Genomic DNA, 144,179 nt, shown 5'->3' with positions numbered 1-144,179 from the left:
ATGTCACCACCCAGGAAATAATCAGACACATCTTAGTTCTTTACTGGCAGAGAAATACCAGCTAAGCTGCCTGCTTTCTACTGACGAAAGCTCCCTCACAGGTTCCATAAAGGCAGGCACAGACCCATGGGATGGTTGGGGTTGGAATGGACGTCTGGGCCACTTGGTGCAACCCCTGCTTACACAGGACCAGGTGCCCAGGAGCAGGCTCCACTCTGTGCAAGGTGACAAGCAAAGGGGCCTTCCCAGTTCTGAGCTCAGTGCTGTTCATAGAAAATACTTGCTGCCTTTCTCAGGGCACTAGGGAGGGGGAGCATACCTTTCATCATCAGATACCAAGGTGACATTGACCGGTTTTCCTTTCTCTCAGGTCTGATGTGGTGCTTTGCTGATTTTAAACATCTGAAAGAGAGAGGGGAATGAAGAACATTTTCCCCAGAAGAGAAATCTGCAAGCTCTCACATTTGCATGAACTGATTTTCTTACCTCTTTTCACAAAAGGAGCTGGCCAGCAATTAGAAGGCAGGCAGCACTTTGGGAATAACTTCTGCAGTTTTCTGTCTTTTTACCCATGGCGGATGAATGCTCTTTCAAGTCTGCCTCTGGACCAGACATCAACATCGTTCGCACCTGTAAGTGGTACTTTCTATTTTGCAGGTAGAAAGTCACTTATCACTAACCACTGTCATTGTGGACAGAACTGTATTGGGATCCCTGGTTTCACCACAGGAAGGATAATTCTCACTGCTATGCAGCTTGTTACAGGATAATTTTCCCTGTTATTTCTGGGTTGGTCATTTTTCAACTGTCCAGCTTCACTTCAAAGTGCTCTCAGTTCTGCCATAGGCTATTCATTTGTTACATTTAGTTACGTATAGCTGCTAAAGCAATAATTACCTTATAGTTTTTGGCTTTGTCTGATACAACTGTTTTTTTCCTAAGCAGACATTATCCAGCTGCTCCCAGCTGCTAAACCTGTCTCTGATTAAAAAATCAGGCCCTGGAATTCGGTGTTGGTATTCATACCCCAGGGCATATCCATAATCCCAATCAGTACGCCGCACAGAACACGGATTACAAGAGGTGTTGCCCAACCACCTCATATTGAGCAGTCACTCTCTCCCTGGCAGCTTTCCCAGTAGCCCTGCAGACAGCAGACACAGCACAACCCAGAGCAAAAGCAGTTTACTGGCAAAGATGTGCACTGTCACACAAATAGCAGACAGCTGCCCTAACATATCATGACAAGGGAGCTCAGATTGCACTTGACACATACATGGTATACAGCTCTCAACGCACACACACATCCTATGGGTATCCATCAGACCAGGCCCTCATGAGAAGCAGGGGTTAACTTGCCTGGAGTTTGTCAGCACCACTGCTCCCTTGTTAAAAGAAACAGCAGCAATTTGCTTTAAAGATGAAGGCACAAAGTGACCTTCGCTGCTGCCTGGCAGTCTTAAATCCAACAAGCACAGCACAATACCTTGCAGGTCTCTGAATGATTTTTAATATGTGCTGGACTGTAATAGTCCTCTCCCACAGCATCTCATTTCAGCCTATGACTTGGGCTAGTACATTTTCCTTGCTAAACCTTCTGTGGCAATGCTAACTGCTCAAGGGCTTTGTCAGCTGCACAGTACATACCCCAGAGGCCCATGCAAGGTAGGAAATAATTCTGCACAAAAGGGAACACAGCCATACTACCTGAACACACATCTGTCAGCTCCCCAGTCACCTGCGTCAGCTTCCTAATGCTACCAAGATCTGCCTTGCCAAATGGCTCAGCAAACTGTTACACTTCTAAGAAAAGAGCCAAAACTGGCATGAGGGAGTTATCCTAAAGATGAAGATGCCGGTGGCTTCAGCAAGGGACAAGGATCACAGCAGAGCAGGTGGCACATGTAGGAGTATGTCTGGCTGCTCCTGCCTACCACCACCACTACCAACTACCAACAAAGGAGTAAAGAATCACAGAAGACTAAATTTCCAGCAAACCTGCAGACAGTGACTCATTTTGAAATCAAAAGGATTTAGAGAGAAAGTGCTGGGATTTTAGTTGCTGCTTATTAAAAAATCACGAGAAAGGGAGCATGGATTTAACGGTGTTCAAGACCTTTCCATTTTGCTTGTCTCTTCTCTCTCCTCTAAACTACCATCTCGGTCTCCTAGCACTCCTGATGTAAGAAAACATTCACAAATCATGATTGTTCTTCTCCAAAGAACCAACTGCTGACCCCATCCTTGTCCCTCTGCAATCTTAGGATGAGAGTAGGTTTCTCAGAATAGTGCAGATCAGCTCTGTCAGCTGAAATCAGTCTTCCCTCCAAGCAATAGGTTAAGATATTTTGTGTTAAGCAGTGAAACATAGAACCATTAAGTTTGGAAATGACCACTAAGATCATCCAGTCCAACCATCAGCCTATCTCCACCATGCCTACTAACCACATCCCTCAGTATTACAACCACACGGTTCTTGAACACCTCCAGGAATGATCACTCCACCACCTCCCTGGGCAGACTGAGCCAATGCTTCACCACTCCTGAAAAGAAAATTTTCCAGATATTCAATCTGAACCTCTCCTCTAGTGCAACTTCAGGCCATTCCCTCCCATCATATTGATGTTATGTGGGAGGAGAGGCCGACCCCACCTCACCACAACCTCCTTTCAGGCAATTGTAGAGATCAGTGAGATTTCCCAAGCCTCTGGTTCTCCACACTGAACAATCCCACTTCCCTCAGCCACTCTGCATAAAACGTTTGCTCCAGACCCCTCACAGCTCTGTTGCCCTTCTCTAGACGTGTTCTGGGACTTTGACATCTTTCTTGGAGCAAGAGCAATCAACAACACGACATGATAGTATTAGATATTGTAATATCACTGTAATACTTCTCCCATGTGCTTTTCCAAACTGATCTTCCATCTCAGAGGCTCTGAGTTGGCTGGTGACAGGTGCATGTTAGGGTCTGTGATCACTGCAGCAGGCTGCCAAACTCTCAATGATCGCTCTGCTCTGCACATATCAGCTCAGAGGAGCTTGGCCTGCTGTCCTTCACAACAAAATGCAGCACTCACCCAATGGCCCAGCTGACAGGGCAGCTTCCTACAGTGAACTGCCTTAACAACACATTCCAGTACAGTTTGACAGCTGGTAACACATGCTGACACACTTAGCATTTATTTTCCTCTTTGCACCATGAAAAAAACCTGAGGTTTGGTACAGATTACAAACACTGCCAGCAGAAGCAATAGCTGGATAGCATTTTATTCCAACACACAGTACCCTATAAAAGTCTTAGATTTATGTCTAAATATTTAGTACAGGAAAACATTTCAGGCAAGTATCTGATTGAATTCTTGTTTAGTTTAGCTTTGTTTTTAGCAAGAATGGGGGAAGGAGAGGGCAGACAGGCACACATAAAAAGAGCATCAGGAAACTAGTGTGAGAGAAATAGCTATCCACTTCCTCTGGGTACCATTGATATGGCTCTATGTGAAGCTAAAATCTTACACTGAAAAGTAATGCAGCAAAACAAGGTTTGCTGTACAAAGTTGTCGATTTTTATTCATCTACTGCTGCTAAACTGACAGTCACTTAATAAGGAAGATCTCTGGGATCCCTGTGAACAAGTTCACTAAATATACAATTATGCGTAATTTTGTTTCCAGTCCCACCCCACTCACAGTATTGTTTTCAAGCCTTCTCATTAGAATGGGACCAAGAATCTTCAGGCGTGCTTTAACATTAACACTAACTCTCTCCTAAATAAATCATGAAAGGAAAGTAGTTTTTGAGTCACATTCCGTGTTAGCAATCAGTCAAGTTCAGAACAGGAAATTCCATTATCTAAAACATATTTCAAGGTAAAGCTCTGGTTGAAAAATACAAATGATTTTGGCCTTGTTCTACAGTACATTTTGAAATAAAAGGCAAGAGACTTCTCAGTCTTCACAATTTTATTTATTTTTTAAAATCAATCACCAGAAAGAATAAATACTTGATTCGAAAAGCACTTATTCAACCTTAGCCCTGTAGTTTGCCATAATCAAGCTTTTTTAAAGCATCCTGAAGAATTCATGCAGGAAATTTGGGATACATGCTTTGAAAATAAAATAAATTTCCTTTAACCTTATTAAATGTTTTAAAAACCCCTTTCCACTGAGTAAACTAAAATGAGATCATACTCAATTGAATAAGTCTAAATTGGCTTCCAAAGACTTGCTTAGACCAGTTTTATGACTCCTCTATACCATGTACTGTATACATTTGCAAGCTGTAGCAATGGAGGCTTCGAAAGTACAACTAAAAGAACACAGTGCTGCACTGGAGGGAATTTTTTGTCAAGGCAGGTTGGAGTATGTATGAGTTCTCTGCTATTTTATGAACTATCCAGACAAGCCACTGTGTAGAGTCAGGATTTTTATTTTATTATTATTATTATTTCCCAACCAAACCCACTAAATATCCTTTAAACATCCTTCTGCCCCCCAACAAGCAAACACTGATTTCACCTTTTTGCAAGTGGAGGAGAACCCAGTATTATTCTACACCACAATGTGTGGAATGGAGGCCATCCATCTCCATTCCACTGCTGTCTTTGCCCTGGTCTTTTGGTCCTCTCATTCAAGTTTTTCAAAGAAGAGTAGATGCTGGTAATGTCCCTTACCAGATAAGTAATTTTTGTTTAGCTCTCAAAGGAGTCTGTGTTTCAGGGTGTATGAAATAGAATTCATGCCATTGCCTGGCTGACAAGCCCTGCCAGACTGAACTCTTTGAATGTCCTGAGATCGAGCTGCAGTAATGGCTGCTGTGTGACATTAAGACAGAAGAAGCCTCATTCCATCAGGAAGTGCCTCTTCAGGGCCAACTTACAGTACTGGAGGAGCCCAGCTGCCAGCTACCACTGTCCATGAACAGTGGAAGTCCATGCTTTTTGTGAGAAGGCTGGACTTGCCTTCTACTAGGGATTACTCATGGAAGTTGCAATTCCAGTCTCGCACCAAAACATTATGGAGTTGTCACTGCTCCAAATCAAATCTTGCCCCATCTGCTTCCCTAGCGTCGGTTCCTGGAGCATTTCCTGACTTCCTTCAGTGAAGGAAATTGGTCTGCTGCATGTTGTTGTTTCTGAAAGGATGGGAAAAGAAGAGAGGAAACAAAATTGGAACTACATTAAGCACATAAATGTTGCTTAGGCTCCTTAGATCAAATCTGCTTTGCACAGGACACAAATCACTGACGATGAAATTTTTCCCTTTCTCCAAGATCTCTGTGAAAGTGCCAAGCATGATTCTCACTTGTCTGGTTCCTGTGCACAACAGCAACAATACATGATTAAGCTGTGAGAAAGTCATTTATTGTCATTTGAGAATAGAGTTATATGTGTCTCACTAAAGAGCTTGAGACATTTTGATAAGGTCTAATGGCATAACTACCTTAGCAGATGTCATAAATATGTCTGTAGGGAAAAAGAGTGAAAATTCAGAGATGTATATGAACAGTGATAAAGAAGGACAGAGTGGAAAATGTGGGAAGAAGCAAATGATGTTTTTAGGAACAAAAATGAAGGAAATAGAGATGAGCCTGAAATAATGAACTAAACATAGTAATTGTAGCCAGGAGCCAGAACATGTTTTTCAAAACTAGGTGAACTTATAAATGCAGACATGGTTTAATAGTGTCAAGATTGCATGGTGAGAATTATAAGAAAGCACAGAATGAAAACTTTTTCCCCCCTCCTCAGAGGAAACAAAATTTCTGCCCCCATTAAAACTACTGAATGCAATCCTAGTGACACACTGGTAAAACCAGGCCCAAGACAAGATTGACCAAAATAATCAGAGAAGTAGGTAGCAGCAGAGTCTGATGTAGATCTGGACCTGGAGCCATTATATAATTTAGTTTTCCCTTGCAATTCTGAACCAGGAGTCTAGGCACAACATTTAATTAGTAACTCAATTATCATTTAAATGTTTGCTCATAAAGTTCAATAAAAATCAAGCAGCTGAATTTTGACACAAGTGACTGGGTCATCAATGATTTCCTAGGGGGTGGCTTATTTGAAGATTAGCAATTCAGGCAGAGGGTTCTAAAAGAAATTAAAACAAAACAAAGCAAAACAAAAGTATGTACTTCTGGCTGCAGACGTTACCATTTGATCGTAATAGAGTAGGATGTATTTCACACCTCATAGCAACAGATTGGTCCTAAGCTGCTGCCAGAGATGTCACATCCATCTAAAGAGCGCTTTCTAACAAGCAAATCACAATTGTACTGCAGAAAATTAGCAAGAGATTTACTAAAATGACTACACCAGCTGCTGAAGAGAAGAGGGAGAAAGGTGCGCAGATCCAGCTGCTAGAAATCTGCTTATAAGAGGAAACAGTCTTAGATTTGCCTGGTTTTCTTTAAATAGTCACCAATCTATTTCATCAAATATCTGACCTTGGATATCATAAGCTAGATACATGAGAAATTTCTCAGGAAGAAAATACATTAATCATAAAACCAACAGTAGAATAATGTCAGAGCATTCCTTTCTAGTAACGAAGTTGCCTAGAATTGAAGTCTGTTATTTACCCTCTACATCTCCTAACAGGTACCAACACAATGGCAATATTCTGATGACAAAACATAGCTAAGCTTCCCAGAACATTTTTCCATGTAAGGAAATAAAGAGAGGATGAAAATCTTTAGTAAGTCCTTAAGACTGGATTGATGGAGCTCAGTTTTGCAAAGGCAGGACATAGCACAGGACAAATAACAGAAAGCTAACCAGATCTGATATGAATGTCTGATTCAAATGCAGAATCCACACCACGCTGCAGAAGATATGACCCTAAAGATCATTGCTAGGGTGTCCTAACAGAAGTCACCTTCACAGCTTTACTGTGAGGGTGACAGAGCATGGGCACAGGCTGCCCAGAGAGGTTGTGAAGACACCTTTTCTGGAGATATTCCAAACCTACCTGGACACTTTCCTGTGCCACCTACTCCATGGAAATTGTTTTATCAGGGGTTTGGATTCGATGATTGCCAGAGGTCCCTTCCAACACCTATAATTCTGTAAATATGTGAATTCAATTTATTACATGCTTCTCTAATAGTCTTTTTCCTAAGGAATTTACCAATTACAGAAGAGGCTCAGAATCAGCAATCAAATTCAAGAATAAAATGGCTAAAGATTGCATGTGGTGCTAATGAAATTGAACTAAAACAGCTTGGCACCAACTGCAGTGGTAATATGAAATAGGGATATAGAAATGGTTTTTCACCTTTGTTGTCAATTTAAACAATTTTTGTCTAATTAGACTGGTTATTATTTTGTCTTTTTGTAAAAAAAATGAAAACAAACAAGTTTAGTTCTGTTTGCAAATAAAGTGCTCTGTTTCCATGCTGATGATTGCGACTCAAAACAATGCAATAAAAAGAATGTGAGCATTGTTCACCAAAGGAAGGAAAGAAGAGACTGATGGATGATGTCCTTTTTCCTTGCTGTAGGCAGGTTTTAAAGGACTGGATGGGAAACATGTGAGTCCTTCTGCTGCATGCTTGAGAGGATACAAACTGAAGTTTCCCTTTGGCAAGAGTGCAATGGCTCGAGCTGTCTCTCGGTGGTTGCAAATGATTACAACATGTTTCTGAATTGGGAAGGGACTGTTTGTCCACCCCAAGTGCTTCATTGCATTGCCTGCTCTTAATTTTAAGAAACTCAGTTAGGAACCACTAACCTGTGAATCAGATGGAGGTCTCAAAGGTGGCAGTCTGTGGTACATCTCCAGCTCGGGCAATTACATATGGATGTGCATAGGGAAAGAGGTTTAGGTTTTCCAAGGAGAAAAGCAGCACATCAAGGCTTTCAACTTCTCACAGCACAGCCTGGATGTCTAACTTCGCTTGTTTGTTTGTCCTGTAATTTAAGAGTCATAGATCCATGATTCAATTCCCAAAATGCTTCAGACACTGCAGGTCAAGATCATTGTTGAGTCATAGTCATTGCAGAATGCCTTTAACTTTTTTTGCGCAGCATTTTCCTTTCCTACTGCTGTATGTACTACTTACTGCCTAAGTGTTGCAAGCAAGCCTTACAATAGAGAAGTGGTTTATCTTTCCCACCCTCCAGTGCACAGAAATAATTCTCTCTCCCCTCACCCACTTTTAGTACATTAACATACAGCTCAGTCAAAGTCTGACAGCTTGGCATTCTTAGCCACAAAGTAATGTGGAGCTGGTGGAAATGTACAGTGCTGTAGTTAGGAGGAAAGGAATAAAGGCAGTAGGAGCTAAACGCAGCTAGACAAATACTTTGGCATCATAACTGTTAATGCTGTCTTAGCACTTGAAAACAAAATAAAATAACTGGAGGAAGAAAACTGGGAGAAATGTACTTCCCATCTTCCCCATGCCATCCCTTACCTGCCTCAATCTACTTGAAAACACCTTTACCTAACCAGAAATACTACAGAAATAACAAGTAGCTAAAAATCAATTGAAACCTTTTGCAGGGTGGAATGCTCTGTCTGGGTGCAGCCTGCTTTTGCATTTTATCAAATTGTCTCTAGGCAATTGGAAGTGGGCTCTGAGTCACTCAGTTCTACCCATCAGCAACTCCAAGACCAGCCCAGAGATGCCCTGGTCCCGGAACTGGACAGGGACACTTCTGCCCACTCACACCATAGCTTCTGCAAGGCAGGAGCCTGTAGGCTGCAGACATTGCTTTTTTGGTCACCAGCTGAGTCCTTTCCCAGGCTCATCTAACAGAAACAGCCCACATCTGAAAAAGCCAAATATTAGTCTTTGGAAGTAATAGCTTTTTAAGGGTAGACAGAACAGATGTCTTTGTGTTACAATTCTAATACGAATATCAAGCCCATCCCTTCTGTTTCCAGGCATTTGGACTGTGACTTCAGTTTTCTCACAAAGGATAAAGCATAAGCAAAGCACAGATGGGGAAATGGTATTTAAGCCACCAAAAAAAGCTACCAGAGTGGTTTTTTTTTGTGTTTTTTTTTTTTCCTCTCCCAGAAGCAACAGCATTCTGGAAAAAGAACATGAACATAGCTCCAAACTAACTGATAAACAGATCAGTATCTTTTAAAATTCAAATAGCTGAATTTTGTAATTAAGATTTTAGAGAGCATAAAATCAAGAAAGCAATCATTCCAGCTTTTGCATTTTTTTTTCAAATATTTTATATTACTGAGGTGATTTCCAGAATGAGGGCTGAACCTACTCCACATTTAAAGAAATATTTAGCACTCTACAGAATCACGGATGAAATCTAAGCAGTGATTTTTCTTAAAACTCCATTTAATGAGAGAAATGGTTTTTCAAGATCTTTCAAAACAGAAGTAGAATTTTCTATGTACTTTTTAAAACTGTGGTCTTGTTTTTCTTTGTTGTTGTTTTGTTTGCTTGTTTTTAAATGAGATAATTTCCCTGGACTGGTCAGTCTTCAAAGTTATCTATGAACTACTAAAAAATTTCTCAAAATAAGCATCAGAAATTACTTATTAGAAATTAGAGCAGTTCAATTGGAAGGGATACACAAAGATTGAGTTCAACTGCCTGACTACTTCAGGGCTTACCAAAAATCAAAGCACATTAATGAGTGCATCGTCCAAATGCCTCTTGAGCACTGACAGGCACAAAGTACCAACCACCTCTTGAGGAAGCCTGTTACAGTGTTTGACCATCTTCAAGGTAAAAAGACACTCCCAGTGCCCATCTGGCCCTCCCCTGGCACTGCTCTGTACCATTCCTACCCTGCCATCAGTTTTCAGGAACAGAGCCCAGCACCTCATCTGGTGCTGCAGAGAGCAGTGAGGTTGCCTCTTGGCTTCCTCCATGCCAGGCTGCACACATGTCCTCAGCCTCTTTTCATATGTTGTGCCTTCCAGCCCTGTTACCAGCTTTGGGGCCCTACTCAGAAAATTCTCAAGGACTTCAACACCCTTTTATATTGTGTAGCCCTGAACTGCACACAGCATTCAAAGTGAGGCTGAACAAATGCTAAATTACAGTGGGAGATTCTCCTCTTTTACCAGTTCACCATGCTGTGTTTAGTGCATACTAAAATGCTGCTTGGCTGCCAGGGCACACTGCTAGCTCGGGTAGAGCCTGCATTCACCAGCATCCCTATATTGCTTTCTGCTGAGCTGCTTCCCAGCAACTAATCTCCCAGTCTGTGCCTGTATCTAACATTCCCCCATCCCAAGTGCAGTACCTGAGATGAGATTTACCCTTATTGAACTTCATGCCACAGATTGCTCAGTGCTCCAATATTTCTTGATTCCTCTACATGGCTTCTCCACCCTTGAGAGAGTCAACAGCACCTGCCAGTTTTGTATTGTTAAGGAACTTGCTAATGACACATGAACTCCTGCACCCAGATCATTGATAAAAATGTTGACCACAACTGAGTCCTGAGGATCACTGCTTGTGATTGCCTGCCAGCCAGATGAAGCCCCTTTAATACTACTCTTTGAGCTCTACCATCAAGCCAGCTTACCATCCAGTATATTGTGAACCTGTTCATTTCACAGTTGGTTGATTTGTCAGGTAAGATGCTGTGAGAGACCATGTGAAAGGCTTTACTAAAATCCAAAAATAATACAACCACCGCTTTCCCATTCACTAAGTGGGTGAACTTGTTGGAGAAGGATGTCAAATTAGTAAGGCAAAATTATCTCCTGATGAACTCATAGTAACTATGTCTGATAAAGCATTGTCCTTTAGATGCCTTTCATTAGCACCCAGGATAATCTCCATAACTTTTCCAGGGACTGTAGTTTGATTAAAGGACTTACAATTTCTCAAGTCCTCTTTTGTGGGCTTCCTACAATTTAGCACAACTTTAGCTAATTTCCATCAGCGGGTATCTCCCCAGACTCCTTCAATGTTTGAAAAAAATTTGAGAGGAATCTGCTAAATCCTTCAGTACTATAGAGTGAATCCCATCAGGCTCCATGGACTTGTGAACGCTTAGTTGATGAAAATGGTCCATTACATTTTTTATGACTTCAGATGGAAAAGTCACTGCTCCTCCAGTCATAGTTCTTACCAAGTAACCAAAGATCTATCATTAATATTAAGAACTGAGCCCAAAAGAGAAAGAAAGGCCTTCACCTTTGCCTCACCTCTAGTTGGTAGGTGACCATTTTCAAGTATCTGTTCAGGGTTTTCCTAGATGTCCTCTTAGATTTCCTTAAATGTAGACGTACTTCAAAAAAAGGCTTCTTTTGTCATTGTTGTTTTCTAACATCACACTGAATAGTATGGCCACATACAGAAAATGTAAATGTGTATCCCACAAAGCTGATTAGAAAAAAAGTTTCTTCTAGTCCAAATGAAAAAATGCATGAGCATACATAAAGATCAAACCATGCGGTACTCAGAGGAATAAACACTCAAAAAAAACCCACAGACAAACACACACACACAAAAACCAAAACAAAAACAAACAAAAAAAAACTTTGACAAGTTTAACAAAGATGCCATTTCCTACATACCACCAACTCATTTGTAAGCCTTCAATGCCTGCTGCTCATGCATGATAAAAAGTCTTCTACAAATTCTCTTAGTTTTCCACACAGGGCAGGTAATTCCAAATAAACAAAGGAGATTTATGCTGCAAAATTTATAGCCCCAAAGAACAAGTAGAATCAGAAATCAAGGAAGAGTTTAGGAGTGCAAGTAGCAATAATCAGTTTTGGGTTGGTTATTTTTAATAAAAAAATCAACATCTTTCAAGTCAGCCTCAACATATGCATCAGAACTAAAGAAGCTTTTCAAAATTTGTGAACAAGTTGTAATGATTGCAAACAAAATAAAGAAAGTTACATTTACATAGAAGTCAAACTTGTTTTACTCTGAGGATGATCAAACTTTGGAGTATGTTGCCCAGAGAAGTTGTGGAGTGTCCATCTTTGGAAAAGCTGAAAATCTGACTGAGAATACTGTCCTATTCTTCTGTAGCTGTAGCTGACTAAACGATAACCAGAGATGCCTTCCAATCTCAACCATTTTCTTTATGATTCTTCATAAGTGGCAAAATCATATGCACAGGGCAACATTGGTGCAGGCTGAGTCCAGAGAGTCTGGTCCAAACAACAGAAATATGTGTATTTTGAAGCTCATACAAGCTGCAGTCATTCCCACCTGGTTCCCTGAAAAGCAGCATGCACGCACAATTTACTTCAGTCACTAAAAAGTCCTTGACTACTCTGTGATATTTCTAATAAGTAGATTTATTATCATAAAACACGCTGACACAAAAAGCTTCTCACATCTCTCCCTAAAAGTGAGACTAACACACATCCCAAAGTCAAGCAGTAAATACTGCTGACTTGAATCAGTTTTGCAATGCTAACCCTCTCAACAAGTTTTCCTTTTACAAGAAAGGAAGAAAGAGTGTATATAGATCCTGTAAGCACTGTATATTAGAATAAGAAGATCAGCCATTGGCTGTACATTTAATACCATGATTCCTTTCAAAAATTGCCTTCTACCTGAACACGTCCCTGATAACCTGCAGAAACCAACTGGTAGGATTGTCTATGCCAATGGGTAAAAATTAATGAAAACAAAATGTGCCTCCTATAAAGATTAAAAGTAGCCAAGTCTAGAAACACATAGAAGGTCTCTGTTGTCAACTGTTCAGGACAGAAGATGTTACTTTCTTGAAATCTTGCATTTGAGCAATGATTAGATAAATGTGATTTCAAAACACATAAAAGTGCTTAGTGTTCCCATTGCAAGTTTATTTCTCAGGGCTTCAATCATCAGGAGAAAGGCACCCCAGGAAGTTTCAAGGATAGGAGTCAACTCACTGCGTATACTTGCAAATGGGAGCAATAGGAATCAAAGCCTTTGTTTTCTGCTTCATGACTTGATTGACTTTGCAGCAGATTAAAGCAATGAGCTGTGCAATTGTTAACTTTCTCCCTCAGCATAGTCTTACTCTTTCAGGAGTTATTCTCCAGATCAGATTTTTATTTCAGTAAATACTTCTTTTCATCAAGAAATGCTTGTCATGTAGTAAAGTGAGGTAAAAGGGGAGAAATAGAAATTATATATAAGCAAATTACACATTTCCAAGAGCAAATTGGTACTATTTGTTCAGGTGGAAGAAAATAATGCTAGGCACACTAAGTGTTTCATAGGATGTGTGCATGTTCATTAAAGAATGACTCATTACAAAATTTTATTCAAAGATTGCATTCTTTCTGTAACAAGGAATCACTTCCCTTTGTTCACAAACAACAGCTAGATGAAAGCATGAGTGGCCGTTAGTTTGGATTTAAAAGCCAGTGAACTATTTCCACTAACTTGCTCTGTATGTACTCCAGTAAAAATTCTCCTTAGCTCCTTTTACATTACTACTTTTATAGGCACATCGGAAGTCCAATATTCAAATGACTGTGCTACAAATGAAGACATACATATAGCAGCTCATCTATTGAAAAGAAACTCACAAATATATTTTAATTCCATTCATTTCAGTAAGAAAGAGATTCCTGAAATTCTCCAGCAAGATTTTGCTACTCAAATACTCTAGCACTCTGCAACTTTCTGCAAAGGAAAATGCATTTGTTGATTACTCCAACTCCTTAACATTCATTAGTACAGTGAAAGGCTGAGTTTCTTAACAACAAATGAAACAATGGCAGAACAAGGAATAGATCACTTATCTTCCCTTGTGGCCAACGTTGAAGCATTTAGACATCAAGACAATCTTTATGTCATGCTCCCACATACTTTGACAGCTTAGTAAAATCATACAATCATTGACTGGCTTGGGTAGGAAGAAACCTTAATGACCACCCTTGTTTCAACCCCACTGGCACTGGCGGGGCCATCATCCACCAGAGCATAGCCCCATCCAACTTGGCTTTGAACACCTCCAGGGGTGGGACATCCACAGCTTCTCCAGGCAATGTCTAATACGTGGAGCTGATTTTTTTCCATCCTTGTAGAGTGATTAAGGAAGATTTTTAACTGATATTAATGGGATGAAAACCCTTATATAAAAGAAAATACTTTGAATTCTGCTTTTAAAATTAGAAAAATTATGATTCCTGACATTTTTACTGATTCCACCAAATTAAAAAAAAAAAAAAAAAAAAAAAAACTTCTCAGTTCTAATTAAGACAAACATTACTTTGAGAAGATCAACTGCTAGGACAGGGATTTCTGTGCCTAGATCAATCACTGGCCTTATAAGTTTGGAGACAAATTTTAGAGGCCAGAGAAAGAGCGCTGGGAAAGGCTGCACGTGTCAATAAAGCCGAGGAATGCGGGTACTGTCCGAGGTGCTGCATCGAAGTTTAATTGTACCTACGGAAGGATTGTCTGACACGTAGTCCTAAAATTAAGTAAGCTGCCTTCCCCACCTCATTCCCATCCCTGAAGCACAATCTTGCTGAGAAAGTGCATTCCTCTTCCAACTTGCCAAGACTGCCTTCTATTCACCGACCCAGACAATACAAGTACTTACTGTGTTGGTTCTTAGAACCAAATTAGTCCTGTAATACATTCTTATAGTCTTCTTTTCCATATTCAGTCTGCTTGGTTGGTCAACACACAAGATAAACAGGAAGGCCAGATGGGGAAAAATTACCTTCTTTTGAAAATTAAACAAGGAAAAAAATGACAGAAAAAGAAAAAAAGAAGTCAGGTTAGAAACTGTTTTCTTACTCAAATGCTGTTACACTTGATTCATGCCTGAGAAGGCTGAGGAGCAGTGAAGAAACAAGTATGAGTAAGTAACTACTGACAGCACAATGGCCCAGTGACTCACTGACCTACAACACCACCATCAATTGCTCATTTATGTTCATGACAAGCTGCAGAGAAGTCAGCTCTCAAATAGCAGAGGTTACTTGGAATGATAAAATTCATCTCTGGCCCACAGCTACTCCATGTACTTTTTCACCCATAGCCACATTCTGGAGTTGCATCCTCAAAGTCATCTGCAATTGAGGCAGCATCACAGAAAAAGCAGAGGCAGAAAGATGTAGACAGTAAAGGAAGACAACATCCTAGGTATCCATGGGTCACTTTTTCAGGTATAAGTCCCTTACACTTCTTAATGCAAAGTAGGACCTAGGAGTATTGAAAAGCTTTAGTTTCTTTGGCTTGCCTCACTTCCAACTCCTTTAAGGCTCAAGGACACCATTTTGACTTGGTCAAAACTCCAGTTCTGCCTGAAGTGGTACCTTGCACATGCTTGTGCCTGGCCATAATGCCTTGACAACCCCCTTAGGCATCACCCTGGGGCCACTGAAAGACTCTACAACTGCACCCAGCTCAACGTTCCCCTCACATCCTGGCAACTTTGCTCCCCTGCTCTCTGTCTGGGCCCTCCATCGGGTAGGTAAATGAGAATCAAACCATCAACAGAGAAGGAGCCAAAAAGCCCATTTTGCTGTCTGGAGTATCATACTCTCATAGAGACAGTTTATTCATCCAGCTGTAATGGAAGCCTACCTATGGACAGATTTTATTTTTTTTCCTGTGTTGTCACATCAGCCAACATTGATGTCATTCTCAGCACAGATTTCTTCTTCTTCTGAACATTTGTCATTTCACTCTCTTCTGCCTTTATCTTGCTCATACTCCTTACAATTTCTTTTGTCTGACAGCCAAATGACTATCCCATTACACAGAACCCAACATAAAACCCCCAAGACATCTGTCATGACCTGGTTTCTGATATTAGCCTTCCTCACTCACACTCCTATGATGTTCTCTGGATGGCAACATCTTCAGAAAAGAGCTATTTGACTATCAATTTCCCCCAGAGCAATGCCCTAGGATAAATATGTTGTTGTTATAATAAAAAATTCAAGAATTATTATTTTGCAACTAAATTAAATACCTAAAGTATGAACAAATACAAACGAACAATGCCTAAAAGCTGTCAAATCCATGTAATGAATACTCTATTCAGAGCTAATGGAAAAGCCCAAGAAGCAGCACTGAGTTCCAGACTTCTTTATCATTGCTGGGAATTTGAAAGAGGAAACCTCACTCAAGAATTATTGACACCAACAATTGTGTGTGCATTCATTACCCAAAACTTCAATATTTTTTTTCAGATTTACTCACAAGCAACAGGCAGCTTTTAGTATCATTTCAGTTTATCTGCAGAAAAACTCGAAAAACAAAAAACATATGGTTTTGCTGAAACTAAATCTACTTGCTTTCTCTCCCATTTTCTGTTCCCTTCCCCACAGTTAAAGAAAGAATAAAAGGCTTTCAGCTATGGCTTCAACAAATGTACTCAATCACAAATGACAAAACCTATTTCATCAACAATGTAATGATCAATAAACACAACTATTATTATATTTTTTTTTGCCAAGCTGGACTTAGAGTAGTATTTTCATCAACCTCTAAACTGCACGGCAAGTTGGATCAAAACTAGAAGCAGACAGAACTCTCCATTTTACAACAAATAGTCAATTCCTAATAACAAGACTTTTATTCAAAACCACGTTATTATTTTTTTTTCTTTTCCATAGAGGATTTCGAAAAATGCAGTTCAGAAATTAGTGATTAGTGAAGGTGCAGCAAGACATGTAGATAAAGAAACAAGAAAGCTGCACTGGAAATTTTACCCCTGTTTGGCAGTATTTACTCCCATTTCACAGTCAAGGCGATGGAGCTGCCAGAGAGGATGGAAAGCTTTCCCCTTAATACTGGAGACATTTGTCTACCAGATGCTTTTGTCACTGTGGAAGATCTGTGTCTAATGAAGATACTTTGAGCAACTGAGTCTAGCTGCAGTTTGTCCCAAGTACAGACCCTGTTTGTCCACACTTTGTCCAATTTGTTCCCAAGTGCTGTTTCAGCAGCATACTGAGGCTTGCAAATTAGGCAAATACTACCTGTTAATGGTGAAAGCACATTTGAAAAGAAGTTAGTAGCCTATTCTTTAAGTGTCATCTTTGTTACAGACCTTTCTTTATAGAAGGTGATTTCAAATTGATCAGCTGATATATGCATTGGCATACAAAATGTTAAGCACTGTCCAGGTAGAGTTGTGAATTCCATATGCCAGAAAGCAGCTACACAAGCACACTTAACTAAAACAATTTTAAAAGCATAACTTTTAAAATCAGGGTGATGCAAAGAAAACTCAAATCTATCAGAGACAAAAATACCTAAAACTTCAGTGTTGTTTTTGTCTGCCAATGAACTCTCATTAGCCAGATTTAAAGGCTAAGGCTCCATACAAATTGATTGTTCTTCTAAAAGAAATTGTTGCAGTCAGTAATTTTTACTGCATCCTCAGCTATGACAGGTTGGACAACGATGTCCCCCGCAGAGCCAAACCATGTGTAAGCACAGAGCCCATATGGCTGAGTTGCAGAGCTCTCTCTCTCAGTACTACAAACAATACTTCCTTCTTCTTATCTCTCTCAATAGAAAAAATGAGCTCAGAAATTCTCTAAGCTTTTCAGCTATATCCTGCCACTATGCAGAAATAGACCCTGTAAAACCTGTCACCTCCAGCCTTACTAGAAGTTTCTTCTGCTCAAACAGCAAACTGATAACAGGACTTAAAAGATACCTTTGAGGTCACATCTTTTTAAGGAAAATGTGGCCTTCTACAGAAAAATCATATTCTCTCTCATGCCTTTCACTTGCTTATTTCAGGCTGTAGGCTTATTAGCACAAATATTTCCTCCAGGCTTTCATGACTTGCTAAAGCTCCCAGTAGCATTAAGACCTTCACATTTTAGAGCTGCATAGTGTTACTAACAGAATATAGAAGGGTAATCTACAGATAAATTACTGTAATTGAACACAATCTACCAACCATGTTCTAACTGGAAAATACTTTCTATATAATAGAGGAATATTGTATCAAATTTTAAGAAAGGGGTGAAGGCAGCAAGACAGAGCTAACAACATCTATTAATTACAGATAGTCTAGACAGAATTTTGCCTGGCTTTTTTTCAACTTTTATTAAGTTAGACACCAAAAGCATGTCATTTTCACCAGGACTTTTCTACCTTTATCATTAGCAAGGTTTACTCAAACCTATTCCAAATCTCCTCTGTTGCAGCATCACCTCCCCAGCTATTCACTAAGGGCATGAGGGAATATGGAGGAATATACGAGGGCTATTCCAAAAGTAATGCCTGCTATTTTATTACGTTGGCCTACATAGTGATGTAGGAGGTAGATGTCGGTGGTATGGCAGTTAAGGATGAACCTTCCCACCAACGTTCTGTTACACATTATTGCTGTTTGACAGATGGCAGCAGAAGGGCGGTCTGACAGAATGGCATCTGACATGGAAGTGTGAATGAAGTAAAAGGGTGTGATTGAATTTCTCCATTTAGAAAAAAAATGGCACTCATTGGCATTCATTGATGCTTGCCAAATATTTAATGGAGACCAAGCAGTGGATGTGAGCACAGTGAAAGCTGGACAACATGCACAACATTTTCCCAGCAACCACACTGTTGTAGCAGTTGTGGGTCTGTGGGTCACCCTCTATTCCTATTGGTTGTCATGGTATTGGGATGGAGTTATAAAACATGTGTCTGATTTATAAATATTCCGTTCCGCACTTATTTTAAAAGGAAATCCACGAGAAACATCTGGCATGTTTTGATAGGCCTCAAAGAATCACAGCTGCTGCTAACATGGTATTTTTATCTTTAGAAAATTAGGTGGCAAGATTAGTACCTTCTGCACTTCAAGCAAAGCAGATTGCATTAGAACATGGCAGTGATAGCTGGAGGAGCAGAAACTGAACCAGAAGGAATGACAAAGAACAGAACAAACACCTTACATAACATAATTTCTCAGAAAGAAACCAAGAGATTTTAAAATATCAAAGTTATTACAGTAAAGAATGAAGGTATTTCTGTTGATATATGCCCATCTCTTAGTCAGAGATTCCTTTGGCTTCTTACAGAATTTGCTACTGAGTTAAGATTGCCTCATGGTGACTGTACAGCATATCAGACTCTCAGTGCCCACACAGCAATATGTCCAGTAACTGTCATCTACTGGAATTTAAAGCTAATGGTCAGCCCTGTATTGAAAAATACTTCATCTCATCTTCCAAAACATCATCAGAACATAATCAAATGATAAGTCAATGGTATCTCCAGGCTGAAGACAATTTTAGACCCTAAAAGTCTGTCTCCCTGTAAAGTAGATTTCTTCTAAGAAATTACCTGCAGAGGGGATAGATATTTAAGTTACTGCAGCCTCCAGTTACTAGTGAATACCAAATGCATTTACTCCTGCTTTATTTTTCAGTATATTTTTCATAAGCATTCCTTCATCATGTAACCTTATTCCTTTCCACTTGTTCAAATTTACTAGACAAATTAAAATGAGCCATTAAAATGAGCCAAAGCTTTAAGGCCTCCAAAATCATTATGAGAATATGTACTGATTTTTCACTTTGGAGCAGAGATAAGGGGTGTTGTGTTTTTTTTTTTTTGTTGTTGTTGTTTTAATGTTTCAGCCATCCATCTCATCTGGATACAGAACTGTTCAATGCCTGCCTATTAATTCTAACATATCTGTGAATAATTCATGCAGTGGAGGAGATCAAATTACCACCTACCTTCACCTGTGGATGCCAAAAGATTAATAACCATTGAGAGTCCTTTTTCTCGTATTTTGCATTCCTGTAGCACCAAATAACACGATCCCTGTAGCTCTTCATACCAAAAAGTGAAACAGATGCATCACTGGAAGGCAGAATTCTTATATGGATTAAAGAAAATGCATGAGGAGGCCACTCTGTAGATCACCTCACATCAGGCTGAGGTTGGCATCTCATTTCATAGCAGAAGAGCACTCAATCACCTCAGAGCTTGGGCCCAGAAATCCATCTCTGCTTTGGGGAAGGGGGTGAGAGGAATACATGACAAACAAACCTGCTGTGTCATGGGGCTGTTTATAAAGTAAAAGCAAATCAGTGCTTTCTGTTTTGTTTTGTTTTGTTTTAATCTATAGGTGAGGTGAATCTGTCTGGCCCTCCTAAAATTGAACAGATTCCACTGTGCAGAGCAGAGAAGCACCATCTACTGCTGCCAAATCAGATAAATTCCTTTGTGCCTTAGGCAAATGCCTGCTTTGTAAGCAAAGAAGAAAATCTATATTCTAGCCCTTCTGTTCCAAGTGTAGAGCCTCAATCCATGGAATACAACCTAAAGCACAAGTATCTTCTCTGGATTTCTCTACTTTGTCCTGTTTGCTTATGCTGCTGGGGCATCACATTTAGGTCGAAGCCATTCCCTTGAGCAGGCTCAGCACTCAGAAGTTCATGCTCCTCCTGGTGGATGCTTGTTTCCCTCATGCCAGAGGATAGCAATACTCCTAGGGGTCTCCATGCCTGGCAGCAAGCTCAGAAGCTACTACCACAACCAGAAGGGACCCTCAGTACTATTCCTAACAGCTCCCCAAAGCACCAGACCCAGCTGAGCACTTGGTGCTATTGCACCAGTCCCCCCTCCCATATCTTGTTTTTCCCCTAAGCTAAGGGCTGCTGGAACAAGATAATACCATGTGACACACCCAGGGATACTGGGCAGCATGGCATGGGATTAATCTCACCTCAGCCTGCCACACATCCCTGAAACTAAGCTGCCTTCCACCGCAGGACAGCCAAGTTCTCCACTCCAGACCACCCCAAGCTGTGTACGCTACTGTTCCAGAGTTAGCAGTTGGGCATTTTGCTACCCCAAAGCCTACCACAGCCAAAGCAGAACAAGGACATCATCCAGGCATTAGCTGTGCAGGCCAAGAAGAGACAGCCACTCTCTTAGAATCATACAGTATCTGAACTATGAGCCCTCCAAGAGCAGCACTGAGGCAAGGTCTGAAGCAGTGCTTATGAAGAACACAATCTAAACCTGTTTCTTCCATACCAGTGTGTTCCAGAAGAGACATGGGAGTTTTGTTTGTACTATGTCCAACCTCATTTCTCCTTCTGCTTGGCAGTTACATGACGGCTTACTGTTCTGCCTCTAGTGCTGCTAGCTTTTACTGAAAATCAAAAGCCATGAGAACTATTGAACTACGGAGGGGTGGTTTCCATCACTGGTAAAATGAACAGTATTTTCCTGGGGGTGAACAGAAAACTGACTTGAACAAATTAAATCATTTTAGATATCTTTCTTTTCCTAAAATTTGTTTCAGAAGAAACTGAAGCTTCTTTCATAGATATCCAAAACAACAAAAAACTTTCTTTCCTAATGTTACCATGAGAAAATTAATTCAAATTAAATATTTAAGATTTTAGTGAACTAATATGAAATTTATTTAATTGTAAGCACCAAGAAAATATCCGCATGTATGCAAGTTAGTCCCAGGTTGTGCTTTTTGCTTATTAGCCAGCACAATTCCATTTGTTTTCAGGTTTACTTGTTCATTTTTTGAGTTTTCATGCTATTGTTTGTTTACTTACATATTTATGTCTTACAGATAAAGCATTCCCCAAATCCAAGATCAGATATTAAGAATAAAAAGGCTGGTTTCCAAATACTTGCAAGGTAAACAGGCAACCTTTCACTCCCCGTGGCCTTAAGTCACACTGTACAGTTTTAGATAAGTGTCTCAGTGAAAGCCAAAAAATCTGTGTAAAATTAATCTTCTGTGTAAAGCTTAGAGCATTTTATTACATCCAAATAACACAACAGGCTTTCACTGCTGCTCAGGAATTGTCAAAAATTGTTTGGTACAACTGATTGATTACACAACTAATTTCTGGTGCCAAAATCAGGTATGTATGATTTAAATTGTCCTAAAGCATTGTGGCTATTATAAGTTGTATGATCATGCTTCCATGAAAAAGATATGGCCTGGAATTCCAGCAATTATCAAGAAGGTCAGATTATGTATAGACGATGCTGGATTGAATTTCCTTCATATCTCCCCACAGTCTTATTACACTATGGCACTGAATCTGTCAGATGGTGCTTTTTAGGTTTGTGGCTGGCCTTGATGCCAGTTTCAAAGCAACTTCCCAACTCCATCACATTGCTGAAAGTACCCAGCTGGAAAAAAGTTACCAAGAATATACAGGGAACATTAAAGAAATAGGTCTTTAGTGCTTCCCCTCCTGCAAATGGTACAAAGCAAATCAACTGTGAACAAAACTAGCAGCAGAAATTGGAATGAATTATGCAAGCTATCTCAACTGAGCATTTCTTCCCCCTCATCATATTCCTGCTTTACCTAATGCAGGAAAATTCTTTTAGGCAGCTGTTATTTCTTTTGGCTTCTTTCATACATCACCAGGAATACCTCCCACTGGGTTTCTCGGGAGATTGCTAAAATAACATAAGTAACACAGTGCAAGCATTCTGTCATTAGTCACCTCAGATGAAGATCATTCTGGCTTTGTCTATTCCTCTCCGTGATTCCTTTCAGCGCATCAGCACAGCCCTTTGTTTTTCTGTGAACATGCTCATCGTTCCTCAATTCGTGAAGCACCTTTGTGACAAATTACTGCACTCAAAACCTTATTATGGCCAAAAGGAGAAACGCTTCATTTAGAAAGCAAAGCACTTATTGTTAGACTAATTAAAATCTTAACAGTCTGACAAAAATACAATAAATTGTTATTAGATTTCATTTATAACGATGCTAACGCATAGATTACAAATTATCTAAATAATTCAATGCTCATCACAGTAATACAGTAAAGGATTGCTACATAAAAGCATTGTTTGGTGCTATTTTCTCCCTTATCCTGCTCCTTCAGTTCCTAAGTGTGACAGTAACTCATCTTGAAGAATAAGCTGTGGGGGCAGCAACAAATTTGCTAGCATCCTGACTCCTTTGCTAGGAAGAGCATGATGCTCATGATGTTTTGGGTTTGTTTGTTTGCTTGTTTTTTATTTTTTGCTGAGCATTATGTTGGTGGTAGTTTCTTCTCTCTCTGTGTATAAGCCTATATTTAAGAATTTTTCTATGTTTCCTAACACAACGTTACTTCTTAACCTTTCACTCTTGATTTTGAACTCAATACTATAAGCAAACTCCAGTATATGCAGATCTAAAATATTTTGTGTACCTACCCTTTTTCTTTGTTACCACTAGAATTGCTTTTGTCAATCTATGCAGTTATTTAACCAAGTATTGTTAAGTTGCTGATAGCTCTGAAGGCTCCAGACTCATCCTCTGACACTTTTATCTCCCTATGCCTCTACACCACTTCCAGTGCCCTTCCTGGTAGCATCTCCTATCACACAATGACTACATTTCTCTATGCTACATTATGCTAAAGACAGGTACTTCATTTTAATAATTACTTGCAATAATCATCAATATAAAATTATGATAATTCCATGTGCTTATAGAAAACTGAGCAAGAGCAAATTATGCAATAGCCTCCATATCCTTAAAAAAATCTTGCAAAACTAAACTAACACTCTATGCTGGCAAAGACAAATTCAAGTAAAGCCTGATGAGGATCAGTTTTGAGGTCTTGTAGAGCAAGCAGTCTTACAAAGCAAGTGGACTATGTGGCTGTAATGATCAGGTGATGCCATTCTCTCCAAAGCATAAAAACTCAAGCCTCAGTCTTATCAAGTTTTGTGCACAACTGCAGTCATTGAAATGTAGTGTGCACTTCTGTATGGCTTCCAATTCCACAAGGCCTATTACATCACTACATAAACAAATGTTTGGGAGATAATTAAAAGATTATTTAGAAAAAATAAAGATCCAGCTGTTAAAGGATGCGAATGCAGAGTTCTATGATTAGAAACATTTGTTCCAGAGAATTGTTGGTTTTGTTTTTTCTACAAGCGTACATGAGACTGAAAGTGATGGAGATCTTAAGTTTAGCAGTTGGAAATGGGAGAATTGTGCAGCTCTTTAGAATTGTTTTAGAAACAAAATAAAGTTGATCAGATGTATGCTGTTCCTGACTGTACACCTATCACCACTATTACACAGCCAATTACACATTTCCTCTGCTGATGGGTGTGTTGAAATGCACCGCGGAAGACTGAACTGCAGCCTTAGTACAGCTCTTTTTAAGCATCCCCTCAGCGTCCATCTCCAAGCATGAGTGGGAGCGGAAGCAGCTGGGCTGTTTTACTGATTACCCTGGTTCTTCCTGGACAATATCTGAAATCTCTGAATTACTTGTGTATTTTTCTCTCTCTCCTTTTTTTTTTTTTTTTGCCTAGACTAACCAGCTTTCCCAGCAAATATAGTAGATCCTAGTCTACTGCGTTGTGAAAGTCTGTCAAGTCTGGAGAGCCTAAGCCAAATAAAATCTATATTTTTTTTCCTCCCCAAACCATAAGATAGTTTAGAGAATCAGATGTTACCACTTCTTGGCAAAGAAAAAAAATGCATATTCTGGCAAAAATGCGTATTCTGGTAAAACAGAAAAAAATGCATATTCAGGCAAAAATCATACATATCAAGAGAGATGCATAGTAGAATACTTGGTGCAATGCATAGAAGTCTAACTTGTAAAAACATATAATTGCCTACAACTTTCTCGTGAGATCTCCAAGGAGATAGCCATTGAAGAACATACTCTTCTAACACCCAGCAGGGGCTGCAGTAGAACATTCTCAGGTCAACTACCACAGAGTATTGTTTGTAAAAGAATGAAGATTGTATGAAAATCCTCTACTGCTTTATATATTCACAAAACAAGACCAATTGTTCTACTGTAAACTAAGCCTATTGCTCCAGATGCATCTTTGTCAGTGCTGAATAGAAGTTTCATTTCCCTCAAATGGTCATACTATTCCTGATAGAGTTCAGGATGCTGTTGGCCTTCTCTACCATGAGGGTGCATTGCTGTTCTGTGCTTAGTTATCCATCTAGACTCAAGACTTTCTCTACAAGTTGCTTTCCAGTTCGATCTGATTTGAGCCTATGTGTGAACACAGGGATGCTCTCATTTCTGTGAGCACTTTCAAAGTGACCATGCACACTCAGAAGATGCAGTATCGTATCTGGCCAATGACACACCACAGCTGGATCAGCAAATATGCAGTGCTACAACTGACTTGTGTTGATTGTCATTCAGACATTCAGTATAATTTCTTTTCCTTCAAAGAATGGTAGAGAGCAGCTGGAAACTGCTTTCAGCAAGCCTGAGAACACTCAGACTTCTGCATGTCTGGCTTATGTACAGTAATGCATTGAAATAGCTTAGTTAGGAGGGCTCTTCCAAGATCATCTAGTCCAACTGCCTGACCTCTTCAGTGCTAACCAAAACCACAGAATCATTAAAGTTGGAAAAGAGCTCTAAGATAATCTAGTCCAACCATCAAAGTTAAAGAATATTCAAGAGGGCAGTGTTAATGAAAGCACTGTCCAAATGCCTCAGTAGGAAGGTGACTGAGATCTGACTGACTCATAGAGCCCAAACGGTTGGGTGGAGAGGAACTTGATGAGATTCAACAAGGGCAAGTGAGAGTCCTACACCTGAGGAGGAATAATCACATGGATCAGAACAGGCTGGGGGGCTGACTTCCTCAAGAGAAGTCCTGCAGAGGATAACCTGGGTGCCCTGGTGGACAGTTGGTTGGCCAGTGGTATCATGGGGTGCAGAGCCAGCAAGTTGAGAGAGGTGATTGTGCCCATCTCCTCTGCCACTAATGGGAAAAGAGGCAGTGGGCACAAACTGGAACACAGGAAATTTCATCTGAACATGACAAAAAGCTTCTATATTTTGAGGGTGACAGAGTACTGGAACAGGCTGCCCAGAGAGGTTGTGGTGCCTCCTCTGGTGACAGTGAAAACCTCCCTGGATGTTCTCCTGTGTGACCTGTTGTAGGGAATTTGCTTTAGCAAAAGGTTGGACCACACGATCTCAAGATGTCTGTTCCGATCTCTATTGGATTCTGTAATTTCGGGAAGCTTGTTCCAGTGTTTGACCATCCACACGATAAAGAAAAGTTTCCCGATACCCACCTGAACCTCCTGGTGCAACTCTGTGCTGTTCCCACACTGCCATAAGTTCCCATGAGCAGAGCCCAGCACCTTTCTCTGCATCCCCTTCTCAGGGTGCTGCAGAGAGCAATGAGGTCATCTCCCTTACTCCTTCAGATTAGACAGCACAAGTGCCTTCAGCCCTTCTTCCAGTCCATTTTCAGCTTGGTTGCTTTCCTGTGAATGCACTCAAGTACTTTAACATTGTTTTAATAGCATGTAGCCCAGAACTGCTTACAATATTAAAGATGAAGCTGCACCAGTGTTAAATGTAGTGGAACAACTTGGTGTAGAACATCAGTTGCAACCTCTAAAACCAGAAAAAGAGAGCACACCTTGAAAATTCCAACAGCACCACCTTCAACCTCAATCTGGGAACCCAGAGGGTGTGCATTTCAGCAAGTAACTACTCCTGTTGGTATGAATTTATACCTGCACTGTCCTTAGCTCTTGTGCTTCAGGATCAAACGCAACAACAGGCTGAAAACATCCATTGCTGACAAAAGCAGGATAATTCATATGAACGTGCACTTCCATTCATCCTTCACTGTAAGAGTCTCCAAATACTTGCCAAGTAAATTCTCTCTTCATTTCTGAGGAAAGTAATGGGGGAAACACACATGTTGTAATATTATAAGAGTTCATAGTATAAATTGCTCAGCTGGAAAAAACAAACAACAGCAACCTTGTGAGACAGTCAAGCTGTGTGGACCCTCCTACACACAGACAACACTCACCCTCCAGGACTGCTTTGCAACTGGGCTGCAATCCATCACATGCTATGTGGTCCAGATCCCATGGTATGATCCAGATGCAAAAAGCTTACAGTAGTCCCACTTCTACAGTTTAAGAGGAAAAAATTATGCTTTTCCTGCCTATTGGTTGTGCTGAGCCACACATAAGCAAACTGGAACATTTCAGAGAATTTTCCTGCTAATGAGTTAACATTTCCAAAGTGGGATCAGACAGATGCAGCTATAAAAGTACTGTAATTCAATTCATTGGCCCCTGGTGGAAATGAAGCAATGAATGAGACATTTGCTTAACGGTGACCCAAGACAGTTAAGAATAGCATTTATCTTATTGCCTTAACATTTTCCTTTTTTTCTTTATACAGGGCAGTGTGTGCTGAAAGTAACATTCAGAGGAAGTGTTTTAGTACATATTTTTCTTCCCCTTATCTACAATGCTGAATATTAAGTACATAAAACAAATGTCTCTGCGCTACTAAGGCATGTGGCTGTCCAAGGAGTACATTTTGTCTCCCTTCAGCAGAGAGCTGTCAAAATTATCACACCACCCACAAGTCCTTTGATACTTCATGTGATACTCACAGAAGTTCCTCCACGATGTGAAACAGTTTGGTAGGAGAGATCATTCCTCCTCTCCCTCTTTCAACCCACTGGTGTGAACAACACTACACAAAATAGCTACAACAAACCATTGACACATTGGAATGCAATCAGTAGGCTGCTCAAGGAAATCTCCCATTGCTTTAGCATCTATGGCCCTGCTTCATTTGCTGTTTACAGACACATGTAGCACTTTATTCATAGCATCAGTTATCATCTATTTTGGGACTATCAGTTTTTCAGCAAATCTGCTCCAGCTTTCATGAGTGCAATCTCTGAGCACCAGCCCACTGTGTTACTCTGTCATGCAGAAAGCACCCATGCTGTTGTAGCTAAATCATATTCCTATTCAGGAGGTATTGCACAGATAACTTTCTGCAGACCAGTTCACTTTTAGTTTGATTCTTCCCAAATTCTTCAAATGCTGTATCTCAGGGAAGAAAGACTTGGAAATGCCACTCTCAAGCAATAGAAATGGAGGCACAAGTTCTGGAAAGTCCTATTGTCTCACTGAAGCTTTGAGGGATGTATCTCTTTCTTCTCACACTTAAAGAACCACTGAACTGTTCTGTCAAACATGTTCACGTCAATTTATCTTGGGATATTTTCTTGAAGCAAGGGAGTTGCTCTGAGCCATGCCTGGGCTAAGCTGCACAAACCTTGCATGTGTGCTGGATAATTTGAGCTAACGTGCTCACAGCAAAGTTTTTCCTACCGCTGCATATTTGTCTTATAGCCATTTAAGCAAGACTTAAGGTACTGTTTGGTAATATTTTTACTTGTCAAGACAGTTTCAGATTTACTCTTGCTGAGGAGTATTATATTTTGTACTGAAGTCTCAAAGGTTTTCTCACTTGCACTTGTCATACTTTATAAAGTTCTAAACGTACATGGAAACTAACCTTTTGAATTACTTTCTCCTTTACAAAACTGTTCATTATATTCATCCCTTTAAGAACTTAAAACAGAAGTATTGACATGGTTGCGTCTTGTGAATGCCACTCTAAGTGCAACACACTCAGGACATCTTTTCTTGCTTTTCCTCTCTGCCTCAGTACTGGGGTATAACGCTCCAGTCTGAGTGTGCAAGCATATAACATAAACCCTGAGTGTGCTCAGTGTAGAGGAGCTGAAGAGAGGCCTCATGGTGGCTGCAGCCCCTCTGCTCTCTGTGACAGCAACAGGGCCAGAGGGAACAGCACGGAGCTGTGCCAGGGGAGGGGCAGCTGGGGGTTATGGACACTGGAGAGCAGTGGACAGTGAATGGGGTGCCCAGGGCAGTGGGCACAGCCCCAAGTGCTGGAGTTCAAGGAGCATTTGAACCCTGCTCTCAGAAAGATGATTTGATTTTGGGTGGTGCTATGTGGAGCTTGGAGTTGGACTCAATGTTCCTTATAAGTCCCTTCCAACTTAAGATATTCTATGATTCTATTTTTCTATGATATACCCAATCCTTTTCTTTTTTCTTTTTTTTTTTTTTTTTCCTCCCCTGTATAACACACAGCTATCAGCAGAGTAGCTTGCACAAGGAGTAGGTATAAATCCAGGATAACGCAGTAAAGGATGCTTTATGATTAGAGCTGACTTTTTTTTTAAATAATTAAGTGGAAGTACAAAAAACAAACCAGGAAAAACACTTTGTAAGTCACCAAGCAAATTAGTAGCAGATCTCTTAAGAAATAACTCCTGAAAACAAGGCTTCTCCTTGCTATTTATATAGCACCTAGCCAGCCACCTCTATTGCAACGATGCCAAAGGTTGACAGACTGCCACAACATCCAAAGCAACTGTGCAATTAGCTTCAAAAGCCATTTATTCCCTTAGTTTCAGGAGAATGGTTTCCATATGTAGTCCTTGGCTTTTATGTGTGACACTAAAGAATCAGAAGTATCATCTGGATCCAAACAACCTCTTTACTTAGAATACTGGTGAAGAGATATTTCATTTTAAAATGTATTGATTTCTGTAATGTTTAGTCAGGTTAGCAAATATGCATTTGCTAGAGTAAACTGTGCATTTTTCATGTTCTAGCCTCTTGATCCTATTGCTTGCACAGGGACATTCTTGCACCCACTAGTACATAGGAAACATCAATTCACCATTCCAGTCTCCTCCCTCTATTTATGAACTGGCCCAGCAGCTCAGCTGCTCCTACCTTTAACCAACTTACATTTGGATTTTGTTTCTTCGAGGATTTTTGCTTTAATTTTAGTATCTAGCACATCTTTCTTGCTCTTTATCCTGAGGCCAACAGGTTTTGTGTGACTGATCATTAGCAGCCACATTATCTGTGACCTATAACAGCTGATTAAGACCTATGGCTAGACCTTGTCACTGACATTAGAGAGCTACTCTCTAGATTCAGTGCTCCTTCTATATGTCTAAGCCATACCAAAGCCAGCAAGTCCTCCCTCCCATGCATTGCCTTCACTCATGGCTGTACACCAGACACCCTGAGACATGCTCTGAGGTTGGGGAGTCTCAGAAAGGTGTCTTTATGCCTCTCTCCCATGGTAAAAATGAGATAAAGACCTTCCACAGAAAAAAAAAAAAAGAACATGTCTACAGCAAGTGGAAAACCCCGGCAGTAGTATAGATGGAACAGGTAAAATGTTTTTAGCATGAAGTCACAATTATTTGCCAGATTAATCACTGTAAGAGACAGTAGGATTTTTCATACTGTAAACAAATTTTATTATAGTCCTCCACATATTCCAACAGCTGTGTTAGCATGCCCTGGGTAGTAGACCAGATTTTTCAATTTCTTTGTATCTTTTATATTTCAATTTGTTGTTTAAACCTCTTGATCTGATCATTGGCATGACTCAGTGATCATCTGCATATTATAACTGATCAGCATCTTCCAATTAGAGACAGTAGCTTATGAGTAAGTTTAGTTGACTGGAATCCTTTTGAGCCCGTCAGCAAAAGCCACTAGGAAAAAAAAAGCTTTACAATGTCTAATTTGGTGTTATTGATCTGTAAATGCAAGAGATGAAATACTGCTGGAAAACTTCCACAAGATTATGTCAATACACAGTGGGAGCATTAAAACAATCATTTTTAAAGAAGCCAGACACAATGATTCACCCTGTCCAAGATGTGCCTGGACTTTGGAATGACTTATGATTTCCATATTATTTACTTCAACTGAAAAGCTTTCTTTTCTCCCCCAAAAGTTAGTTTTAAGGTTGAAGAGGAAAATTCATCTTGGCCGGAGCATCAGTTCCCTGAATAGTTTAAGCGTCAGGCTCTATTTGACTTCATAATCACACAGGGAACCGCACGCATGAACACTAAGATCTGCATTTCTGGCAACTTGCTCCATGCTGCAATTTGTTCCAGATATAGCTTCAGAATAGAGATCAGTCACAGCAGCCTCCAGGCTCCGCTGCCACCAGCACATGTGGCCAACAGACTGTGACAAGATTGGAGTGACATTGCAGCAGTGGAAGCTGTGGCATGTGGGAAGAGGCAGCCGCCTCCAGCTTTCAGCCTGCTCTGAGCCTGGGTCAGAGGGCACACATTGCTGGTCACCTGCTGAGCTGCATTTTGCCTCTCTGATCTAACGGCTTCCTGTGTTGCTTACAGGCATGCTTCATCTACAGCTACTTGACCAAAAAAGAAAAAAAGCCACTAACTGCAGGTAGAAGCTGTTTCAAGATGCCACTTTTATGCCACTATTTTCCCCCATATGGAGTTCTACCTGGGTATCATTTTCTTCTCATCTGAGCTAGAAAATACATCACCTTGCTATCTGTTTAGATTAAGATTGCTTAAATGGGAATTCAATTAGAATTATATAAAAGAACCTCTACACAAAAGCCCAGCATACAAACACGTACCTCAAGAGCACTGGTAAAATTTAACAGACAGCATCACCTTTCCCAATAGGCCAGGCAGTCTTCAGAAAAACAGTAGGAAATTTGAAATACCTTATTTTTGACAGTATGCTTTTGATGCTATTGATTATTAAAGTCTTCATTTCAACTCCTACTCATGCAACAGAATATATGCTAGCCAGCTTACTGGCTGTAACCCCATCTACAAGCATGCCAGGCAGCCCAATACCACAGCAGGAGGCTATTTCAGCCCCTACACCAGCATGGGCTGTCAGTCCAGGCCAGCTGGCCTCTCTCAGACTCATATTTTAAGCCCACTGGGGTTGTGAACATGTTCAACCATTAGACACACTCAATCAGTGGCTTAGGAACAAGGAGAGCATCGAGCCTGCTGCTTCCCTCCATTTTCCTGCCCATGCCCTAACACTGACATTTAAGCTAGTCTTGTCCTTGTCTTTGGTGGCAGAAGTTTGCAGCAGGGTAATGAAAAAAGGTGCAGCCCATTCTTAGGCCAAGGAAATGGAAACAGAACTGACATTGCAGACTCATGGGTATACGTATATAACATGTTATATTAGTGATAGGAAATAGATTTGGGAACTTAATAGGTACTTAAGCTATCACAGTGTTTAAATGCACATTGAGAAAAGCAAGGGAAACAGTAAGTGCACCTGTTTCCTGTCATAAACAAGCAGAAAACTAGAAAGCAGGTTCAGAATTTCAATCAAAAACCATGAGGGCAACCTTGTTGTAATTAAACACCAGACAGGATTCACAACAGTAACATCAGTTTTAACTTAAGATTCTCCTGTTACCTATTTACCATAATAATTATATGCCACACAAGGGTGAGTTTCTGAATATCTGGTTTCATTCTTCATAGCTATCCCTTCTCTGACACTTCTATGCTACCATCACGATTACTCCACGAGATTGATGCACAAGAATTCACCAGGGCCTCAGCCTTGTGCATGATCCAACAGTTCCATTCTGACTCCAAGTCCATTACTCTTCTGTGCCGTGTTTTCTGCTCAGTTTCCAAACTGAATTAAGAGACCCATGATGTGGGACAGAGGAACACGCTCTTCCAAAACATCCTCCCTCCCAGGAAGAGCACATGGTTGAACACTGAAAGTCTGAGTAGTTTCTCAGAGAGAACAAAAGACAGATTCCTTGATGAATACATGAGACAGCATAGGACTTGAAATGAGCATGTAAATGCTGGAAGCGAATAAATCATTCAGTGAGAGAGGTGGCAAATGTACAATTCAGCTAGCATTTATTTAAATTATGAAGTAATAAGGCTCATTGGAGACTACAGGAAAATTTCTTTGGAGGTGTACCAAAGCTACGTGCACACTTAACATATTGCACTGTTGCCACAGGTATCCATCCGTGGGGTCCACCATGTAACCATACAGAGCAATCACATACTTGGGTCTCTTGAGTTCTTAGCAGACCATTCTGCTAAACTTTAGGAGAGATTATTGTTACAGGTTCAGCCTACATAAATAAAACAGATTCATTTCTTTTGTAGGAAAGATTAAGTCAAATTCAAAGGTATTCAAATCCAACGCGTGTGCAGACAATGCATTATCTGTTGCCACTTTTGTCCTCTAAAGAGCTTTTCTGTGATTTCCAGTGAGTATTAACAGAGAATAAATCTGACCTGTCAACACATGCTTAGCTTTTCTGCCGCTCACTCAGAGAGTAACGGAGCCAGAGTTTCCAGAAATCCAGAAATCTTTCAGAAAAGGAGTTCAGGGCTGCCCACATAAGCTTCCTTCTTCTCCCCATTTCATGGCCTTGTTTCCACCTCACTTCTAATTGCACTTAGTACAATCCCCGGCATTTCCTGGCTAGATTTACTTGCGTGCAGGAACAAAAAAACCTGACAAATGACCAGATCAATGACGTTTGTTTACTTCAGGAAGCAGAACATCTTTTAGTTGTTTAAGATTTGAAAATATAAGGAATATTTTCAAGTTCTATCAGAGATATAGATTAATTCCTGCCTGTTTAACTAGCTGAATTTAACATTTATTGCTGAAGCCCGTGTTCCATTTCTTTCTACCAGTAATTACACGTCTCCTTAGTAGAAAGATTTTGAAGACTAGACATCCTAGTGACAGTGTCTGCTCTTTGAGAAGTAGCAGTGAATTTTTTATGTTTATCTTACTGAGATGATTTTATATCGCTTAATTCTTGAGCAATTATGAATACAAGGCTTAACTTTCAACAGCTTAATATTTCAGATTGAACATGTCTAATACACCCAAACAGGAGGATGCTGCCAGACAGGTGATGCATCTCACTAACAACACCCACTCTTACCTAAATATTCTCACTACTTCCCATTAACTGGATTCAGCAGCCAAATGACTGCAGTGCATGCCTTTAACCCAGCTGAAAGATACAGCCCCCTATGGTGTCACAGGGAGCATAATTAGTTCAGGGTTGATTCATCTTCAGATTCCTGAAAGCAAGCAGGATCAACAGTTGGATTTCTCGCACTGAAGATGAAAATAACCAGGAGGCTGGACCAGCTCTGCACAGCTGAGTTAAAGCTACAGTTTCTTCTTATGCCAAGTAACCAAATTGAGAGGAAGGAGAAGAAACTGACAGTTTGTTGAAGCAAGGAAGAGAGAAGAGTTTCAATTTGGGTCTGAACAGTTGACAAGAAATAGAAGCACAGGAGAAGAGACTTAAGTTCTGAGTAGTCCCACAGAGTTAATCACAATTGTAACTGACAAAGACACATGAGCAGTGTCAGCAGTCTTACTTCGCATCGTAATACCACATGCAGCTGCAGGACTTCTTTTGGGTGAGGTAGTGCTTAGCATTCCCATTACTATATTCTCCATGAGTAGCTCATCCAAAGGAGCTGATTCCTCACCCTGAACTCAGAGCGCTGCAGGCAGCACAAAGGCTGCATTTTAACACCTCTAGGTAACAGGCCTCCGAACACTTCCACCTTGCTTGGAAGCCTCTGATCTATTTCACAGTCAGAAATATTCAACACTTCCTATCCACAGATCAGCACAAACACAACTTCAGCTTTCTTATATCTATTCATTTTCATTCCTTGCTGATTTGACTTGTAACAGTTCTTTAACCGCAAGCAGTCGCTTCTTGCAGATTAACTCCTCTGTTCTTTAGTCATCTGCATTCAAGTGCAGTGGCCATAGCTGAACTAACACAGAAGTGTTTCAATGACTCCAACAGCTTTTCACTAAGACACAAGCATCACCCTTTGTGTCGTACCAGAAATGGTTACTCTAGTATTTGAGCTCACTGCTACAGAGAATAAGAAACAGTGACCCTGTGCAAATGAGCTCCCTTGGCAGGGTTCCCTTCGGCACCGCTTCAACAACTGGGTAAACAGACAACTAGTAGAAAGGGGCATCTGCTGCTCTTTCGTTCAGTGTCAAAGCAATTTATTAGAAATAAGATAACCTACAAATAGGAAGGTCTGCTGCTGCGCAAATGCTAGCTCTTCTCACGCGCCCCCACAGCTGTACTTCACTGCAAAGACACATTTCTCAAGCACTAATACAATGAACATCCTTGAGCTTTTTCCTCCCTAGTTCAAGCTGCTGGTCAATCCAGTCCAGTAACCTCACAGTCAGGTCTCCCCACTACAAAGGAAGACAGGATTAAAACCAGTTCGTTCAGGCCAGTCAACGCACATGATGCTGAGCTCCCAGAAGCAGCTTACCAGTGCCAAACGTAACAGTGCCCTTCCTATTAAACACGTTCCACACAGTCATAGTCTAATAAAGATGTCTGCTCAAGATGCTTACCAGAAAGATATACTCCTCCAAGCCCCAAATGCTGTCCCTACCAGCATTCTCTGCAGGTCCAAGGTAGACAACGTCTACACGCACACGGAAGCACACGGGAAGCACACGCAGCTTCCCTTCCCCACTACCTGCCCAAGGAGAACATGAACACTGCCATACCTCCTCAAAAAGGGACCTGTTTTGCTCCCGGGCACAATCAGAAAGCTGAAGCAGGTCAACTCTTCAGCAACAAACATAGCTGGAAGCCAGGCAGATCTTACTAGGCTTTTACAAATTCACTTCTGAAATTGTAAATCAAACTTAAGCATCTGCAGAAATACATCTTTGGCAAGTCTGGGTAGACTCTCAATTTGCCCAGCACTTGAAAGAATGTTACTAGTGTCCTGCTTGACACTGTGAAGGACTTCTCAGATGCCTGTTTAGTCTATTATTCAAAAGTGAGCCTGGATGCTTGTTTTACAGGTTCTTTCAGGCTACAAATTCTGGCCCAAGTGACTATAGAATAATTGATGCACTTCTTACAGAGGGGTATAGGCACAGGGCATTTAAGCAGACCAAGGCAAGCATAGCATGTGCCTACTGAGGCTAATATCCAGTAAGGACACATCTCCCTGCTCTTCTAAGAGGCATTTCTGAATGTGAGGTAAGAAGTGCTCTCTGCCCTTTTTGATGCTGCCTGATGAGCTTATGCGTTCTGAGCTGCAGAGGACAGCAAAAGGGCATCCCAAGTACCCTCTGACACACTACTGATATGCTGTTTGTGGCATCACCCATCTCCCTCTTCCCTCAGCCACTGCAGAACAAGGCAGGATGTCTCTCATGCTTAATTGCTCTCCTTAACAGCTACAGGTTGGTTTTCAAAGCCAAAACAACTTTATCTTCCCTGTCTCCAGCCTTTTGAGATTTCTGTTATGCTCTTGATAAAATAGTGATCAGTGACTTCATACTAACCAGACACAATATCTTTAGAATTCACACTTCATATGCAGCCTCTCAAATTAACTTCTTTATGAATTTTGGAAACTGTTTTCAATCATTTCTATTGAAGGTGCACTCCTATTTAAGCATGTTAAAGGCTGTAACTTAATACTGCACTTCTTCAAATGGCTTAGAGCTGGAAGACAAGACTAAGGACTCTTCTAGCCAAAGTGAATATGGTAAAAATGAAAAATAAGACAGAGATACATAGGAAGTCACAGGGCAATCAGCAAGTTAGTTTCATTCAAGTACCATGCTCAGGCCAATGAATTATCAAACAATTAACATTTCTTACAAATCTTCAGCTAAATGGCTTGTGAACCAAGCACATGCATGTTTCTGGGCGTACCTGAACCTTTCCTCCACTTACCTCTTCTAACACCTGTACAAGACACAGCAGAAATCCAGTGTGGCTGGTTATTCATACCTAGCCAGGCACGTGCATTCTGGGTTACATCCACTGTTGCCTTAACTTCCACTTGTAACAGCTGATCAGACAGAACTACATTTTATTCAAGGAAATACTGGCTCCCTAAAAATGCTTATTTGAATTTAATGGTAACTGTTTTATATCCCAGGGGTATTATCAGTGTTGCAGTTGGATTTCTACAATTAATTAGTTCATCGTCTGCCCTTCACGATTACATGGCACTTCTCCATGGCAACATTGATTTATGTACCTTAGCTCCACAAAGAGAAGAAATCCAGGAACCATCAGATTTCAAATTTTCTGGCAGCAGCAGCAATGAGAGCGCTGAAGCTGCAAATTTTAAGAGACATTAGCTATTTGCTTAACTTCTGCTGTGCTTCAGCAATTGCTGAAATTTGCGTTGACCAGTGCTTAGTTGGCCCTCGCCTAGGGGGCTTGTAGCCGATTAGTCATCTGCTGGCTTGCTTCAAATGTACTAGGAAAAAGCTGAAATGAACAGCATGGGCTTTATAACAACCAGGGGTCCATCCTCATTTAATCAGATCTGGGATACTATGAAGGCACTATCATAACCCTCCTGTGTTATAACAGGATTTGTTTGTTTTCAAGCTTCTCCGTTGCCTGGTTTAATCATGCCTCTAACACCTCCTACTCTATAGTAATGAGAAATAGCAGCATCTATGCCTTAGATTGTTTTCTAATATTGGAAGATCCCAAGGCATTCCGTACATTTTGTGAAATGCATTCAAGATATCTAATAACTTACCCAGCAATGAAGCACGGACACCTCTGAGCTGTGAAAGTTGTGCTTAGCAGTGGATACTAAAACAGCCACAAAACATTAAGTGACACAGCAAAATCAGGTAGAGCCACCATTACCACACCTGAGCTGTAAAGAGTTTTTAATGCTCCAAAATTTAAGTTGCCAGTACTTTCTTATTTTTCAAAGAACCAAGGACACATTGCACACATTGATATTTTGTAAGATGATAAAAACCCAGGACAGTCAGCAAAATCAAGTAAGAATACTTAACACTATAAACAACCCTAAGTCACCACTTTCAAACTCCTGTTTCACCTCTGTTGTACACAGACATTTCAACGTGGGATTTCACAGCACTTGCTCAGTCTGTTTTAGGAGCAGTGACAGAAACCTTACTTTCTCCCCACCAAGATAATAAAGACAGTGAACTTTCTTATCCAGTGAGCACTTTATTATTTGTCCAAAACACATCTCTACCAGAAAAAAGCCTTTGGATCTCTGATCACTTTCCATTATCAATCCTACAAGACTCTCATAGTAGAAGCAGAGAGCACAGGCGACCACAGAAGGACCTGGACAGTCTTGAGAAGTGGGCCCATGCCAACCTCACGAAGCATAGCAAGGCCAAGTCCTGCACCTGGATCAGGGCAATCCGAAGCAAACAAATGTTGGGTGGATAATGTCTTGAGAACAACTCTGAGGAAAAGGATTTGGATGTGCTGGTTGATGAAAGATTCAACCGGCAATGAGCCAGCAATGTGTGTTTGCAGCCCTGAAGGCCAATTATATCCTGGGTTGCGTTAAAAGAAGTGTGACCAGCAGGTCAAAGGAGGTGATTCTGCCCTTCTACTCTGCTCTCATGAGACTCCACCTGGGGTGCTGCGTCCAGTTCTGGAGCCCAAAACACAACAAGGACATGAAGCTGTTGGAGTATGCCCAGAGGAGGACCATGAGGATGTTCAGAGGGTTGAATCACATCCCCCACAAGGACAGGATGAGGGCGTAGGGGCCCTTCAGCCTGAAGAAGAGAAGGCACATTATAGCAGCCTTCCAGTACCTAAAGGGGGCCCACAGGAAAGCTGAGGAGGGACTTTTAATAAGGGCATGGAGCAATAGGATGAGGAGAAATGGTTTTAAACTGGAAAAGTGTAGATTTAGACTAGATATTAGGAAGAAATTCTTTACTGTGAGGGTGGTGAGACACTGGAACAGGTTGCCCAGAGGGTTTGCAGATGCCACCCCTTCACTCCCCAGAAGGCATTCAAGGCCAGGCTGGATGGGCCTTTGAGCAACCTGGTCTAGTGGGAGGAGTCCCTGACTATAGCAGAGGGTTGGGAACCAGAAAGTCTTCAGGGTCTCTTCCAACCCAAACCATTCTATGATTCAGAAGACTAAGCAGAACCTGGTGGCTCTGTGGCAGCCAAAGAAGAGTCAAAGTCCAACAAATTCAGGGCAAACTCAGATCACAGCAGTGCTCTGACAGCATCTATACATAGCTCCCTATATCCCTGAAACCTACAGGTCTGTACAATGCTGGATAATCACTGCTCTTCACTCTACCTATAACATACAGAATGCCAGCACGGGTAAAAGGGAAAACTCATTTTAGCTCCACATTTAACAGTGCACATTATAACCTAGTGAGTTACAGTTCAATAGGGTTCTGCTTTGTTGCATTCTATTTAGCTCTCATCCAAAACCTACCAGAATTACTGGTTTCACATCCCTGTTGTTGGTAAAGCGTGAAGTATTTATTTCAGGAAAAATAATTAGGCTTTTAAGAACAGCATAAACCACTAACACATCACAAAGCTATCAGTTAGGAAAATACAGGCCATTATATCTCCAGCAACATCTGACTTAAATTTGAGGTGTTCTGTTCAACTAGCAGATTTCAAGGTACTACTAATTGGTAGGATTTCAAGTGCAATAGATCACTTCCCTGCAGGACTTCCTGGTCACTCTGATGAAATCAATTTTACCCCAAAGTCTCAGTATTCATACTATGCAACCTCCTCCAAGAAATACAGCATTTCTAGTGGTTAAAACCAGGTTAATTATTCTGCCAGCCACTAGAAACATGTACAATGCCACCATGCATTGCAAAAGAACCACCTGCAGCTAAGGAATCACACTGTTTCCCACACATCTGAATGGACTGAAGAAGCAACTCTTTATATTTTAAATAAGCAACACTACTAGTTTAAGTATAGATGTTGGGTGTGAGATTTGATGGGGATATTCAGTAAGAGATTTGAAAGCCTAAAAAAACACTTATGACAAAGGAAGAGAGGAATGGTCAGGAGCTATGCATCTCTTAATTAAAACCATCTCTACGGTTACATACAACAGTTAGGCATTATTAAAGAGCTTGACTTTAAGCACAGTGAAGGGCAAGGAAGAAAATGGATGTTGCAGATGCATTGAAAGGATAACAGGGACTTCACGAAAGCTTCAAACTGACAACAAATTCATCATAAAATTAAGTGATATGGATTTACCAAATATACCTGTATACTGGAAATCGGAGATCCTTAGACAGCAGAACTTTCAAGCATTAAGTATTTTATTCAGACCAGTGAGCACTAAACCACAGCTTCACAGATGAAGCAATGTCAGCCCATTAAGGTGAATATAAGACCAATGAGATGTGACAGCAGGGTAACTTAATTTCATAGCCTGAGATATACCTCCATTCTAATATTGAAGTTCCCAAGTACTCCATATGTCCCAGCAGATTTCACTGTGACATTTTACACATACCCACCTAAGTTTTAGAATTCAAGCACTGTTAAAACATGGAAACATTCCGCTAGGCTTTTCAGCAGCCTATTACCTAAAACAGAATACAAAGGCATTTGAACTCTCTGGCATAGATGTAGGTAAGTAGTGACCACATATTTTCTGCAGTTAAAATAATGTAGGAGCAGACAAAAAGATTCAGAAGTTGCAAACAAGCACTTGGCAAGAGTTGAGGCAGGCGTAGTGCAGCAATCAACAAATCTAACACAAAAAAAGTTAGTTGCCTATCCTCCAATTTCATTTACAGCTTAGGTCATTCAGCTGCTTTACTTTGCCATTGTCATGTCAGACAGCATTTTTCACCAGGTTCAGAAATGTTTCATAAGTTCAGTTTCTAGTAGAAATAAGTCTGTTGGGCATTAGGATATTTAATTGCTGATAAATAACTGTCATCTTTCACCATCCACCACATTTACAATTTTGTTAACATTGCCAATTTTAGGCAGCCTATGTCAGATTGTATTGAGCTGCTTACTCCTAGAAGCAAATAGCACTAAAGAACTTTGACTTTCCTAGCAGGTCACAACTGCAAAGCAAAGTCTTGCATTTTCAGAAACTACAGAATGGATTAGCAGCTAGCAGAAAAACAGTTTAAAATTACACTGTACAGAAGCAGACCATGCTTTCCCCCTCCTTTAATTCCTTCTGAAGCCAACAATTCAGTATTTGTTAGCAAATCCCATCATGCTACCATCTGGGGTTGTTTTCCTTGAGAGGAAGGCGTGAAGAAAGTGAGGTGGAGGGTGTGTGGAACACTGTTTCAAATTGTTTTGCTTTTTTTCAATTAGACTTGCCATACATGACGAACTGGTCTACATCCTGACAAATAGTACGCAGTATCTTCTCAGTCATAACCCTCAATATGACTTCCTTTTCCACGAGCCCTAAATCTGAGTGCTCCATTGATTCAGAGGGCAAAAATCCATCCATGCTTTAATCCCATACAGATGACATCAAATTCTTCCAACAGAGAAGGACAATTGCAGGACATCAGATAGAATTCATTATAACAGACTACTGTATCTTATTAACACCTTTCCCTTCTAGTTCCAAACACAACAGTCAGGCAGATACCAGGATTGAAGTGTACACATCCACTTAGGAACATCTTCCTGAAAACTGAAGATGTTAGTCCTCTAAGAAGTGTTTATTAGATTCATTACCCAATAGAAGCCACAGATAAAGGCAAATGACCAGTTAGATTCTTCTGTTGTCAGTATCATTACTAGAAGTTGGTCTCTATTACAAAATATATGACAACTCACTGAAGTGATTCTGTCCTTATATGGAATTTATGGAGAAACACAATTAAGTCTTCCACTTCATACGAGAGATTGTTTTAAAATCAAGGTCAAAGTTTAGTGAGGACTACCTATCTTAATTATGTGCAGAGCACAGATGTATTAAACTCAGTACACTGAGTAGTATTCAATTCCTCAGCTATAGAAACTTTTAACTTGAGCCACATCTTCACAAAATACACAAACTAAGATGAAGTTGGCCTCTACAGAAAAGTATTTGGGACTGCTGATAAGTAACAACCTGAGCATGAGCCAACAGTGTGCCTTTGCAGCAATGAAGACTAACTGCCCACTGGGCAGTGTTAGGAAGACTGTAGCCAGCAGGTCAAAGGAAACGATTACTCTTTGAAATTTGTGAAGCCTCACTGCATGCCTTAGCAGTCCCAGTACAAGAGGGAGGTGGCCCAAAAGGAATGATTCCCAGGGAGAGCCACGGGGGTCAAGGGCTGGAGCATGCAATGTACAGGGAACTATTGAGGGCTTGAGGCTGTTCAGGTGAAAAGCTAGCTCAGGGGTGGGTTATAGCAACGACAGATTAAATCTTTATATAGGCAGTTTTGCATTGTACAAGAAGAAACAGCAGCTACAAGTGAAAGTCTCATTACATTTAAGAAGGCATTTTTTCTGCTATGACAGCAATCAAACACCAGAACAGGCTGAACAGAGCCTGTAAAACGGCCATCCTTGCAGTTGCTCCAAGTTCTACTGAAGAAGGCTCTGAACAACTTGATGCAATTCTGATGACTGCCCTGACTCAAACAGATAGTTAGACTAGATTATCACCAGTTATTCCGCCCATTTTAAGTTATTCATATAATTTATAAACCTGTGAACTTGGTCATTAGGAGGGTTTCTTCTTCCATTTCTATTTCTAAAAATGCTTTTATGACAACCAGTGCTATTACAGCATTAAAAATTAAACCTTATTCTCCTCACCTGTTCATTTAATTTATTTTTAAAGCTGGAACTTTTCACACAACCATTATCTTCCAGCAACGCTCTACAGTAAGAAAAGAATCTTTGAAGCTTCCATTGCATATAGTTACAGAGGTCCAAGAAACTAGATCTGCAGACTAATTGCAAAGCCCACTGCAATATTTTCAGCTGCTGGATGTACCCCCATTCTGATGCAAAAAACTTTTTTCAAAAGACACTTCTTCCTAAGTTCACCCTTGCATCCTGAAGTGCATGTCACACAACAGCAAATGGAGAGAAGTGGAACTATCAACAGATATATGATTAAGGAGACATCTATTCTCTGTCTAGACTATTACTATCATTTATTACTAAAAATCCACTGAAACAAAACTCAGAATAATGTCCAGCTTATTGCAAAAAATCACAGCTGAATTACATTCAAGACAACTATTAAAGGAAAAAAAAAGTGTAACAATATTGTGAGAAAGAACAAATTTGAAACAGGACAGAAATAATACAAATTTGTTCCCCTTCTGGGATATTTTTTCTTGTTATCTGCAGGATATGAACAAGAAAATGCAGGATTAGAACAGAAGCTTGACTGAGATGCAACAATGCTTCACTTAACAATTAAACAACCATGCATCTTCAGATTTCACAAAGGCTAAAAGGAAGCCTAGGTTTCTTTGGAACAATTTCAGATTGCTTCCAGGCACATTACAATTTCATTTATCTTTTTTCAAAGGGTCACAGCTCAGGAAACAGAGTGTTTCCATTTCTTCTGTCCCAGTCAAAGTCACAGTATGTGCAGTGTTCTCTCAAACAGCAAATAACCAAAAAGCAGGGAGAAGTTATTCTTAAGGACACGAAAATCATTTGAAAGGATGCAGCTGCCAAGACATCACAATGGTCATAACATTTTTTTTTTTATTACTCAATGTATCCTGTAACCAATTGTACAAATTGAACACCACTCAACAGTTACATCCCAATCGCAGACCTAATGAGTGTAATAGTAGTGACCACTTACCTGTCAGTAACCTTCAGCTTTCTTTAACTGTTCAGTCCTACTAGGAAGACAACTTAATATTTACTGTTTCAACTGAAAATGAAATAATACTATTGGTAGAGCAACTAGCTGCATGTGTTTTGCTTCGAGTTTTATTAACAAAAAAAAAGTGTTTTAATAACAGCAGAACAAACGAGGCAAAAACAAAGCAAAAATAAAGCAAGAAGGTGTTTCTGGTAACTTCATGCCTTATCAGAGATTTAAGATTAGGGACTAGCTAGAAGATAAACATCACTGTTAGGGTACTGAGCATGCAGAGTTAAACAAATTTATTGAACTGTAATAAACAACGTATTAGGCTGAATTCCATCTCTTATCCCTTGACGAGCTCTCTTCAGATACTAACCTTTTGAAATTCCAGCCTTACAGAAAAGCTGGTCTTTTTCCATGTGTCTGTATAAATACTCATAAGTTTTCACTCAACCTGCACTAAAACAAGTGTGTAGTTATTCTGATTTCAGAGGCCAGCGCATGAGAAGAAAGAACAGAAGGCATATTCTGTTAGCTTATGGGAACACTCAGTAATTAAAACAGTTATTTGAAAGGTTTCAATAATACCTCTAATGAAGAGAGTCTGTTCATATTTTAATTACTTACTGATGCGAATCAGAGCAACAAAAGAAGCTCTTTAATAGAACTAACACAACTCTGAGAGAGCAAGCACTACCCAGATGCACAGTCCTCAACAATTACTACTCTTTAGCTTCACTTCATTCCTCCAGCAGCACCTCAGGTAGCCTCAGATCGGGCTTTCAACACTTGTATGGAAGCTCCTATCAGTTTCCTACTTGGTCAGCTTAGACAAGTGCAACAATCAATTGTTAAATGCACAGATGTATAGACAATACAAAGCTTGCTAAATAGACTTGAGGATCAAAAGTTGAGTTTACATGAGTGCTCCTATTAAATAAAACAAATGTTGACAAAACATTCCATTTCAGTATCCATCATCATTGACATTCACAAGTGGGACCGCTAGAAAAAAGTCTTAAGATTTAACTACACAACCAGAGATGAAGAAATCATCATGCCAAGAAACTGGCTGCATTTTTAACACCTTAATCTTAAATCCAAACAACAATAAAAGCTTTTAGTTTGTATATTTTTTATTTAAGCCATAATCCAAAATACAAACATTTGAGTATATACAAAAATAAGACATTTTCTAGACCTTAAAAAGGCAGAAACTTCTAAAGTGTGCAACTTCTGTGCAAAATCCTACCTATTATATACTTTCATATTTAAAGAGCTCTATGCAAAATCTCCACCCCACAACACCTAGCCACACACAAGACTGTAGGCAACATCTCAGAAAACTTATTCTAAACATCCCTGAATGGATTACAAAAAAGTCCTCACAGATAATAACCATAGTAATGTATTTTATGACTATTTTAGGGAAAAGTACATGCTAACAGGCAGCTTGCAAGACTTTCTATAGGTTCCCCCCACCCAGACCCCCCCATGTAACTTGAGGAACACAGGCAGACTACATCTTCCTTAAGGATACTCTCACATTCTTAGTATTCTTTTCAAATACAATTAAAAATTTTGTTGACAACATTATTCTCCCCCTCACCCCACCGTTCCAAACTCTTCATAACAAAATGCTTGCAAACAAGAAATAAAGTGTAAGTTCAGAACCCCAGTCTGTCAACATAATAGGAAGTTATCAGCTACTGAGCATCACTTTGAGCTAACAAATTTAGTGTAAGATTGCTATAATACAAGTTTTGAACCACCTGTAATGCATATTCAAAACATTTTCGTATGAAGTTTTGCTCAGTGATTTGTCTAATTATCAGAAAACAACTGACACTGGAAAAGTTTGTGGATGCAAAAGACCTTATTTGAGTCTCAAATATAGCAGGTTTCAAGTTGAGAATTAGTTCAGAATTCAAATGAGCACACTCATTAGTCCATAAGAGAAAGTTTTCAGTGGTTCAAAACAGCTCCCAAACATCATCTTTACTAACAATTTACTCCATCACTCCTTTAGCTATCAATTTAAACTACATCATATATGAAGGTTGCACCAAAATAATGCCTCCTATTTTATTATGTTGACCCATGACAGCAGAGGCAGATGGTGGTACAGCAGCAGAGGGGCAGACTGACAAAATGGCATCTGATGTGGAAGTTTGTATGGCATAGAGGTCTATCACTGAATTCCTCCATGCAGAAAAAAATTGCTCCCACTAACATCCATTGATGCTTACTGAATATTTAATGGAGACCAAACAGCAGATGTGAGCACAGTGAGGTTGTAGGTGGTTTGTTTCTGCAGTTGCCACAACAACATGAAAGGCAAGCCACATTCCAGACAGACGTGCACAGCCGTCACACCCCATTAACTCATCCATTAGCTCATCCATGCTAATTAGCTAATGGTGATGACTGTTGACAAGTGTTTTGTATCTGAGAATTTGCTTTATCAAATAGAGTTGTTCTGCTCTTTTTATCTGTCTTAATTCCCATGGAAATTAATGGGAAACATTACTTTTGGAGCAACTTATGCAAAAGCAAGCTGCTTATTAAGAAAAGAATGAACATCCAGTTCCAGAAAATGAACATCTAAGTGATCAGCTTCTAGCTGCTTCCTGTAACAAACTAGACATACTTACCTAACACTATTGCAATTAGTGATGTCATTAGCTTCACTATAATGGAGATGAATACAAGTTTCATAAAAGCATTCTGCTTGCAGCACATTTAACTATACCTATCAGCTTTCAATTCTATTGCTTCTTCAATGGTGACTCTTTCCTGTCTTAACAATTTCAAATGCCTTCGAGAAAAAACACAAATATTAAGAAGCAGCGTTCAATCTGTTACAACAATTAGTTCAGAAAGAGACATACTTAATGTTGTCTTAAAGTAATCTGACTGAAAATCATTGTTCTGTACTAATGTGCAAGTTTCTCTGAGTAATTCCAGTCAGCAACGTGAAGTATTTTAAAACAGCAAGAATAGGAAGTCCCATGAGCTCATTTTGGCATTAATAAAAATATACACTTTGTTACTTGCAGAATATTTATTTTACTCTGAAAGTTTTTTTTTTTTTTTTTTTTTCCCTCCTTTTTAAGAAGATCCTGAGCAAGTTTTTTCAACCATTACCCACAATGATAAAAATTTATCTGAAGTAATGTTAGCACTGGAGGCATCGGGACGTTCAGCAGTTATTTCATAGTACTGGCTGAGATTAGAAAATGGTGCTGGAAACTTGAAGACTACTAAAGCTCTACTTATCTTGCTAAGACATGAGAATGCCTCATGGCAGTAGTTTTACCGCAAAGAGCATAAAATGTATTAACTGCCAAGCAAGAAGAAACTCCACAACACTTCACTGAGGAAGAAGGCTAAACAGTAATTTGTAGTTAAGATACACTCAAACGTAAGACACTTTCAGATAGTTTTATCTCCTAATCTTCGTCTAGCAAATAAATTTCATATAGACCTACTTGATTCACGGCCAAGATCCAAATAAAAAGGAGAAAACCTTCTGATGATGTAAAGAAATCGCATCTATTTTTTACAAGGTGAGAAGACACCTAACAATTTATAAAACAGTAATTTAGTACTTGAGAGGTAGTTTAGTTGCTCATTTGACTCAGAGAGGTAGAGGCAGTGGAAAAACCAGTTGCTAAGGCTAGTCAAAATGATAATTATCTCAAGTTTTCTAAGATGCAAAGGAATTGATTCACAGCCTGAGATTACTCATGTCACCATGGATCCGATTCCCTTGACAGTATTTACCTTACTTATGTAAAAGTTAGTAATTTCAAAATATCCATTTAAAGGGAAAACATTCCCTATGGAATCATACATAACAAGGGCAGCACATTTTGTTGTCTGTCAACTAACTGAACTGTAAATTATACTTCTGAAGCCTATAAAGGATAAATAATAAAGCCAGACAGCTTTCTCCTCTTTCGACAGGTTGACATTGTGCTGTAACTACTAAAATACATACAAAATGCTAGAAGAAAGTTTAAGTCACAAATTCCATAAGGTTTACTTATACAAAACTGCCATGCAATTTCTTCCCACAGGAAAAAAAAAAATTGTTTTAGAAATGGAAGCCAACAAGACTTATTGGTCCTATGGCCAGTAAGTATGCAAAACGTCACACCTTGAAGGATACATAATCATACATAGTGCTCCCTTGGATTGATGTAGACTCTCCCAGATCCGGAGTTTTGAGGGTGCCCGCTGTTCCAATTTTTGTAGTATGTCTGCTGATAAACAGGGTACATATGCTGAAGACACTGTTGTTCCTGTAGCTCTTCAGCCTCGCAGATAAGTTGCCTTTCATTCACAGCTTTCTAAGCACACACAAGAAATAATCAGTTTTATAGTTCATGTATAGAGCTCACAGTACCTAATCTTGTTAGTTTTAATGAAAATGAAAACAGTATGATCTCCAAAATAATCCCAAAAATTCAGAAGCATGAACTTAAGAACTCCAACCACTAAGACTGTTAGATGACAAAAAATGTTAGTAACTATTTAGTTGATGTCAAAATATGTTTCAAAGGACATAAATTCTAACTCTAGTTCAAAACACAGAATTATGAAAGCATCTGTCAAACATTCCTGTATTTTGCAATGTTTTTTCCCCTCAAACAAGAACTTGGAAGTTCTAGCGTTCATACATTTGAATTAGTCAGCAAAACTAGGACATACTGGATATTGAAGTGATACTGACCCATTCCACTGAGGGACAGCAGATCCACGTACCCAATAGTTACTGACTAGGATAGCCAAATATTTTGTTTTTCCTAGCAGGAAATATCTTCCTACCCTTATTTTAAGAAACATGCAGAAATCAAGGCTTTGATTAAGAATTCAAGCTATCTGAATATTTACCATGTGCTGCAAGTTTCCAGTATCTTTCTCTCCATACTGACTTTGCAAAGCAAGATGTTCTTTCTGGAAAAAAACAAGTTATAGTGGAAGCAAGTCAAAACTCAACACTGTAGAACAGATTCATTTTACACAAAGAACACTGTTCATCACAAAATGCATTCTGCGTTGCAAAGTGCCTTAACTGACCACCTTTTAAAATGCTTCTTACCAACTCGTCTCTGTTGGGAAGCAAAATGCTACTGTCAGTTTAGAAATATTATTTTTATGTATTTTATTTTTACTTTCAACACAAGCACGTTGAAGAAAAATTAAAAAGTTTTAATTTATGACAATCTTAGACAAAATAGGCTAATGTGAAATTCAAAGCATGGTAAAGTTTCCACAGCTATATGGATAAATGCTGAGTTTGATAACGCACAGAAGTAGTTAACAGAAAAGCAACTTAACTGTATACTACTGAAAGTTGAAGGGGACAACATATTTGCTCCTCAAGTTGATGAAATTAAGTAGAGCCTTCTCTTCACAAAAACCCACAGTTTTCTAATGGCAGTATCCCAAACAAATTAAATTGTTTTTTGCCTTGTTGATTAAAGCAGCATAGATGTATTTGTAGCTCATTTACTTAAGTCTGTTTTGCTGACTAGTTTTCCTATTGGCAGTGCATGCTGCCTAGATCTTTTCTTATGATCTTGTTCCACAAAGCCAAAACTTGACCCTTAAAGTCTGTCTTCAAATTATATGCTTAGGATTACCCCCACCCAGCTGCAGGACCTTGTACTTGGCCTTGCTGAACTTCATGAGGTTGGCATGGGCCCACAATTCAAGTCTGTCCAGGTCCCTCTGGATGGCATCCCTACTCTCTAACCATGTGCAGAAGTAAGAACTTCTCTAACTCAAGAGCTCTCTGCTTAATTAAACTAACCAGTCCTTTGGAACACTGGTTATGTAACAGAAGAATATTCACAACTTTATCCACCTGACTGGGTCTGATTTGATCACTTGTCCTACGTTCAAAAGTAGCCAAAATCAATTCTGCAGTTCTGCCCTTCATTGGTTTAAGAACAGCATCGTGACTAACACAGTTTTGTGTTTTTTTTTGTTTTTTTTTTTTTTTTTTTTTACAGACAGCTTAACACTGAAGTTCCCAAGCTCATCAGCATCACAAAGACATTACAGCAATAAAGCAGTCTTAAAACTTACATCAATCTACTCATCAAAGACTTGGACAATTACTATCCTATCAAACAGTTTTCTCCAAGACAAGCAGTGAAAATAGAGCTTCTCTGATAGCAAACAGTAATTGCTCTCTGCCCTACTTGTATCCCATGCATTTCATAACACAACTGCTGCTGCACAGAGGCTTTGTAATTGTTTTGTTTGGTACTTTCAGATGCAACATACACAGCAAACAAACGTTATCAACAGAGTCAGCAAGCCTCGTGATTTAAAGGTACCTGCTAGCAGACAGAACAAAAGCATCAATAATTACACAAGCACAAAAAAATGCTAAAACACAGATTTTACACCTGACCATTAAAATATTCAATAAGGGATAAATGACATCTTAAAGATTGAAGATGTACCAATGATAGAAAATACTATTTTAGCAAGTTCCTCTGTGTTGTCATATTGCTTTTGAAACAGATGGTGACTATTACTACTGCTGATACTATAAGTAGGACATAATTGTGGTTTATTTAGTGTATGAGTTACATATTAATGATAACTAAAACCATAATGAAGTACGTAAATACTTCATAACAAGCTATGCTTAAAGTCACCTACACATCTGAAGAAAAAACTAAATGTAGCTCATTATCAGTAGTTAACAGTGTATGGTTAACATGCACATATAGAGCAAGTAAAAGTTACTGGTATCATCGATTATTAGAAAACCAGCACTACAGGCTGATATAGTGATATAGCATGCTATTGAAAACAAGCTAGAAAATGATAGAACTGAACTTCCAGAGCTCCTCCACACATTTGGTTAAAGTACAATCACCTATATTTTGCCTGAATAGCTAGTGAAGGTGCTCTCTTCAAAACCTGCTTGGACTACAAGCAATTTTCCTACAGTGGGCTATGTTATTTTTCTATTTGCAAGCTTTCTTAATATTTAAGCACATTTCTGCAAATAAATATTTTGTCTTAATCAACCGGCAGAGAACATGCTATGTAATGCTTTGTCACTTCATAAGAGAAAAAACATCTGCCCTTCTGTATTCTCTCTCAGAACAGTCAACTATTTTCTTCAGTCATCATTCATTTTGCTTCAAGCACTGATCATGCTAAACAATGCTCAAGTGCCTTGCATAACTTCTGATGTGCTCAGTGTTTAAAGGGGAAATTTGCTTGCATCTCAGAAGTGAGACCACTGTTAGATTCAGCAGATATGAATGAATTTATCTGAACAACTCAGCACAGATGCAGGAAGAAACAAGAGGCATGTGCGTGGTCTTGATGTCTCGCCCACACTAAGTCTTACAACTTCTACCATTAAACTCATAATCCAGTAGCAGCACTTCTCACAGAAATTGTTCCACCCCAAAATTTAAACCTTACTCTGCAAAGCTCTAGATGAACATACATTCTACTCTTGCAGTCACTTTCTGTTTAAAGAATCAACCTTCTATCAATCTCTAGGGTTGTTTTGGAAAAGAATCATTATGTCTTCCAGCAGTCTTCTTTACACTGCATAGTAAGACAAGTAAAGGGAGATTTCTTCATAGTAACAACTAATTTGACACTGAAAGCTATGTAAACTTGTCAAATTTATTCAGAAAAGAGACAACTCTGCACCTTACGACTACTTGCTTTAGTTCAAGTCTGTCACTAGTCCATTTCATAGCTTTACCATTGTTTGGCCATCAGCAACCTCAAGGGGACCAAGCAGGCAAACAGCTGAAAAACATTATTGGAACATGGAATAGGCTATGAGGCCAAAGGCAACCAGAATGTAGCTTGAGGTTATGCAGTCAATGGCCTGAGAAAGCCCTTGAAAAGTGAAACTTTGTGGACAACCAGAGCACAATCTTAGTAATTATAGGATTAAATGACAAAAAGAAAGAAACAGCTGACAAAGATATGGTGCCTGTAATTATCTCCACAGGACGATGGCAACTGCATTGCATTGGGAGCAAAAGAACCATTAAAAAAATCAAAGCTAACAAATAACCATCAAACTATATAGAGCTAATATCTATAAAGGTGTTCACTGCAAAACAAAAAACAACGAGGCTATAACTGCGTACTGTTCATAAAAAACTACTTAGTTGGATACAGCTTCCTCTTCATAACTTCAAGTAAAATAATTCGCTGTTCTTAGCACCTGCCTACGAGAGCTGCTCTGAAGGTGATATCTACATTATTATGTTGCCCCAATACAGAGGTGGGTGTCAACCACGTGGCAGCAGATACTGAACCTTTCCGCCAAGATTCCATTATACGTCATTGCCATGTGACAGATGGCAGCAGAGGGGCAGTCTGCCCAAATGGCATCTGACACGGAAGTGCATATGAAGCAAAGATGTGTCACTGAATTCCTCCATGTGGAAAAAACAGCACTCCTTCACATTCACTGACAGTTGCTGAACACTGATGAGACCAAACAGTGGATATGAGCACAGTGAGGTCAAGGGTGGTGTTTCTGCAGTGGCAACAGCATGTCACCTCTGCTAGTACCTATTTTGACACGATAGGCACACAGGCTCTTGTTCATTGCTAGCAAAAATGCATAGCTAATGGTGCCACCTATGCTGAAAGAATACTATTTTGTAGTGAAGAATTTGCTCTATCAAGTAGTGTTACTGTGCCCTGTTGCAGTTTCCATGGCAATAAATAGGAGGCACTGTTCAGAGCAAGCTATGCATGCAAGTTGAAAAATATTCCCACGCGGTTACTAGTTACAGCACTCATCAGCTTAAACACAATGTTCATAGAAAGTTAGTTTTGGACTAAGAAAAAGAGTCTACGTCTAAAAATGCCCGATTTACCCCTAAACAAAGAAAAAAAGCACAAAAAAGGAAAGGAACACTTTATTCTAAGAGGAACATACAAGAAACTTCCAAACAAACTGATGAACTAAGACTTAGAATACCTTTTCAAGTGAAATGCCACTTCTCTTCTTGTGTATTTTTGTATACTTACCTTTAATTTGGGAGACAGAGTTCTATTATTTTAGTAACAAATGCTTACTTGCCCCTTTTCTGTGCTTCACCAAATACGTTGCACACGTTACAGAGAACACATTTGCCCAGATATTTAAGTCACATGGAACACCATTCTTCAAACATTTACAGATTTAAAATATAACAAGTCATACAGAGTATCCAGAAGTTACACAATTTTTTCCTTTTCCCTCTTAATCTTGTTTACAAAAATAAAACCTGTAATGCCCTTTAAGCAAGCAATTCCATTCTCCATTATTTCCACATTTAGCAGAAATCACTCCTTTAGTGATATATGATACTTCAGTGGTATCACCACTCCTTATTAAGTTCTTTTGAGCTACTTAACTTATAATCTAATCTGCAAATGTATGGTGAAGCAAGCTGATAAATATCTCATGCTTTTTTCCCCTATTCCTTCACTATTCTTTTCCACTGTCTTCACAGACCTATTTTTTCCCCAAACTTCTGTCAAGTTTCCTGCTTTGTATTTCCTATTAACTCTTCCCCTCCCACCACTGCAAAGTCATACTTTTTTTTAAACTTAAATTCTCAGACTGTAATCCATAGTTCAATGCAAACTATGATGTATCACTAACTAGGAAATGCAGTACTCTTTCATGTTAGTGCAAACAACATGAATTCACCACATAAAGAGTGGTTCTAGGAGGAGGAGAAGTCCATGTGCCCTAGAATTTCTACCAACAGTGGATTTAGACACGACTGAGGCTAATTCTAGGAAGCCAAAACAAAGTTCCACTGGGATCATTTATTCAGTTAAAATCGTTGACAGAGGAAATATTCTCCAAGGACATGAAAACAACACTCTTACTACAAGAGAATGGAATTCCACATGTTACTGCCAAGGAGCAAGTGACAGTTCAGAATCATATTCTGTCAAGGGAAACTAGTGCTGATCTACCCAACAGTGCTTACATACAGAAATACACTACACACCCGATGCTTTAAGCTCTTCTATGTACACTAGCTTCCATTTGCTTATCTTCATGTATTTCAGTATTTCATAAGAGCACTGAATTTTACTCTGATTGTACTCTCTCAAACAGTCCTTTAAAGAACTAAACCAGTGATCTCACTAACATCTTCATCTTGCACTACTCTACCCCTCATCCTTTCTGATTTAGATTATAAAGATGTCCTACCTAATCCCAACAACATTTAACAATTTTAATTTATGGGAATCCATCCCATACAGCATAAATTGCCTTCATACATTCGAAGTCCATTAATAGAAGACTCAGTGCTTCATCCTACTCCCTATCAGTTTAATATTTTTCTCCTATTTTAAGATCCTTCATCAGTATAGATAACTACCTATTTACATTTCCCATTTTCTTCTATTCTATCTTGATTGCCTAAACAGTTCTTTCTGCCTAAAGCAATGCTTGCTTTTCCCTCCAGGAAGATCCATCTGTATTGAGACCATCAGGAAAAAAACTAGAAGAACACAAAAGAGTCAATCTCTAAATGAATAAAGACTATGCTATTAAATTGACACTACAGAGAATTATTTATTATTTTTTAAATTTGATCCAAAAATACTGTTGCCCATTCAAGGTCATTACACAATTTTATGCTTTTAACTGTGTTATACAAGCTCACAGTCTGTTTTTAGGTGTCCTAATTCTGTTCCTTTCCAGCTCCTTGGGCCCCTCATTGAGAATAGCCTTGGCTCTGAACCACATTGCTTAGCAGTTATAAACACCAATGTGTTATCAACATTGTTTTTTCTCCTAGAACCAAAACACAGCATCATGCCAGGCTGTATGAAGAAAACAGCTTTGTGCCAGCTGAAATTAAGACACTAAGCTATCCAATCAAAAGTTAAAGTTCTTTAATGGCAATAGAAGTATTCCTTTTCAAAATAGGGGAAGAGAGGTATTCCATACCATGACATCACACAGAAGGAGCTTTGAAGGGTCTTTGAAATTCACCTCTCTCTCAAGATGCTTAGGAGGCAATGGCTTAACATCACCCTGTGGGAGGTCAGCAACTGCTTTTGCATCACTTGCTATATCTTTATTTTTATTTGTCCTATAATTATCCTTTCCTTTATCTTAGTAAATAGTTTTTTCCTCAATCCACAAGTTCTACTTGGTTGTTTCCTCTCCGCATCCCATTGTGGAGTGGGGGTAGAAGTCAGTGAAGAACTGTGTGGTGCTGAGCCACCTGTCAGGCTAAACCACAATACTTAGCTAAGTATATTAGGTATTCTTAGATGTTTCAAGTCTCTAGCCAGACTCCTCAGGTAGAGGAGTACCTACTGAACTGTATTTCTTTATTTCTGTTGCTACAAAAAGCCCAAATAATTTCTTGGTACATCAAGATCTGAATATTCATGCCCTGCATTATAAAATATACTTCATTTGTGATTTTGTATCTTTCTTTTGGAAAGGTCTGTCAAGCCAGACATAACTACTGTTTTCACAAAGAAAAAAGAGTTCCCGCCTCAGGTGTGTTTTTTAAGTTTACTTGAATATATTGCTAGGAACAAAAAAAGTCATTTTTTTCTTTGTTCCATTTAATATCCCTTCGATTTGGACTCCTCTCTCCCCCACTCTTTTAGGGCCAACCATAATTCCTCAAATTATTAAAGGAAACATAGGAGTATGTACACATTGGTATCCACAAACGTCAGCATAGAAAAAATAACTTCCAATAATACTGCTCCAATATAGATAAAATGTAATTCAAAGATCTTCTATTGATACACAAAGAAGATAACTTCAGCTTATTCAGTTATATCTGAGACACTTCATGTGACCCAAAACACTACTGCGCTTGACTTGAACAATAACCATAGAAATAGTTTACAAAGCTGCACATTATATCAATTAGCTTAAATTGATGCTCAGCTGGTAGAGTATGCTGAAGACACCATTTCAATTCACTATCCTTCTATATTTGCACTTTTGTGTGGTCTATGATTTCTGCTCAGATTTCATGTGCTCTATTGCCGTCATCAATACAGCAACACTTAATCCACCATTCCTTTCAGCATTACTGGAAGCTTTCACCTGAATATATTTTATGTAGAGGCTCACCAGCACACTTCTTATGTCTGTCCAGATATTGCAGCACTTGGAACCAACGGCATGGCTAGCACAGACACTTGGTCAAACAAGACAAGGCACAGTAACAGGCTAGCTTGTTTTTTTTTCCCCCTCTTGACATCTATTCAACTATTGACTTCCTAAACAAAACAATACAACCAATCACATCTTGACTACAGGTAGTCTTTTGACATGTCTGTTAAACTAAGCAGAAGCACTTGCCTCAAAAGCATAACAGACAGAACATGATTATGAGTAGTATCATTAACAGCTAGGAAGACAGCCTCCAGCTTCAGTTTTTTTTTCCAGCTTTACAGAGTTTCATAAAAGAGAAACAAGTATGCTAACAATGTTATGCCAAAATCTCTTGCTTTTAAAGTCAACATCTGGTTTCAAAGAAAACTAGATCTCTCCTCACTACCCCAAAACAACTTAAAAGCATACCTAGTTTGAGGAAAATGAGTTTTTTTTTTTTTTTTTAATATTAAAATGTATTTGAATAAAACATTTTGTTCTTTGAACAAAAATTAGTCAACTGCAGTTTTTCCTAGTTCTGAAATACTAACAGAATCCACAGCAAGCACCACCATAGAGAATGCAGATAGCAGACATTTCATAAAAAGAGTATAAACTGAACTCTGTGAGTATCCCTGTAGAGGATAAAGAACTGCATTTCTTTGTTATCACTTCACTGTTTGGCAGCACTATAGATGGGCTGGTAACTCAAAATAGTCCATACCTTTGATTAAGTACACAAGATAATTTTCCACCGTAATTCAAGTATAGGACTGTATTAACACAAGTGTGATCCATCAGTATTGCATTCAGTAAGTTAATGTCAGAAGAGTTACATCATTGTAAGCACAAGGAGGAACTCAACATGACAAGAAAAAAGCATTGTTTTCGTTACCTTATGTTTTACACCATCATTAAGACCAAACAATAAAAACTCACTATATTTCTTGCCAATTAAACTTTCTGGACTATCATATCAATATAATCGTACTAGCAATGGTAAATTTCAGATTCCCACTTCACTCAGCAACAACACTAGCAATTGTTACTCTGCTTTTTATCTATAATGCACAATATTCTTTTTATGCATTACTTACAATAGAGGAAAGCTTTTATTGGCAATTCATATTTGGAAGCTTTAGTATCTAGAAATCACTTGTAGATCTTCAATAGAATTTCCAGTGCTATTAAGAACATCAGTAACTAAGACTTCCATGTCAGACTACAGCCACCAAACAGCCAGGTGTTTTAAAAAACACAGACCACTGTCATTTGTATAGCACTACTAACAATTCAAATACTTGTCATGGAGTTAATGTAAAATCTTTTGTCACTGATTTATATATTCAAGTAAAAAAGGAAGCAGATAGATAATTGCAGACACTTTAGTGATTTTGTGATTCTCACTGAGAATCAAAAAAGCATACTCTGAGTTAATGACAGCAAAGCCACAACACCAAAATATTCCAACCACTCAAACCATAGTAACTTATAAAAAAAGCAATTGTTACCAGCAAAAAAAAAAGATCATGGTGCTCAAGTCTTTTGTTAAGTCCAATATATGTTTCTGCTCCTCATACAACAGGTGCTTTTTTTAAATCAAGCTACATATATTACCTCAATCACCACAGAATCTCAAGCATAACTTCTACTTCAATAGTAACGAAGTCTATCAAACAGTATTAGAGATACAAAAAGGATCTATCCACCAGCTCCCAAATCTTTGAAGACTACATTAACACCGAAAACATAAACATTAAGATATCACATCTGTAGAGAAACCTTTTAGTTATGAACCACCAGTCTCTGTACATTATCAGCAAGGAAAATTCAAAGTAAAGTAACCCAAAGTTAACACTTTCTATCTCTACGTATAATCCCTTACTCACCTGAATCATAGTTTCTTTCTGTGGTAGAGAGAATGCTCTCTCCTCATGTGAAGATGGTTTGTGAGTGGGCGGAAGATCAATCCTGTATTAAAAAAGATCAAGGTATGAGAGGATGACAAGCCATATTTGTAAATCATGCTGAATGGTCAGAAAAAGCTTGTAACTAAAGTCTTGCGCATAATCGGTTATGAGCTTTCTGAGCAAAAGCAAAAGGCTAATAACTTAAATGCCTAAGACTTCATGTATATATTCTTTAACTATAAAATCTAATAGAAACAGACGCCAAACAGTTATTTCTAGTCACTTTAGAAGTTTCTCCTCTATAGGGTAACACCTGACTCTTCCAAGATCGAGAGATTCAAGCATATTATTCTAGTCCTCAATAAGCATTAAAAGATGAGGGACATTCCTTTCCCATATAATTTAAGTGTTAACTGTGTACAGTATATGTGGAAAAAAATCCAAGAACTTATTTACAGATATTCACCACTGTCACTTTTTAACGCATGCTCCAAATCAGGTCTACATGGTAGCTACGTGGACTAAATCCCTCCAGAATTTGTTAGCTTAGTTTTGCATGTCCATATCACCTATCTGGACACCTCCCTGTGCTACCTACTGCAGGGAATCTGCTTTAGGAGAGAGATTGGACTAGATGATCTCCAGAAGTCCGTTCCAACCCCCACAATTCTGTGATGTCTGGTGCTTAACACAAGAAACCATGCGCTGTATCAGAAGCTTAACAAGTAATGTGCCAGGAAGCACATTAAGTCAGTTGTTCCTGAGCATACGTACCTATAGGTGCCTGCTTCATTTCACATGCACAGTAAGATAAATGTTAGCGGACCTTTACTTCTACAGAGCAAAAATTTACTTTCATATTTGGGCTATATTATATACATATATAATATATATATTATATAAACCCATATTTGGGTTACAATTAAGCCAGTAATTCTTATGTCTGTGGCAAGTCAAAATGGATCTCCCTCTACCCTCTAGCTCAAACTCTAAGCAATTAGAAAAATATAAGAGAAAACAGAACTAAGATGAAGAATATGTAAATGAATATTTACTACCTTTGAAACAAATCCTTAGCTTCTTCATTAAAAAAAAGCAAATGGTTTTTATGTGATTACCCTGAATACAGCCCTAAAATTACGACCACTTACAGATTCTAAAGAAGCTCAGTCATTTGAATTACGATATGAACTAAGTATTTTCTACACATTGTGCTCAATTAAAAAAATTCAGTACATACTTACACTTTGTCAAGATAGGATGGCCTTTTCTTCCTTGGGGTCAGCAGCACTGTCACAAAGATGGTAATGATAAAAAGAGCAAGGACTGCTCCAATCACAGCCCCTGCTACAGCAACAGAAGATGTCTGCTTAAATGGCATATCTGCAATGTGATAGCATAGATTACACTTTTATGAAGTTCACATACTTTCAATGCTCAAACAAGCTATTTCAGTGTTGCTCTGAGGAAGGCCTCTTCTCTCCAGCACCAAACAGAAAGCCACTTCCCGTACTAGCTAGCACTCTTGTGATCCTTGCTCCAGCCGCCCATTTCAAAAATTGGTGAAATTAAGCAAACTCTTAAGACATGCATATCAATTTCACTGACTACTTTTAAAAAAATACTAGCTACGTGCTCCAATTTTAAATTCCATGGCAAGATGAAGATGAACACATACTATTTACATGAACGAGGTATGAATTAAAAAAACTGGAAGAACTACGATATTACCAGTGATCTCTTCAAATTAAGTCTACAGGAAGGAAAAAGTGAAATATACAATCAAGAAAATAAATACTATGAAGAACAATGCAAACTCATTTATGCTTGGCTCACACTAAAAGCAACTGCTAGGGCTATGTTTCTCTACTACCTAAAGCTAAGAGAAACAGCCATTTGTACTAGCATGTACAAATAAGGGGGGGCTATGTGAAGAACAGCAACATTTTTTTCTTTTAAAAAAAAAAAGTGTTTTTCATTTGACTATAGCAGTGCTACATCTTATGCTTAACGAACTGTCATACTGAATGAGCACACGTCAGCCGTTAAACGTCACTTGTTTTCCTACACCAGGAATTCACTAAGTTGTAGAAGATTTCTAAAAGTGTGAACCTGCTAGCAAGCTCTTGCTTCAACATTAGATTCAACATTCCCAACTTCCAGTAACTTATCCAAAAGTTGTGCAACAGGAATAATTCACACAGGCTTCATTAAAACCACTATTTGTAAATTACTAGTGGCATACAGCAACAACTGTTCAGATCTGTATTGATACAGAATCAGAAAGATAGCAATGAAGACGTTTCAAGTTAACACAGCTCTACAGCTACATTTCTAATGCAACGTATCCCATTTATTTCCCTTCAGAAATGTTCATATCCTTTCTTTGAACATTAAACAATCCTCCTCAATTTAGCTTCCTAGCTGAGGGAATTCTAAGAGCCTTTTCAGCTGCCTAAACATCCAAGAACAAAACAACTATATAAGCTGTTTTATTAATTACTCTTCAGCAGTTCAAATGTCATTTTACGCTGGACTAAAGCACCCCTTTACTCATCCCTGAGTTCAAAAGAAAAAAGCATATGAAAGACCTGGCAACAATAATCCCCTGGAACCACTTACATTTTTAAGCAACAGAAAAAAAACTGTATTAAAAAGAACTAAGATGGTGGTGTTGTGTGCTTTTTTTTTTTTTTTTTAATTTGGGAAATTATGTGTTTATCTGTTAATTTTAACAAACATGTTGCAGAAAAATCAGTGTAATGTATCGCTTTAGGTGACAACTGTTTTTACCATACATCTTTTGTAACACAAGCCTCATTTGCCAGTCACATACTAGCGTATACGCAAGAATCATATATATGAAAACTTTAATTCCCCTCTTCTCATAAAAAAATGGGCACATCAGACAACAGAAAGATCAATTGCTGCATTTTAAATGGCTTAAATTTAGATTACACTCAGTGCCATCTCATTTAAGGAAGTGTTGTCAGAAGTTAATACACAGGACTAGGTTCAGTAAAAGCTTAGACACAGAACTCTGTTTCTGCCGTGAGAAAAGTAGCCACTCATTCGCTTCCATCCAGGAAACACCGCAATATCCAAGTAAATGTCAAGTACACAAAAAATGAAGTGCAATTATTGCAGTGCTCACTTAATTTACTTTTCTGAACTGCTTTGACCAGATAACAGATTTTCAGTGTAATAAGATGAACAATAAGAAAACTCAGACTACTTTGAGACGATAACAAGCCAGAGAGCACTTAAGATGTATAGCATCACCTACATCGTTCTTTGATCACCAATAGGTGTAAGCAGATGGGAATGAAGTTACAACGCATAGTTAAAGAAGAACTACAGCAGCTGAGTAAAGAGGATGCTTTTTCTTGTTGTGGTTCTTTTCCAAATTCTATCCTATACAGCGCATCTACAGTGCTTGAAGTGCAATTGTATGGAAAGCAACTATCTTTTATTCCTAAGGTTCATAGTCTTCAAGTAATTTCTAAAGCAATTCATTTTGAAAGGTTAGGGTCTCCAAGAGGAGATGCTAAAAAGCTGTTTTAACAGTCTAATTAGAATAGCTCCTAATGCCTGTGGTTTTGTTTTTAAGTGTGTCTGTCAAACTTTTTAAACACTACCTATATTCGAGAATGTAATAAAAAGTTTATTCACACAACAGCCATTTAAACTTACAATCTTTTTTTCTTTAAACAGCAGACATAATATACAAAAACATGGCAACACTTGTATGCCCTCTACCTATTATCAGTTTCAACACCAAAACACTTCAACTTCTTAACCAATGGGAATTAAATATATATCCTTTTCTTTAAAAAGCAACAAAAAACTCCACAGAGAAAAGATAAACCATGTGGAGAAAATGTTTATGGTTGTACAGTTTTTAAGTAACACCATCTTTTAAAGATGACATATCAAGTACTGTTGTTTGAAGAGAGGTATGGTCTCTTTATTCCAGAAGTAATTTGCATCAGAACCCTTAGCTAGAAACAAACTCTGAGTTTGCTCTCTAGCTACTGATACACAATATAATTTTCTAATGTTCTTGAGCCTTTGGTTTATGTATCAGTATTCCATTAATCCAGATGTAAACTTGAGTTGTTTAGGGAAGGTTTTCCATTTGAATTTCAAATAAAACTGTTTTAATCTTTTTTTTTTTTTTTTTTGAAGACATGCAGTCATATGCAATCACAGTGTATTGTCTACAACACTCAAAACAGCTATTTTTGTAAAGCTTTAAATGCTTTAAACTACCAAAGATCATGAGGATAGCAAAGTAATTCCAGCAACAAACTCCACTCAGGAAGTAGCTGCAAGCATGTGACCCATTTCATTTCAAATTTAAGTGGTTTTTTTTTCCCCTGCTTTTTCATGCTTCAAATCCTAAGACTTCTCAGCTTCATTTTTTTCCATGCTAGACATTTTAAAATGGCATTTGCACACCATTCCTTCTTATTCTGAATCCATTTTTCTACAATTCAAGCACACTGTTAAAACGCTAAATTGTTTGCAGTGAAAACAAATCCACTGCAGTACAGAGACTGCACGTTTTTAATTGCTGTCTTACAAGATTCTGTAGTTGCATCATTGCATTGCATGTTTTCACTACATGAAGCAGCTGTGCAAGTGTTCACTTCCCTAATAATAATCTGAAGTTCTAGATACTCTCAACAAAGGAAACATTCTAACTTACACAGAAGCAGAGTAAAACCATTGTTTTAACTTCTAGTTGTATGAACTCCAGCAAACATTTTGACACCTCTTGCACACAATGTTTATTGGCATCCCAGAAAATATTCAAGTTGGTTTCCACCTCCAGTTTAGAAATCCATTGAACCTTTTTTACTAGCTGCATCCAGTTTAAATTTGAGACACCCATTTCAGAAAGGGTTCACTGTACTTGCAAAAGGAGACTGATGTTCAATAAAAGATTCTGACATCCTGACAAGTACAGGCTTAACAAAATACCATATTGTATGTATATATACACATAAGATTTATAAATCAATGACTATACAAAAATAATTTTCTTATTCAAACAAGCCTTTTACTAGTTTACAGTTACTTCTCAAAACCTTGTCCATAGATAAGTTACTTTCAGTGCAATGACTTCTATTAAGTACATCGTTACAAGAAGGCTCATTAAAATGCTAAGAGGTATTCATTTTTGTGCAGAAAGAAAATGAAAAATAAAGCTTTGATTCCACTGTAACTCATTGTAACTGGTAAATTATTTGTAATATAGAAGCATTAAGATTACCACAGATGGCAGCTAGATTTGAGTAATTCACTTACTACATCTGCAAAATAAATGCCCCACAAAATTTTATTCGATCACTACGTAAACTTTTTTTTTAAATTTTAAATCAGAGACCCAAGACAGCCACTTCATATTCATTAACAAGTTTGATGGATAACTTTAATTTAGCTTTTTCTTTAACCTCTGACATAAACTGTATTATAAGCATTCTGCTTTCAAACCCAAATCTAAGACAGTAGTACAACATAGGGGAAAAAAAAAAGCAGCTCAAATACATTTCTCCCAAATTCAATATTTGCAGTTGTCAAGTCACAATATAAAAACCTTCCAAAAAAAAAATCAGTTTCAAAAAGTTTATTCCTCCTCGTATGTAAGTATAAACAATCTGAAAGTGATCAGCCAATGAAAAGAAACGGTGAATACAAGTTTTGTTTTCAGTGGCTACTACACATACCACTCCCTCCGGGATATTACCGAGCCATCTATGTGAGAAACAAAGTCTTCTTCATTGTCATCGTAACAAACACCACCCATATACTTCATCCCCAGTGTTCCACTTTCATAGTAATCCATTGGTCTTTCATAACGTTCCTGGTACCTGTTAATATTGTCTATATTGTTCCACTCTGGTTTTTCAGGGTCTTCTAAATAATCTTTAGATATTAAGCTGTTCATTGGATGCTTTATTTCTTTTTTTATACTGTCAGGGTAAGAATCCACATCATCTGACTGAAGAACATCTATTTGAGACTCTTTTTGCATATCTGATGGTGGAATGTAGTTCTTAGCAAAGTAGTCACCACGGAACGTCCGTCTTCTCCTATAGCAGATAATTCCAACCAGAACACTGACCAGTATGAGGAAGAGGGCCCCACCCACAGCACTACCGATGACAGTACCCCAAGTGTCTTCCTGCATTGCTGGCAAAGTTGATGATGGGAAATCTATTACTCTAGGTTCTGTTGCTAAACCTGTGATGCCATCAGTCGAAGGATGCCAGGGAACCGTGGGCAGTCGAGTGGTAGTAGTAGGAGGATCTAATGAAAAGAGCAAAGAAGTAGACAAGACACAGAAAAGGCACAGAATGTCAATGCAAGCTAAATCAGTTAAGAAAGCAAAGTTGATGGGTATGTTCTACAAGAATAGTTTTTCATTCTCAAGTTCATGTTACTATGAAGTCTTACACTTTCTACAAGCTTTGAACCACTTCAGTATATTTTAGTTTGATCTGTGCTGCAGGATAGGAAGTTTCCTTCAAGTGTGCCAAGAAAAATTATATTTAAGTAGCTATCTTGCACTCAAAGCAAGCTGCTTTTCTACTCAGATGTTCATGGTTCAGAATTAACCTCCCTTGTGGAAGAATGCTGTCTATTACATAAAACCCCCATCTCCTCCTACCTTTCCAGACAGCAATTAGGAATATTCAATCAAATTGTTTATGCCATAGAATAAATTACTCCAAACTCCCCCATTACATATTGTTCAAGGTACTAAGTATTATAAGAATGAAAAACTATGAGTTGTGTACTCAGCAGCACATGAACTACTGATTTCAAGCTATTCTCTCCAAAATCTGTTGCATTAATACCTTACTCAGCTTCATCTTAGGGTTAGCATAACCCTAGGAAGCATGATTTAAAATTGCATGTATTAAACTCCATAACACTACATTGAACAAGGAGCTTTCAGAATTTCAAGATAAAAACTAGGAGATTTGCAGTGAAAAAGCGTTCTCTCCCATTCCTCCTAGAAACCAGTTTGACTCCTCAAAACAATTCTCCATTCATTCAAAAACAAAAAAAAATAATAATTTTTTTGTCAGACTATGCAAGGAAACAAGAGACTGCCAGAAACTGAGTGCTTCTTGAGCATTAAGTTTTTCCTTTGCTCTTTAAGTTTACTGGAGGAGATGTATGCAGCTGTATTGAAGACAAGGTTTCAAGTCTTGGGCGGTTGACACAAAGATGCTTTCTGAAATTATCCCAGCCAACTTTGAGGTGACATGCAATACCAGTTTCTACTTCAGCAGTGAAGTAAATAAAAATAACTTTCTGCCTCACCCAATGTAAGGTAGTTTAAAAAAAAAAAAAGTAAAGCAATTAATTCTAAACATATTATTACAGCTTAAGTATTTTAGAGAGAATATTACACTGACAGTCAGGTAGCCATGTTATTTAAATGCCCATAAGCAAGATTCATCAAACTACTAAATATTACAGACGCACCCTCAATTTACCACCGCAAAAAGTAAAACTGCTAGAACTGGAAATTTGTTAAGCATCCAGTTATCTGATGAAACATAAGCTTAAGAATGCATGATTTGTAATTTTACTATTCAGAGACTGTGACAATTCTCACATTAGTCAGAATTGCCTTATTGATCATCATTGCATATTGTATTTCAGACTGTATATTGTATTTTAGACAGATTTCATTTCAATTTAACATTTTAAGCTTGACATGTTACATTTTATATAGACTTTCAAAGCAGATAGTCATATTACCTGATTATGTATAAGTGGTGATTTGTTAGGGAGGCATACGTAAATGAATTAATTTGACAGAAGACAGGAAATTGAACAAGGAAGATGCACTACCAAAATGAACAAGAGGAGTTCAGATTGTGATTTTAGTTAAAATGGATTTAAAGTGAGTTTCATAATTTAAAAAAGAAGTAGAGATTAAGTAATCCAAATTTACCAGGGTTCCCATGTCCTATAATTCCACAGATCAAGGAGTTAAATTTGAGCCTCTCCTTCTTGAAAAATGTACTTTAGATACAAGATGTTAGCTTAGCATACAATTTCAGATAGTACCAGCAATATTTACTTCCAGGATGTACATACACAGAAACATACACTAAATTCTTTACTCGTTTCCCTCTGATAATGAGGTTAAGTCTTATCCTGCACATTCACAAGCACATGCATCCTGGAAAGTTTAATTACCACACATAATTGTTACTGCTGTTTCATACTGTTATTAATATAGAAGATTTTTGTACATTTGTTAGATCTTATTCACAAGTTATCAAGTTGTAGAACTGCATTATCTACAAACCCTAGTTAGCATCTTGATCTCCAGATGACTACAGTTGTAGAGGCAATTCAGCATCTGTTTATATGCATTCCTGGAGCGTATAATCATAGCAACTTTTATTGTCCATCTGTGTCACTATCTTCTACCGTAAGAGAATGACAGCTCTCCTTATTTGTAAGATTAATTACGATCAGGAACATGAAGTGTTACCTTCTCATTTTACACAGAGCTTTCTGAAAACATACAGATAATTTTTCCATACTTTCCACTCCAAGCATATTTCACAAATACAAAACAACATTGAAAACAAGAATACTGAAGTTCCTTACCTCCACTCCATAAAACTTCATTTGTATAACATCTCAATTTAGAGAGCTTGCTTCGGACAATTCCCCCCAGCATATTTGACCACCACAACCTAGAAAAACTAGATGCTACATGCCAACTAGTTGTCTTCACAACAGTAATATTTCACCTCATCAGCAACTTGTTTCTTTGCATTTCTTATGCTTTTCCACAACACACTGTTTAACTCCACATTAATTATTTATATGGTAATTTAAAAACTATTTCCTACTGATATTTTTCTTAACCTCCTAACTTATGACAACATTTTACATTATCTCTTTCTCTTACTGTGTTGGGAGCCCTTGTTCAAATCCTTAAGATGTACATGCTGAAGTAGTAAGGACAAGTGAAGAAGCACAAAAGTATTATTGTTATACATGGCTATTATTCTCATTAAAATAGGAACTGTAATTGATTAAACCAGGAAAAGTCAAAAGCCTGTATTCTACCACTGCTGAAAAAACTCAATCCCTTGATGCATAAAACAGCATACTGTAACTTTTGCTTTAAGTTCATTTCTACTATGAAAGGTGAGATGAACTCTATATCAAGCATAGCTCTAGTACCTTCTCAAAATGCACCATAGTCCTGATACAGTTATAGTTTGTTTCTTCTCCATTACTTGTCTCCAAATATTCCCTGAGAATATTGGTAACATCTTTCAGCAGTGGTTTTGCTTTATTTTAGTCATGCAATTGTTATTCTTCCCTTAAATTAGGTTCTTGATAAGGTTTTCCCACCTCTTCCAATACATGAACCGTACCTTAGGTTAATTTATATAATGAAGTTCAGTAAACTACATGATTCACCTAACACCCCAAACACTGTATCTGCCCTTCTCAATCCCCTTGCAGCATATCACTGTTCAAATGCTCTAGATTTATCTTCGAAGTCAACAGAAGCTAAGCCCTAAAGACATGTAAATAAAGAGGCAATCCTTAGAATCAGACAGATCATTACCTTTAAAAAGTTAAGTTCTGTTTTAGTACCAACCAGTATATCACTGCAAAAACAAACTGCTGAGCACAATATTTTTCCACAGTAAATGATTTGGTATTTAGCACAAGGGTTGCTCTGAAATTAATGACTCCTATTTTATTATATTAGTCAACAGCATCAGAGGAGGATGATGGTGGTAGAGAAGTAAAAGTTGAACCTCCCCATCAATGTTCTGTTGCTTTGCAGCAGGTGGTAGCAGAGAGGCTGCCTGACAAAATGGCATCTGATGCATACAAAGCAAAGGGGTATAACTGAATTCCTCCATTCCTCCAAGAAAAACGGCACCCACTGACACTGATGCTTGTTGAATGTTTATGAAGATCAAGCAGTGGATAAGAATACAGCAAGGCAGATGGTGGGTGGTACTTTCAGCAGTGGCGACAGTAGCATGAAAGACAAGCCATGCTCTGGATGGCCACACAGCTGTTACCATGAAATGAAGAACATCCTACCTCCTTCAAAGAAAAACCTACCTCCTTCAAAGAAGATTTGAAATTGTTAGAGAGAAGATTTGAAGGAGGTGATAAAAGAAGCGAGTATGAGCTTATCTGAACATAAATCTCACCAGTCACTTCTTAAATGCAGAGGAATTAGGCCACAACAATGTAAGCAAAGGAACAAATTGCCAGGAAAATAAGAATCCTGTTTTACATGAAGTACTGGAAGTCAGTATATTTTTACCAGATTAGGTGGTTGACACATTAAGCTGTAAACTAGTTTTGGAAGTCTTGTTGTTGCAGTGCTAGATCAGAAAACAACACTTGATCACCTCCAAATCCCATAAGCAGCATGACTTCCTCTGTATAGTTGTTCAGCAAAGGAAAGTATCTTCACATCACCGAACAAAATACTGTGAAGCTAAGTGTGAAGCTAAGATATCTGTACCAGTAAATTAAAGAAACCCCCCTGGCTTTAGATACCATTTTAATGTTGCTCAATTCATCAAGACAGATCATTCACTGTAGCTACAATCTAATGTATCTACCATCTAATCCTTGTCAGCTACTCTTATAGTCTCCTGAATTCAAAGGTATTAAGCTAAAGGTCAAAGTAAAACAATGTCTGTAAACAATTTTGAAATACTAATGCATATTAAGGCAAAAAATATTTTTGCTCAGGTTACATTCCAAACCTATGACACATTTCAAATCAATAGCTATCTACTTTCTAAAGCTTTACAATTACCAGTACCATAACTGCTCAGAAACATTAACTCCACAAGTCACCCTTGACAGGCTCATTATTAAAGTCTGAAAGATAATATGATAACATAGCTTCGTCCACTAGCTTCCGAGCTTCAAGTAACATTCTAGCCAGGTCTTATACAGTGGAAGATGATTAAGACAGAGAAATAAAAAATTAAATGATGACTCTACATGCTTGCATGATGAAAGAAGGACGTTCACAGGTGTCACTCATCATGACTAGATAGTATCTGATCAGTTAAGTACAGAATTAAGTGTAAAAAGGGAGTAAGCAGCTTGCTTTAAATTTTACTAGTTCAGTCTCATTTTATGCTGATTGGATTGTCCCCTCCACAAAGTAGCCAGGATGGTTATTATATAAGAGACATTTCACACAATCTACTCACCCTACATAATTTCAAGCACATTTCAGTTGTTTAATAATCCAGTTAACACACAAAAGTTACTCTCATAGTCACGGATAAATGAGATTGATATTAATTTCTGAAAGCAATACAATTTTTGGACTTCATGAACACCTCACTGCTTCCTTAATCAACTCTTCCATAAGTTGATATACATTGCTTTTAATTGTTTTGTTGTTCTAAGTAGTTTAGAAGAGATTACAGATATGTCAGATACTTAGTGTTAGTTAATGCATATTATTATTATTATTATTATTATTTGAACACTATTTGCACTGGTGTAGCACCAGATTCTCGTTTGCCTGAAAAGTCACCCATATTTTCTTGGATGTTCACGATGCTGTATGCCCCAAGATTATAATGATTACACTTTTAAGAAGCAAGATTTAATCTGCCTCAACTAAAGTGTTTCTTATTACTGGTTCACATAACTTGTAGAACCATAGTCTTGAATGATCTCTAGATAGGAAGTTCCAAAATTGAACCTTACAAAAAAAAATTTAAGATTTGCACTGTAGTTGTTGCAAAAATAAGTAGTACTAAGTAAAACTGAGAAAGAGGCACACAAAAAACATTAATGCAGCTTAACTATCTTTGCTGTAAACTAGTTCTAGTTGTTTATCATGGGCTAGAAGAAACCTTAAACTACAGCTCAACTGGCATGCATTTCTATTTCACTTTTTGAAAAATTTAGTCTGAGAATTCATGCTTGCCCTTCTAGTATGTTAGTAAATTATCATTCAAATTATATTTGCAGTCTTATATTTTTATGTGTGACAGTCATATGAAAGAAGTTCTACTGACAGCATACAGCATTCACAGAATTGACAACTCCAACAGTTACAAAGTTGGGTCAAGTTCTCCCCTCTGTAACGTTAGTACAGGGCTCATGACAGAGTATTGGAATGCTACATTCCAGGAGCATATTTCATCAAATCAAATGACATTCTGCTAATTTTCATGATTTAATTCTCACAATAGAACAATATCTTCAGACTGTTGCATAGCCACAAATCAAGTTTCATGTAAAATGTAATGTTCTGTTTTTAAGTAATTCCATTGTCTGCAAGTACTTAGACATTTCTAGATAACTAGCTCATTAAATAGTTATTCAGAACAGCTCTCCACAAAGGTCCTCCATGGAGCAAAGACTGACATGCAGCATGATTACGTCAGTATGATTAACTGAACCACTGTCCCTTCTAAAAATGCTGCTAGCTACCCAAAATGAATTTACAGACAATGCTTTAGGCATCCTCTATCTTCAGTTTTTATCTGAAGCATTCATTCTCATCTCAACCTTTTGAGCGCTTGTGTTTAGTTTTATGTTTTTAGGAAATCATTTGTGTTTTTCATGTAGCTTGTAACCTGTCAGAATACATTTTAATGCTCCTTCATATTGTGAAATAACTACTGTTGGGAACTTACTGAAAAGCAATAACACACAAGAAGTGAAATACTAGTTTTTCCTGTCTTATTTCCTTAAGTGATAACTAAAATTAGATCAATAAGTGCCAATATATTAATTTAAGCAATCCATTGTTGAGTTTGGGAGAGCTTTTTCACATTTGCACAATGCTATTCAAGTATACCTTGTTAAATCATGGTGTTCTCTTAGAGAAGGTGTCACAGTACTTTGTTATATAGATACAAGTATTTTTCACAACAGAACAAGTGCTAAAAAGAAGAACCAGTTTCCTGTATTATGCCACGCAGATGAGCAAATAGGAGTTCTGCATCGTTGACTTCTCTGAAGACAGCTGTTCCCCATTAACATTCATTATGGACCAGGTATTATTTATTGTAGTCAAAGTCTTACTAAAACACAAGGTAGAATTGGATAAACCAAGTTAATCTACCAAGAAGTAAATCTCAGAAGCGCTACGGCAACAAACTCAACCATAAGAACTTCTACTCTTTGTTGCTATTATGAAGAGCCAGTTTGATCCCAAGTTTCACTGTAGCTCTGAACTCCATACTTACCTTACATACAATGAAAAGACTCATTGAAGCGCCACTTGATGCCTGAAATTTGCTATTTCAACTACTGTAAACATTAGAGTCAACACATTGTTGTCACTAAGAAGTAAGACTTACCTAATATGTAGATAGTCTTCTGATCACTTCTCTGACCAAGGGAATTAGTCACCTTACAGATATAAGTCCCAGTGTAGTTGTAAGTCAATGGGCTGTTGAACTGCAGAGTATTGTTGACAGACAGCAGTCCTTCAGGCCACTGTCCATCCAGCCTAAAACAAAAACAGTTGGCTATACTTCAGCTGTAAATCCTTAAGACCAAAGTCCTAAAGTAATTAGGTTAAAATGCATCTAGTACTAGGCTAGTAAGGCACTCGCAAGATACCTACAAATTAAAACAACTAAAGAAGTCATCTCAAAACAAACAATGGAGGAACAAACTAAATCAAGCTATAGAAGTTAATAGTTAAACTAGGATGAATTTATACTGCTGTCAAGATAATATAACTGTCTTTTTCAGCCATTTCAGCTATCATACTAAAGAATATTTCTGGCAGTGCAAGCTTAATTTACAGGATAAAAATCACTAACATTTCCCAGCAGGAGCTGAAACAGATTCTTCTCTCTTAACCTGCCTTCCCTAATATCTATCTCTTCTACATTACAGCATCTTAATTCAGTGTGATGCTTAGTGATCCACTTCAGGAATCAACTGGACAAAAAGCACTCAAAAAATCAACCAACTTCTCCAAAACTACTATTTTCCCAAAGCATCCTAAACATAATTTCAATAACAACTATGAGAGCACAACAAAAGAGAAAAGACACAGAAATTGGAGCTATTTTAACATAGCTGTCAAGTGCCTATTGAAACATGCCTGATCTAATGCCTAAATCAATCTTGTTGCACCTCATCTTCCTTTCATTTAACCATTAAAAAGTTAACTAACTCCATAATCAAGCATGATCACCAGGCCTGCATACCATACAAGCATTTAGCAAATAAGATTTGATAAACAGCATCAAAACAAAAGCCACCTCAACATCATACTAGGTTTGCTATTAACCTGTGAAGTTTTCCCTCTTTTTTCTGAAGACTATTGCATAGAGTTTCTACAGCTATATGAAGCTGATACAAATGATTAGCAATATATTTTAAATTATTCATTTTGAAGATTATAAGATAGTCAATTTGTTACAAATGTAAACAGTAGAATAGAGCTTTCAATATACACAGCATTTTAAAATATTCCTTACAACCTTAAGCAGCAAAGACAACATTGCACTTGCAGCAATTAAAGCTTCTAGGATACCACACCAAAAAAAAAGTTATGATTTGAAAAACACTACAAAGCACACACTTTCAATACATCTAGTCTGCCTCCTTAAACAACTCAAGTTTTCCTTACGCATAATTTTTGCCTCCTTAAAAGTTCAACATTCATTAGTGTTACAGCTACTCAGGTCAATTTCATATTTGCTAAAGCAAAAAAGCACACTCCTTTTACTCCAGTAAATTAAGTCTTTCATGTATAAGTTGACTTACTGTTTGCCTTAGTGACTTAATAGTGACTTCTAAAGCTTCAAATGCAAAAAGCTATAGGTATTTTTTCTGTAAATAATAATTGTATTGCCTAGTTCTTAAAGTAGTGAGTACCTAGCTCACCTGAAGAAAAAGGCAGTAGTGCTTTCGAAGTCCTGGCATACAACTTTAAACAGTTTTTTTTATGTTGAAATCTCTCATCATACTAAATTTAAGCATATAGATAAAACATTTCAGTGTAATCAAATTCTTCAGTACAACACCATTCTTCAATACTGACTCTATACGCCTATGCATATGTTTACGATCAAGTCTGTTACATGACTGTAATGCTTAGTTTTCCCATCAAACCAGCACTCAGTTATTGCCAACTTATCATTTCCGCTTTTTCTCAACACTACAATGATTATCATTTTTATATGCTAATTTTTAACTGCCACTGGGAATGCAGGGAAAAGGATTACAACTGAAGAACAGTAAATATTCCAATGATTTTACCAACAGAAACACTTTAACACTGCTGCATATGAATTCATATTGTCCTCACAGAAGTTCTTTCTTTGATTTCTGCAAGCATCAAACGAATTTCAAGTAGCTTTATTTCATTTATCCATCTCCATCCAGTGCCAATTTTGATCTATGTTTACTTCTATCATCTTTTTCTGTTTCTTGCCTGATATACAACCACGGCTGCAAAAGCTACACAGTAAATTTCAGAGTAGGGTCACCCCATCCACTTACTCATTAAATTAAGCTATTATTTCAGAACACCCATCTACATTAAGTTTTATTTATTTAAACTAGAGATATACATTCAAAGCTTAGCTTCCATTAAGCTGAATATTGCATTTATCAGTCTTGACAATTACTTAAACACTCTTGAAAAACATGACAAGCTCCACAATTCAGTAAGAAGTACTTGCCTTCTCAACTGTAGTTTACAGATTTTAAAATGCAGGTATTGATAAGTCTTTTCACATATCTAGAATCTACTTCATGTAATATTAAAATGGAGCTAATCAAATGGTCGATTCCCTACTAGATGTATCAAACTGCCCAATACAAAACAACATACAGGCTATGCTAATTTAACTACCAAAGATTTTATTGTAATTGTAACTATAAATTGTCCAGGCTCATGAACTTCAAAAATATATACCCATCCATATTCACAGAATCACAAAATGGCCAGAGTTGGAAGGGACCTCAAGTCAACTTTGATCATGAATCTCCAACTCCCCTGCCACATGCAGGGCCACCAACTTCCCTATTTAGTACTAGACCAGGCTGCCCTGGGCCCCATCCAACTTAGCCTTGAACACCTCTAGGGACAGGGCATCCACAACCTCTCTGGGCAGCCTGTTCCAGCACCTCACCACTCTCACAATAAAGAGCTTCCCCTAGAAGTTCTTCCACCAGAAGACATCCAACCCAGATCATCCCTCCTTCAACTTAAAACCATTTCCCCTTGTTCTGCCATTATCTACCCTTTCAAAGAGTTGACTCCCCTCCTGTTTATAGGCTCCCTTTAGGTACTGAAAGGCTGCAATGAGGTCATCCTTCAGCCTTCTTTTCTCTAGGCTGAACAAGCCCAGCTCCTTCAGCCTGTCTTTGTAGGGGAGGTGCTCCAGCCCTCTGATCATCTTTGCGGCCCTCCTCTGGACCTTCTCCAACACACAAATCCTCTACCCTATTTTTAGAAGGCTGGTTAACACCATTACATCCTACCCAATACAAGTTACATAGTCTGTTTAGTTTACAATACCACTTCAGATTATACCACCATAATCATGTCACAAGTCCTTCTTTTGTAAATATTTACCTGGTCCACATGAATTCCATAGGTAATGGATTTGCATCAGCGTTACATCTGAGCTGAACATTTTCTCTTCCAATGAACCAGTTTCCATCATATCCAGTTACTGAAACTTCTGGGGCATCTGCCAAAAAATAGTTTACCTATCAGTAACCACAACATTTTCTTTCAACACAAACTGAGAGTAATGATCAACTTGATGCAAAAGGTTTTCATTTTTGCTGTTTTAGTTTTGATTTTTAAGAGCCACAACCACCAGAAAAAAATAAAATACAGTCCTAAACATAAGCACAATACATAACAGTAAATTAGAAAGGGCATAATACATTTGTTTTAACTGGTGCAGCTGTTCCACTCATTTTTGTTTTGTTTTCTTAACAAAAAAAAAAAAAAAAAAACAACAGCACTTAACTAGAAGAAATTCTAAAGGAAAGAATCAATTTTGCGTTCCTTTCATATTCCTTGCTAATTCAAATCTACTTCTCACTAGTAAGATACAGCAAATAATCAGAAGCAGTGTTTTGAAAAGCAAGGTAATTAGGAAACCAAGAAGTTCACACCTGCCAGTTGAAAAGGTTAACCATTATCCGCTGCCATTGTAACGTGCAACTATGTTGTTTTGCAACTAAAAAAGCAAGCGGACCACTTCAGACAAGTGAGAGAGACCCTGAGGAATTGTTAAAAAAAAAAAAAAAAACAGCAAAAAAAGAGCCATCGTTACGAGTTTGTAACAGCTCCTACAGCAAAGGCATAGCAATATTTCTAAAAGCCGCAAGTGGAAGGGAAGACTACAACACACAGAATCTCCGATTCTCGTTTGCTCTTAAGCTGCTTATATGCAGTGGCATTGCAGATTCTGAATTACATGCTAGCAGTAACTTTCAGCTATTAAGGTCCATTCTTCTCTTAAATACGGAGCCTCAATCTCATTCATTGTCAAGACAAGTAGTCCTTGCTTCTGCTTTTTTGGTCTCACTTAAATCTGAGACATCATTTCAACACTGATAATAAAACAGTGATTAGAACTGATCTGTATGTCCAAATGAGCAATTGCTCATTTCTGCTTAGAAAGAGAAGACATTTGTGCACACAAGACAATATGCAAACGTTCATCCTTTACAAGTTCAAAGCCTTTATCTATCAAGTCCTAAACTACCAATGCAAGAAAGTTGTTTCAAGTCTCAAGTCCCAAATAGTAAACATTACTTTCAGAAAGAGGGGAATGAGGTGCAGCAGCAAAGGCTACCTCAGTTCAAAGCAGTATCCTTACACAAACTGAACAAAACTTTGCCAAATAGAACAAATGCGTAAGAGACTTTAGTTACACACCGATGTAACTAAGTTCATGTTTTCCAGTCATGAGATGTCTTCCCACTAAACTGTCAGCCTTCAGCTGTATGCTGTTTTGAAGTCCTTAAGTCAGAACAATATCAAAGAAAGAATTAAAAACAGCTTATTTTGCTGTTTAACAAAATTGCTTAACAAAAAAAAAACAAAAAACAAAAAACAGATCACACACATAAGGCTTATTTTCTTCAGCAGTTTTAATCTAAGCAGAGTCGTAACCCAACTTGCTTCATATTCATATCTTCTAAAGACAATTTAAAACAAATCAGTTAGACAAACCCAGTACCTGAACAATTTAAAGCTGAGTAACAAGTACTGGTACTGAATATATTACAATCTTGTTTTCTTGTGCAAATTAGAAAGGAAAAAGCTTTATGTACAATTTTAAACTTACTGAATGCCCTCCTCCCTTAAGTCATACTTTAAACTCGTCATTACAACCATAAAGTGTTATTTGATTTCTATAATACTGCTGAAATCATAGGATACCGTGAGGTGTTTATAGACCAAACTTCATCTGTAAGTTTTTCTTTATTGACTACCACCATGAATACTAAGTTCACCCATGAGCCACAATCTCAAACAACCATAATGCTATTTTAAGCTTTGTTACTAGACTTTTTTTTCTTTTCTAATTACAACAGAAACCCTAGACTTATATTCCTGGCTGATCCCTTATTACATGCTTTTCTAAGCAATTTTCTGAAGAATTAGATGTTCAACATGTCCCTATCAAACCTAAACACAGATAAAGACACTAGTTATAGTAAATTCATCAAGTAGCAACAGCTACTTAAAAATACTTACACTGTATATCCAACACATGAGAGAATCTTATCTCCTTTTCCAAAGCTGGGTGCCTCACAATACAAGTTATTCGTCTTCCTCTTGCAAATCGTGTAGGGACAATATTATACTGACTTATGACTGTCACTGTTTCATTTGGAAACAAGGTGGAGCTGGATTCCATTTCACCAAGACCTCCTTCCCAGTCAATCTCCGCAGCAGGTTTTCCAGTGGCTGCTGTACAAATGGCTGCTATTGTTTGATTTGCACCATCAATCAGAGGGTTTGGTCCTTTTGTTAAGCTGACAAAAGGTTCAACTACGGGGGAGAAAAAAGGTAAATTTAAGCCAGAAAGAGTTCAGAACTTTTACCTAACTCTCTCACATAGCAACACTCATCTAACTCATTTTACAGAGCTCACACTGAACAGGCAATATATAAATAAGATCAAATGATTATCAAGGATAAGAACTCTGCAGTGCTTTGGCCCACCAATATTGCATTTGCTCATGACTTGAAGTTTAATGCTGCTCATTCCTTACTTTTAAAGCTCTGACAGAGAACTCCAGAGTTGTTAGGCTCAAAGCACAAACCACAGTGCTTCAATTCCAATGTCTGACAACAAATAGATTTTTATGTATTAGATTGAAAATACCTCCTATATTAAAGAAAGCCTGAATTGTACTGCAAAGTACAGTACGGTATTTAAAGTATTAATCTACACTGACAGTTTTGGTCATTTCAGCACTACTTTATTCAGTGTTCTAACACCAGATATTAAAATTTTAAGTTTCTTACAATTCTTAAGTGCAACAACAAATTCCAGGCTAAAAGTAAGAACAATCAAGAATTGCCTTTTTAAAGATTTAAAATGTAGACATACACACAGTAAAAACTTTGCATTAAATTATTCATGCATATAATTTACAGAATTTTTATATATAAAATTAAAAGTGTATATACAGATGTTATCAGCTATAGACGTTAAAAACTTGACCTCAATACTTTGTTCAAGACTCAAGAAGCTCAACCAAAAGAACGTGACATCCTTGTAAATCCATTGCTTTGCCACAGGTTTAGGACTTAGACAGCAAACTTGTCTCTAAAAATGAAGCTATGTTACTGATCCACAGGTCTGCCACAGGCTGTAAAGCCTTTAAGTACTTCTTCCTGTTTTACTAGTATAATCTTGTTAAGCTGGAATAGACACCAGTTACGACTTAAGTCCCCAGACCATCTTCTGCTTCTGATATGAACTAAGGCTTTGTGTTTTAGGATGGTTCATTTCCCTTTCTAATACTGGGACATCTGGGATTCTCAGTAGTACAGTACCCTATTACAAAATCCTTGTGCATTGATTCAGTTAAGATGAGCTCTCCAAAGTAAAGGCATCACTACACTTCAGAATCCATCTCAATGGATCAGTCCTCAATTACAAAGCAATGGCAATTCTTTCCACTTACACACTTTTCAATACCCCATAAGAAGAGATTTAGTTCACAGCATTTCTTCCAAAAAACCTGAAGCTAGCACACATTAAAATGTAATAAAGCACACTTCACAAGAGCTGGCAAGATACTCTCAAGATCACAATACCTTGAAAGAGATAACAATAACAACTTCTTTTTGTGTGAGTGGATTCTAGAATCAGTTTGGCTGATTTCTGGTCAGTCTATACCACTTATCCATCACTGAAAAAGTATGATATTTGTCCAGTTATGTTTAAATGAAAGATCACAACTAAATGGATAACCTTATAAAAAATCTGTTCTCTTTTCTATGCTCAGGATATAACAAGTGCTTGAAGAACATACCTCAAACTGAAGGCTGGCTGTTGTTTCAGGAAAACCATCAAGACTGAATTGCTTTCTGCATCATTTATCTGACAGCCTTTCCTGCTGTGCTATGTAAATGACCCTACTGTAAATAAACCAACAGCAACAGTTCTTCTACCAAATTCTACATTCAGTGTTTCTAGATTTGCAACATCTGTAATAGAGCTCCTCTTTCAGTTTAATGCCCTACTCTCTAACACTAATGAGAACTGAAGCTTTCTTTAATGTACTTTCCTCCAAGCCCCTCTCATCCTCCCCATCACACCAAAATCAAAAAGCTTCACCATTAGTATTAGGTTTCTTCACTAAAACTTTCAGGTGCAACAAAAATGTTCACCTATTTCATCTCTTTGAACTTTTCTTGAAGGTAAAACTCCTTCAAAAATTTTTTTCCCCACTGTTTATGAAGGAATAGTTATTAGTTCACATGTCTAACAGTGTATCTCTAAACCCAGAACAGATTACTCAGTATGATGCTTCACTTAGTAAGCTCATTAAAATAAATTGTCTTTGAATATTAAGTGCCAGAGGATATAGGATTTTAAAAGCTTAGTTTCTCCTAATATTAACTTTCCTTCAAATGGTAAGCTTCCTTTCTCAGGTGACATCTGATATTTTTAAGATTGAACAGCCTCAGCTGATAGAGTAATTCTATCATACCAAATAAACCTTCACTCACCAGAAAGAAAAAATTAAACTGATAAGTAACTCATCTTGATAAAATATAGCTCTTTCTAGTCCCAAGTGCTTTGGTGCTTTATTGTTGCATACTTTTAACGTGTTTAGTTACATTTTCCATAAATCATGGCTTTTGAACTACATATCAACTAAGAGATAAAAAGGAGTTAGCTGCTCATTTGGTTATCTTTCACAATTACCCCACTCCAGCAACTGAAGCCAATTAACAGTAGAAACCCAGCTACTCATTCTGTAGCCTTTCAGGTTGTTTTACCTATAGCTTAAGAAAATTATCTTCTGAATGAATCCTTAATTACAAGGGTCTACTGCCATCTCCCAGTCATGCTTTTCACATTGGGAAACTTAGAAAAGAGATGACCAAAAGCAAATGTGGCACAGAAAAATCTAAGAGAATATTAGAGAAGTTGCTTTAACCATTATTAGAAATATTATGCTCCATTATACTTGATTCTATGATCATGCTCTGCTCAAGTGAAATAGAAAATATGGTGGAGGCAATATTTACCTGGGGAAAAAAAAAAAAATCATTTCTACAAAGATTCAAATGCAGAATGGACTTGTTTCCAAAGTATAAGAGTGAAAGGGAAGTGGCAGCTCCCCATTAGCCCAGTTAAATAATCAAGGAGGTTAGAGACACTGATTGATAGAGGGCATGGGCTACCTTGCTTGTGTTGAAGAAGAGTGGTCACAGATATTGGAAGCCATTGCACAATCTTGATTACATTTCAGTTATAAGCCACTGTCATATTTAAACTAAACTTGCACCTATTTAGGAATGCTCAACTCATTTGCACATCCATGTCAATCCTTCTCTCATAATTGCTACGTAATTTAAGCCTACCTACTATAGCTTTGTGTTACATACACGAACCATCAGATACCATTAACCAAACTCTCACACTTTACAAAAAGACAGCATAACAGTGTCTAGAGAGAAAGTGTACAAGGTTTTTTGGATTTACAAGGAAGTTGAATTATTTGCTTTTTTTGAAAGAAATATTTCTATAACTGTATGCTCTCTTCTGGTACAGAAAGACCACTATATGGTCCCCCTATGATCTTCTCCTATATAGGCTGAAGAGTCCCTGCTCTCTCATCCTGTCCTCATAGGGGATGTGATCCAAACCTTTGAACATCCTCATAGCCCTCCTCTGGTTCCATTCCAACAAATCCATGTTCTTCCTGTAACGAGGGCTCCTGGGGGCTCCAAAACTGGATGCAATAATCCAAGTGAAGTCTCATGAAAGCAGAGTAGAGAGGCAGGATCACCTCCCTTGACCTGCTGATCACACTTCTCTTGATGCAACCCAGGATAGCGTTGGTCTTTTAGGCTGGGAGCACACAGTTGGCTCCTGTTGAACCTTTCATCAGACACCTCCCAAATTCTTCTCAGGGCTGCTCTTGTGCCATTCTCTACCCAATCTGTATGTGTGCTTGGGCTTGCTCCAACTCAGGTGCAGGATCTTGCATCTGGCCTTGTTGAACTTCATAACTTCACCTCTCAAGCATGTCCAGGTCCCTCTGGATGGCATCCCTTTCTTCCAGGATGTCAATTGCATCACTCAGCTTGGTCTTATCTGCAAGCCTGCTGACGGTGCACTTGATCCCACTGTCTACACTGCCTACAAAGGTGTTATTTAATACCAATCCCAGCACTGATCCCTGAGAAATGCCATTTTTCACCTCCATTTGGATACCGATCAATTGACCACAGCTTTGAGTGTGACCATGCAGCCCATTCCCTATCCAGGATGTCATGCAGGACAGTGCAAATGCTTTGCATAAGTGCAAGTAGATGGTTTCTGTTGTTCTCCCTATATTCACTGATGCTGTAACTCCATTTTAAAAGGCACTCAGTTCCACAAGCACAATTTGCTCTTGGTGAAGCCGTAATGGTTACCAATCACCTCATCTTAATTTTCCATGTGTCTTACGTAGAACTTTCAGGAGGATCTGCTTCACAATCTTGCCAGGCACAGAGGTGAGACTGACTGGCCTGTAATTCCCTGGATCTTTCTTCCTTTCTCAAAAACGGAGGTAATGTTTCCCCTTTTCCAGTCAGTGGGAACTTCAGACTGCCATGACCTTCCAGATGATGGATAGCAGCTTTGCAACTTCATCATTTCCTTCAGAACCCATGAATAGATCCCATGGACTTGTACACCTTCAGGTTCTTTAGATAGTCTAAAACCTGAACTTCACTTACAGAGGCAGCTCTTCCTTCTCTCGGTTCTTGCCTTTGCTTTTTGCAATTCTGAACTCTAGCTTTGCAATACAGTGGGATAAAAACCAAACCAATTATTTAAATCACCATATGTAGTATTCAATTAGCTAGCAACAGAAGTACCTCTGCTACACACCATCTCTTCTTTCTTCAAAGACCATTTTGGCCAGTTTAGTAACTATCTTGAGAAATGGAAAGCACAGAACACACAGTCTGACATACAAATTTCTTTTTTGCTCTAGCTAATAGGAGATGAGCTTTAAGAACTATAGTTTTAGATAGATTAATTAGCCTCTGTGACCTGAAAAGCATTTACATTTCTTCATCTTACCTCTCCTCTTACAGTGCATTTCCTTAAAGCAACAAAGTACTAAGCTAAGCAAATAGACTAAGCAAAGTCAAGCTTAACAGATGTAAATGCAGTAAGAATATAAGTTGGTGTTTAGAACCTCTATCTTAAGTAACCAATATATTGTGGCAAAATACAACATTACCTTGTAATTATTTTTTTCCTCAGTCCCTCTGTTTTACATTTTAATAGCACCTATTACTAGATTAATGTGCCTGCTATATACAGTAAGCAAATCAATTCCTTACTAAATAGGAACCAGGAGGTAAAAAGGTGATGTTTCTACTGGAAATAACCAGTTTCAACCTCAGCTGGACTTTCATTACTCATGGGACAGTTTTTTAGAACAGCAGGAAAACAGTCAAAATAAAATCCTGATGTGACTTAATCAGCTTTAAGTTCTGATTGGAGCTATTCTATGTCTTAAAACAGACCTGAGCTTCTGTTGTTGAATTCAAGCTACTGAAACCCCAAAGACCACTACAAAACACCACTCCCCTATTGCTTTTACTACTTAACTCTAGATTAACTCTAGATAACTCTGTAGCAAAAAACTGTCAGAAGAACAGAAAACATTGAGGCAGTCAATCCCAGTTTACCCAGCTCTATGTATAAGCTAAGCACCTGCTAACCAGGATGGAAAAGCAAGCAGTTAAGACTGCAAATTAAAGGAAGAAAAATATTTAGATTCACTTCCGTCAGGAGAGGCTTGACCTATATGTTTTTTTAATCCTCCTAATACCCCTATCCCACTTCCATTCAGCTTGTATTTTGCTGAACATTTACTATTCAAATATGCATGTTTGTTACTAACTTGGAAAGAATTGGTTGAAGTTCTGAAGTTCAGAGGTTGACACCACGCCACTGACAGGCTTATAACTCCCAGTAGCTATCTACATCATTAAGAAAAAAGCCATGACCAAGAGCACTACACCTGACATACTATACTTCATCTATTCTAACAAACGTTGTTGTATACAACTTATTAAGCACACTGCAGTCCTACATTTTCAGATGTAGAACAATGAGCACACAAACCATGGATTTGCTTTCCAAGTTGCAGGGACTCTTCGTGCTTCAAACAACAAGATCCAATGGGGCAAAAATAAATAGCTACTAGTAAGGTGCAAAAAAAAAAAAAAAAAAAAAAAATCAAAAAATCAGACTAAGACTAAACAGAAGAGATGAGGGATAGCAATGAGAACCTCCCAGTGTTTAGTGATAGAAATGAACCCAAAAGCTGAGAGACTGCTTTAGTAACCATGGACGTAACTGCTTGTCACAGACAAAAATAGTAACAGGTGAAATAGAGGCAGGAAAGAATCAGAAGACTACGTGTTTTGTATCAAACAAAGCTTCCTTAAAGAAGTTAATGATATTAAATTGGATTAAATCAGTTGCTTTGATGCATCTATTTTGCCCCACCTTGTGGTGGAAGTCAGTTCACATACTATGTTAGATCCATCTGATTTATTTCATAGGGCATTCTACTATTTTGGAAGACACCAGAAACCAAGAATATCCTAAAAATCAAAACTTATGTACAGAAAGAGACACTGAAGGTCAGCTCTGCTGAACAAAACAGCACTTTACTACCTGCAAGGGATATATAAATAACTTGACTGTTAGAAGATAAAAGTTATGACAAACAGTTAAGTCATTAGGCCAAAGTAATTGTTTTACTTCATATTGCACAGCTATCTAAATTAACCTGGTATTCAGTACTGGTCCATCCAACGGAACACAAGCACAACAACACAATTCTCAGTGAGGTAGATGAAATTACTTTTTAAGTTCAAGTTTCATATAAGTTTCACATCAGATAACTACATGACTATACAAGGGCTTGAATTCCCAGAAATAGTCTGAATAATTCTACTTTACACTTGCAAGGTGTAGACTTTTTTTATTTATATTATTAATTAACAGTTTATATTACAAACCCAACCAATGTCATTAACTTACCATACTAACAGCAAACTTAGAAGGTAATGAAGACTAACACTGTCTTCAACAGCTTTTCAGCAAGCACACACACAGATCCCTAAAATCAGTATTGTCTCCAAGTCTAAATTCTAAAAATCATTGTCCAAAAAAAGCAATATATTAATAAGTTGATGCTACTAATTTCAATTCTTTTCCTTAAGTTTACTTACCTAATACTGTTACAGTTATTGACGACTGTGAATTTCCAAGAGGGAATGTAACTGCCTTACAGATATATTCTCCTGCATCAGAAAAGCTTACATTTTTTAGGATGATTGTTGCATCAGTAAGTGAGTAGTTTTTAAATGACACTCTTCCTTGGTATTTTTCTTGAATAGAAATTCCATATTCAGGATGATGAACAGCAATAGTCTCTGAGATTTTACCATGGATCTTCTCCCAGGAAACTTGTGTTATTGTTTCATTTATATCAATTATGCATTTCAGTGCAACCTTCTTCCCCCAAACTGCTGTCACATGTGGATCAACAACTGGTCCAGCTAAGGCACCTAAAAAAAAAAAACAAAAAAAAACACCACCACAGAAGTATTAGTTGGTACATAAGAAGGTCTTCACATTAACTCTTCATCATTTAGCTTACCTTTTACGAAGAGAACTCCTACTTTCCTCTGAAAAACCATATTCTTTTACCTGATCCACAGCCATGTGGAAACACAGCTTGAACTTACAAAAGCTTGCCTTAGGAGAAAACCAAGGTGGATACAGATCAGTCATACCTGAGAACACAGATGTCAACATCAGCACTATATCAAGCAACATGAAGATCACGTAACTAGTATACTGATTTTCCAGGAAGTTAACTAGTTATAAGCACGATATACATTCATGGTTACTGGAAAATATTCCAACATGGTATTTTTGCAGCTTGATTACTGATCTAGAGCAAAAAGGTAAAAATTTAAATACTTCAGTTACTTCTGCTTTCTTGAGATAATGCTAATGAAGACCTCCTAACAAGAAAGGCATAACTTAAGACTTTTATCACCTATGATGCCTACAGATCCTAGATCCTAATGAAGATAAGCATCATCATACAAATGCAATTTTTGTCCTACACTGTGGTGCTATGTCTTCATAGCAGATTTGATTTCTGTTTAAGGCCTTCAGTACTTTCAAAAGTAGCAACAGCACTTCAAGCTCAGTCACACATCACCTCCTTTCATGAAAGAAACCCACCAGACAACGTAGTTTCTAACCACGCAAAGTACATTAAACCACAGGTTCAACTTCTTTTGCTAAACAGATGCTCCAGCAACTTCAGTCATCCATTCTTCAAGTGAACTAATGAAACGAAGCCGCAAAGTCTTAGTTCACAGTTTATTTTTACTGAATCAAGTTCTAAAGGCACTATTTTAACTACTCGGCATTTTTCAATTTTTCTTGTCAAACCTGGACTATACCTTGATTAACTTTCTCAGTAACAGCTCAACTTTTAATAGCCCAGTTTTCACATGCAAAGAAGTCATTCAAATGGATACAATAACCACCATTTTGGTCAATAAGCCTTTATAAAATAGAAATCCTGTTTCTGGAAAAAAAAAAAAAACCAAACCATCTATACACCTATACGCGAATCCATCCTTGGAAGGATTCTATTTCCCAACAATTTCTCAGTGCTCAAGTCATAGCTAAGTCAACGAAGTAATTTAAACAAGTAATTAAAAGATTCAGATAAAGACTTCTTTCGGTATACTACTGACATTAGTCAGGAATTCTATGAAAACACTGAGTAGCACAAATAAATTAAACTAAAACATATCTAGAAATCAAGACAGTTGATAGGTCAGTCACTGGGAAAGGATGGTAAAGGGAAAAAGTAGTCAGAAATCTCAAAACGGCAATAAAACAACTCTCAAGAAGAGAATATTCAGTACTTTTAATCTACAAGTAATGAAAGAATGTTCTCTCTACTCTTTCCACACCTTTGTAACCAACATGCAGCACCCAGAATGCTGCCCTTTCTGAAGTGCCTATGCAAACACTTAATTGAAACTTTTCTTCAAATCTTTCTCAACTTGTCATTACATCTAAGCATGAAGTAAAATATTAGAAAGTGAAAGATAACAATTTTTACCTTATATATAAAGCTCACACTTTATTTCTGAAATCTCAAAATATAAACTAATGTATTTCAGAATATACATACCTGTACTGCCATTAATGTAAGAAAATAATTTTGTTCAGAAATTACCCATTCATGATTTCTAGTCTGCACTGAATCTTACTCTGTACTGAAGACCAACAGAATGATCAGCAGTATTAACTGTAACAAACTACTGAGACAGAAAAGCACCTGAAGTTATATGAAAGCTGCTTAGACTTCCAGCAGCATTAAAAAAAAAAAAAAAAGTCATTCTACTTGGTAGCAAACAAGCTGTTTTGTCTCCATTTAAATTGGGTTAAGATTTTTTGTTGTTTTGTCAGGATTTTTCTTTTTGTTAAGTCTACTTCTAATAATCAGAGGTATTAGTTACATAAAGATGACCATGGCACTTTAGGAAAATACATATTACATGTTGGTACTCAACCAGCCATCACTCCTTTGGAGTAGTGAAAAGGAACTCCCCTTTTTTTTTTTTACTACTAGTACTTCTAACAGCTCATTTGTGCACATAGAACACTGTGTCATTTCTTATATTGATTGCACAGATATTTTCAGCAGTGAAGTTTTGTTGCTGCTGCTCTCAAGATTTAAAGGCTTTCAGGAAGATACTTCAAATAGAGCTCCAGCCACAGAACATTCATCAGTTATATTTTGTTCTTCATTTACCTGTTCCATGAAAAGAGCCAACAGAACATCGCCCTCAATTTTACATTTATTTTGTCTTTTGACACATTCTAACTCCAAATGCAAGACCAACTCACCTATACTAATCCAGTTCTGCTATTAAAATTGTTCTAGAGATTTCACATACAAGGCTTTTTCTTCTTTTCCAGACTCAGCAATACACTGCTCAGTACAATCCAGCACAAAACTTCTCTTTGTACTTCCACGTGCATTATCAAACACAATATTCAACTTTCACTGTAGATTGTCACTCACTTCAATTGCAAACAACCATCTTACAGCAAGAGTCTGCATGCATTTACTTTGGACACGCTCCATGTTTTCATGACTGAGAATACTGAGTCCCAGGGAAACCAGCAGGCTCTCTTCAATTGTAACAAGGTTCATCATTATAAACAAGTCACCCAAAACCTGACAGTTAATCCATGATTTTAGGAATATATCTAATAACCTTATATGGAACAAGGCATACAGTTGCACTGGAAGTTTTGAGCCTTTTAATGGAAAACTGTTAAAACATGAGAAACTAAGTGTTTCTCATCTAAATAGTCTTGATAGTGTTTGAATGCTGGGTCTGAGCAGAACATGAAAGAAAAGTTAGAGTGCACGGGACTCTCTGCTCCCAACAAAGTAACAACTCATGAAGGAAAACCAGACTTCAGTTACTTCATCACGAGGAGGATATTACACATAGTTTCATATTTCAAGCAATTGTAACTTTCATTAATTGCCAAAAGCCAAATTCTGAAAGCAGCTTTTAGATACCACTGAGGTTTGAAAACACTGTAGTGTCATGCAAAACTTTTTCAGACAAAACTACAGATAAAGGAAGAGGTCTTTATCATATGAACTTAACTTTAAGTCATTTCTTACATGGTTCCCTAAAGTAGTAATGATCCACTGATGATCATGTGCACACCAGTTTAATTCTCAGTACTAAAAGACAAATAAGAGTAGACAAGAATCACACAGATTCTATTCTCATACTTCAGAAACCTCAAGGTTCTGGCCCACTTTTATTTGTCACTAAATGTTTTCATAACTGTTCAGGGTCTTAAGTTCCTTGCCGACAGTATTTCCCCTCCTATTCTTTTAAGGTTATTATCTGATGATGTCCATCTCCTCTTAGCTGAAGAGAAAAAAAATAAATGAAAATAGCACTTCCAGTAAAATGAATCAAAGCAACTAAGAAAGTCATAAATTTTGTTTAGTGAAGATGTTCTACTGCCTACTGGCAGGCAACTTGCGTTAACCACAGAAACTCAGATTTGACACTACCTCAAGCATTTCCATGCAAGAAATCCCAAGTCTTACTGAAGCAACACGTTTTAAAATAATTTAAAAGGAAGACAATCACACATCCAAGTTACTGTCAAAGAGCACTTAAAGGTATCAGAAGCTCTTATTGTTCACCTTCTCTGTTTACAGAACAGATTAAAACAGAGTATGCATACTGAAGACAGTTTATTGAAGTCAACTGAAAAGATTCTGAAGTATGCCATCCTAAGTCTTATATGCATCACTTGATGTTTTGATACTATGCTTAGGATAGCTATAAAACTTGTTAAATAAACCAGTAGGCTGCCTCCCAAACAGACTGCATAGAGGTAATGGAAGCAATTACTCATTAGAGTTTATTAGAATCAACAAGCATTCTTTGCTGCAGTTTCTCCTAGGCCAAGAAATCACTTCTTTAAATATTACTTTGGAAGTTCTCAGAATCATCCTCTTTCGTATCTGTAAAGCCTACTTTGTCCTTCCCAAACCCAGGTGAAAACAACCACATGGTCTATCTGCATTCATATCTCTGGTTATCATTATTTAACTTCTTTTGGTTGCTGAACAATCAAGGTAAGAGTTTAAACTAGCAAGTTAATTACTATGTTGATATTCAGGGCTCTCCATGACTCCAAAGTTCTTCATTAAAGGTTGGTATTTCCTTTGACACAAATACCTTCATTCAAGAATTTGTTTTGCTCAAAGACTGTAGCTAAATAGTGAGCAAGTCACATGTCTACTCCAAAACACAGTTTTAGAAGCTTATAATGCACAAGTCACTTTAAGACCACATTTCTTTAATCTCCTTAATTAAATCCAAGATACCCACACACAAGACACAGTGTTTTAGTTTAGCTATTCTCCTTTCAAAACTTAAGACTGAAATATGACCTTCTTTGCTTGCACACTTGAAATGCTGGATTTTCACCATCCCTAAAGAAAAAATTAGTATTCAAACTGAGATCTTGATTTGCAAACTCTCAGCTCAAATCCAAATATTACTGTGTTTATTCTTTATGTTCAAATCTGTTGCAGATAAGTTTTCTTTTCACTCATTACTTCCTTTTCTATCTCCCTTCTGATTTCCTCAATCATACACACTGACAAGTTGCACATTCCAGGATGTCTTTTGAGCACAGGATTTTTTCATGCAACTCATCTAATTGAAGACACTACCAAATTGATAACCTCTACTGGTGGGTTACAAAAAATTTCTTCAGTATCTTATTGTGAGATGGCATCCAATGCTGTTAATGCAAAAGTTTTCAAAGCAATTGCATCATTTGGCCTGCACAAGTGTTGGAAAACCCCTTGTTTGCACCAGTCAGACGTGCTCTTGCTAGCTAGACTTTTGCCTCCGTGTTCATCCTTTAATGAGTGTTCTTCCTACTATTTAGGCTGCACAGGCAACAGACCAAGAGCTAACCTTGTTCTGATCAGTTAGAGATTGTCAGTAATGTTTTCCAGTACTGACCCATGCTGATCAGATTACCTCATGTCTAGCACAAAACTACCCTGCCTCTAAAACCAACAGTATTTAAGCAGCTGAGTTTCCCCCAAAACTGATCTACAACTTGAAGTACCCACTTCCCCAGTCTACTTGTAAGCATGCTAGTAAGCCTCTCAATCTACTTCACAGATAACTCTTAAGACACATGCAGGAACTGACAATCAACTGAGCTTCTCAAACTACCAGACCCTTTGATCTCCAGTTTTACAACCTTTGAGGACTTACAAATCAGTATTACTTTACTACTCATGGTTCTATACTTAATAATACTCCAGGACTGTCCTACCTCAGACTGAAGTCTCAAAATGCACATCACTGCAAAATTGAAGCTATGGACTTGCTCCTTTGTGAAAGCAGGAACAGAAAGCATAAACTCCTTGTTTAAATACCTTCTGGAAGAGCACTTTGGCCCTTTGAGATCTGACACTGCTCCCTTTCCAAACAAGCTGCAGTATCTCTCTTCATTCTTCCCATCACATTTGGTATCACATTTAAATTGAGGACAGATTTCAAGGCACAGTGCTGCAAGTGTATTAGACCAAGTTGCATAACCTAGTTGTGTCTGGATATGTTTAAACCAAGATAAAAGAAAGCCTTGACTGAATTTTAAAATTAAAATTCACATTCAGTTCAACAACTCTCCAGTTTCAGGCTGCTTAAAGAATCTATAACTTCCTTTTAGTTTTAGGAGCCACAGAACTTGAGGCTACCAAATATTGACCATGATGACAAAAGCTGATAATTCTTAAAATTCCTATCAGTTAAAAAAAAAAGACAGACAATAGGGTCATGAAAGTACAGCAATCGTTACACCAAAGTGCTCATGCCATTACATTAGAGGTTAGTCTCCACATTTCCAACTTTGTTATTCATAAACAGAATAGAGATGTTTCTATATGGAATGGTCATACACAATTACAGAAATGCTCATTTTTCATTTAATCTGTTATAGAACAGTGGCCTATTACTTAGTAGTCTGACTCTAAGGAAGAGAGACAACCTTGCCACTTGCTAGCCACTTATTCTGCATTAGCTTTCAACTGGCTGCACAAGACAGTAGACTCAAACACTACAAGACCAGAAAACCTACAGTTTCTCCCCACATCAGCAAGTTATCCAGAAAGTTAAGGATGTATCCTGCTTTAGCACCCACTAACACATGGAGCAGCTAAACAAGATCTGAAGTCAAGAGTAGAGCAAAACAATAAAGACATCCTATTTCAGTGACACCAAGCTGCTACGTCAGCAAAACTTACCACAGAATAGTTTTGAGGTCAGACTAAACATCATGAGGTCAGCCTAATTTCAGCTAACATGAGAAAGACCAGTTTCATTCTTCCAGTCATTCCCCCACTGCATCACTGTTTATCAGCTACCTATGAAAGCTCGCTCTAGAAAATAATTAAAAAGTCACTTTTTTCTGAACCAGCTTCCCACACCGGGTTATCCTTTGTTTAGTCAATCACAAGTAGCAACATAACAGGGGCAACGATAGCACAGCCACACATTCTGGTGGCGTTTTAAGATTTGTTTAGCTAGAGATTCAAAGCACTTAAGGACTCTACAGAAAGTAAGCCTGAAATCACCACTTGAGGCTTTATAAAATTATATGTTTAAATTGTTGGGAAGAAGTCTGTGCACATCTTCAGTATAAAGAACACAAAGTACAACGTCAAAAAAAGATCAGAACTAAGGCAGCACAAAATTTTTCAACATCAGCTTGTGTTTCAAATTGTTAACCACGTCCTCAGGAAAAATAAAGCCCTGAAATGCAGACCAATGAGCTACTATTTTAACATAACTTTATTCCTCTTTCAGCATCACTTGTTTTGTCACAACCCCTTGCTTGAAGCAGAAAGCTACTCTGTAAGTGAAGTTTTTTGGTTTTTTTTTTTTTTTCCCCTCAACAAGGTAGGTAGAGAGCAGAAATGAAGGATGAGGTAGACTTCTATGACCATTATGTGCATTACCTAAGTTCACCTTCCTCTTTTTGAAGATTTTTCTGAAAAAAAAAAAAAAAAAAAAGAAAATACATGCTATTTCTGTCTTTGAAGAATTCTTAAACCTTGCTCAATGTTGATCAGAACAGTGCAATACACATGGAAATGTCTACTATAAGACAAAGACTTGGAAATTTGGCATAGAGGAGAAAAAGTACTGGGTTAAGGCAAAAGTAATTCACTCTGCCCTCATCTACCTTCACTAGCTATTTTGCCCCCTCCCCCCTTTCATTTTAATAGGGTTCAAAGGACCCCAAGCTTTTGAAAATAAGGCATATTCCTAGATCTCTCCTACAGCACTGATGTATCAGCACTAATGCAGCTATCCACATTCTTCACTTTCAAGTGTGTAGATTAAGTTCTAAATGTTCATTTGTTTTATCTATAATCGGAACCAAACTTAACTCCAGTCTTAATTCCAACATGTAAGCAGCACTCCCTAGGAACTACAGCCCACATGCTTACAAGGGCTACAACAAAAAGGGGAACGTTACATCTAATTGACAAGTGTAGCTCAAGAGACAAACTCTCAGTTAAATATTACCACAAAATGTTCTGAAGAATTTGTAGCTACTTTGAACCTCCACCTTCTGCTCCTAAGAATAGAGCTGACAATGCACCACACCACTGTACCAAGAGACTGGTGTTAGCAGCTCCTTCATTCCCTCCTTTCAGAAGGCCAGATAATGCAACACTGGACAAAAAACATTTCCTACTGTACAAATAGCTTCGTATACAGACTTGATGACCTTGATCTAATATTTTTCCCCCACGTCAGCAAGTTATACAGTTATAACAGTTATACACCTCTCTAGCACTCACTAACTCATGAAGTATTTTGTTCATTAGATGAATATCTTCCATCGCAGGAAGCAAAGTAACCTACTGCTAAGTGCTGTTTTACTCCAAAGAAATACCAAGTCATTTTAAACTATTTAACATAACATGTCTCAACTTACACAGTCATAGAAGTTCACATCTAAGCCACCATTCTTATTTCACAGGGCTTTTCTTCACACAAAACTAAAGCAGAAGCACAAGTTACACTAACTCCTCATACAGCCCTTTATACTGCTTTCTATCACAGTCTGAAGATCTTTTGTATCAGGCAGTAGAAAATTAAACACAATCTAAGAAACTAGCTAAGTTCTTAAAAAAAGGTTAAGCTCATGATTCAAATTGAGTTGTCAAGGACATTCTCAGTAAGCCAATTTTATAAGGTTAAAGCTTTAAGTTCAACTACTCATAAATAATGTTTACAGAGCCCCAGCAACTTGAAAACTTGCTCTGGAATTTCAACTTAAACTACATTAACTTCACTGTCTGCTTAACACACTCCTGAACTATTGTCTTCTGTGTATGTTAGTATACTGTAAATTCAGACACTTGTGTTTACTGATACTAAGCATTCAGATATTTACAAAACTAATGACTGAGGCAATCTACAAGGCAGCTGTATGTTCTTCCACAATAAACATTCCAACCTCAGTTTAAAACAGGCAAAACTTCCTATTCCACCACTTTTAAAGAGGAACAAGCAAAACAAAACACCCTTTTTCCAGGAACTGAGTCAGGCTCAAAAGCAGGACTAGAGGAAAAGATCTTTAACTAGAGGAAAAGATCCTTAGTCCTGCTCCCTCAAATACACTAATAAGAGTGTTGTTGTAGCTGTGTACTCCATTTCCAGCCCAAGAAATGAATACTTCATAGTCCCATTTTAAAATGATTTAATCTCAGGTATAGCATTTAGGTACAAATACTAAATAAAAAGCAAGTGGAACTACAAGGGAAGTTCTTCACATTACTACTCATTTGATGGCAATGTCTAAGTACTTCTACATCTTCAAAACCTTTTAAAGGAGCATGAGTTAACAGCCCTGACAAACCAACCAGAAGGCAATGGCTGAGGTTCTCCTACGTGGCATCTAGCTTAAACTGAAATGCTAACAAATACAAAGGAAGGTCAGAAGTAATGTTGTGCCTCTGTTCTGTATCTTTGTGGGGCTGCCAGGAAACCATGTTAGAGACAAAACACACACATTAAGTTGCACATAACAAGTCTTTCTCAGTCAGTCTAAAGAAATAAGATAGAACTCCAAATTCTAACGGGGCCAAATTAAAACAGTAGTCAGCAGGAACAAATACAAGTAAGAGGGGATTGCTGGAAATTACAGCAAGTTTACATGTATGGTAGTTATTTTCAAGAATTGCAAGTGCCACTCTGGAACATTTCATGTAAACACTCAGCTCTGAGTAGCACCAGTTAAGATTGATCTGAAATTCACCTTGAACGCTGTACTACAGGTATTAGCCATTTAGGGAGTCTCAAAGCAAACAAAGCATGTTCAAACACCTCACATATTACCTACAAGAAAGCACTGCAAGAACTCATTTTTGTTCTCAGGGAAGGCAACCCAAGAGATGTCCTGAATTACATACACTGCCAAATAAGAATGTTTATATTACCGAGTATGCTCATAAAGGTTAAAAAGCACTGACGCCATCTCCATAGTCTCAATTTCCTATCATTACGAGAAACACTGCAAAAAAGGTACGATATTTGATAAAGATGGCAGACCTGTACTGCAACTGTTTCCATTCACTTCATGTGTAGTTTCTCACGAGTCAGCAGCTTAGTAGCATAGTTTGTTATAACACAGAACCTGTGTTTATGCACTCATCCAAGAAAAATTACCAAGAACAGTCACAGACAGAAGCAAAAGTCACTCAATATTTCATTGATACAACAATAAACCTTCCTCTCCTTTTTCTCCCACCTCTTTTCCTCAACTGAGAAGTCTTCATTTGCATAACATAGGGACTCACTTTCACACTTGATCTTTCCCTGAAATAACTTCATAGAATGGTTTGGATTAGAAAGGCCCTTTAAGACCACCTAGTTCCAACCCCCCTGCTATAGGCAGGGACAGCTCCCTTTAGACCAGGCTGCTCAAAGCCCCGTCCAGCCTGGCCCTGAATGCCTCCAAGGAGGGGGCATTCACAGTCTCACTGGGCAGCCTGCATCTCACCACCCTCACAGTAAAGAGTTTCTTCTTGATATCTAGTCTATTCAATCCTAAGGTGTTTTATTTTTGCTTTTTGTTTGCTTTTAAGACCAAGGGAGCAAAACTGAACACAGTATTTGAAGACTGGACAAACAGCCTATTTCTATATGTAAGCATGTAACATACTGGTTGCCCTACCTGCCAACATCCTTTCAATGATAATGCAAAGCCACTATTTCAAGGAACTGACCATCACATTCTCAAGATCTTGGTTCCAAGTTCAAAAATAGTTTGAAAGCCATAACGTATGCAAGCCTTCTCCTCCACTCCATGAAGGCAGCCTCAGTTGCATCACTCAACATTCATCTATACCAGCCAACTTGTTCCATTAATCAATCACTGTTTCTTAAGGTCCTCCATAATTCTGTGCAATGCACTTTATACTAATCTACTTGTTGTCCATACCAAGTGAGTAATGGCAACTCCAACTCAAAAAAAAATTAAAAAATATAATGAATGAAATCCCACTGCCTACCAGCACCACCCAGCACTACAGTTTCCATCATATGAAAATCTAGAAAAAACAAACAGCAGTAACTGCTAACTGAAGGCTTGGTCAGAAAAATACTCTCCCAACTTTCTTCCCCCCCCCCCAAGATTCCAAGCATCTCCACTCCTTAATCAGAAAAGGTATTTAATGCCATTACAAATGCTTTTTTTTTTTTTTTTTAAACCTTACCATAAACATGAGAACTCCTAGGTGCAGGTTTCTTCATAATATACTGCTTGTCAGAAAAATCAGACAACCTCTAATGATGATTTAAAGTTATTTCATATATGGAATCTCATCCAGTCAAGTTTTGCCTATTACCACAATCATATTCTTCTAGCACTTAGTGCATCTGCTTCAGTAACTGATTGTCCTTTGAGATCTATTTTTCCTCTTATATTGACTTAGAATTTCACATGCTTCAGCATGTCTATTTCTTCTCATGTCACATCTCTGAAGGGGAGCCTGGATCCATCTCTGCCATCTCCTCCCATCAGGCAGCACTGAGGCTCCCTCCCCTGCTTATAAATTGTCTTTAGAATAGCCCAAACACCTCCTGGATGTTTTTTGGCCAGCCATATTCTTCTTTTGGCACAGATTTACAATTCATCCTGTTTGCTTTCCACAATGGATGTGCTTGCACCTAGGCAGTAGAGATGGGGTCATCCTTCGTGCTGACTCAAGTGGGAATAAAAAATAAAAAATAAAAAAATAAAAAAAGAGCCTCTCACATCACATCCCTCTTGAATTATTTCCTTTTTGTCCCTCATGTTTGCACTTCAGATTACAAAAGCATCATGTCCTTCAAACTCTTGGTTCAGAGAACAACCACAAAGACGATCAGAGGGCTGGAGATCCCTCCTATGAAGAAAGGTTGAGGGAGCTGGGCTTGTTTAGCCTGGAAAAGAGAAGGTTCCAAGGAGACCTCAGTGCAGCCTTCCAGTACTTAAACATAGCTTATAAATGGGAAGGAATCCAACTTTTTTTACACGGTCTGATAGTAAAAGGACAACTGGGAATGGTCTTAAACTAAGAGAGGGGAAAGCTTAGTTTACATGTCAGGTAAAAATTATTTACTCAGAAGGTGACGATGCTATGGCACAGGCTTCCCAGAGAAGCTGTGGATGCCCCATCTCTGGAGGCATTCAAGGCCACCTTGGATGGGGCCCTGGGCAGCCTGATCTGCTGGGTGGCAACCTTGGTCACAGGAAAGGGAGTTGGAACTAAGTGATACTTCAGGTCCCTTCCAAACTAAATCATTCTATGACTGAGGGTCATTCTATGCTTACAGTGAATACCTGTGAAAGAATCACTAGTGACCACAGGGATATCTGCAGTGAATGTTATCAAAAGTCCAGACATTCTCTCCACAACATCCTGGATCCAAAAGTGATGTCTCCAAAGGCTTCAGATCAGGTCAGCAAATGCCTACAAAACCTACAAGAACCTCATTACCTATCATATTCCTTCCAGTGACACTTTACACAAAATGCAAAGGTATTATGATGCACAGAACAAAATTAAAGCATAAAATGAAATCATAAACCAATTTTAATCTCTTTCATTTGATAATTAGAAGTTCTGTGATCACAGTTTAAGATATATCCCTACCAAGACTAATCCCAGTTCGCAGCCAGCAAGTTAATAAGCTTTCTTAAGCAAGAAACAAAAGCTATCCCAATGCCTTTCAGTTGACATTTTTTGCAAAGGACAGGTGAGTCACCAACACTCTGACAGGTTTGTCCAATACTAATGGAGTTAGGCATGTGGAATACTCAGAACACCAGCAGAATTTGGTGTTGAGAGTACACAGTACTTCCAGAAAGTTTAAGGATAATCTAGCAGAGAAACCTGTACAAACAGAATTTCTGAATTTCTTAAAATAATCAATTGAGTTTTGGCAATAGCAACAGTTCTAAGCACTCAGCATTCTAAATACTCAGCATTCCCTGTTCCCATAACTCTGCCTTCCACATGGATTAGAAAATCATTTAAAAAAAAAAATGGTGAGGAATACTGCGTGCAATGCCTTTCTAGATGAAGGAGCAAGACTTGCAATCCTCAGGAAAGTCCCAGTTCCCTTAAGGAGGAAACTATTCATCCAGTCCTTCCCTTTCTATACACAGTCTTGTCAGTTTATGGGCATATAACATCTATTCTAGGAAGAACAGAGGTCTGAGGAAAGAGAAATTAAGCTGTATTTTGTACTATATTAAGTAGCTAAATCACAAGTTCATGAAGACATCTAAGCATTGACTCTGCTTTTCTACCTACTTAGAAAGTTGCAGCATTATCTGCCAGTAGTTAACAACTGCAATCCTATTATAAAACACAAAGTGAACACATTCAACAGCAGCAAATTGTAAAATATAATACCTAGATCTTCTCTGTTCATGAAAAGATCAGATGAATTACCAGTTACATTACAGCGCTACGAAAATGCCTGCTGCCCCCTACATCGCTGACTTGAAGCTCTTGAGGCCATTCTCAACTGCAAATTAGTCCTGAAGTTAACCCTTTTTAGACAGAATATACATCAAGACAGTAAGCTAAAGTTAGTAATAGCCAAGCAAATTAATGCTTTATAGCAACTGCCAAAGTGCATTTTCAGTATTTGTCACACTGCCAGTAATACTTGCAGCTGTAGTATGTCTTACTGGCTACTTACTGAGCTAACAGAAGAAATACAATCAAGTGGTGAAAACAACCCTTATAAGCTGTTACTTATTTTAGGGGTTAACAATGAGAACCAACCTTCAAGTAAGCTTTTAGCAATTCTTAACCTACAAGTGAAAAAGCTTTAAAAGAAAATCTTGTTTCAGACTTGCACTTGGACATCTCAAGCTTAATAGAAAGAGACTTCTAAGCACTTCTACCTTACTTCAAGGGCTAGCAACTACACTACACCAACTCCTGCCTACTCATGCACAAAATATGAGGCTCTTTTAGAAGGCAAGGGACTTCTGGAAGTTATCCAGCCCTATCCCCAACTCAAAGCAGAGCCAACTTTGAAGTCAGATCATGTTCTTTGTCATACCATAGTCAGGTTCTCAATATCCTCAAGGACAGATATTACACAATATGTTTCATTTGTGTGGTAGAAAAAAAAGCATTGCTAATAATAAATAATAAATAATAAATAACTATTAGAATTTCTCTTGTAGATTGTCTGTTGCCTCTTGCTGTTTCCCTGGGCACCTCTAAGGAAAGCCTATTTTCCTGTCACTCTTTTTTTTTCCCCCCCTCACACTCTGCCACTGCAGCCAGCAGTTATTTCCTCCCACCACGTACTTTTAGACTTCTTTAAAGGTTGAAAAGAAAAACCAAAAAAAAAAAACCAAAACACGCTCACTTTCAGTCTCCCTTCATATACAACACACTGCAGTCTCCTTAATGGACCTGCACAGAGGCATCGGCACCTGCCTTGTACCTTAGCACACAGAAGTGAACACAAGTTCCAAGTTCAGCTGTTCCAAGTACAGCTTCAGAAGCTTAGAATAGTAGGGAATTATTACTTTTTTCAACTGGCTATGCTCAGTATGCTCTTCACCTTTTACACCTCAAACATACACCGCTGACCTAGAAGCACCCCTACGCTCTTTCTTAGAAAGCTACTTTTCCACCAGTACACACTACACTTCTGTTGCTGCATCAACTCATCCTCCTCCGAGAATTTCACGTTTGTCTTTGCTGAAATCCATGATGTTTCTGCCAGTCATTCAGACATGAGGAAGACCTTTTTCTCTCAGAGAGTGGTCAGGCACTGGAATGGCTGCCCAGGGAGGTGGTGGAGTCGCCGTCCCTGGCAGTGTTCAAGAGGCGTCTGCATGATGTGCTGCGTGATGTGGTTTAGTGCTTGTGGTGGCAATGGTGATGAGGAGACAGTTGGACTGGATGATCTTGTAGGTCGTTCCCAACCTTGTGATTCTATGATTCCTTCAGCCTGCAGACTTCCCACCTCTTCACAGTTTAGTCTCAAATCACAGCGACTCCATAACTCCTCTTCTTCACTTCCCTTAGTTTTCACCTTATTTACAACTACACTGGGCTTAGCACACCTACACCAAGTGTAGCATACCAGCTACACTTAAATCTCTGGAAACACAATTACAAAATGGCTCAAGATTTATCAAGCAAGGGAATTTCCTCTGCATTTCCACTGGGTTCTACAGTCCTCACCTCTTTCTGAGAGACAGAACACTCAGAATTTTTACAATGTCCCACATGAAATTTACACAAAACAATTTCTTCAACAAGACTAACTTCTTATTTGCCAGAAGGCAATGTAAATTATTAGATGTTTGTGAAAGCATTGACATATCAAATGATAATCAAGACATTTCACAAGAGTCAAAAGCCTATTTTATACTCACTGAACTTAACAGTTGTCTTAAACATAAGCTGGGTGCACACATTTAAACTACACCTGATACCATAAACTGCTGAAGCAGCAGAATACCACCTACCTTTAGTCAACTTTTTCCTACATACAATATCCTGAATAAGTTGTTATATTGCATGTGCTGGCTAGCAGAGGAGGCTGTTCCATGCTATCTCAGCTACTGACAACACACTGAAACTTTCAACAGTGTGTTCAAAAATCTCATAAGAAATGATTAGTAGTATGCCCATAGCCAAATTCTCTTGTTTATTTTCTTTAGCTCTACTGATAAATGCTTACGTACCTTAATAAAGAAATACTGCTTCTGTTTTCAAGAGACTGTATCTTAGGAAAACAGAAATACATCAAAAATGTTAATGCACAGAAGTAGTACTATTTAGACTGCCTGGTGCATTTGTACAGTACAAATATTATCTCCAACATCCATTCATCCAATAGTGTTCATAACAGTGCTTGTCCCAACAATAATTAGTTTTCAGCTTAATCACATGCAACATGAGTGGTACTGCAAGTAAAGCAGCAACAGAGGTAGGGGTAAAGAACACCCATAAAAAACTGGATTAAGAAAGAAAGTTCAGACTAACTGCAGGAAGATGCTGAGGACAAGCTTGAAGTGTCACTTTAAAAATAACTTTGACACATAGAAAAGGGGGAAATGATCATCTGTATCTTAAAAGAAAATTTGATACAGCAAGAACAGCAAATAAGGAAGAGCCATTTACTGCTCTAAGAAATTCTAGTACTCCAGTCAATTCTAGATAAACACCATTTGACTGGCTTTAGTTCTGAGAAGGTAAGGACATGCTATCTTATTCTATGTATTACAATATTAAAAATTATTTTACTTCCAATACTACTTGAGAAAGCTGAAAAGACTAAAATACTTAAGAATGGAGTAGTAATTAAAGAGGAGAGTCTGAAAGCTTGTTATTTCCACTACTGAATCCAACAGTGACCTTCTTGCTAATGTCCAGATGTAAAAACTTGACTGCATTGGTTTCCCACACTTGGGAAAACACTGGGAGCTGGATAGAAGACAGCAGCATTTAAGAAGTGCTTTATTGCTCCTCGTATTTTTTCACTCTACTAGTAACTCAAACTTGACAAGCTTATCAGTAAGCATTTGAAGCAGCCCAAAGTCTAAAAGCTAATTAATGGAAAAGAAAGATGGAGGAAAAATAAAATCTAGGATTCATCTATTTGATAGCTTCAGGAAGTTGTTTGTTTCAACTTGACTTGAAAGTTACTGGGCTGAGCGTAAAGTTCTTTACCATAAGACTACATGCTAAGTCACGTGGCAGCAATCACAGGCCTAGCTTTTCCAGACCCAAAGTAGCTACTGGCCATGAGTTCCCTAGGAGCCTGACTTATGCACACCTGCAGAACGTTGCCATCTGCTATTCCACACTTACACTTCTTGCCCTCCACATCCAGGAGAGGAAGACAAGCTCTTAGCTAAGAACTTTTACGTCTCTTCTTCCTTTATAGGCTGGGAAGAATTGTTTTCACTGATGTTGCCTATTACTGCATGATTTGCTGTTTATCTCATTCCCACCTAATTTCCTCTATTTCATCTACATTCATATATTCCTACATTTCTCTTAACTCTTCTTGGATTTTTTTCCCCAGACTTACACAACGCTCTCTCCAACTCAATCATTCTGCTTCCTAATCAGAAAACAGGAAGAGTGTTTACAGTCCTTCTAGCTTACAAACTGAAGTTTGATCAACCTCTCACGTGCCTAATTCAGTAACTCACCATCCTCTTGACAAAATATATTCCTGGTTATGGTCTCTGAGGCACTGAATGCCACTGATGTCTAAATAAGCTCCATTAAAAAACTGATTTTAAGTAGGTTACTTACACAAATACTCCCCCCCCCCCATCCCCCTCTTCACACAAGAACAAAACCTTGTAACAAGTGACATAACAAAATAAGAGTAACTAATTAATTGCACCTACAGCTGCTCTTTAAGTGTAACTGAGAAAATCTGGCCAGTTAGCATCATTTACAAGGTCCTAAGGAAATTCCTCATGAGAAATTCTATATCAGTATCTATATGCCACAAAGTTAAGTGGTCATCAGAAAAAAGCATTTAAACAGCCTTTAACACAACATAGCCATTCAAAGCTGGAAAGCAGAAATCAGATTACAAATAGCACTAGCAAGAAGCAGTCTTATCACAGAGCTTTTTTAAGATGAAATAAACCAGGATTACAGCACAAGCACACAACACAACCCACTCACAGAATGGCTTGGTTTGGAAAGGACCTCAAGGATTAAGTTTCAACCCTGCACCACATGTGGGGCCACCAACCTCCAGATCTGGTAGAACCAGACCAGGCTGCCCAGGGCCACAACCAATCTGGCCTTGAACACCTCCAGGGATGGGGCATCCACAGCCTCTCTGGGCAGCCTGTTCCAGCACCTCACCACTCACTCTATGGTGAGCTTCCACCTGATATTCAATCTAAATCTTCCCTTCTTGAATGTAAAACCATTCCCTTGCCCTATCACTGGCTACCCATGAAAAATATTGATTCCCTCCTTTTTCTAATCTCTTTTAAATATGGGGACCAATATGGGCTCTCAGTTCATTCAGATTTACCTACTCAGTCTGTAGTCATAGATTCCAATAGAGAATCTGGTTTGCACATGAAAAAACCAACAAAGGTTGCCTTCTATTACAAGACAGCAGGCCAAGACTAACTCTATAGCAACAATATGTAATGCTTCTGAGGTCTACTGCTATCCAATAGATAACCGAATTAACTCAAAGAAACCCCACCAACATTTCCTTGGAGCACTACAAGCACTCACTGCTTAGCAAGACTACCTTTTTCCAGTTTGTATACCAAGTATTTCAGCTGCCTTACTGTGGATTTTGTTTCAAAAATTGCAACTTAGACTTCAAAATTGAAAATTTAGAGCTTTCAACTTCTGAGCAGGCTCTAAGAACATCTTCTCATTAGCCACACATACTTAGTAAAATAGAATACCCCCATGCCCTCTCCTGAGCCAGCGCACTTAAATCTGCAAGGCTGTGTACCTTAAAAGCTACTAGCACCTAAAAGCTAATCAGCTGGTACAGATACTCTGTAAAGGCAACAACAGAATTCACTCCTCCTGTCACAGAACAGTCCTGTTTCCTAATACCACTCTGTGAGCAATGCTGCACAAATGGGTGGGAAATGACAATCTAAACCTGATTATTTCTGAAAAGGTTGCTTAGTCTTACAAGAAACAAGTCCTGCTAGAATCCTCTTTGTTCAACATAATCTTCATATTCCATGACATAAGATTAAGTTACTTAAGCAGGCAATGAAGAGAAACGCACTGAATCAAGAAATGAGTCAATCTTTAATGGGTAAACAACCATCACAATACTTTTAGAGTACTCAGTGTTCAGACCTTAACACCTCAAAATAACATTAAATTGCACTTCAACAAGCTTAGAAGTGTTCTTGCACACCAGAAGCAAAAAATGATACTTGGTATCCTTGCTTTTCATTCATCCTAAAATCTGTGATTGCTCTGACACTGACAGATATAAAGCCTACCACTTGCTTCCACCCTGTCCATACAAATTTTATAATCACTTCTTTTAGGTAGAACAACTCAGACCTACTTCATGAAACATTACAAATATAAAATCTGCCAAAATTTAAATAGCAATCAAGTCAATATTATATATTCCATTATGATGTTAGAATCTACTTTTACTTATTTTGCATTCCTTTTTTCATGAGTTTAATTACCATGCTGCAAAAGTGTTCTTCAATAACAAACATACAGAAACAGAACAGAGCTCAGGACTATTCCAAAACTGTATACTGCATATTAAATAGAGTTCTCCCCAGGTAGGAGCTGGACAAACCTCTGTTTCCACCTTAACTGATTCTGAACAAACCAGATTATCTCTCCCTCTACTTGAGGTAAGTTACTTGTCCCAGCGCAGTTGTTGCTGCTTCCTCATGTAGGAGTTTCACACCTCCATACCTACAACATAATTGATCAATATTTCATCCTCTGCAACCATTATAATCCCTTGTATGCTATCCTTACTCCTATTAACATTGCCTTATTGGATCTACTAAAACACACCTCTCTCCACCATTCCAACAAGAATTTCTAGACTACACTGTCCTTTTCCCCTTGATGTACATAAAAGGCATTTCATTGTTTTCTGGAACTCACCTCAACAACTTACTGAAAGAGCAGTGTTTACTAATGCAGCTCTATCTGTAATCAAAAATCCACAAGTTGTTTCAGATTCCACACGCATTCTCTCCTTTCCTTCCTATTTGAGGGGGTAATTTCTCTAAGGAATTGCAGATCAAATCATCACCTCTGACTGTCAAAGTGATTTCATAAAAATTTGGTTTTATACTGTAGCTTTTCCACTAGGTTTTTTTGCTGGTGCTCTTTCCAATTCTGCCTTTTGCAGGTACTAACAGCACTGACCAATGAGAAAAAAGAACAGTGATCAAATACAATCAGCAGTTTTGGGTTCTGTCAACACCTCATCATACTTCAGGTGTGCTCACACAAGATGACACAAGCATCCTCAAAAGCCACATTCACTGGCGTAGACTTTTCTCCCTTCATACTGCCTAACTGTCACAGGTAAGATAAGGAAAACTACTGGGGGGAATTTTAGGGGCAGGAAGAAAAGTTACCTAAGCAGTAAGATACTGACCAAAATCTGTCTTCTCCTGCTCCTGACTTCACAGTCCACAGGTCGCTTGTGCTTGAAAATTTCCCCTTCTGTCCACAGATCACACATCAAAACCCTCTGCTTCAAGAGCGTTATTTCAAGACAACATTCCAACTTTTGACAGATGTTCTGAAGAGTTATCGGTCAAGTTCACATATGCCAAAAGCAATCTGGGAGGACTGACATCTCATTTACACTCATTAAGATTAAAATAGTAAGCTGCCACATGACACAGCTCTCAACTTCATTGTTACAGCTATCTTCACATTTTTACACGCACAATTAGTTTGGCAAGGTTATATCAAGCCAGCAGCTCCAGCTTTCTCACCTCCAAGGAGCACAAGTCACCCCAACACCTGCTAGTGATGAGTTGTTACTTGGATTAGATGATCTATGTGGTCTTGCTCAACCTTTACAAATTCATGAAAGGGAGAGAGCAATGTGCTAGTGCAAGATATTTGCCAACTCTCTGAAAGATAAGTCTTCAAATCTTAGTTTTTGAGATATGGCACCTTATTAATATAGGAGACAATTTGCAACAAATACAAGCAAATAATAATAAAAGCGTCTGCTATTGATCGAGTACTCAAAAGTCTTACATATAGAACATTTAACTGTTGAAGGCACTTCAAAGCAGAAGCAGTTGGGTCTATAGCACTTCTTACAGTGTTCAGCCAAGTAGCTCCAGAAAACACAGCGTAAGGCAGCACATCTTGTTTCAGTTACTTTTGCAGCAGCGTGGTACAACAGCTCATGAACCATTAAAAAAATAAGACAGACACTGATACAGACACTTAACTCCACAGCCAAGACATATTCACTGTGCGCAACACAAGAGAAATTTCTGCATAAGCGCTTCAACTTTTAGACTACTTCTGAAAAAGCATTTCATCTTCTCTAAGGAGGAAGCATCCCAGTGATCTCGCCTGAGCAGTCTCCTAGCCATGCAGAACTCCTGTGCCGTGACGAAGCACTGCAGTTGTTATTCAGCCCAACAGAAAAGCATGCAAGCACATTAAGTCTCAACAAACTGTAACGGCCACAGGCTCACCGTCAAAGCAAGAAGCGCTGGCAAACTGCTTTCCTTCCTCTGAATCAACCCACGATACACTGAGACCCACCCTTCTGTCTTTCCCACAGCCGCCTTTCTTTAGGGATAGAGAGAACACATGCAATTTCCACATAGTTTCTTCAGCAAACACATGTTTTTAGGCTTAAATTAGTAATAATCATCTATTTCAGAAAGCTACACCATTGCCAGAGGGGGGAGACTATTCCATGCGAGAGCACCATCTCGCAGCAGCACTGCCCCAACTCCCTCCCTGAAAAAGCATTTCTCAGCTCCTCCACAGCTGCTTTATGATGGCACGACTTGCAGGCTGCTCGCAGTATTTTTATCACACCAACCTCCAGAGGCTTCTTCCTAACTTGTTCCTCTTTCCTTCAAGAGGAGAAGGACACGGCACATCCTATAATAAAACATCCTTGCCAACTCCTCATTGCCGCGTTGGGAATACACGGCAGAACGACGGTTCTCAATGTGCTTTTGAAGGAGAAGAAAAAAAAAAACGACCCCGCCGCTCCCACTGCCATAAAACCACACCGCGCACACGGGCTCCCATGCAATAAAAGAATAACCGCGCCGTGATTGAGTTCTCAACTTCCTCAGTGCCCGCAAAACGGGAGGGCACGGGGGGAGGGGGGATGTGAAAGGGGGATTCTAGAAGTACAGGGCCCCGCGGCACCTGCCCGGAGGGGATGAGCCGTACGCACACGGGATATCTGGAGCTGAGGGGATCGCCGACTCCAACTCCGGGTTGCACGCACCCAAGGAGGCCAGAAGCCACCTTACACCATAACCAGCACCGGCTTCACCGAGTGAAGGGGAAGCGACGCAAACCGGCAGCACGGGGAGACGAGAGGGCACCCCACGGACACCGACACCCCCGCGCCGCCCCTAGGATGACCGCCACCGTCCGCAGGCAGCGGGGAACGCACCGGGGCGGGAAGCGCCGCTCCGAACGGCGGCGCACAAACTTCCCCATCGCGCCCGGGGCAGCGCCGCCCGCGGAGCAGACAGCGCCGCAGAGAGGCTGCGGGCAACCGGGAGGGGGCCGCGGCCCGCGCGAGTAACGGTCCTCACACTGCCGGCGGGGCCCGTTTTCCCCCCGCCGGGATCCCGCACGAAGTTTCCCCCAACTCTCCCGTAGCCCCCGACCCCGGAGCGGCTCGGGTTTCCCCGCTCCTCCTCTCTCTCCGCCCCCCCCCCCCGCCTCGGGAAGGAAAAAGTTGCACTTACTGCAGCAGAAGCGGGAGAACACCAGTCCCAGCAGCCCCAACCCCGGGGGCAGCGCCGAACCCGCCCGGCGCCGTCTCCGCTGCCACCGCCACCACCGCGGGGAGGCACCGGCCGCTGGAAAAAGTTCCCCAGGACCGAGAGGAGCCGGCGAGACGCGAGAAGCGGCTCCGATCCCTGCCATACTCCAGGCTCGGCTGCTGAGTCGCTCCAGGTCCGGCCACCGCCTCCCCGCGCCGGGCGCGTTTAGCGGCGAGCAGCGAGCGCTGCGCCGCCCCCCGCCCTCCGGAGCGGGCCGCACCACCCCGCCGCGGGGACAGGGGGACCGGCGGGCTCCCACCTCCTCCCCCGCTTCCTTCCTCCCCGCCCCGGGGCAAATCGCCTCGCCCCACGCTTCCCGCCCCACTCGGAGACACCGCGAACCGCGCCCGTCTCAAGGGGGGTTCCCGTTAGCGATGCGGCGAGCGCCGGGAGCCGGTGGGAGGGGGTGAGGGCGGCCTCCCCCGGGGGGGTGTTGGTACGGCCCGCCCCGCCCCCTCCCTCGCCCCGCCCGCCCACCCGCCGCCGCCCCGAGCCGGGCCGGGGGCGCCGCGCTCCTCAGCGGGAGGGGCGGTTCTACTCGGCTCTTGCCCGCCTCCCCCGTCCCGCCCGGTCCGCTGGGAAAGGGGGAGGCTGTGCCGCGCGAACTGCCGGCTGCAGTCCGAGTGCCGCGCCTGAGGGTTGCGGTGCGGGCAGGCCGTGCGGGAAGGGAAGGGAAAGGCGCTTCCTTCCTTCCTTCCTTTCTTCCTTCATGGGTCGCCGGGGCGGGATCGCGCCACAACCCTCACGGTCCACCACAAGCCCTCAGCGTGTGCCCACAAGCGTTGGTCCTCTCGACACGAACTTCTCCCGGAGCACCGAGGGAGTCCTGAGGGGATGAACAGGCGGCAGCCTGGCAGAACGAGGGGTCCGGAGTGGAGGCCGAAGCCCCCCGGGGCTGGGCGGGAGATGGCACCGAGGAACGCCAAATATGGCCCTACGCAGCCCTCGAGGCCCTCGGGGAGTTTCTGTCACACAAGCGGCAGGGATCCTGGGCTGTGGCACGGTGCCCGACTGTCCCCTGGGTCAGGCTGGTGAGGCTGAGAAGGGGGAAAGGGCCTCGAGCCCCTGCCTGAGGTCCTCGGGGCCCGTCCCAGGGCTGGCTGCCACCGGGTCGGACGGCTGGAGGTGGCTCTTACAGGCAGCGCAGCTTCACTGCATCCCCACACCAAACTGAATGTGGGCGCAGTGTTGCTGAGTGCACCCCTAAGTCTGGTAGCCATGTGCAGGAGCTTGAAAGAATGAGGCTGAGAGTGGGGTCTTTACAATCTGGAAATGCTTTTTCATCTCAAATGCATTATCATTGCAAGAGTGCAAGAAAAGTACTGAATCGCCAATTATCCTATACCTGGTGCTAAGATATCCATTGGCAGTGGGTTCCCTATAAGCCCGAGAATCACAATCACAGAATAATAGGTGTTGGAAAGGACCTCTGGAGATGATCAAGTCATCTGCTTGATGCAGCATCCTTACAGGAAAGCATTTAGGTTTGTCTTGAATACACCTCCAGAGAAGGAGACCACCATACAGTGTAATATTCGATCATTTTCTTCAGTGGTGGGCACAAACTGCAGTTTCTCCCTGAGCCATGCATGGCTAAGCTTATCAGATGCTCACAAAGGAATGTTCATCCAGTCCACAGCTATGCAGAACGTTTGCCAATTAACTGCCCTCATTAGTTTGCAGCTGTGAAACAAAACCAAATTCAGGCAAAGAGTTACTGAGGCAAACTGTTAGCAGTGATGAATGTTGTACATTCGTCACCATTTTGGAGGGCAAACAAACATAACTGAGAGTACTCTCAGAGTTTTGTCAAATCAGTTTGATTCCCTATGTCCGGAGCTCAGCTCATATGAAATTCTTCTCAAACCAGTTTCACCTGGAACTGGGGTTCCAGTCTATGCAGGTGGTGCATAGGTAGGATCTTATCCAAAACTGTGTCAACAAGTTTCAGGGAAAGCTTGCTTAAAGAAAGAAGGAATATGCAGTGGAGTGGTCTTCCCACTGCTGAAGCTTCAAAGTCTGATCATTTCATCTGTTGCTGGAATCTTTGCCGTTTTGATTCCATGGAAACCAGTATATCCCTCCACGCCAATAAATCTGGATAAATATAATACTGAATTAATCATTAGAGTCTAATTTGTTTTTATACTTAGAGCCTTTTTACTTGGGAAAATTGATGAGCTATCTGCTATAGCAGAATAATTTACGTTAATACAGCTTTGCTGATATAACATTCCAGGTAGACGTATTAATTGTGCATAATTATTCCATTTCCCTGCATAGACAAGTCCTATATAGATAAATCCTTAAATCCCCCTTTATACTTAACAATCGAATCAAATTACATCTCATAATTACATTTACACCAAGTTCAAGGCACTCTTAAGCCGGGCAGGAAATATAATGGGGCCGTACTATAATTGAAAGTGCAACCCTTAAAATCCTATTTGTGGCAGCTATAATCTAATTGTCATCTGCTATATTATTTTCATTTCTACTCATTCCAAAGTAAGAAAAGGTATAAATTCCATTAAAGGGAAATGTTTTGAAGGGCTAACACGAAAATATGTGCATCTATTCACTGTGGCTAAGGAAGCAAATGCGGTTTGTCATATTTCAGCAGAACTGTGCCCAGACTGTAGGTAACTGCTGCTAGTGCCAGGTTCAGCGCAGTTGTAATCAGGCGTCCTGGGGACTTTGTGATAGGAAAGGAAATTTGACTTCATGACATCAAAGCTAAATTTGGCTCTCCGATGCTTAGAACACTCCTGAAGGTATGATGCTCCAAACAATTAATCCTGCATATTATTGAATAAATGCATATAGGACACACTGGCTCACTTTTTGTAATTCCATTGTTACTGGCATATTTTCTCATAAAGAAATGTTTTTTCCTGAGCTGGCAGCCGTCCTGTTCGAAAGGATCTTTGTGCTGCAGAGACACAAAGGACCAGACTCTCTTTCCAGCCCGCTTTCCCCCCTTCCCGTTCCCCTATCCCCACCATTGTACACCCACCTGCCCTTCCCCCCGTGAAGAAAAGCCCTTCCCCTTCATTTAGGCTGGGTTTTTGGCAAGGCTTCTCCTCTCTGTTCTTAACCCTTGTGGTCATTTGAAAACAAAGTTCTGAAGCAGTGTGAAATTAACTTATATGCATAACATTTGAAGTGACGGCACAAATTCCCGCTGGAATGAAGGGCCATTCACTTCAGTGGGAATCTGTAAATAGATTTGTAACAGAACCAATGCGCTTTTCTGAAAACTCTCGCTGCCATTCTCATGGGTGGAACCGGGCCTCCCTAGCAATGTTTCTGCACCACCACCCATTATGGCCTTTTAAAATAAAAATACAATGAAACAGCCCAACAGAAGTCCACAAGATGAGACATTTTGCCTGCTGCTGGGTAGAATGTCTGTGATTTGCTATCAGGTGCTTGTATTTCCACAGAGAGTGAGAACTGCATCTTTACCAAAGTTGGAGTCATCGTGTCTGTCCATGCAAAACTTCAGACGAGGTTAACAGTGCTGTGTGGAGACAGACGTCTGTCCAATTCCTGCTCCAGGAAGCCACGGAACTGCATCTCTGCGGGCATGATTGATGCCAGTTCCAGAAGGGTCAAAGGTGCAGGGAACGTGGGCTGCATATTTATCTGCACGCATCTCCCATTTCTCAGTGCTCTGGTCGTCCATGAACTTGTTTGGGAAGGGCTTAGAAGGGCTCCTTGCAATGCACAAAGTTTTGTTTATTGCTTTTGAAATGTGCTCTTAATAGTGCTGGGTATGCTTAGGAATCTTTGGGCAAAGGATACTCTATAACTACACTTCTTACTGAGAGATGACTAAAACTAGAAATAAATTCTAAAGTTGGATTATTCTTACTTTTTTTTTTTCTGCTTTCTGCATATAGTGTGATGCAGAATGGTTTGTTATGTCATCTCATAGAAAATTCAATCACAATATTTTGATTTAAATCATAAGCAAGCTTAGCCAAGAACAACATACATACAGTTGTATATGATGTTTACAAAATCCATTTGCCAAATATTTTATTAATTGAAGATGGCATTTAAATCTTGTACCTTTAAGGAGAAGTCTGAGAGACTGATTCCCTCTGTACTGCTGAGTGTGATTAAGAAAACTTCGGTTCTCCTGCACACAGAGCAACCCAGCTCTCATCTGTTAGTGCAAGACCTTTTCCATGTCTCGGCAGAGGCTGAGAGCTCATTCTTCATTTCACAACATAGTAAAGTAGGTCTCGACAGTAATTATCCCTAACCTTACGTTTCATATCCGTGGTCAGATGTACACATCATCCCCTCTTCAATTAAATGGAGAGCTCCGTTGTCTCAGCCAAGAGGTTTTAGACTCCCAGCCAAACAAGCAAATTCCTTATCCATTTCTGACAGGCAAAAAAAAAAAAAAAAAAAAAAAGTAAGCAAGGAAATAGTCCGGTTTGCAGTTACATCTCTCTGATTACCACTTACATCCCTGAGAAAGAGGACAGAAAACATAAGGATTCCTCTTGGAAGGACGCTTGCAAGCCAGACAATGCTTCCTCTGTTTTCTTTCTGCTCTGCTTCCCTTTACTGTAATCTCCTGCGCTCTTTCTGTGAGCCTGTTTTCGGTGCTTTCTCTCTTTTCATCTTTAACTATTTAGGTGTACTTACACAGATACGTACATGATATTTTACATTAATAAGTACAGAAATACCCCTTGATTAATTTGTAGCTGTGTAGACGAATGCACAGCTTGTGTATATCATTTTGAAACGATCACATTTCCTTCCAAGACATGACCAGCAGATATTTAAGATGATCAAAAAGAGAACGTGGGAAGTTTGTCACTCAAAGTAGTCCCGATGCTACGTGAGAGGATGCTTGCCATCCCTCTCAGTGTTTTGCTCGTGGCTCAAGGAATCTGCTTTCTTGCTGGGTCAAAAAGAGCAAAGATTAGTTCCTAGGGAAAAAAAAGTTTATCCCAGCGAGGTCACAATTTCATTGTGCATGTCGACCTTTCACAGTGATCTTCTCATTGTTTCTATTCACTGACATGGTCCCAGCTCCAGCAAGAACTTAGCTCTTAATTCAAGGAAAAAGCAGTTTTTGCATTCATTTTAATGGGATCTTTTATTCATTTTTAGTATCATTACTGTTACACCAGCTTTACTTAATTATGAGAGAAGAAGCAGGCTTACAATTCCCGAGAGAAATTTTCTGTGTTTTTTTTTTCTTCTTAGACTTAGCCTCTTTGTCTTCTCAGCTTCTCCTCCCTTAGTCCTTTTAATTTTCCTTGAGTACTTATACTTAGCTTAGAAATAAGCACATTTTCATGAGATTTTAACTGCTTTAAGTGGTGTAATCTTATTTTTTTCTTTCCCATCATCTTTTCCTCTGTGTTCTGATCTCTAAATGCAACAGATATTTCTCAGGAGCAGGGTCCACGAACCCAAAGGTTGTGCCTGCATGTGTCCTAGGGACACAGCTTGTATGTGTAATATAAGAAAAATGAATCAGGGTAAGGTCACAAGGCAACTGCAGCAATATATATATTCCTGCTCTTTACATCCTCATTTTATACTTGTAACCATATTCACTTCTGCAAATTCAAAGACTTGCAAAAGGTTGAAATTGCCATGGTTCACTAAGAAAATTTCACCTTAACCATATCTGTAGATTTCTGCTATATAAAGCTTAAGCTCGCATACCTTGCAGGTTCTATGATGGCATTTTTGAATGTGTGTCAGAATTAGTGTTGGCCTGAAACTAAATTAAGGTTTCAGTCTCTGAATAATTTTTAAGTGTATTTTCAATCCTTTACAGATCAGGTCTTTTAAAACTTTGAGTGGGAAAGACAAGTGTGTATTAATTTTAGACAGCTATTTTTACACTTGCGTAATTGAATTCAGAATTTGCCCTTCTGCCTTCAACCTGAAAAAAGTAGCCTAGAAGGTGCTGACATGCCTTTCTTCCCTTGAAAAAGATTTGTAAACTGAAGAAATCTTATTAAACTTTAAAAACTAGTCCCTGTGCACTGAGTGCTTCATTTCTATATAGCTTTATAATAGATGCTCTTATACACAATTCTCAATATGATATGATACGATATGATAATCTCTACTTTAACATGAGCAATTGTTGGTCTGTCTCAAGGTGTGCCTTTGAACCAGGGGATGAACACTGGTCCAGATCACTGGTCCAGATAGAAAACATTACTGAAGTTGAGGTCTTCATCTACATTGCATCTTCTACCACTTAAATTATTCCCATGTAGAATAGAAAAATGCATTTATACAGATATGAATAGCCTTTTTTTTTCCTGTACAGAAAAGTGTGCTTCTATTGATAATAACTGCATCTAAATTGCATTTATGTAATGCTTTTACCTCATGATCAAACCTGTTATGCAACAACCAAAAATCTGTGTGAATTAAGGGCTTGTGAGCAGTGGATTTTTTCTTTGGTGGTCCAGCCAAAACATGGAAAGAAAAAAAACCCACCAACAACATTAACCTGTGCAAAGAAGAGAATATGGCTTTTTTAATGAATGTTTCTGCCCTCTTCAAGTTAGGCCAGTTTCTGGACAAAAGCACTTTTTAAACGTGAATTATCAGTGTTTCAATTTGGAAATATTTACTGTCTCATTGTTTCAATTCTCCAGAACTGGACACTTCTACCATTTGCTGGAAGCTGTCCCAAATTCACGTTTTCCAACTCTGTAAAAATTAGGCTTGCCTATGGCAGCGGGGGTGGAACTAGATGATGCTAAAGCTCCCTTCCAACCCAAGCCATTCAGTGATTATTTTGTCAGAAGCAAGGCAGGAGGAGGCAAGGATACATCTACACCTTACAGAAGGGTTCACAAGGTCTGAGAGTTTTTTTCTTTGAATTTATTGTAATCTGCTCAAAAAGGATTAAGTAACCCAAAAGAGGCTATGCTGCAATGAAAATACAAAAGTCTATTTTAAGCTGTTGCTGAACAATTATTTTGAAGGAATATTTTATTCCAGGTGTACAATACTGAGAGACCCAACATGCTTTTAATTCTTCCTTTAATAGACACAATCAAGGAAGAATATAGATTAAACTGGTAGAAAGCACACGTGTAGCTTTAGGTAGGAGAAGAACCCAATTGCAAAAAAAAAAACTTGCTCTAAGTTGTATGTGCATGTAAATACCTTGCTAAACAAGGACTGTAAAATGTATTTTTTCTGCTCATAAGCTCACACCTGCTAAGACACCTTGTAAAATTAGTTGCATCCTCAATAATACCCTTCAACAATGAGTTCCAAGGTCTAATTATATGTTTGATTATATATTTTCTGTCAGCTCATTTACATCCAACTACAATCAACAGCATGTCAGCTGGGATCAATTCTTTGACAGTGATTTTATTATAGTTTCTGTGTAATCGTACTTTGGTGTATCCACCCTGTTCCCACCCGTGAGCATATGGTATCTTCTTTTATGCATCTGAATTAGAGACAAGCACCAGCATTAAATATGAATCTCTTGGCTTTTGACGGTTGCCAGTCCTCGAGTTGTTTGCAAATGTTTTTGATATCAATTTCACTTCTGTACCACAAGTGCTTTGTTAACATCTGCCCTGCAGCAGATGATCATTTTTATTTACTGACTTATTCATATATCTATATTGTGGTGTGAAAACATATTCATAACTCTTGGGCTTTAATCTGTGGAAGGAATACAACACAATGAAACACAGCCTTGCTTTGCACTTGAGAGGAAAAATGCATTATTTCTTTGTTTTTCAAGGTAATCCCAGATATAATAGGTAGTATAGCCATAATGAGTTCAGTTCTTTGATGAAATTCTCCTTCCCTAAGCCAAAGAGCCATGCTTTCTCACACATCTATAGTCTATCAAATGTTCTTGGAGGATCTTTTTGCACCAGATGCTGTCTTGTTTCTCTTTGTGCTTCAGATTAGCTCCCTAAACATTTTGGCACACACAAAGAATTACGCTAACTAGTAACTGACATGTACTGTTTTTCAGACTTTTTCTTGCAGAGTTGCCCAGTCGTGCAGAGCCACAAAAGTGGCTGAGTTCACTCTGTCATTAGTGAGAGCTTGAAGTCCCACTGTCTCATGCTTCTGCAGTGTATGTGTGTGGATTAAATTGCATGACTTTGTGTTAGCTCTGTACACCTAGATAAGTGACAAAAGTCTATGAGTATTTACATCTTGGTTGTGTAAATGATTGCATGTGGTCAAGGAAGGGCAGCATCCAGCCCATAAGTTGTGTTTTCCAAGAAGATTCCATGATCCTACCAAAGATTTGCCTGTAGCTTTGAGTGAGCTGGGATTTTCACTGAATTGTTTCAAGCTGAAATGATCATTTTATATTAGTTTTAGTGATGCTGTGTAGTTTTTGGGTTTTTTTTTAGTCAGAAAATGAGTGTGAATTTAAATCAAAACTTCCCACTAAAATGCATGTACCAGTTTCAGAAAGACTGAAATTTCCAGTGGGAGTGGTGTCTAAGAGTGAACAGCAGCTTTGTAGGACGGCTGTGCAAACCCCTGGGCCTTTTTGCTGAAATACACTTGCTAGATGAGACCTCTTAAGCAGACAGACAAACACGAACTGATAAAGCAAGAAGTCACAGAAGTGTTCACGTGAGGATTCACATGCGGATGTGCTACTTGAAGTCCATGTGCAGTTTCTGGCTTGGGCAAGAAAGGAGCTTGAAGCTGAGCGGTGAAGAAACATGGAAAACAAGTGGCAGGAAGGCTGGCTTTCAGAGGCAGCACTGTTAAGTGTAGATATTCAGTAGACAGACTGAAAAAGGCCTACTAGGTTACTTCCACTAAAATGAAATACTGTTATTCAGCTGTTATGACTGTGTCTATTGTTCCTGCTCCATTTTAGAGTGAATATTTTTATATCTTTTATTGTTATAACAGCAAGGATAGATATTTTTTTTTTCAATTACTGGAGAAGCTACTGAAAGTGTAGTTGTAAAGTGACCAAAATTGTTCACACCAGTGAGTGTAATTTGGCAAATAATTATGACTGAAAAAATATGGAAGCAGTATAAAAAGATCTGAAATGTTTCATTTCAGAAACACCAACTGCTTATTTTGACATTTTTTAATGAATCATTTTGGCTTTTCCTTTCTCTTTCAAACAACATTTTTTATTGGTAAGTTGTCTACATTTTTTAAGGTAAGAAAGAATTAGGGGTCCATTTTCTGAGAACAAAATGGAACATTTAAGTGAAAAACACAAAACATTCTTTTTTATTTCAGCGGAGCAGGCAATTTTATCCTTAGTTTTCTATCTAACAAAAAAAATCATCGTTTTCTCTGCTGCATTATTAATGATTGTAGATGTCAATAACCCAATGTATGCATCTCAATTTAGACCTACTTCCTTCCTCTCGGAAGGAAGAAGAAAAACAACAGAACTGTGTGTCAATGCCATTGTATATTTTCATAACGCTGCCATGCCACACAGAGAAATAAAGGTAGCTACGCCATTTGTGAGTGCATGACTGTCCAGACAAGATCCTGAGAGCCGATGCATGTTAGCAGAAGAGCTCTGAAGAAGCCTGGTTCTGCCATATGTGGCAGCTTTGCAGGAGCAGCTGTCATAGCAAGGACCTCATCAAAAACCCAGAGTTCATTGCAAGACTGGCTTAGAGCTGTACAATATACATAGTTATAAGGAAAGGCGTGGGCTTTTTTTATTTCCTCCGGTCTTGGAGATCTGCTGAAGAAGCAGAACGGGACAGCTGCAGAAGTAGAAAGCCTGATGTGCTCAAGAGTGAATTTCTGGAAGATGTGTTTGAAATACACCAGAGCCATGTTTTAGAGCTTTGGCATGGAAGCACAATATGCAGAACTCATAAACTGGGCAAAGAAGAGTTAAGATGCATGGCACAATTCCAGGGTATACAAGTGTTAAGTATTAAAGAAGCTGTGCTGATGCAGAAGAAAAAAGGGGGTTGGACCACGTTCTTTCAGTTATTTTTTTTTATAAATTGTTGTAAAGCTGATCCAGTGATGCTCCACCAAGCATCTGTTGGCTCCTGGTACAGCACAGAAACCCCCAGTGCAGAATTCTCATGAAATGGCGAGGCTCAGGGACCCTGTGATAGGCCCTTGTGCAGAATGCCTGTGTTACCCTATTCTACTGAGAGTCTCCATACTGCATTCTTCCAGCTCTTTCTCCTGTATTATTGAAAAAAAAAGATATTTTGTAACTGCTTATGCAAGCTCCTTTGTAAGTGGAAATGGCTCTATATCCCCCTGGGTTATCAGTAGTAAATTGAAGTTTGCATGTGCCAACTCTTTCACATCTGTGTGTAAAGAAAACTGAGGGGATTAGTCTTAATACCTTAGAGATAGATAAATATTTACTGAGTTTGATTCTGTCATCCTTTCATGGCCAACACTAAGTACAAGGTCACAGCAGGACTACTGAAAATATACAAACAGTATTAATTATGTTTTTTCTCCATTTTCCAACCACAGAATCCACTTGCATGGCATACTTTGATTCTACATTTATCTCAGGTGAAATAATGGCTTCTTGTCACTTGTGACACTGTCACGTCTCCTATGTGTTTCTGAAATATAATGCTCAGTTTCCCTATTTAGATATGCCTTTTTGGAGAAATTTACTGCTGCAGCAGCCGCAGCCAAGCATCTTCTGCAAAATTCTTCCCATTCTGGAACTCCAAACTAACCATTGATCACTCCAAACAAGCATCTGAACGTTCAAAATCTGCTCTCCTGCTAGCTAGAAGAATTTACTTTTAGCTCCCCACGTGAGGTTCAGCTGATAGTCAGAATCACTCAGAATAGATTCTAGTGGAATCCAAAGTCCCCATAAATGCATAACTTTCTGATACATGAGTAAAAATCACAAACTTACTGAAGAAACAGAGAACAGTGACTTTTGCATTGTTCACTTCCATGCATGATTACTATAATTCACTGAACCTGCAGCTTTATGTAAGGATGACAAGTAGAATTACTGTGTTGTAAATGTAGCACTTATGCTGATTAGGATCAGACTTTTGCAAGTAGAAGAGATTCTTGCCTCTTTCCTTCCTTTGGCTCCAGACCATCTCCAAAGTCAGCTGAAGGCCTCAGACATAATCCTCTGAGTAATTAATGGATCAAGTCTCAGCTACACAACAGATCTGGTTGCAGTATTTGAATGTCTGAGACAGCTACTTCCTTGGGGGGGGGGGGAGGGGGTGAAGGAGAGCTGCTCTCTAGCACCTATGGTCTGTATTCCCATGCCATATCCAGATGTCATTGGGAAGGCTTGCAAAAGTGCTTGGCAATGCCAATGTAGTTGATGGCTAACCTCCTTTTGGAAGGGAATGGCAATCTCCCTTAGGTGACATGGTTTCATGACAGCCATGTAACAGATGATCACTTCAAAAAAAAAATTTTTTTTAATAAGCAGTGCAGCCTCCCCTCTTCTCCAAGTATTCTTGGACTTAAAAAGCATAAGAGGATTAATCTAATGAAAAGAAATAGAAATATATTTTCACCATGGTGGACCTTCTCCACAGATGCTGGAGAGGAAAAGTTTCTTCTGTGGTGGTGTTTACTTCATCCTGAAGTAAGGTAGATAGACTCACACTTAAAAGTGTCTGCTTCTTACTTTGAATAACTGGAAAGGCTGAGCTAACTAGCTCAGTTGTGGCATTTGCATTATAGGCATGCAAATTAAGGAAAAGGAAGTCCACTCCTTATGAATGTATTTTGGACTAAGACTCATCATAATTAATGCAAGACTATATCATTTTCTTAAGTACCATGTATGCATTAAGCAGACTTTATGTGACTGGAGGCACAATAGTGTCCTCCATACAGGAAAAAAAAGGAAACTGTAAAGTGTTTGAACATACTTCAACTAAAAACTGGCACAATGACTTACAGGACAAAAGTAAGAGACCTTGCACAGTCACTGAGTAAACTGTTACAACCACATTCATTGCTGACTGTATCGCAAGGCCAGCTGTAGGTACCGTTCATGTTACCCAAACTGAGCTCAGAACAGCTTCAGAAAGGAGAGTCCAGCATTTTATTTGATATTGTTCCCAGCACTGTTCTGTACCAGAGAACTAACTCCACTAACACTGCCAAAAGTGACTTCTGTTTTCTCAGCTGTAAAAGAGATGTGGTAGAACTACCTCTTGTAAATCCTGAATTTGCTTACTTATTTCCACTTAACTTAACTTACTTATTTCCACTTAAACTGCTGCCAGATTTTTCTTTCTTTGCTGTCTCCTAGAGCATATCACCAGCACCAGGGGAAGCTATTGAGGCTGACAAGATCACGGACTGCACAAGAAGCGACTAACAGCCTGATGTTGAAAGCTCAGAGGCTTTAATAGCAATCAGTCTTTAAGTGTTGAGGTTTTCTCTGACATGTATCCCAAACATAGCTGTGTATAGGCAGTGTTTGTATATGCACCTTCTAAAATGAGAAACACTTAGGGGAGTTGGGCTTTGAAGCATACACAAACTTGTTTGGGTGTTGGTGTAATTAATGATGTCCACTGGTACTGTATTATCCATGTGTATGAGAACATAAGCATACAAGTAAATGTCTGAAGTCATTCCTTCCTCAGATTACAAAAATGGTACTGCAAACCCATTTTCCACTCCAAGAATTCTCCCATCAGAGGCTTCCATCTCAAATTTGAAATCTCATGGCTTTTTTTCTTGCTCTATGGTACTCTACTAGCGAAGTAACTTGCAAAACATACTCCCACATTTTTAATTAATATGACAAACACTTTAGTTCCACTGAAGGATGAAGTTTAGGAGATATTAAGATTTTGAAACCTACACACACTGACATACAATCATAGTAATTTTTACTGACCTGCTGTTAACTTCTTTTCCAGCTCAGTGCCGTGCAAAAAGACTTCTGTCAAGACACTGAGTTACAGGTCCTGAACCTGAGCCATGTAATATTTGTCAAGTTATTCTGAAAACTTCATAACTGTATCAAGGAGTAGCTATTCAGTGTTGACTGACTTCACTGCTGATTTCACATCTTTTCTGAATTTTCTGAAAGCAAGTATTTTATCCATTTTACCACAGATAAGATCTATACTGAGAGGAGCAGTGGAATGGCTTGACATTTTGATAGAGGGCAACCACTTGAAGAAGAAAAAGCAGCTACCAAAGAAACTAGCAGAAAGTCAAATAATGAAATTTTCACCAAACTACAATCTAACCTGTTGATGTTTTGCAGATGTCCAACTCCTCACCAATCAACACTGCAGAGTTAAGGGCAGGGCATTTGGAAGGAGTGGTGTGGTTGAGATATTTTAGGAAGGGAAGTAAAAATTAAAAACCCAAGGGAGAATTTTAAAGGATGTCTTTGAGGGTGACGGAGTACTGGCACAGGCATCCCAAGGAGGTTGTGGAGTTTCCTTCTATGGTGATGTTCAAGACCCATTTGGATGGCTAGCTGTTGTCCTGCTGTAGGGAACTGCTTTAGCAGAGGGTTGGACTCAGGGATCTCCAACCCCCCCCCCCCGGTTCTGTGATTCTGATTCTATGAAATGTATTTTTCTGAAATACTATTGACCTGAATATTGAAATCTATACTTGCAATTAATCTATTAAGTGCTTTTGTAGTCATGATTGACCAGAAGCTTGAGTTCTTTGGATAAGCTGCTCTGGAAAGTGTGGCAATTTAAACGGAAAAGATCTTCTGTTGGCATGATTAATAATTAATTAAATAATGACTCTGAAAGATATCTTGGTTGAATTTCTTATAGCTACTTAAGTATGCTCTAAAATCTTTTATCTCATTACTATTTCTGGTCACTGCTTACTCGGAAACCTTAAAGGTAGATTGACTGAAAAAGTTTGATAGACTGATAAAAAATATATATATAGGTATTGATATTCAAGTAGATAATATTTTTATTTCAGAATTCATGCAAAATCATGCAAAATTCTGATGTAATAAATTAAAACCATTCTGTTACACGCATCACCCAAGATCTTATTTATGTTATGGCAACTTGGGTCATCAGGTCTCATGCATAGCATCTAAAAACTTTATTAAGTAATATCCTTTTTTTTTTTTTTAAACCATTTTTAAATTATTTCTTATTATTCAAAGTACTGTTCAGAATTACAACCTTCCACATAGTAGTGGTAAGCAAAAATAAGGGAGTGATTTAATTATGAATATTTAGGTGAATAACTGTATAAAAAACTGTCTAATTTATGTTCCTGATGAGTAAGTAGTAAGTGGCTGAATTCCAAAAGTATGAGTTTGAAAATGTAATTCAGTGTCTAGTGTGGCATAATGGCCATATGTCTGAGAGAGAAAAGTGCAGTCCAAGAGCTTGGTTTATGTTCCCTTCAGAATCTTTGTGCTAAAAAGCCAGGTCTAAAAAGCAGGTTTTAGAGTATCAGTATTTATCATACCTCTGAAACTGCATTGATATGATTTCAAATCCACATCAATAAGAAGCATAATTTCTGTCTCAGATATTTTGAGTTATAGCAGACTGTAAATTACATCACTGTCATCATCAACTACAATCACAGTCCTCTCTAAGACTTTAGTATAAGGGCAGGAAACATATCTGCGCACTCATGTGCTCTACAGAATAACGCTTTAGTATCTTGTCATTCGCTGAGACCCAGGAGATGTACAAAGCAGCTTATGCAGTGTGCAGCTGCAGTCATATTTGCAGTATTTCCTGTGTCATGGATGCATGGCAGCTGGTGGCAGGTCCCATCATGCAGTGGTGCTGGGGAAGAGGATGGCCAACAACCAAGTGCCAGAAGAAAGGCAAAGCTCAAAACTCCAAAATTCCTTAGGAGCTGCAATTTTGTAGAACCAAGGAAAGCAGAGAGATGAAGGACCTCAGCCCTACAATGGACCATGATTTTGAAGCACTCTACAGCTTGCTATGGCCACAGGAAGGGCAGTCTGTCTCCTCATGCTACCAGTTATCATTCCAGTTATACGTGTCACAGAACTGGTACCTGCCGAAAGCAAACTTCTTCAGTAAATTCTTTGTGGGATGAAAATCAGCTCTGTTTTTGTCACTCAGTTTCATGAGATTAGCTTTTCATGATAGAGTTATCTTTTTCACCTCTCTATGGAAACTGGAATGTGGCACCAGGTGGCCCGAATATGAGAAAAAATTAAAAACTATAAGAAAAATATAATGTGTAAATTTTTCTCTGCTTGGGATCAGGGGAGGAGGCTGCATGTGATTCCCATACACTCATGTGCCCGTTTATTTGCCAAGAAAAATTCAAATTTCTTTTTTACCTAGAAACATTTGTATATAATTCTCACTATTTTTATAAGTATGTCATTGTAAAGCCACGCTATTTCTTATTTGATCTCTGTATCGTGAATCCTTTCATTTTATCAGACAGAAAAACAAAACTGACCAATGTTTGCATTTCCATGACTGAAATTACTTCGAAATATGCATGCAGACATCTCATCATTTTTGTTTTGTTGTTTGTTTTGTTTTGTTTTTTGCATCCTCAAGCTCCTAGTAAGACAGATTTCTGTAAGATGCTCATTGTTTCATCTGTGCCATTCAGCACTGAAACAATATTACTCAAGCTTTACAGACATCTTTAGTGAAGGCACACACACAGACCCTCCAGGAATCTCTGATCTTTGTCTTCTGTTGCAATTTTAGCCTATACAAGTTTCGCTGACTTGTGAACTGCGCAAAATCTTTTCTGAGCTGTTTTTAAGCTCTCGTTTTGTCCATGGGAATGCATGGCATTTTATTTCTTCAAATGTGAAGGTGTTTGTTATAACAAAGACAGAACAGCAGGAGCTAAAGCTTGTTGAAGGAATGTTAGTTAAGATAATGGAGTAGCGGGGACTCAGATCGCCTTCACTTATACCAGTCTTGAGTGTAAGTCACAAAGTAAGAAAAATGAGTTTATTAGTAGAGCAAAAGCATTAAAATAATAAAAAATATCTTTTCAGACGAACTTAAGGTCTGCTCTGTTTTACCGGCACAATCGTTATTCATTCCAGTAAAGTCCGTCTTTTTGTCTGAAGTGATTTAATAAATTACTGATTACACTTTCTTCATAGCTGGATAAATCCAGATGTGTTTAGAAAGTGTAGTATGTAGCTTTCACTGACTTCTTAGATCAGCATGTTGCCAGTGATTAAGGTGATGGGTTGATGGATGCTATCTTATGGTGCTGTCAGTAAGTGAAACCAATAAGCTGATGTGAAGAGCTGTGAAGTCACACGCAAGACTCTGTGCAGACTATTGCACAGTACAGAAGAGGACTGCTGAGAATTATTCTTACTTTTGAGTTCAGCAATTTCTTTTAATGCTTTATTAGCTATATATCCTTAATCTTTCAGGAAAGCTATAGGACATTATGGCATATCTTGATTATTCATACAAAAACAAAGCTGTCTGAATACCTATAGTTAAGATTCTGTTAAGAAAATATCTTGTTTTGATGCAAAGCAATCATATAATATGGAAATAGGCACTTATTACTAAATTGTTTCAACATTATAGCAAAGGTCCTAATTCTGTGAACTGCAGACCATTTCCACTGAGAAACTGAGCACTGTCTGTTCCTGTGTCAGTCAACCAATGTTGGGGGTGCTCAAGTGTTTGCAGAGTCTGGACCCAAGGGAAGAGATTCCATAACATTTTCTCATTAATTTCTTGTTTACGGTTACATTAGCAGGAAACTGTTCCAAAGAACATTTACTGGAATATCTACAGATGAGTTACGTGATTGCTGATCACTTTCAGTAAACATTGCTGTTGTGTGATGCAAATCCTGTAAAGCTAGGATAAAAGCTTTGAAGATAAGAATTATCATGTAAATGTCATTACTTGGAGAGGAAGAATTAAATATGCTACCTTGAAAATCTTTAATGATTGTTTTACCTACATGCCTATAAAAGAAGCAAGTGCCAAGATCAGCGGATACTTGGCTTTTTGAGATTTTAGGTATTGATTTGGGTGATAAATACAGGCTTAGATTTGCAGCTATATCAATTCAACTAAGATTTCCCTTTAATGTTTTACAATGTAGTTTTGCAAATGCCTTCTTCCCTCCCTCTTCTACTTCACTCTCCTCTGTTCAAATCATTTTCTGGGTGGCTCTTTTTAGAAATGTGTTCTGTATGAAATATGAGTATCAAGAGTAATAGACTTTAGATGATACTGTAATTCTCAAATATGAAGAAGCTAACTTCATCCTAATAAATCATAGCTCCGGTAGAATAATGATGAGACTGAATTTGAGTTTTCTTCCAATCTTGCTGTGAATTGAAAGATTCAATATGCTTTCAACTAAAAGCAGCCAAGTGGAAGTTCAGATCATGCTCACAATTCTTCCTTTTTTTTTTGTAAATTGAAGGAGATAACACATATGCTAAAACTGAAGTTTTACCTTAAAAGTGCAGACAAAGTCAGAATCTGTATTTCAGCTTGAAGCTCAGAGGTCAGTGTCCACCAGTATGAAAGAGGGCAGATCAATATCTGAGTTATCACCTTCGGCTTTGATAGAAAAAAAATTATTTGAAAAAAAAAACCAAAACACATTCTAATTCAGAAAAGAATGATAAAATTAAGGGTAGGAAAACATCTTCACATCTTCACCATCTTGCATCCAAGATAGCCAGGTCAAGTGACAGATAACGCAGTAAATAATACATAAATAACACAGTAATGTAAATATTGTAAACTGTTCCTCTAGAAATGGTCATGTATGCCATTTTGTAGATCTGTAACTAGGAGACTTAAGATGTCTTTTTTACATGATTAATATGCATGAGTACTGACAAATCGTTAATGTACTGGGCCAATCACGTAGGACCATGTCCTGTTGGATTATAAAACCGGAGCAAAACAGTGGTTCAAGGAGTGTCTCTTAAATTTGTTGAAAACATTTCCCCAAAGACCCTTGCAATAAATACCCCCATTGCCTCTGGACTGTGACCCATTGTCCTTACTTGGACACTTTTCCTACTTGGAAAATTTGATTCCCCATCTGCACACCACCCTGCCAATATCCCAATACTTTTTTTTTTCTTTTCATTTTAACAAGGACTTTGTCCAGTGCACTGTCTCATGTTCTGTCTATGCTTTAGTCATGAATTGGAACTGGGTTGTTTCCCTTCTCTTTCCTCTCCCAGTGCTGTATCCCATTTCTGGAGGCACTGGAATTTCAATGAACAAGTTCTGTGGTTTCTCTACCCAGCTGCCGAAGTGACTTTAGAACGAACTGTAAAGAAATGTGATTTGATTATGCAGGATCCTATGGCTTGTAAATGTAGGACTTTGACCACTGAACAACTTCCCTATATTAACATTTTCTTAGCTGCTCTGATCTCTGAGGGTTTGGAATCCATTTACTTAAGGACTTAAGTTGTCCAAAGGTGTATGTCTATTTGTAATGAAATCCATTTTCAGTCTTCAAAGTGAAGACAAAAGTCTGCTATTTAAGGTAACACAATGCAGAGTTTTTCTTTAATTAAAAAAAAAAAAAAAGTTGAGAAGCTTAAACAGTGAATGCAGAAAAGTGATCAGTGTGCTGCTATCAGATAACTTCAGTCTTTTTGCAGTGAACACAGCAGTCCCAGTTCTAACACTGTGGCCCTTAGCTGCTTCTCTCAGGAGCCTTGCTACTGCAATTGCAGGCATTTGTACGGAAACACTGTACATGTTCTTTCACAACTAGGGGCAGAGTAGGCCTCCTGTGTAGATGGTGATTACAGGTTATACATAACTGCATTTGTCAAGTACTTTAGGCCTTTATGAAGTGCTGTAAACTCCTATTTGGGGGTCACACTTTCCTTTCAGAGCTCTCTAAAACACAGAAATATCAAATAGCCAAAATCAATAGCAGGGATTGTTCTTTGCAGAAACAGCAACTTCACAGAGATTAGCTCAGTTTGGCCTCTTTTTTTGTGGAGATCATAGTACTGCAGTATATTACAGTGATGAAAAGGTGATTGAAACTGAGAAGATCAATACATCGGCATTTAGGCTCAGAAATACCACACATCTAAAGATCTCGAGTCCACCCTGTAAAGCAGTGAACATCCTCAACCACATTGGGTTGTCTTGGGATTTAGCATATTGGTTTGCAATGGAGAGATGAGTCAAGAGAAATCCAGAAGTTCTGCTCTCCTCTTTGCTGAAACATGTCTTTGTTGAAGACAGAGGAGTATGAGCACTTAAAGTAAGAGAAAGTAGAGCAATCATAAAGAACTGTGTAACTAGGTCACAGGAGGGACTCAAAGGAGACACCAGAAAGGCATGAAGACAAAGCAGTAGTGCTTCCTCTCAACCAGCTTTAGATACTAACACAATCTGCACTGATGGCATAATAAAGCAATTGCTGTTATCTTCTAGAAGTTAGTTAAATGAAAAGGAACAAGGGAATAAACTAGAATCAGGTCTCAAAAAAATATCAGCTAAGGGAAAAATCAGTGGGCCTAATTTTGTCACGTCCAGACTTCACTCCTCTGCAGTGTAAAATGTCCTCAGAATAAACAGAAGTTCAGTGTAACAATGCATGCATCACAGCTCCTGTGAAATGCCTGAGAGCTGGTCTTATTATGGTCTTCTTTGTCCAATTTAATAAATAGTGAGCTGCAGAATTCTTGGCACGCAAAAGAGCACCATCTGTTCACAAAGCATGGATCCTTGTCGCAGAGAAGGGAGTTGCTGCTATTTTTCATGGAGAGGTAGTTGCCTCACTGTAGGTGAGACTAATGGTGAGTTCTCAGAGTATCAAGTACAGTAACTGTTTTATTATTCTCTATGCTGTTCCTTGTCTGATAAGCCTCTGAAGTTATTTACAGTTCAAATCATTCCAAGGTCACTGGTTATTGCAGTAGGAGAACACATTGTCAGGCAATGAAGATTACATGGCTTGGAAGAACTTCACTACAAGTAAATAGAAATTTTTCCAGGTCGCTCTCCTGCGTGGGCCAGCTTCATTAAAGTGAAGGCTGGACCAAAATTCCTATGGGGCAAGGAGCCATGAACTGAATTCAGTGCTGGTATAAATAAAGTCATATGTGTTCTTGAAGGGCATCTGCATTTACTCCATATAATCTCTTGTGAAAAAAGTTCTTTTCTACCACTACTAATACCTTTCTTGGGTACCAGAGTAATCACATGTTGTATAAACAGTCCTTGACTGCATTCACTCCCAACCAGCTCCTCTCTTGTTTAATCACTGTTAATTCTTCCTCTAACATCTCTTCTGTTGCAGTCTGTGCTGGGAAAAAGTCAGAGAGAAATTTTGGTTCCCAAAGATCTCCTGAGCCTCGGGGATCTGTGTGCTTCCTCTTGCCCACATGGATGGATCCTCACCTGTGTTTACAGACACCATTAGTTCTTGCAGGTTTCGTCCTCTCCCCACAGTCACACCGGATCTGACTTCAGTATCTCCTGTTTCTAAGCTCAGGAGGTCATGTTCCTGGAACATACTTCATCTGTACCAGTGGTGTAAAACAGGATGCTTAATTTTTAGCTCCATTTCCTACGGAAACAAGATAACGTAATTCTGCCACATTTTTTTTCCTCCACAGAGTAGATTTGAAATATAAACCAATTTCAACGATCATTGATAGAAAGATAAAAGTTTTAAAAGATAATTCAGTTGCTACAACTTTAAAGAAAATAAGTGTTCACGGAGCTGAATGAGACCCTTTTTGTGCATTTTTATGGCAAATTCTACCATTTAAACTCTCATCAAACTACGTATCTGAGAATGCACGCATCAGAGTGTGATAAATTCCCACCTATGGCAGAAATTTTGCTTTGAGCTCAAAAAAAAAAAAGCAAAAAATAGACAATAATGAGACAACTCTTCACAGAAAAATAAGCTTCCTTAGGCTTGTTCTTGTGGGATGTCCCCTACGAAGTTTCTTACTGGGGGCCCTCTTCTACCATAGTGAGTTGCATCTTAAGTCCCATCTGTACATAAGAGTGAACAAATAAATGAAAAGATTGCAAGACAGTCAGCTCTACAAAAATACCAATAACAAGAAAATAATAATTAGTGCTGAAATGTATTGATTCTCAGGCAATTTTATTAAAGCAGTTGCCAAGGCACTGTCAGAGTCCTGTTAATGCAGCTCAGTGCTTCAGTAGTATTAATGCAACATAAGTGAGTGGGTCTTGTTTAGCCACCTTGAAGGGCTGCACACAGTAATTTTTAAAGTGTTTGGGAATGTACCGATTGCTGTGGTATCAGTTGCACTGGAAGATTATCAAGAGCCTTCTGTCCTGAAGTTTTTAGCAAAATAATTAAAGATTTGAACCCCTCATGAGTCCAAAAATTCTTTATTGTTTAATACCATAATCTTCTTTGTTATAAATAAGGGGTCTAGTCATACAAAATAATCCAAAGCCTTTGGCAACGCATAATCCAGTGAAAAGACTCTAGTTTCATTTCAGAAAGCTATTTGTAGCAGGTAGAGACAATAGCAGGATTTTATAGCGGTCAGCGGTTTGAGAGATCCTCTGATAGAAATCTGTGAAGGAAAGCCGTAGTTCACTGTCTGGGGAAGACTTTGTGAAAAGCAAGTTGTTCCCATTTGTTTATTCAACAAGAAGCATCTCTGGAATGAGGTTTTTTTCAGGCTCCAGGTCAGGAAATGCAGCTTTGTGTCCAATTTGCGTCTGCATTTACCGACGTTTAAATACATATAAAATCCTAAATCATTGTAACAGCAGCAGCTGATGATGAAGCACAGATAAACCAGGGAAGGGAAGACAATTGTTATCAGTATGCTTTTACTTAGGTTGCCAAATCACACTTTTAAAATGAGGGTGAAACATCAAATGGAGATTTTTAATTGGGAAAATAACTTCACTGCTGTCCTGTGCTGCTGAAAGGAAATTCAAAGGTTTTCCAGACATTAATATCCTAATTAATCCAAAGGAAATCCTTGGATGATGAGAAATAGTTTCAAAATGGACCTCAGGAGTTACCTCATGTAAATTGCAGGACTAACCCAGAGATTCCTCTGTGGGTATCACATCCTGGCTATTAGCTACTTAAATGCATCATGTAGCTCAGTACATTGATGGATGCTCCGCGTCTGTTGATGCATTTATGTGGATAACGTCTCTATCAAAATCCTCCACCAGCTATTTACATGACAGTCATATCTCTCTCCAGACTTCTATCTTCTGAGGTGCTCGGCACTTCCTTCAGCCCTTTCACTAAGAGATTTTCAATTGATGATATGCAAAAGCAATATGTTAATCTGGACCTTTAGAGGCTGAAGGAAGATGTGCTCGGATGCAGTGACACCAATGTGAGCCGTAGGATGAAGGCTGCCAAGTTTTCAGTGATCAATCCATCAAGAGCAACAAGGCAGCTCTGCAGCTGTCTTCTAACTCCTGTGAGTTCTTTATAGTATTGTTAGGAACTTGTAAGTAAGGTAACTTGTAATTTGCCACAGAATTATATTATGCAGACTGCTCACTGACTACCAAAGACCAAATTCTGATTTTTGTGTGTGTGTAGATCCCCATCATGGCTGCTGTTGACTTCAAATGGCTCAGTGTTCTTGGGTGATTTTCAAACTGTAAAGTCTTCAGTTGGACAGTGCTCTCAGATAAACCATAGGAGTACCTATAAAAAAGCTTCACAAACTTTTCTGCAACTTGAGTTTTGTGCTGATTATGTGAAAAATCACGGGTCAACAAGGAGTTACAATCTCATTTTTCTCTCAAATGCATCCTAAGTTTTTTAAAAGTGGAAGTTTAATGAATAAATTAATGGCAATTGTCTCAGAAGAATTAAATGATATATCCTCTGCTCTGTGTGTTTTTAATCTTTTCACTTAATTTGTCAATTATTCAGTATTATAAAATACTTTTCCCTTTTGATTAGAAGGGAAACTTACAGGATTGTTAATTTTCCAAAGAGTAGTACAAATAAAATGAAATTCAGAAAACAAAATAATCATTTAATGTACCCTCTGTTGGTACCTTGCTTGAGTGTAGACAAATAAAAATGTATTTATCTGCATATAGAGCAGGTAGTCCTAGAAGTTGTCACACATTGTGTTCCCAAGGGTCACATGCTTTGAGCAGGTGAAAACAACAAATGGAATGCTGTTGAACTTGGTCTTCCTCCAAGGCTTTTTTCTTTGGGCACCCAGACTGCAGCAGCAGAATTTGTGGCCAAATTTTTCATACTATGTCTGGGCTCCCAAATCCTTATTTTGACAGCTGATTGGGAACTGATGGGGCACCAATAAATCTCACTGAAGTATTTACGTTTCAAAACCAAGCCTTCTTTATTTTGGTGATGAAAATGGATGTAAGACTTCATCTAAACACCTAAGTTTGGAAATATTATCAGAAGGTTTTACATTAACCATAGATTAAACAGAACTGCAGACAGCAACTGAAATGAAAAAATGAAAGTCATTCCCTTCCCTGATTAATGTATCTCTTTCTTGCTTACAAGAGACTCGGTTCTGATTTTGCCTATGCCCCCTGAGCAGTTCATGTGTTTTTAGAGCCCGGGTTTATTTTCCACCTGCACTTTTCATAGCAGTGTTGAAGCTGTTGAAGTGTCAAGGGATCAGTGAGGGCTTATGAACTCAGTGGCAAAGGCAGGCAAGTAGAATACAGTGATTTTATTTTTATTTTTTCATCCTCCTGCCTTGACATCACTGCATCAGCTTTTCTCAGATCCACATTTGCCTGCATTCCTGTGGAAAGCATACCACAACTACATGATACTTTCATTCTTTCTTTAGCTCAGTCCAAACAAACTCAGCATAGCTGTTCATTTATTCTCTCTAACCATTATTAACGTATAATGCTACCTCCTCAATTCTTTGCTTCACTTAGCCTCTTAGAGGAATAACTTAACAGCTTCACAACTTGCAACTGTACTTAACAGTTTTTGAACGTATTGGGCAATTTTAGTCACGGGCAGGAGGTCCTCAGGACCCTCAGTGGGTCACTTGGCCTGTAGAGTCATAGAGCTCCTGTTCCTAGGATTCGTTTGGGTGCTCATGTTTGTATTTATTTTCCTCCGCTGAACTGAATGTTGTTAATTCAGTTTCTTAACAAAACTCATAGCCTTGATCCGGAGCTCAACTGTGTGAATCATTACTGAACCATTTTTGCATATGTTCCTAATTCAATACTCTTATTTTTCAAACATCCTAACTTTCCTATGCAACTATTTAGATGTCATTCACTTTCATTTTTATTTCCCTTTTTCTACTCTCTTTTTCCCTATTAAGAGGAAAACATATAAAGAAAAGAAAAGAAAATAAATGTCACTTATTATCTAGTAAGTCTTCATGTGAAGTGGTCAATAGAAGAACATCCATTTTAAGTGATGGCAGCATAAAGCATTCATGAAATAAAAGTGCCTTGTTGAGCTTGCAGGTGTCTACTTTTACATTTTTTTTTAGGTAGGGAGGACAGATAGAAATCTGGATGTGAAAATGAGAATAAAAATCACATTTTGTTTTAAAATCTCATTTTGCCAGGAATGTTAAATACTACTTCTTCTCTGAAAGTAAGCTTGGAACAGACAGACAGCCATTTCAGAGCTATATACCTTGTGGCAGCAGCAAATCTAGGAAAGTTCCTGCAGCTCTAAACAATATAACAAAATCTCTATCTGTATATGTTTACACAAAAGTGATGCTGAGAACAGCCTGCACCACCTTTAGCTTGCAGGGCAGCATGCCTTTTCCACTCCTCACAGAAAACAATACAAGGAATGAAGCAGCATCACCAGAGTGCAAATAAAAAAAACAGTAAAGCATGAGGAAATGACTGAGTGGAATTCTCAGAAGTGCCAAGGATTGTTTCAGCAGAGAAATGCACTTTGAGTATAGTGACATCTGAAGGGACTGGCTAAAGACCAAACAGACGGTGCCTGTTTTTTCTATTTTCTCCTGAGAGCTGCAGGGCACAAACATCTTTCCAGTGGCAGAAATACTTACCCTGAGGGCAGCAATAAATTAGACCTCCAGCACAGAGACTGCTGCAGGTCATCCCCAAGGCAAAAAACTGCCACAAAGCGTCTCTCGGAAGTTCCCCTAACTGCAAATGAGAAATTGCCCCTTCTCTCCCCATCATCGCAGTGATGCTCTGACAGAAAGATGCAACCTGGCACAGGCTCTCCAGCAGTGGGAGGGACGGGGCAAGACATTTCTTTCTGCCTGCGAAATGGTCTCCAAATCAAGTGTCATGATGAAACTGAATCACACTTCCCCTCTCATAGTTATTTTTTCGAGTCATGCGGATTCATCAGCTTCATGTTGGAAAGCCTCTCAATACTCACTGGAGGTGGTACAGTGCTGATATGCCTCCATGCCAAATATACTGAAAGAATTCCCACTGTGAAAAAAATGAGCTAAGGCGCACACATATGTATTCCTAATAAAAATATAAACTCCACAAGTCTGTGGGTTGATATGTTTGAATCACATCGATTCGACAAGTTCCTGCTGCCAGTAACAATGAAGGAGCAGTCAGTGAAGTGGCATGTGCGTGCGCTTGCAAACAATTCTTAACCCCGTCACATTGCCTCGGGCTTTTGTTCTAAGGGTGAATTTTTTTTTTTAGACCAAAACAAGTCCAAAATCTTTAGCAGAGAGGAATAACTTAACAGCTTCACAACTTGCAACTGTACTTAACAGTTTTTGAACATATTGGGCAATTTTAGTCACGGGCAGGAGGTCCTCAGGACCCTCAGTGGGTCACTTGGCCTGTAGAATCATAGAGCTCCTGTTCCTAGGATTCGTTTGGGTGTTTGTATTTATTTTCCTCCACTGAACTGAATGTTGTTAATTCAGTTTCTTAACAAAACTCATAGCCTTGATCCAGAGCTCAACTGTGTGAATCATTACTGAACCATTTACCTGAATCATGCTGTATAGTCATTTCATTTTAAAGTCACTGAAGTCTAAATTTAAGAGAAAACAATAATAATAATAACAACAACAACATGGTTTTCTGGTCAGTTTAAGCTGCCATAAATGAGCTTTTCAGCTGAGTGATAGAAACCACGCCACTTTGCTCCCAGCCATGGTGGCATTTTGGCATATGGAGTCGACATTCATATCTCTGCTGTCTGTGATAAAGAGTCTGAGTCTGATGCCTGTTCAGGATGAAGCCTTGTGTGCACCAGTATTGAAACCTCACAAAATCTCAGACAGGAAAGCAGATGTGGATGAGGACAGGATGAAACCTCTCAGAATTGTATTCTCTTCAGAATCCACTTCAGATGACAAACTCCACTTTGACAAACACTTCAGATATGAAACTCCATTTATAAATCCAAACTCAACTCTGCGTGAAACAGAAGTGCACAGTGATATTCCTTTGTGGGTATTTATACTCATTTGTCCTTTCGAAAGATTTGTTTATATTCCTCACTGATGTAATTCGTATTCAAAATCCTCTGTGATATTGACACAACTGAAAGGAATTTCCCATACCTGGGTTCAAGGCTTGAGAATAAATCTCCTTTCCAACTTCAGAAATGACCTGTAAAGTCATGTAATATTTTAGAGAATGCTGTCACGGGTAGTTTTGTTAATTTTCATCTAAGCATCTCAATGAAAGCCATCAGGAACCTTGGCTCCTGCTCAGTGCCTGTGATTGTAAGGATGGGAATATTTCCCAAGCTGAAAGAAGAAAAACTGAAGAGTGCAGTTTTTCTGATGTCTTTGCGAAAGCCTCACCAGCTTTACCACTGACTGAGGCTTTGTCAATACACTGGTTTAATAGACATGGAACATTTTGTGTGTGTTTGGGTTTTGTTAAGCTGGATTTTAGATCTCCTTTAGGCTTCCTATTATAAAGCTAGCAAGCTGAACAACATGCACAGCAAGTGTTAAACAGCTAAGCACTATTTGCTCTGATAAACAAGCTTTATGTAAAGAAATGGTAACGTAGACACTTTATAGAGCTCATGTAACAGGATGCACTTTCAGATGCCAAACAAGTCATTGGAAATGACAAGTAGGCATTAATTACTCTTGTTAGCATACTGGGAACATCTAATACCTTTACAACACAATAGAAACATGAGATTTAAGTAACACTAGGTAAGACCTGATAATCCATTACATTTATGTAACTTTTCGTTTTCTGAAACATGTTACATTAGAGATTTATAGGTCAAATATAAACTGCTTTGCAACTCTCTATGTACAATATCCTCTCAGAGCATGTTCCTTCACTGCTGAATTTCCATGTGACCCAGAGCCACCACTCAGCTTCGAGACTGTTTTTCTGCCACCAGACTAGTGGGAACTTCTTAACAGGATGTCAGCAGTAAGAGTTGATTCACTCTTCTCTGTTGTGAGTGGCTGATATTAGCAGCACGGGAAACATTCCAATGGACTAGGGTCAAGATCAGCTTCTGGATAGGGCAGATCACAAAGCACATTCAAACCATTTTCTGCTTCCTATCATTCTATCTTCCGCACTTTTTAACTGCTATGGAGAAGTTTTCCATTGAATTTCTCTTCCTCCTCCCCGTACTAATGCAGCTCATTTTTACTGTGGACATTATTACTATTCACCACTTAAAAGGCTGCTGAATTGTAAATTAAAATATGTATATATATCCAATGTGTGACCGAAATGGACAGTCCATACGTACTTTTAGACTGGCCTTCTGGACAATCCTCCTTCAGATAGCTGGCAACAGCTGCCTTGAAAGCTAGACCTTATCTGACAGTTGTTGCTAATTGATCAGTCAGTTAGTGGGGTCTATTAGATCAAAGTCTGTGAGAGAGAAGCAACAACAAACACTGAGCAACAGGCTGGCTAGGCCCACTGTGCAAGAAGTATTTTTCCAAGAGGATTAAGATAAAATAATACAGTTAAGACCTTGTAATACTTGAATTTTCCCAAAAAAGAAACCAATTGCAAGGTGTTGCTTTGCAGCTAATAAGGCTTATGAGCCCTACAGGTAACTCTGATAAAAGGCCACCGGAGAAAATGAAGTACACCCTTGTGGATGGGTTCCTGGTATTACTTTATTATTGGGTAAAGGACACCTCCTTTCTACTGCCAAATTAAGCTCTTAATTCAATACTGACTCAGGGAAATGTGACACCTGCTGAAGCAAAAGACTATATAATGTGCATTCATAAAGATCTCCCGTCCAAGCTTGAATTGTGCCCTAAGCTGCCAGACTTTGAGATCACAGCCCATCTCACTGTGGGGGAAAGAAAAAGCTGTTGCAAAGCCTAATGCTTCTGCACACAGCAAATGAATCACACACTTCGGTCACTTGAGTGGGCTGAAAAAGGTTTGTTACATAGAGATATGGATCTCATTCTTCTGAACAAAGCAAAACATTTAATGAAAAACTGATGTTTTCTTAATATAAATGAGTAAGCACAGTAATTTGCACTTATATAACTCCTTTCATCTCCTCTGAGGCTCAGAGCTTCTTAACAGTGAAAGGTTATTTTTTTTCTTTTGTTATATTTTAAAGGAATAATTGAAGCACTTGTAAGTGACTTGCACAAAGAGTTGAGTCAGAACTCAGGTCAGTCTCCTGTTCTCACTGTTGCACTTTGCTCCATCCTCCTCCCTACCAGTTCAATAGTTTATTGTTTGCTTTTCTTGTTTTCATGTAGTTTTCATAATTTAAAGCAGTTGCAGAATGATTAGTTACTTCATTGTCTGGATTCATCCTGCGAGCTTCAGTACGTAAAAATAATCCCTGTGCTATTTAGTACAGTTAATTTTTAAATACTTTGGACCAGCTTTATCAGAACTGGTACTGGATAAGGCAGGACCATGGTTACACACATTTTTCTTTTGATGTCAGCACTAGTGTACGTAGCTCTCACATTGTCCTCTCCTTCAATACTTTCATGGCTCTCTATTTTTTAATGCGGTTCACTGCGTAGTTGTTTTACTCACAATGGAGGGAGTGGGGTGGAGAGAGGGAGTGCCAGTGGACAACAGGAACTGCCCCAACCAGCTTTCTACTGAAAAGGAAATCCATGAATATATCAGTGAATGCTGTGTGCCCTAGTCATAGTGAATATAAAACAACCATGCATCTAAATGCTGAACCTGGCTATCTCAAAGGTTCGATAAGAACGTACAAGGTCTTTATCTTCAGGTCACTAGTTCAAATCACAGGATCTGAGGTCCATTTCTTAGTGGAAGAGTGTGAATAGCGCTGATTTTCACTCTCCTCAATGCTCTTAGTAAAGATGCAGCAGCACAGGGAATGCATTATCCCCTCTGCCCTGGAGGCGGGTCAGGACTGAGCACACTGGCATGTCTGCATATACGATGCTGCTTCTCCCTTTGTCTCTGGTGAACAATTAGAAAATTAATCCTTTGGGTAGTGAACGGGACACCTTCCAACACCAGAGTTTCACAGAGGCAGATGGAGGGAAAGAATGCAAAGCGCTCGTGCATTGATTCACACTGTGTAGATCAGGCATATCCGACCTGAGGCCTGGCACAGCAGGCGATGCAGCCCAGCACTCACCCCACGCCACCTGCCCCCACTGCTGCTGCAGCTCTGCCAGGCTCTGGCAGCACACCCACAGCTCAGCAGCAGTCAGACATTGGGATGCTATTAGTGCTGTCTGAGATGCAACTGGGGCACGTGGTTTCAAGTAGGAAATAAGTAAAGGAGGAGTAAAATTTCCTCAAAAATCTCTGATGAACGCCTTGAGAGCTCGCTGAGAATCACACCCACTGCCATCAAACCAGATTGATGCATTTCGTTTCAAAAAAATAAGGTCACTTAACCCACTAGTTCTGTGTTTTTGTTACTCTCTTTTCACGTTTTAATAAAAAATCCTAAAGATTAAAATAAGTTTTGTTATTTACATATGTTAGACATTACATACATTAGCTTCTCACAACCATTCCCTTACATGCTGTTGCCGTGTGACAGATGGCAGCAGAGGGACATTCTGACCAAATGGCTTTTGACATGGAAGTGCACGTGAAGCAGAGATGCGTCACTGAATTCCTCCATGCAGAAAAAATGGCACTCATTAAAATTCACTGATGTTTGTGAATGCTTATGGGGGCCAAACAGTGGATGTGAGCACAGGGAGGTGGTGGGTGTTGTGTTTCAGCACTGGCCACAGTGAATCACCTCTGCTACTGCACGTTTCAGTGAGCATGGCATGCAGCCTCTTGTACACTGCTGGTGAAAATGTATAGTAAATAGTGATCATTACATTGAAAAATAGTGTTTCGTAGCTGAGATTTTGCTCTATCAAATAGTGCTGTTGTGCTCTTTGTATCTGTCGTAGTTTCCATGGAAATAAATAGGAGGCATTGCTTTTGGAGTGACCTTGTGTATGCTGCTCAAGTAAACTGAAAAGTTGGGCACCCGTGGTGTAGATCAGAAGGTACTCAGAAGCAATATATATCGGATAGATAAAAAACTGATGCAGCCTAGAGTCACACCAGCTTCCAACTGATTGAAAAGAGTATTTAATAAAGCCATTGCAACTGTACAATTTTTAATTGCCTCATAAAGCCTTATGAAACTGGATCATCACATAAACAGTAATAGCATGCAAAAAAGTACAAAAAACATACTAACAATAGCTTAATAGCAATTCTGACAGACTATATTTCATGTGAACTTGTTTACTACTGATACCCTTCATAAACTTATATTGGAAATAAAGGCTATTAAATTGCAGTCAACCCATGACATTATTACAACAAACATTCATTATTTTATGAAGCAGCCTATTGGCATTCCTTAGCCCGTGGAAAGAATTATGAACTCCTGTTACACTAATACACCATAGCTAGGATTTAGATTATAAATTCATCACAGTTTTATAAGCTCTTGTCAGTGTTTCATTGCTTATGTGGAAAATTTGTGTGTATTTACCCATCTTGCTAAAATCACCACTGGATATAAATGATTATGCTAAAATGCCAGGGCTTGACATGTACAGAAATTGATCTGTAGTTCTGTAGAAGATGAATTACAGGGCCGCGTAAAGCCAGGAATACTTTTTTCACTGTACTGTACTCCTAAGGAGGACAAGTACATCCATAGTCTTGTGGATCATATTCATGGGTCAGCTTCACTGCCTGTGAGTCCAGGTATCCCTTAGGGCTGAGAAGTAAAATATGTATTTGAAATATTTTCTATAGTTGCTCATGTATGTAGATTGCTCTGAAAGTAATGCCTTCTATTTATTTCCATGGAAGCTACAACAGATACAAAGAGAACAATAATGCTATTTGATAGAGCAAATTCTCAGCTACAAAGCTGCACTCTTTTTCAGCATAGGCACCACCATTAGCTATGCATTTTTCCAGTGATGAACAAGAGCCAGCATACCACGCTTGTAAAATCTGCATGGCCATCTGAAACATGGCTTGTGACTTATGTCACTATTGCCACTCATGAAACACACCACTCACTGTTTCACTGTGCTCACATCCACTGTTTGGTCTACACAAACATTCAGCAAGCTTCAATGAATGTCAGTGGTGGCCATTTTTTCTACATGGAGGATTTCAGTGACACACCTTTGCTTCATACACACTTCACTGTCAGATGCCATTCTGTCAGACTGCCTCTCTGCAACCATCTGTTGCATGGTAACAGTGTAATGGAATATTTGCAGGAAGATTCAGCCCCTACTGTCATACTGCCAACATCTGCCTCTGACATCATGAGCCAATGTAATAAAACTGGAGGAACTACTTTTGGAGCAGGCCTCATAGCTATGCTGTCAAAGCCTCACAATCCCAATCAGGCCTCTAGGAGTTGCTCACTTATGGCTAATCTCTCTGGCAGCTACCTAAATAATATAAAAATCTTTTTTTTTTTTAACAACTGTAAACAATAGTGTTTTGTCTGGCATCACCATGTCGAGCAGAATGTGTCCTGTTTCCACATGGACTAAAGTGTATCAGCAGAACTTCCTAAGTGTAGACTTAAGGTAGTGTAGGAGATGCAGATATAGAGGATCAGCCAAAGGAGATTTAATTTACTCATGCTTTCTTTGTCTTGTTTTTACCCATGGAGTTTCTCTTGTTTTTCCTTGGCTATCAATTTCACTACAACAGCTGGCTGAAGAGCCAGGAAGCTGTTTCTGATTTCTTAGCTTAATTTGCACTTTTGTTTCCATCCTGCATTAGTTACTTGGTCTCCTTGAAGTTTCAAGCAGAGAATACTTCAAGAACTCTCAACTTGGTGATGTTAATCTTTCCAAAGCTCTCACAGTAATCCATAAATAAAGTGATTCTAAATATTCATAAGTGGAAAGAAAGAGTCCAAATATGTTGAAGATTCACAGTGGCTCTTAGGGTCAAGTTGATGAGATTTAAAGCTGACAGCCCTGAGATTTCCTTTCCACATCCCCTCAGAAGAAAAGCTCTTCTTGGACTTTGTGAGTAACCCCAGAAAACTAGTGTGTATTGCTATGCACTTTATCACTGGACGACAGAAGAGGATTCTGACTACCGTTAGGCATTGATTTTACTTTTCACCAACCAAAATCTCCAATAAACTATACTTGGAAGGGTTGTTTGGGCTGAGTAATTTCCTTGTCACACACTTGCTGCAAACAGATGAATTACTTTTGATGTACAATAGTAAAATACTTCTCTCATTTTGGAATCTTGCAAGATGTACTTGTGCAGATAATAAAAGACAGCACATTATTTCAAGTGTACTGGAGATGCCTCTGATACCTACTGATAAGTCAGTTCTGATAAGAGCAACCAGTCCAACTTCCAGTCCAAGGAAATATTCAATTACATGAGATTTTCATTTGTCAGTGCATTCTGACAGATCCTTTTTATATGCCAGTATCTTTTCAAAATGGGATTGGACAGTACTGACAACATAAATGACACTAAATCTTTTTTCTGATTTATGTTCCGTATTTCGTCTACTGTAAGCCTTGTAAATTTGGGAAGTTGTGCTTCTGCTAATTTCAGAAATGAATTTGTATAATGTTTGTTTTCGAGGTTGTTAATCTAGGGTATTAAAACGTGGTTATTAATCTGCCTGAGAAATCTCTACATAGAGTGTATTTGGATGAGGAACATGATTCGATACGAGTGTGAGCAAAAATTGCAGCTTCTTTCAGAGTGGAGAAAAATAACATTCCTCCTCTCCAGCACAGTTCTGCAGCAAACTGAAGGGAAGGGACTGCAAACTCTTGTAGTTTGCTCTTGGCCCCAAGAGCAACCAGTCATCTGTCAGTGCTGTGCCTGTCTTTCCTACCAGCTCTGCCTGCCTGTCCTGCTGCTCTGTAACCCCTCCTTCGCAGAGACTGTACTGCAGCCTCACAAGAACATTGCTGTGCATAATGACGTGGAAATTAGCACCACAGATGACAGCCTGAGGGAGACATCAACTGCTGAGCCCAAAGTGAAAGGGTGTTTTCACCTGGAAAAGCTGGAAATGCTTTGGGGTTCGGTTGACAGCCAACAGAAATTTGTAAATAACACATAACATTTTTTCACAGAGGGATTTTAAGAGAAGATTAAGTGATGTAAGTATATGAGAAAAAAGTAATCTTGGATCACATGGGAGAAAATCAGCATGAAAGCAAAGGAAAATTGTCAATGCTTTGTTAAAAAAAGCTTCTGAGATGCATTGAATAATTCAATGTAGATTCAAAAGTATTCCACAGACATAACATAGCGGATGTTGATACATCTATGGAGCATCTGTGAATATTTCCACACAGAATGATGCTCACAGATTCAACCTCATAATCTGGGCAGCCAGGTGTGATCGCTTTCCTAATCTCTCCATTGGTCTGAGCTAAAACCTCCTAAAAGGGAGAATATGACTGTATTCAGTAGTGCAAAGTGGAGATGTATGCCTCGCCCTGTCTCACTGTTCAGACAAGCATACTTGTGTGTACTTTGCATAACAGCAGGACAAGGACTGTCTGGACAGCAAAATATAACAGTTTTGTTTCCACATGTTAGAAAGAAATGCCAAAAGGCTTTTCTTGCTTAAGAATCATGCTCAGTGTGCTAGGTTTTGTTTTAGATGCAGATTTGCCCACTGCTCTGAATTTGGTTTTAAACAAACCCTTAGCTTCACTGTATGAGAAAAAGTATCCATTTGATTTGAAGGAAGTGTCCTCTTCTCATTTTGATTTATTTTGTGGTGAAATATTCCTTTTTCATTTTTCATAATCACTTTTCTGCCCTCAGATCAATGAATGTAGTTTGTGTGCTACTTGAAAGGATCTGTGTTTCTCTCTTTGTATCTCTACTCAAGGACATATTGCCTATTATACTTGTGTTCAGACAGTTTTTATTCTAGCTGCATAATTAAGCAAAATTAAGAAGACTGCATATTTGACAGATAAAATATTTTGTTAGTCAATATTTGATAATACTAGTATTTTGAGGGGTAACTGTATGACTCTTTCAACAATGTAGAATCATGCTACTACTTGCTTACTACGGCAAATGGAAATCCTGTGTTTTTAATGTAAAATTTTATCATTGGTAGGAGGAAGTGAAGAAAGCTTTTTTCTTCTGGCAATCACTTTCAGCTATTTACACAAAATACAGTACATGTTATAAAAATATAATTACAGTGTTACCTATCGACTTGCAATAAATTGCTATTTTCTTCAGAAAAAAAAAAAAAAGTGGCACCCCTATAACGTATTTCAGTTAAAGTTTAAGTCATCATTTCAGGTTTGCAAGTAAAGATAAAATTCAAAATATCAGGAGCAACAAGATACTTATGTAAGATGCAGAGTCCTGGAACCTGGGCATCTGACAGCGCCAGCAGAAGTGCTGTGCCATAGCCAGGAGGCTCCCTGGGGTGCTGCAGCACAGCAATCCTGGAAAGGGCACCCAGCGCATAAAAGACTGGCGTGTCTGATCTGATTGATGGAGACAGTAGACTGGAAATCATTGCTTACCCTAGGAAACCAGTCAGCTAAAATGACTGACAGAGAAATTAAGTGATGCTACATTTGCAGAATTATTCTCACTTGCTTCATTAATCAGAATTGGAACTCAGTTTTCCCATTTCACTTATTAGTTATAGAGTTGTAGTGGAGGTGAATTATCAGGCTCCGTAGTTTGTCTTCTAAGATGTAAGTATTTTGAAATCTTGCGGTGAGAATCTATGTTCAAGTTTGTTTGGGAGGTATGTGCTAGTTTGAGAAATATATCCTTTAAACAGATAGAAACTTCACTAGAATCAGAAACATATGTTTGATTTTCTTTGCCCCAAGCTAACCATCTGTCTGGGGGGAGATGTGTGCATATTTCATAGATTTTCACTAGATATTATAATTGATTTCCCTCTAATACATTTAAAACATTTTCTTTTTCTCTGTAAAGATGCCTGAAACAACAAAGCTTCTGGTGAGATAGCTGTTTGCTGAAAACTAGAAGTTTTAAAAAATAATAAATTATCCTCCAGTGGAATCTGAAAGCAAAAACACTTGTGTATATTTCATCCTAAACATATTGGGCTATGCTCATTTGAAGTTGACCAACAACTTTAGAATTAAAAAGTGTATCCCAACGTGTGGGGGGAAGATGTACCTGTGCTACCAAGAAACAGACACAAAAGGAACATCTATCTTTTCAGTAAGCACAGTATGCTTGGATATAACACAGTAGAACTACTACAAAGACTTCCTACTCTTTTTCTTAAAATTAATAAAAATATATTGACTCTTTTTTTTTTTTTGTCTGGAAGTTTCTAAGCCTCAGTGTTGAAAGAAAAGTGCTGAAGAACTTTGGGATAGGATTCATTTATTCCTGGCATGGTTTACAACTTCTATTCCTTTTGCTAAAAAGTAATGTTTAAGACTGTTCATTTACTTTTGTCCCTGTTCTTCCTCCAATAAGATGTGATAGAATCATAGAATCATAGAATTGCTCAGGTTGGCGAAAACCTTAAAGTCCAACTGCAACTTAACCATAGTACCCTAACTCTAACAACCCTCGGCTAAATCATGTCCCTGATCACCACATCCAAACGGTTTATGGAATCATAGAATTGCTTAGGTTGGAAAAGACTTTAAAGATCATCATAAAGAGAAAGTGATACATTAGCTTTGGCAACTTAATCACCAATTTTTTATTTATTTATTTATTTTTGTTTCAGATCATGTTGGCAGTCCTCTTTAATGAAAAAGTTCTGATTTGTTTGCTTCTTATGGCATATGCTTTTCTCTCACACTTTTTCTTTTTCTGGAATGACACACATGTCAAAAATTTCCGTTCACATTCTAACTAATAACGAATTACAAAGAAATTGAGAGGAGCTGTTGACTCCCTTGAGGGCAGAGAGGACTCAGAAATTGGAGGACTGGGCAGCCACTACCTTGAGAATTGGAGGACTGGGCAATGACCAATTACATGAAGATTAAAAAGACTGAGTGCCGTATTCTGCTCCAGCAGGACAGGGCAGGGGTGGGTATTTGTACTGATTCGAATACAAGAGGCTGGAGAGCAGTCCTGTGGAATGAGTCCTGGGTTCTGGCTGATGGCAAGTTGAACGTGATCCAGCAGCACATCCTAGCAGCCCAATGGGCCAACAGTACACTGGGGTGCATCAGGCCCAGCACTGCCAACAGGTGGGGCAGGGGTTGTCCTGCTCTGCTCTGTGCTGTGTGGCCTCATCTCCTGCACTGGGTGCAGCTGTGGGTGCCACAATATAAAAAGGAAATAAAACTGTTAAAGAGTGTCCAAAGGAGGGGTGCAAAAATGGGGAAGGGTCTGGAGTGCAAGGTGTGTGAGAGGTCCCCTGTTTTATTCACCCCAGAGCAGAGTAGGCTCAGTGGAAATTTGAACCTGCAGTTCCTCACGAGAGGAGAAGAGGGGCAGCGCTGAGCTCTGCTCTCTGGGGACCTGTCTGGACACCTACCTGTGTGATTTATTGTAGGGAACCTGCTCTAGCTCTGGAGTTGGACTCAAAGATCTCCTGAGGTCCCTTCCAACCCCTGTGATTCTGTGATTTGATCATTTAAATATGCTGACTTTGGCAGATACATTGTTAGTAATGTGACGTCATTGGGCTAAATACACAATGGCACCCATTTTCACTTTAAAACTCAACTTTGTCTATTGCACTTAACAGTTGGCTTCATATCCAAACAACCCACTAAAAGGCTGAGGAGGTAGAGTGACAGACTGACAGAGTTAACTGTACTTTTCTGCTTTGGGAAGGAGATAGGAACAGATAATGGGCTTCCAAGAAAATCAGGAAGAAAAAGGAAAAGGAAGATAGGTATGTTTCTTCTTGTTTTCTTGTTTTGTTTGTTGCCTTTTTCTCATTTTTTCCCCACTAGTTTTAACAGGAAGTTATCTATTGCCATTTAATTTCTAGTGGTTTTAAAAGTGGTGTTGAAACACTCTGAACTTCAACATTTTGTCATGGTATCACTGGAAATAAATATTGCAATCCTATTCTCGATAAAATGTTAATTTTATTTGGAAGTTGGCTTGCTTACTTGATATAATGAATAACAGTTAACTTAATATTAGGTATTTTGCCTTTAAGCTTCCAGCTTTTCTTAGGCCTCCTAAAAGTAATACATATATAAATTTATGATATTATATAAATATTCAACAGTGTATAGTGCTTTTTTGGTTATAGATGAAAAATGTGAGCTAGAGCTCATAAATATACTAATACTTCTGTGAATTGTTGTGTTAACAAATCTTAAAGGAAAAAAGTATTTTCAGTAGATCTCCCCCCTTCTGGTAATACTAACTCTTTGAAGTTCACTAGTCTGTACCACAGTGTGCTTCATAATGCCATATACTAAATACAAGACTCCTATAAACTCAGGTATTTTTCCAGTACGTGATTATCTCTGTAACTTTGAATCTGAATAGTACTTTTCTTGAGTGTAAAAAAAATTGTTTTGTCCAAATCATGAAAGTTAAATACATTCAAGTTCTTGCTAACTCATAGTATGACCATGAATAAGTCCCAAAGGAGATTAAAGAAAGAGATGATATTGTCAGGCAGCTACTCAGCATTATGATATGCTGATCTGTATGTTTGTCTGGAAGGTTATTGAATACTATTGTTAAGAAGTGCTTCCCTTTGATGCAAATGTTGGATAATAGATGATAGCATTGCTGATAGACCATTGACATGAGTGAAAAATCATCTTTAGAGGGAAAGTAAATACATCCCACCAAATTGTTTTTGAACCAGCACAAGTAGTCTTTTGTTATTTAACTTGATGAGGTCTTCAGCAAGATGTTAGGAAGACAAAGTAAAATTTTATGTCTATTTAAGAAGGATGAGGAATACAAGTAATCTTGTCTTGATGGCTGAAGAGAGGACACCTTCCTAAGAAGCTCTTTAAAGTTCCCATTTCTTCTTTTGGAGCATGTGAGAACATGTGAGAAGATATTTTTTAGTGATGGGAGCTGAATTATCATTACTAGCACTCTTTTCTCAGGACTGTTA

The 144,179-nt window shown here is 38.8% G+C and overlaps 1 protein-coding gene across 2 annotated transcripts; it reads right to left on the bottom strand.

Moving 5' to 3' along the window:
- Positions 1-46,202: 46,202 nt before the first annotated feature.
- NECTIN3 (nectin cell adhesion molecule 3) lies at positions 46,203-105,977 on the bottom strand. Of its 2 annotated transcripts, none has more exons than XM_052705768.1 (9): positions 105,657-105,977; positions 83,255-83,593; positions 76,013-76,309; positions 73,865-73,982; positions 70,620-70,771; positions 58,494-58,632; positions 57,229-57,310; positions 48,082-48,144; positions 46,203-47,537 (listed from the first exon to the last, which is right to left on the bottom strand). In XM_052705768.1, exons 1-9 carry the CDS (start codon positions 105,835-105,837, stop codon positions 47,361-47,363), a joined length of 1,548 nt encoding a protein of 515 aa, XP_052561728.1. In that variant the 5' UTR covers positions 105,838-105,977; the 3' UTR covers positions 46,203-47,360. The 2 variants fall into 2 exon arrangements, with proteins under 2 accessions (XP_052561728.1, XP_052561738.1); XM_052705778.1 differs by having other exon boundaries at positions 47,420-47,533.
- Between the last annotated feature and the right edge of the window lie 38,202 nt (positions 105,978-144,179).

Source organism: Tympanuchus pallidicinctus, unplaced genomic scaffold (genome assembly GCF_026119805.1).
Source record: "Tympanuchus pallidicinctus isolate F22 unplaced genomic scaffold, pur_lepc_1.0 scaffold10, whole genome shotgun sequence".
Taxonomy (NCBI): domain Eukaryota; kingdom Metazoa; phylum Chordata; class Aves; order Galliformes; family Phasianidae; genus Tympanuchus; species Tympanuchus pallidicinctus.
Note: the sequence above shows the minus strand (reverse complement) of the source record. Positions and strands in the feature narration are given on the sequence as shown.

What these genes read in the sequence shown, in the direction of transcription:
- NECTIN3 (XM_052705768.1), bottom strand. Translation starts at nt 105,837, where the DNA reads ATGGCAGGGATCGGAGCCGCTTCTCGCGTCTCGCCGGCTCCTCTCGGT. An exon ending in AATAACTGTAACAGTATTAG is followed by an intron (nt 76,310 to 83,254) that starts GTAAGTAAACTT and finishes TCTCCCCCGTAG; the next exon opens with TTGAACCTTTTGTCAGCTTA. An exon ending in ATGGAATTCATGTGGACCAG is followed by an intron (nt 70,772 to 73,864) that starts GTAAATATTTAC and finishes TTTTTGTTTTAG; the next exon opens with GCTGGATGGACAGTGGCCTG.